The following is a 144,179-nucleotide window of genomic DNA, read 5'->3' as shown; positions in this document are numbered from 1 at the left end:
CAAAATGATGCATTTGACCTTTGCTGAAAAGGTCAATATGTCAAATGCCTTATTCTCAGAGTCCGCTCAACACTTAGAAGCTCAGTTCTGTCTCTGAAGAAGCTTTGGAGGAAGCCAGATCGTGCTAGCACTTTTTATTTAATGGCACTATGAAGTGCTGCTGCCCCATGTTCATTCTATAAAGGGACTAGTTTTTTTTCTTTTGCATCATTGTCAAGTAGTAAGGCAGCATCAGCAGCATGTCAATCAAAATATGCAGGGATCAGCAGTCAGTGTTGCAAATAGTAGATACTAAGATGCTATCTATATTAGAGAAATTTGCATTGGTTACTGATGTAAGACTTGCTTAACATTGGTGAACTGCGTCTGCATTAGAAGTCTGGAGCAAGGTAACTATATTGATTTTGTTACAGCAATCCAAATGTCTGTATTAGCAATAGGGCTTCACAAGTTCTCCAGTGATGAGATATAGAAAGAGGGAAACTCCTCCTCCTTGTTATACACAACTTTAAAAATAAAATGAAGAAAATCAGGGCTTATGTTGTCTTTTAAAGGATAGGACACTTTGATTTGTGTCTTTGCCTTTTAAGTAAAAGGAACAAAAAGAGAATGCATGGAGAAGAAATGTCATCCCTGTTTAAATTACAAAGGGAATAAGATTTTCTTTGGTTTTGTTCTTTTATTTCATCTTTACTGGTGATGTCCTAATGCACAAAACAAACCTTTTGTTTGTCCCACATCTTCAGTGGAGGATCAGCCTGATCCTCATCATTTTAACTCCCCCAGCAGGCTGTGAATGGGCTTCGCTCTACCTGGAGACCAATCCTATGGGTGCATGGTTTGTTTGCTCCAAGAAATAAATTCCCCAGACTTGCTATCTCTCTGATGACTAAGTCTCTTTTAAAATCAGGATGGGACTGTTGTTTGCATACACACATGTTTAGGTTTGTATGTGTAAATGATAATTGCTTATATATAGAGGTACAGTAATGACACAAGTTAATTAGCATCTGGGCACAGGCTAGTACCCATGGTAATATGTGGCATTACCGTGAACTAAAGCAACCACGCATATGAGTTCTAAGCATAAATCATGGACCCATCACAAGATCATATTGTTTTCTCTTTTGCCACTACTGTGTGTTGGTCACAGAAATCACGGAAATCTATCACAGGAATCAAAGAATTTCCTGAAATTTTCATAAGTTTTCAGTGTTCTAAGCTGTATGTGCATATATTACGTAATTTGTGTACAAGTAAAATGGAGTGTTACAAGACCAGCTTAACACGTCACAGGAGGTCAGCAAATTCTGAGAAAAAATATATGTATAATACAAGTGAGACTGAGTAAAGCCTTTTCTATCACAAGAATATCTCTGGGTGCAGTATCAAGGAAACTAGGAATCCACAGAAAACAGTCCCACAAACATACGCATGATGGAAAAACAAGTGCTTATGATTTTTTTTTAAATACACGCAAGAAACACACACAGTCCCCAATACACCAAACCTACCCTGAGTTCCTTCTATTCCACAAACCCTATGGCAAAACCAAATGGTTATCTGCAGGTCAGCTGTCTGCCTAGAGTAGCTCTGTTCTACATGTCCCCAGCTTCTCTCATTCCCAGGTCACTGCCTCCCAAGGCAATTACCCTGACTCCTCATCTAACCTGCATAGTCGCCAGGAAAATATGCTGGACTTTGAGGCCATCAGTCCCAGAAAAGTCTGCTAGCTTTCTTATGTGTGCTGAGCAGCTGCTCTCTATATGCCTGAGCAGTGCGAGTGAAAGAACCGTGGCTAACAGCCACTGTGTTATGTTCAGTGGCATTCATGCAGAATTCAGAATGCACATGAAGAAGGAGCTTGGGACCTGTTTCTGTGAGGTTCCAGGTGGGTACTGAAAGGTTCTGCACACTGCAGAAGCAGGCTCAAAGGTCCCAGTCTAGGCAAGCACTTAAGGACATGCTGCTTTGCAGGACTGTGGCCTTAATAAATCACCACCATGCTAGCTCAATGGCACAGTAAGTATGTCTACAATGCAATTAGACACCTGCAGTTGGCCCATACCAGCTGAGTCAGGCTTGCAGGGTTCAAGGGACGTTTAATTATGGTGTAAACATTTGGGCTCAGGCTGCATCATGAGCTCTGGGTCCCTTCCACCTCGCAAGTTCCTAGAGCCAAGGCTCCAGATCAAGCCCAAACATCTACACTGCAATTAAACAGCCCCTTAGCCCAAGTTCTGCAAGCCTGAGTCACCTGGCACGGGCCAGCTGCTGGTATCTAATTGCAGTGTAGACATACCCAGTGACTTTTTCCTTACCATTCTCACTTATTTAGGATGAAGACCCATTTCCAAGTATAGTGTGAAGGAGATGGTCTTCAGCGTGCAGGTCGTGTGACTATTTCAAGGATAGAGGAGAATTGAAGTTGTAAGTTGTATCACAGCCTAATGCAGCTCCTATTTAAGTCAATAGGAAGATTCCCTTTGACTTGAATGAGAACTGCATCAGGCCCTTAGTTAATGAGGTCAAAGCAAGAACAACAAAGCTGAATCAGATTTACTCTCCAGAAAATTCATAATGGCATAACCTACTGAATGTAGGCCAGACCTTATCTCAATTGTTACTAGTGCTAAGCAGCACTTTCAGTCTGTCTCATATATTTGGGAAACAGAATCAACTGCTGAATGTATGTCTCTCCTGAAAAATATAATAAACCATGATTAATATACCTTTGTGTAGTTCAGACCAAGAAGAGAACAACTCCATAATGGCAACCCAGTGTTGAGTGAGCATGATTTTAAAACCAGGCAATGTTATTTTAATTTAATTTATTTATGTGTTAAAATGTAATGACATTAAACTGTATGTATGGAACATTTGAGGCTTTACAACCAGACTTTTTTTTTTGTGGCTAACGAGCAAAATTAGACTATTTTAATATAATTTCAAGACAGTATAATTTTTAAGCAACCATAAATTTCTAGTGGTCTCATCAATTTCCTTTACATGGTCCACAAAACATTCATATTTCCTGAAAGCCTAGAACAATTAATTGCATAAAATTTATGAATGAAGGGATAAGGAGCAAAGTTTGAAGTTATAGTAACAAGCTATTTTTTATTCTACCAGTAAAGGGACACAAAAAGAAACCTTACACAAAATTCAAAATTAGTATATGTGTAATGCCTTCAAAAAGTAGTTTCACTGATTTTATTCTGACTTTGCAAGAGGGAAAACCTCTGTATCCTGTAGAGTAAAATTGAAAGAGTCCAGGCCAAATAAAATGTTACTAACCAAAGCTATAGGGCTACTAAAATTAGGGTTTATAACTGAACCTAAGTACAACATGAGCTATAGGGAAATCATCATTTCTCCATTAATATCTGCTTGTGTGGCAATGGGAATATGCGTTCAGTTACAATCAAGGAGATTGACTGTGACTCAGACATTCCTGGATATTCTGTTGTAGCTGGTGAGGAATTGGAGATTTAGATTCATGCCTTCTTGACTTGATGTAACAACATCCAAGAGTTGAAATAGGCCTGGAGATAGAAAGCAAGGAATTCCCTATAAACTCTGACATATGAGTTCAGTATTACTGACCAGAAATAGTTACTTGCCTAAATTGTCTGCAAAATGTGTAAAAGTTTCATAGAACGTAAGATCAGATACAACTTGATAATAATAATAAAAATCCTGTGTATGGCAATTTTATCTCTTACCAGTTACAATACCTTTCTCTTCCAGTTAAGTACAGTGGCAGTCTTAGTTCCAAGGCAGCCATCTTGTGATGCTACAGATGGTAAATGGAACAAACCTATTTTTTTCCATTAGGCCCCGGACTCTAACAGTCTCTTGACAGTGGTGTCTCAGCAAGGTGTTGGAGTTTGTCACTCTTTCTAGTAGGCCATTGTGCATGAATATTTCACCATTTTTTATGGTTTTGTGTTTATAAATTTTGAGTAAGCAAAAGATAGATGCATGTGTAGTTTTAAGTGAAAATATAAAAGTGAAAGTATAGTAAGGTCTGACACTTACATATACAAGAAAGATTGTCTATATGATTTTTTCAAACATTTCTTTCTATAATAGAACCCCATTTATCCAAGCGTCCATTATCCAGCTCTCCATATTAACCAAACCACCAGCGCACAAACAGGAACAGTGTTTCTCAACCTTTTTGTTGCAATTGCTCCACGCCACAGGGGCCGATGAAGCTAAGTTACATGCTTCATCCCTGGGCAGTGGGGTTTGGGTTGTCAGCCCCAGGCAGCAGGGCTCGGAAGGGGTCAGCTAGTTTAAAAGCAACTCCACATCTTAAAATAACCTCTTTGCCCATTCTCCTGATTATCCAAACTTTTGATTATCCGATCTGGCCCTGGTCCCAATTAGATCAGATAAACAGGGTTCCACTGTGTTTATCCTAGCCATCTAGTCATGAAATACATAATTTCTACTGGCTACTTCCATTTTCAGCAGTGACTTTACACAAACTTCTAGTGGCACTGGAGTTATCTTTTTTACGTATAAGAAAGAATAGTTATTAATTGAAACCAATAATATATATCTTACTAATATTTTAATCATAGTGGCAGTGCCATTATGCTTGTATCATTTACCTCAAGATGGTTTTCATTGCCTTAACTTTGTGTCAAGGATTATGGACCTTACCTATTTTTGCAAACTCTGTCCTTCTTTTATAATAATCCAAAATCTTATTTATTTGGCTTCTATAGCTTTTCAGTGTATGTAAATTAAAAAGAGTTAACCGAAGTGGGATAGATGGAGAAATAAATATGGGTAATATGTTTTAATGTTCTTAATGACACCCCTCCTTTATGACATCTCTTTTGTATTCAAATCTACAGTTTATGTGCTATGGCAGGGAGGGTTTCTGATTTTAATCACAACCATTAATCCATTCCAAGACTCCATCACTTTTGGACATATGAACATACCTCTCCTGCATCAGGCACATTTTTCTGAGATGAGCACTAAATTTGAAGAGCGAGCATACAAATATTGCATAATTTAAACAAAAGACCTTGTTCCATTCTATCACCATTTTTCATTTAAATTACATGGTATATGGTATAACTCCAGGCAGAACATGATGCATTTAGTCTTGGTCATTGTATTTCTAGAGAAGGCTGTAGAAAAAAAATTACAATCAGGTTGCAGATTTAATAGAAAAGGATTGTTCCAACTAGCTATTTTCATCTGAAGAGAATATTGGTTTAAGTACCTGCCAATTTCCTGCACTCCCACAGCAACAACATAATAGTACCAAAGGAGCGAAGCCACTCTACATTAAGTCGCTGGCTGCTACCTTACACCCCATCCATAATATATGCCTTTCCCCTGTTTTTCCCTTTCATTAAAATATGTTGAACTTTAAGGGCCCAGTTTTCAAAACTGGATGCTAAGCTGCTCCCACAAAATATGCATGTGTGCGTGCACAGGGACAAAACACAGACATCCATGGTAGCATCAAGAGCTAAATCCCCCCACCCTTAATCAATGAGTAGTACTTTATTCCATGAGTTGGCCCACTGAAATCAGTGAGTCAATGGAACATGTATAAGGGTGTCAAAACCTGGTCACAAATAAGTAATTGCAAACAGATCATTGCAAATAGAAAGAGACCTTTCTCCTTTGGGGCACTATGCACCTTAGGGAGCAGGGAAGCAGCAGCTCCTATATTCCCCAGAGTATAGACTGGCTTTTACACAGGTCATGCAAGAGGAATGAAGATTGCTCACACCATACCTCCCCACACTGAGAAGGTCAAGGCAGAATCTGGCCTTTAAAAGTTGCATACTATACCATCATATTGAGTTTACTTCAATTCAGATTCAAGGTGTGATCCATATTCAACAGAGTGGAATAAAGCAAGATGCTTCAGGAGAAAAATCACTGGCCTGACCTGTGGAGAGATCCCACAGGCTTGTAGCTGAAGAGTGGTCTACTGGTATCTATATACCTGCTCCACAATATGGCTTTCCTGAAGTGAGGGGAGGCCAGCACCAGAGGCATAAAAGCCTCTGAACCACCAGAGGCCTTTCCATGGTGATTTTATGTACCAGAATCTGATATCAGATCTGTGCTGCTTCATGTGCGAATTTGATTCATGATTTCTTTACTATTTAGTAAGAATATCTGGTAAAACAAACCTAACTAAACCAAGGATGATTAGAAGTATGTGCATTCTCTGTGAAACCGATAGTGTAAGTAGACACATGTAAAAGTGTTTAACTCTGACACCAGATACCTTGTGAATGTCACAGTAAATACCTTCAGTTCAGGTCAAAAGGAGACTCAGAACAGAGCTGGGATTGGGCTCGATCACTTTATGCCTCCTTCATGCCTTGCACAGCCAGGAAAACTGGATTACAATCCAGCCCTCAGACGTCACTATTTTCACCAAATACACTACAGAGCACCTAATAATGTATGCTGACATATTATTGTAAATAATTAAAGCTAACCATACTTGTTAAATAAGTGAACATGATGAATCAGTAATGTATTACTTGTGCTTTTTTTTTTTTTTTGTGCTTTCATTTAAACACAAGTCACTAGGATGGGTTGCAGGGAAATTCCATAGTGAGAAGCCAAGGCAGGAATTTTCCCACTCATCCCAAGGAGACAGAATAGGAGTGGGACTGTTCTGCCCCCTTCCATGAGAGGAATGTCCAGAGGACCTTGCCTCTTTTTTGCCCCAATTATCCCTATACATGGATGCACTAGGAGTCCCTCTGGAGCTTCTCTCTGCAACAGGAAGCAGCACATACCCCTACACAGTCTCAATAAATTCTATCCCTTCCTTATGCTATGGAATCACACAAGTTCTGTGGCTGGTGGATCACTCACTCTCATGGAGGAGGCAGTAGGTTTTTCCTCTTACTTGCTAATTCACTGCTACTGAGTTTGAGTGTTAAAAGCAACATGTATTTCAGACACGTGATTCTTAGTGTAACCAAACGTTGTGTGATATGAACTTCCCATTACTCATTACCTCCACTGTTCTGATTACTGTAACCAAAGCAGACAGAGCATGTGAGAGGAGAGTGTGTATCTGGGCCTTGCAGAATGAGTATGGGACATAGTTTAACAATTAAAAGCTGCTGAAAATGGTTTCCAATTAGTTTGTTTCTGAATTTGATGTTTTTAATCAGTTAGCAAACACAAGAGGGGTTTGAAGGGGTTAACTGGTGAAACCTAAGTTCATATCAACTAAGTATAAATCTGCAATTTCCATGCAGTAAAGATAATCTTTCCAAATGTGGGTGCAATGTACATCCATATTTCAGGTCCTACATAACTTGCCTGATTTTCAAGATGCTGGGTATGCGCAGCTCTTACAGAAGTCACCTCTGAAAATCACGCCAATGGACTCTGATAGGAGGTAAAATGTTGTTTCACTTTAGAAGATTTGTTTAAGTAAAGGATTTTAGTAATTAAATATGTTTAGCTATTCAGTGTCCCATCTCTACCCTTGCTAACTCTTCCCACAAACTCAGCCCTGATTCCTGTTTAATGCACTAGCAATGTCCCTACATTACAAATTAATGAATACATACTAACTATGTATGGATCATGAAATCTGTTACATCCAACATATAGTAAACTGACTAGTAAAACCATGGCGGTAGCAAGTGGGGTCCACTTACATTATATGTGCTGCACAAAAACTACTTTCTATTAAGCACAATAAACCCATATGTAAAGTGGTAAGCAACTCAGAAAATGGAAAGTTCAGTTTCTATAGCTCCTATTTAGCAAAGCATTTAAGCATGTGTTTAACTTAGGCATGTGCTTCATTGCTTTGCTGAGGATGGATGGTCTGCTGAATCAGGACTTAACTCCGCTCCATTCCTTCTCTGACTTAATAATCTGTAAACAGAAAATGAATTCATTATTTGTCATTTACAGTAGTTTCCATTACTCATGGAGCAAAAGATGTAAGTAGAATTACATTAATATTAATGTGCATGTGTACACAGAAATGAGCTACATATAGACAGCATTAGGCAATGAGTGCTATCCCTATTTAGTAGAATGATAACAAGCTTTTTAGTAAGCCCTGACTGACACTAGAAAGACCCCTGCTCTGTATTGTTCCTATTCATAGAACAATTTGTAACGAGTACCTGATTCTCTCCTCCCCACATACAACTGTGTTTCCTGTAATAAGGTCAACTGTAGCAGAGCAATGCATTGCCTGTGTGGCTGCCAAGTTTCAATTGAAATGTTGTGATAAATTTCACTGCCAGGTCAGATGTTATTTTCTGGTTAAGGAGGGTTCAAGCTGGTTTCTTAAAGAACCACTCTTGATTTTTATAGGGTCCAGTGATTTGTTCCTGGAAGTTGATTTACCACAGATTTGACTCCTTTTACTCTTGACTGACCTCTTCCAAAATTGTCAAGACTTAGGTTCACCCATAGTCATTGGTTGAGAAAGTATTTTAGTAAACTGGGCTTCATTTAATTAGTGTGAAAATAGGCCTTACCAAATCAATAAGACAGGAAGCATTCACTTTATTGCTTTAGACTAGAGACTTAAAGGTCACGTTATATAAACAGAGTTGGTCACATAACAAAAGCAGTAGTAAATGCTGGAAGTCTTAACACCAATAATTTTGGTGACCTTTCAGGAGAAAAATAGAGACATTTTTATATCTTTCCTTAACAAAAATATTAATTTTAAATGATCTGGTGTCAATTTTGTTAAGAAATATTTACAGAGATGGTACATTTTTATGAACTTTTAAATTAAAGGGGAGAATTCAATGACTGTGTTATTTAAAAGAGGGAGCTTGTAAATTCTGAGCTCTATTCAGAGTCTTTGAGGAGAAGAAAATCGAAACAATAACTCTGGCTACAGTGATGGGAATTCAGTCCATCAAAGTATTTGCCAATGTATTTTATGTAAGCACTTACAGTAGGCCTGATAAATATCTACCCGACTATATACATGCTCAATGTCATAATTATTTAAAATTCCATGATTTGCCATCTAAGAAAACCACATCTCACTAAAAGCATTCAATTTGGTATATTAAGGTTTTTCTGAATGGGAATGTCTTCCTAGCTTAAGAAAGAAAATATGCACTTTTGCTCCTTTTATAACAAATCTGGTCTAGAAAGAAATATGCCAGACAAATCAGCAAGAATCATTACCATTCACTCAAAACTTTGCAAAACTGTAAATAAAATGATGATATTTATGCTCTACTGCCACTATCTATTTACTCATGGACACTTCTGAAAAGTAAACTGGTTGGTTTATAAGAATAAGCTCCTTTCACAAGATCTTTCATCAGAATATTCCTGCCAATATCCTAAAAAGATGGAATCATTTTGCTATGTAATTAACAAACCTGGATAAATTACTTTGATTAGTCAAATTCACCAGAATCATAGAGTTTACATTTTAACAGTGTTTAATTTAGATCTAAATAATTAAACTAATTCTAAAGTTGTGTAAGTAGCAAATATTTTCAAAGAAAGCACCTATATTTTTTCCAGAAAAATTATTAAGCCTTTGTGAATCATTTGTGTAGACAGTATGCACAGAAAAATAGCAAGCTGGAGAGGCAAATGACTGTTTGCTCATGCAGTTTAGGAAATGTGTATCAAAGGGTCTGATTAGACTTTCTTTTGTAGGTGCAATGAATTGCAGACAGAAATGCTAGCATTTAGATTTCAAGCTACCTAGAAAAAAGGTAGTTATGTATCCAAAGGTAAAACATTTCATCCACAATTAAATGGAAGGCACAATATTTTATTTACAAAAAATATAGGTCATATTGAGTTCTCTTTCCCCTAAATGTTCTTTATATTTATTGTTTTATAACAATGTATTGATATGGTTTTGTCCAAAAAAGTGACAAAGGCTGTCACTATTATAAAGGCTTAGTAGTACCTTAATCTGAAAATAAACCTATTGCAATCAATGGGGCATCTCATGGAGGAGGGTACTATTCAACATGAATAAGGCTGGCAGAATGTAGAATGCAGCATATAAAAGGCAATAACACCAAAATAAAATGAATTTTTAAAAAGTTGTTATCTTTAATCATTTTTGGTTTCCAAATTTGAGTATCAGCTTACAATTAAAAATATGGACAGGCTCTCCCTTGTGCATGTTATTCATATATAAGCCCTTAAGAAAGCTGAGTACTTAGGTGTTCTTTTATAATGGAGTTTTAGCCGAGCTTTAAATTGACACTATGCAGTTGTCACTTGGCTTCTTTATCGATGGAATAATAGTTTTAAACGTAATGGAAATAGTCTCTGCTCCTGTGTGATCCTTAGCAGATGTCGGCTGTTTACAATGCACAGGTTGTTTGTTGCAATTGGGGTATCACATGTAAACAGTTCTTCAGAGTACAATTACTTTAGCTCTTTATGGAGGGTTTGTCAGCTCACAGGACAATGCTAATCAAAGTAAGACCAACTGTCCTTTGCAGCATCAGCTGCTCCACTGAGGTTGATGTTTTGCCACTGAAACCAAGTCTCTTTTTGTTTACTAGGTAATTAGCAGTAACAATGTTTTGCTGCTTGGCTTTGTTTCAGGAGTAGTTGTTTCTTTCAGATTTGGGTGGACTTCAACAGCTAAACATTAGGTGGCCTCCTATGCTCAAGCTTGGTGGCCTGCTTGTCATATGGACCAGCAGGCAATTCTGTGCTTAATTGCATCCCTTTTTGGTTCTTTCTACTAGGCAATACACATAAAATCTAGATGTAATTTTTGTTTGTCTCTCTCTGTGAAAGTGAGACAAAAATATTCATAGAGATCCTCACAAGTAAATATTTGATAGAACAAACAGCTAAAAATCATTGGCCTTCAAGTTTTCAGATTTTATTATAACTCCACATCTTTAGAGGAAACTCATTGTAGACAAAGTTTATTCAAATGAAACCCAACCGTACAGACAGGCAATCTGAATGTGAAATATAGGGGAAATTCAATTACCCAGCATTATACAGATGAATGGCTTTTTTCCTCTCTTTGTCTGGTCATCACTGCTAATGTGGATTCTTTAAACAAAAGATATTCACTTAAACATAAATATCTTCAATGCACTGCAAGCCTAAAGCTAAGTGGGAAGACTTTGTGAGTGTGTGTATAGGGGTTGGGTTTAGTAAATGTATGTTGCTGTTATTTTTAAATTACTCTTTTACTGAATTTTTAATGGGACAATCATACTCTCTCACACACACATTTCACAGCATGAAAAACAGAGAGAGAAATGGGGAAACTGCACAATGAAAGAATCCCCAGGTGTTATTTTGTATCCGAAGATATTGCCTTAAATAGACCTAAACAGTTTTGAGAAAATATTTTAGAGATAAATATTTTCATGCCTGCAGAAAATTTCCCTAAAATGCAGCCAAGTCTATGTTCATCAACACTAGCATTTATAGGAGATGACAAGTTTGGTTTGTATTTTATCTCTTGCAGGCAAATAGCAAAATGGATATGTCTTTTAATTAACTGTTTACTTGGTTAATGCCCAAGTATATTTATAGTAGTGGGTAAGCAGCATGCTTGCTCTTTAAGATAGTGTGTCCAATGAGATTTTTGTCCTTTGTGTAAAAGGTTTGAGTTTCCGTCCCATACTCATACACGAAGGCCTCAATGAGACTACTCGCACGTGTGAAGTAACTTGAGTGCAAGATTTAACAGGACTGAGGCCTGAGGTGCTTAATAATATTTAAGCAAAAGAATCACTTTGCTCATGAAGTCAATGTCACTACTCAAATGGGCAAAGTTACTCACATGTTTTCAGGGGATTGGCCCTATGGTCTTACCTTCTAGATAGTATTGCAATATATAGATTATTTTAACTGGAGGAGTATGTCCTTCATTTTGACATTGTCACCTGAGAGACAGCCTCCCCTTTAGCTACCCCTGCCCTTTTGACTTTTTTTCGAGAGATAGAAAAAATATCTGCCTTAGGGGACTTCTTCAACCTTGACTACTTATTTTGACCTGTTGGTCTGACTAAAATTTGGCAATGAAAGATAAAGGCTGTCAATGAAGCAGAGATTATTTCATTATCGCTAGATCACAAAATCCTAGGCCATGCCCTCTGAGAAGCACCATGATATGTGATCCTCCTAAATGCTACTCTGTAGTTCCAGACCATACTTGGAAACCAACACTAGAGAAGGGGCAGGATGGGAAACCAGCCAAGAGCAGGGGGGTCATGTATTGGTGGGGTTCCTGGAGCCAGAGGGAGGTACTGTGGTCTGGTGGTTAGGTCACTAGATGGCTACACCTCATGGAGTGGCAAGGGAACCAAAAAGTATTAGTACCCTCACCCCAGAGATCCAGGACAAAGATGTCTGAAACAAAAGATGAGGAGCCTCCAATTATCAAAAAGTGGGTAAATGATTGTTCAGAGGCCTCATTAAGCAATAAATCTTGCAAGTTGCTGAGCACCTTCCCCTTAATCCAGCAAAACTTGCTTAACTTTAGTCATGTGAGTAGTTCCTTCAAAGGACCTTCAAATGAGACTGTTCATTTGCATAAAGGTAAACTCATGCTGAAGTGCTTTGCTGGATTAAGACCAGAGTACTCAGCACCTTGTAGAACTGAGCCCCCAGGAGTAAATAAAATAGAACTACATTCAGACTGAAATGCTGATAACACAATGCACCCATGTTCTGGTGAGGCCAGATGCCATAGTCACAATGTCTCCCCTAAGCAAACTTGAGGGAACCAGGTGAGAACACCTAGCCAATCTGCCCATAAATATCTGGACAGTATTAAGAGGTACACTCTAAAATTACAATTGTGCAAACACTTTTGAATATGAAGTCAATGGGCCCACTCACAAAAGTAATGTTATTCATGTGCATACGTGTTTGGGCCATAATTGTGGCATCCTATGATCATCAAGGACAGAGAAGACTGCCTGAGCATGGTGATTTATTTCAAGCTATTACCTATGGGGAATTCTGAAGCTAGTTCTGTTTGTCACAACACTCTGCAACTCTTCAGCATCTCCATGCAAAGCTGCAGTGATGGCTATCCAGTGGTTATGAGCTTTGTTATACTTTTGTTGTTATGAAATAATAACAATTTGTATTTATTGGGCACCTATCATCTGAGTTTTGCAAAGAGCTTTCATAAACATTAAATGAATTATAAATTATATATGTTGAGATCAATAGCACTACAGTCTTGTAATGGGTTATTTTAATAAATGTGTATATTAGTGCACAAAGATAACTTACTATGTGCAGTATTATTTCTGTTAATTATATATGTATAGACACATTTTTCACATATATCTCTACACACATGTAATTTGCACATATATATATTATATATATATTTGTATATGACATTTAAATTCATATGCATGCATACATTACATACATATCAACATATATATATATATATATATACACATATACTCTATCTGTCTATAGATATACATATTTATATATACCTGTAAAATTACTGAGTATGCAAAACAGCTGTACTAGTTAGTCTGCTTCTCCAGAATTTTATATTTCCTTAAAAACATGTCTCAGCTGCTACCTTTCAACAATTTTACTCTGAGGCAATAAATAATTCAATGTGCTAATTTGACAGATGACTCTCCAGGAGCCTCCTACCATTACTAGCATCATTAGGCCATAATATGCATGATGGGCAAAGACCATTCAGCAAATGTCCTTCACTTGTTTACCCCTAAAGAGCTGTAGTCTGCACAATTAACTAATGAAGCATTATGGGCTCCCTGCACCCTACCCGTCCCTACTATTTCAATATATCAATGCACATAATCTAAAGGGGAAATATATTTTGTTTTCTTTTGGCATACAGGGCAGCTATGAGCCTCTCTTTTGCCCACCCCTGTGAATAAAGGGAAAAGATGCCAAAAATCATTATTATTACATTTATGTTCAGTGATTTATGTGGAAAATGTGTACAAATATGTTTTGTAAGCCTCATAGAAAAATACAGAGCTAGATTCTGTGCTTTGTCTCTTGAGAGAGACAGCACATTAGACACATCTCAGGGCTTTATGACATCTTTGCCTCACTTATACTCTGGGCTGCTGCAGGAGTCAAAATGGGAATAAGTTAGAACAGCGCTAGTAAGTATATTTTAAAGGGAATTAGAACAGATTTTGGCCTCAGATACAGGCCACAGTTGAACATGTATCACCCAGCACATTTTGATCTAATAGCCTGTAAAATAGATCACAGTGAGTTGCAAAAGTTATATATTAAATTCACTTGTGAATGCAATTTTAACCATGGGTTTACATTGGCTCTTTCTTTTTTTACTGTCTGACTTTCACCCCTTCTATTCTCTTTCTTTCAATTTTTTTCTTGAATTTTGTGTCCTTTTTGCTATTTTTCTCCAGTGTTTCACCCCATGCAATTCTTTCCCTTCTCCTTAACCTTATCTATCCATCTACTCTGTTCTTATCCCTCCTCTGGGTTGTCTCCCTCAAGCCCTTACACATGACCCCCTATCTTCCTATATTCTCATTCTATTTTTTCATTCCTGGTCAGACTGATGCATTTAGACCTATGCCAAATTGTGGGCTATGTGGAACAACACTGCCCCTAAAGGAGCTCTGTGAAGGATTATGTCTCAGGAATACAGATGGGCAGAATTTTTTATCAGAATGGGGAAAAAAATGCAGTTGAGATTCCAAAATGAAAATATAGTGGTGTTTTCTAAAGTTTTCTTTTTTACAAAAAGAAGTTTCAAAAACATTTTCACTTCAAATAAGAAAACTCAGCTTGTTAGTTGTTCCACAACATCTTTTCACTAAGCAGCTCTTGATTGGACAGTTTAGTCACAGTTTGGGATTTAAAGTAATAAATAAATCAGTAAAGCCCTGAATTTGCAGATAAATCTACTTTGGTCCTTCTGCCCAGACAGCCTATCTGGGTGGAGGGCTCCACCCTGACTGATCCAATAGCAGGAGTGGGGCCATTTTGGATTTTTCAGTTGGAAAGTTCCATTTTTTAAAATTCTTTGATTTGAAAGTCTGAAATATTCCAATATCCAAAAGGATTCCGTGGGATTTTTTAAACAATAAATCTGAGACTGTTACAGAAATGAAAATGTTTTCAAATGTGCTGAAATTTCTACAATCCCCACCACCCCATTTTTTTACCACTTCTACTCAGGAAATGCAAGCAAGAGACAGTGCTCCCAAGTATGCAGAAGGAATGCATATGTAACCCTCTTGTCACTGTGTTACGTGTCCCCACCTGTGCCCAGTCTACAGAAGCTGTGAATGTGTTACACCTCTTTGCTAGAGAGCCTGGCTTTCTAGGTTGAACTATAGTTATTTTTCATTTTAGTTCTGGATGTCTCCAGTTCAACCCCCAGTGTCAGTCAAGATGGAAGATGTCACACACAATTGGATGGTACAACTTTGTCTGCCCCTTTCTCCAGTGTGCCCAGTTATCTTCACAGACCACTGTGATGAGTAGTATCATGGACCAACAGCCTCTCTATCTTCTTTGGGCCCAGAGGTGTTTGAATTCCCTGTTCTTTCCCCAACACCTTTCTGACAGGTGCTTTAGCAGGGAGGCTGAAGTACGTTGTGTGGAGATAATCCCATCACCGTGCTGATTTATCCAGGTCATGGTACTGAGATCTTATCGTCTTATCATTTGTAAAATGAATGAACAATATCACCCTCTGGTGAACACAACATCCATTGCATCAATATGATCTTATCTTAAATCAAAGGATATATTGAAAAATACTTATTAAACTCTTGGCTTAGAACAACTTGTAACCAGATCACAGTTTCTTCTCAGATAAAATATGAAATCTCAATTCAAGAAATACTAAATGACCCAACAAAGATTGTGCCAGATTCACATTCAGTGCAAATTAACATCTATACTGACCGAAAATCTGGCCCATTCATTTTTCTGTTTACATGCTTGCTAATACTAGTGCTTAATTAAATCCTAATCAGAGATTAACTGAAATACATCAATAAAAAGAGCCAATGGAAAAGGTCCAGACTATGCCCAGCCCCTGTGTAAGGTGAAGAGGAAGGTGTAAACACTTTACTTCTTCACACGCTCCCCAGGCACAGGCCAGAAACATTTGTATTCCTTGTACTTCTTCTGCTGCAAGGGGTGGATGGAGAGCAGGCAGGGCTGTGGTCCCAACTCCCTAAACTGATCAGATCTTTCATTCCCAGAGTGAAGAGAAATAGATGCTTCATATACTCAAGGGATATAGCAATGGGGCCCATCTGGTGCTCTGGGAATCATTGTGCTCAATAAAACCCAGAGCTCTCTTTAGGCCGTGTAGCCTCACTCCTTTCTCCAATGCCCACCTAGTCTGTAAAGGTGCAATTGATTTCTTAGTGGTGAAGACGTTATACATGAAAGAATTTCAGCCATTCTGAATCCTTTATCTTTGTGGTAGCTCAGCAACCTCATTGCACTGTTGAGGTTGTGTGTTCCTCAAAAGAATTCCATTACCTTACAGATAAGTTTGGAAAGATCAACAATTATAGCAAAGTAATTGCCATGGTAAGTGGCTTCAGTACTCAAAGTTTACCATATGCTAAAAGGATATGTAACTGTATAGGAATAGGTAGGAAGCTGAAGGGAAAATTCAGTTTATGTGGAATTGTCCTCTGCTAGTTAATACTGCTGGTTTCCGTATTAGTTCCTGTTCTCACCCTTCTGAAAGAGAAGGAACTCCCAAGTCATGAAGTAGATAGTCAATGGCAGCAAAAGCCATACTATCAGATAGGATGGGAGCTGAGGTAACAACTACAAAAGGGTAGGTCCTCTACACAGATGGTTGATGGTCTGTGGTGATGAGGGAACTGGCCTCCCTGAGCATTTCTAGGGTTTGGGAGTCATGGTCTTGCTCCACCCAATAGGCCTACATAAACTTCTCATTAGGAAGAAGTGTTATCTAGTGACTTCAGCATACCTCAAAGACATGCGAGAATGGGCTAGTGGTTAGAGCATTAACCTATGAGTTGTGAGTTCAAGTCCATGCTTTACCACAGACTTTGTGTGATCCTAGGCAAGCCACTTATGCTGTCTTTGTGTCAGTTCCCCCATCTGTGACATGGGGGTGATAATAATCTCAGGGGTGTTGTGAGTGTATTAAAATCCATGAGTTGCTCAGGAACTAAGATAATGGGAGCTATACAAGTACCACAGATAGATGGAAATCCTTCAACATGATTCTGTTCATGAGGTGACAGCTTACTTACTTAATTTTATCAATACATTTAGGCCCTGATCCTATAAATTTCTTGTGCACATGCAGAGAGCTGCAAGCAGGATTGAGGCCTTAGAATGCAATACAAGACCTAAAAAATACCCATGCAAGGCACAACTCAAAGCTTGAAACCTACTTTATACATGGTTTATAATATAAAATGAAACAGGTATTTGAATGGGTATTTATTGAAATAGCATAGTCATACATCAGATTTAGAAAACACTGATTTTCCTAGGATGTATTTGCTCCTGAATATATGCACACAGGTATCTATGAGCATGCTCTAGGATAAGAAAAGTCACCATTTCCGCCAATGAATTAAACAAAATTCCATTGCATGAGCAATATTTGAATTTTGCTCTTGGTGAAAATAGAAAATTTTTCACAGAAAAACTTTAAAAAAATATACCCACAAAGATGTTTTTTAGCCAGATGTAAGAATGTTTGTTTATTTCTGTATGTAGACAGTGAAAATGACACAATCTATGTAATTTTTAAAAAAATAACATATGCATTACTACTGGTACAAATATTGGTAACAGAATATGAATATTTTAATAAATAGTAACTCACAAAAGAACATGTCACTGTATCTTTTGTTCAAAAACCTAATTTATATTTCAATGTATAATTATAAGAATTAAGAAATACAGTATTAGGTCATAATGAGACACTTTTCTTCTGTAATTTCCATACAAAGACTTGTTTCAATAAACACTTCTCATTAGCACAAATGCAGCATACCATGGCAGCCAGCTAATAATAAAAGGGCATCCGCCATGGGGGAGTAAGAACAAAAATCAACAATTTGCATAAGGAACAAGGTTTAATAGGGTGGCAACTCGTGTTGTCTTGTACAAAACAATGGCATTAGCACTCCCTTATGGCCCATACTAAAACACTGGACATGTGGCCTCAGAAAAAGAAAACCCCTCTCATCCCACTTTCTCCCAGTGGTGCTTTGTTGGTTCACAGCAAGGGCCTGACTTCATGCCCTGATCCCTCTCTGAAAGAGGAAGTCCAGCTCAATTCAATTTGCCTTTCTGCTTTTTAGTAATGAAACAACATGCATGTGAGCAAGCCCCATGATAATGTAGAACAGATGGGCAGATTTTTGTCTAATTAGATTCTAGACAGCTTGTTTGCTTGTAGTGAATGTGCGTATATTTGCAGATTTCACACTTATTACAGTGACAACAGATTAGTCAAAGACAAGGACAGAAAGCTACTTTTTTTCCTGTGAAGTTCTATGTGTAGATCTATTTAAGAGAGTTCTTGATAAAATCAGTAAGCGTAACTGAATTATTGTTGGGTATCTCTTTCTTCGTGGATCAAATGGCATGCACTTTGACCTCAAAAGACAATACTCCATACACATGTTCTTTTCTTTTTCAACAGATCACAGATAAGGATTTTCAATGTTTGTGTCACTTATGGTTTTAGATATTTTTGTCAGTCCATTTTAAGTATAGTACAAAGAGAGCTACTTCAAAGAGCCTTTTATTAGTCCATTGTAGTTATTCTCTTCATACATATGTACTAGCATGCTTTATTATTATTATTATTTATTATTTACAAATAGTATCCTTAAAAACAATTTGAAAGTTTCCTAGTAGAGCTTTGAAGTATCCCTGGAAAATTTTAGATTACCTGTAATGTCATTCTGCCCTTTAAGGCACACAGTATAGTATATATTAAAAAAAAAATATATCAAGACTGCATATATGCTGTACACAAAGGGCCAGATTCTGATCTCAGTTATAAAAGGGCTTTCCTGGAGTATTTCAAGGAAGCTACTCCAGAGTTACCTCAATATAAGTGACATCAGGAACTCCTCCATCCACCTACAGGCCAGTAAAAGTCCACTCAAAGTTAGGCACCACCTTGTGGCCAGATGTGGCATCACAGATCTCCTGCTGGACTAGCACTTCCCGGTAACAGCTACTCCAGCCATTTCTCTGCCTGGTAATCCAGCCCTCTAAGCAGGTCATCATCATTTGTCCCCCCCCCCCTCCTTCCAGGGTCCCAATTGTCCCAAACTAAACATCCAAAAAGTGTTTTTTTTGCAGAAACAAAAATCCCTCTATTCTCTCTAGAGTTCTGTCTCAAGAAGTCTCCAGCTCAGCCTGCTGCCTCCTTGGTGGGCTTAACTACCTTCACAATAGGTTGGATATCCCCTTTCTTGGACTGACTAGGGAACCCAGTCCCAACCTGTACTCTGGGTCCTGGCTGTACAAAACAGCTAGCTTTGATCCATTACCTGTGCTGTGGTTTTCCTTGGGCCACTTCCTACCTCTCAAGTTACCCTCTGGGTCTCCCAATTACTTCCTTGGTTAGGCAGTATCCCTCCCATGTCTCCTACCTGGAGAGTTTTTCTTCCTCACTCTCCTCCCTACAGCTTCCTTTTTACAACAGAGCTTTTCTCCTGCTGACTCCAGGCTTCGAGGAGCCTTCTTGCTCCCTGCCGTCTCTACAGATCCAGCTGCAGTCTACTTTTAGACAAGAATCACCTTGCAATCAGGGTTGGATTAGCCCCAGGATCTACAACCCATGGGGCAAACCACCTATTACATCCTCAAAATAATTAATGTGCATGGCTGTTTCTCACTGTAAATTCACCCATACTATATATGAGCCCAGTCCTCCATTCCTTGGGCATCCAAAATTTCCCATGATTTTAAAGGACATTTTGGGAGCACAGGAGTGCAGGATCTGGCCCAGTGTTAAGCTGTACATTTAAAAGCGTAACTCAAAAAGCAGTGATAAGTAACTGCCCCTCTTCCTCAAGTGAGCTCACCTGTTTTCCTTTCTCTTCATCATCTGCACTTGGAGAGATGATGAGATGACACAGGGTCTGCTGATAGTACACTGGTGGCACTCAGTTGTATATCTTGTTTTCCACAGATGCAGCCAATGCTGCTACAGTGATATTGGTGGCTGGTTGAAGAACAGCTGGTATGATGGCCAACATCTTGACTGTGACCATCTCAAAATGAACTCATGTAAAACTGAAGTGATACTGCTCAGGAGAGGGAAATGCTTTGAAGTATAAACTGGGACACCACCCTCACCTACCACTGACAGCTTCTCCCCTTTGATTATCAGAGTGTTGCAAAGGCTGAGGGTTATCTCTGAGCCTTGAAAAACAGGGAGCTTCAGTTTGTAAAAATGCCTTCTCTACCTACAACATCATACAAAACTTCACCCCTTCCTTCCACACAAAGATATGGCCACAGCTGTAAGGGCTGAACGACAATATCTCCCTATTAGACCTGTTCAGAAAACAAATGAATTTGTGAAAAAATATTCATCCCAAATTAGAACAAAATGTCAAAAATATGAATTTTTTCACAGAAGCTGAATTCTCTAAAATTCCTTTGTGGGATAACTAACACAGAATTTTTCAGCTTGTTTCCCAGCTCCCTGGACAGTCAGGCATCTGGCTGTGCTGGGTGTTGGGGATCTGGCTACCTGGGTTGACTGACTCCCTCAGCAGGCCATCCAACTTCCTAGGCTGAATGACTTCTCCCAGTAAGGGAATCAGGCAATCTGGGGAGCCAGAAAGCTTGGGATAGGGTGAGATGTGAGAACCTTGGAGTCCTGGCTATCTGTAGTCTGCTAGGTAACCAGCCAGGGTTCCCAGAGAACTGGCCAGCCAGGGATCAGAGAGTATGGGGGACTGAACTGCCTGGGGAGCCCACCAGCTAGGGAATAGGGAGCACTGGGGTCCAACCTGGGGTCCAGAGAGTACATCAGGCAAGGAGCTGAGGATCTCAGGGAGCGGGGTAGCCTGAGGAACTTGAAAGCCTGGCAAACTGTTTTACTGTAGAGCTTCTGCTTAAAACCTTCCACATTCTCTTCCTTCTACAGATTTGAAGGAGTGCACATATCCTCACAAATTCCCTCTCCCATACCCCTGGTGCTGTTTCCACTTTGGAATATGAACAGCCGGTGCATCTGTGCAAGTTTGGAATCTTGCTCATGAACCACACCTCAGCTAAAGCTTTGAAGTGTAACAATAGCCACAGCAGTCAGTAAAGGCTGAGCCCCTGTCATGTGACATGAGTATTGACCTTTATTATCCTGATGTAAGTCATGTGACAGGACAATAAAATAGTGTCGTTTTTACTAGCACTCATGTGAGTCAGAACTTGATATCACAGAGTATCTCAGAATGAACTTGCAAGAGAAATCTGCCTTCATTCAGAAGGACAAGATGAGTCATACGATAAATATTTTTTTTAAAACTGCATTGTAAACTAGTTTTTATTGTTGGAGAGCAAGGAAATTTTACTGTATTTTAAGGAACTATGTTACATTCAGAATATACATTTCTAAATTTGTAAATAAATATGTAAAGCCAAAGTTCAGGATTGGCTTTCTGATGGCTTTATTAGGTGAGAGAAGAAATCTTCCTGTTTACTACATTATCAGATCCTGTATTATGTAATCATTAATTGACAAAACATTATCTTAATTACAAATAATAATGGGCCAAGTTTTTGGAATAACTCCACTGAAATCAATGGAATTACAGAAGGGATGACTCTGAACCATTGCACACAATTATTGTTGTGGACCATGCTATGTGAATTGTCCAGTTTGAACAAAATAAGCCTTGATTCAAATAAACAGTAAACCAGCAGTGGTTTGTGAAAGCCACTTTTTCTGATTGTGAACTGTCCACAGAAACTTTCTGTGAGGCTTTTATTTTGCATAATTTATTACTTGCAAACTAACAGGCTGCTCCTCCTTCGGTATTTTGATCCGAGACCAGTTTGTTGGACTAGGTTACCTGGGAAAAATGATATTCTATTTTTTATGTATCCTGACTGGCTGACTTTGTCCCATGTGACCAGAAGGGTTTGTCCCCCTCCCCTTTTTTTCCCCAGAAGTAGTGGTTAGATTTCCACTAGGGTAGCGTTAATGATGCTTGCTTGACCTTAATGTGTTATTGCCTTCTTTTCTAAATTTTAGGGTTTTGGAAATAATATTTGATTTGTATGCTTTTACGTTATTGCACACTTCTACCTGAATCAGTGCATCTGTCTAGGGGATTATGTCCCCTTTCCAGCAAATGCAAACCATTTGGGCAGATTCACTGGCTGCCTTTGAAGCCCCTGCTAGAGTAGTGGTAGCGGGAACCTGATGCTGCTATGACTGCCCAACCCACCACCATTGTGGGAAGGAAGTGTAACTAGGGAGTGAATTCAGCCCAACATGTTAATTCAGGGAAGGACAGCTTTGGAATGAGTCAAATCCCTCCAAGGCAACTGTGCTCATCAGAGGAATGGAAACTGGAAGTGCTCAGGTGAAACTTTGGGGAGCTGGAGGCAATGGATTCTCAATGGAATGCCCTACTAGAGAACATAAAAGTGAGCTAACATACTCAGGACCTGATGCAAAACTCACCTTTAGCTACAATGAGGGTTTAGAAAATTCCTGAAGTGATGAACACTAGGATGGAAAACTCAGAAACTGTTCATTTTTATGATTAACACAGTATTGTGCCCCTACACATCATGGTGATTGATGCCCTATAAATACTGAAGATTAGACAGGCAGACAGACTAGAAGAAAAGTGAACTGAAGTATCTGTGAACTATTCCCCTAGTGAACACTGAGCCAGATGTAGAAGACTGAAAACTACTGCTGTATAGTGAAGCTCTGTATAATGGTCTCTTGCTATAATTCTATTTTATTTTACTGTTTGCAATTAGGAATTCTGCAGCCTTAAACATTAGAAATTAAAGCCATGGATGATTTCTTAATTGTTCAAGTCCTCAGTACTCAATTAGCATCACTCTCCTTTCCCCTTACAACTGTGTAATACTTTACTAATGAAAAACAGGGATTCTTTATTTGCTATGGCCTTGAGGTCAATTATCAATTTATCATTGTGTCCTGCAGGTTTAAAATAAAATACTCTGTGCAGTGTAACCATTGTACAAAATTGACATTAAGTAGATTCTGTGAGTATGGACTTAATAAAAAATATGAAGAGTGCTGCCTAAAAGGGTTCTACTACTATAAATTCTATTAGGCTGCCTTTAATATAGGACAGTAGAAAACTGAAAAACTAAATTAAAGGGTATCTCCTATCTATATATTGTATGAGAACACCCAAGAAAGAGGCAAAAAAGAAAAAGCACTTCCTTTTTGTTTTAAAGATTGCTTATTATTGTAAACTTGGCTTTAATAACAACGTTACTGCTGCTCTTATTGGTGAAAGGTGGATTCAGAGCCTTACTTTTCCATTTGTGTAAAATACTGTTATAGTATAAATTGTATTACCAGGCCAACTGAAAACTTATTGGAATATATGGTAACTGAAAAACAACACCTTTAAATCAGACGTGCAGAAAGCAGTGAACCAGAAGTTGAATCTCTGCTAGAAACAAACCCCTTGTCTCCGGGGCTCATTGCTGTTTACACATTACACAACTTCTGCCTTGTGGGGTCCAAAAGATGTTTTTGGTTAGGCCTATAGTCAGTAAGACCCAAAAGGTGCTGTAGGCAATTGTACTGGCATGCCCAGTATGTGTGCAACATGCTCTAAAGGAAAGAAAATGAAGGCTACAAAACTTCATGCATTGGATGTTGTTGACTCCTAACATGAAATTCCCAAATGAGGTGTTTCTGGGAATTAGGTCTCATTGTTAATCATTGTCCTGAAAGCCTAGTTTCTCAGATGCTGAGATGCTAAGAATTAGACCAATTCTGTGATTGGCCTAGTGAGTTTATGGCCTCTATATTTTAGAACACTGTCAGTTAAGGAGAATATTGGTAAAAGCAGCAAAGAGTCTTGTGGCACCTTATAGACTAACAGACGTTTTGGAGCATGAGCTTTCGTGGGTGAATACCCACTTCGTCGGATGCATCCGACGAAGTGGGTATTCACCCACGAAAGCTCATGCTCCAAAACGTCTGTTAGTCCATAAGGTGCCACAAGACTCTTTGCTGCTTTTACAGATCCAGACTAACAGGGCTACCCCTGTGATACTTGAGAATATTGGTGAGGACAACCAAGCAGGTTAGATAGCTTTTTCTTTAAAACAAAACAAAACAAAAAAAAAGATCATCTCTTAAACAAGGATCAGGTTATGCTTCCCTTCTCTCCCTTCTATTTTTTCTTCTTAGTTTTTGTCAAGTTCAACCATTAACTCAAAAGAATATTAGCTGAAAAATAAACCCATTCAAAATGAGACCACATATTTCAGCAGCTGGGTTCTATCCTACCATCTTGCTCCAAATCCCCTTATTTTAGTTATTTGCTTTACATGTGGTTATCAAATTCCAGAAAAATAATAATAAAAAATAATAATAAATTAATAAATATCCTACTTATTTGTGATGACAGCCAAGAATCTTATCTAATATGAGCAAAACCTCAGTGTTGGAGAAGAATAACACTAGTGACTCTGACTCAAGATGAAACACTGAATCTGTTGTGCAGAAAGGTTGGATTATTGCCAGCAGCTTCTCAACCTCTCTCTCTCCCACCCCGACCTCCAACACACCTAGCTCCTCCCCCCCACCACGCTGTGTAATCTTCACAAAAATAATCAGGATACTGATGACTAGATAGCTGTTGAAAAATCAGACACATGCTATGCACAGCAGCAGTATGAGTGCCACTGCTTATCTATCAGTAGAACAGAACACATATCTGTTGCCTTACCTCAGGTGAGCTGGAGAGAGATCCAGAAGATAGAAAATAATACAGCAGAATTCAAAAACATGATATCTTTATGCTTTCCCCCACCTTCCCATTTTTAATTTTACAGCCAACTTTAATTAGACTGTCCCCATGCAGTTACTACTCTCCTGGGGCACTATTTTGTCACGTCTACAAGTAATTCACAATAAACTCAGTAGGAGTTACGCATATGCTGCAGGGAGTGATGGTGAGGAGAATAGGACCCCTGGCCCTGTTGAGAAGTGGTCTTGCTTGCCAGACAGGTTTTCCCAACATGCTCTCATAGATCTGTTTCAAATCTGTAGCGGCATCAAGCATTTTAAGTGTATATCAATATTTTCATTATTGAAACCAAACCGGCAAATATCACAAGAGGAGAGTAATTTTTCAACTGGCGCCTTCTTCTGTGGCAGCACACAGGGTGGCATGACTGAGATACTGCCTGTTTAATTGATTAGTGTACTTCAGATAGGGCTGGGTATAGTCCAGTACAGATCATTCTAAACATTGATAAATGACCACCTTTGTGTGAAATGGTTGAGGCGGGACCACTGCCCTTTGACAAACCAGAAAATGAAATGATTACTATTGGATTCTATTGACTTGTCTGGTTAGAGCAGTTGTGCTTCTTCCCAGAGGTTAATTGGACTTGAACTCAAGAAATTAAGAGGTCAGCTAGGGTCACAGTGACAGCAGGCAAACTTTTAACTTCCCACTAATAATATTTGTCAGGGGAAGGACATATTAGGGCTCTTCAGCCATGGTGCAGTTCAAGGATTTGCTATAAAATAATTGTTTGTCTACATTATTAAACAAACCATAACTCTGTCTGGTAAATATGCATATTAACATTTCCTCTTCCAGCAGATATTCTTGACTGAATGTGTCTTTAAGCTCACAATGATGTTAAATCCGATCAGTATATGTTGATGGGCATTACAAAATCTTCCTTATAAAGATTATAAGAAAATTCAAGTCTTTTTATTAGATTTGGACTAACTTAGCCAGTGAGAAAAGTGACTCTAATGTCAAGTTTTTGTTGTCCCTTTTTAAAAATTATTATTATTATTAAGTCTATTAGTTTGGGGAGCTTAGGAAAGCTTGTACTAGGTCTTGATTTTGTAAGCTTGATTTTTCTCCTGCATCACTGTGAATCAGGAGTAACTCACTGGAATTACACAGTGAAAAATAAGTATTGGGAGAAAACAGAGTCTGGCACTGTGCATTGTAAGGAGGGAGGCATTTTATTCTTGAGATTATTTTCCACAATGAGCCAAATTCTGCTCTCATTTACATTGTTTGTACAGATTAATTATATATATATATATATATATTTTCAAATATATAATTTTTATAATATGTATAACATTTTTAGTTTCTTTTTCAAAAGGTTTTGCCATTTTCTTATATTCTGACTCTAAAGAGTATATCTGCACTGTGGCTGGGACTGAGCCTCCTAGACTGGGTAGAGAGACTCATGCTAGAGGGGCTCAAGCTAACACTCTAAAAATTTCAGTATAGTTGCTCAAGATCTGAGGATCTGAAAAGCAATCAAGAATACACATATGTGCTTTGACTCTGCCCTCTACTGAAGAAAGGTTCTGGAAAAATAGATTTCAGTCCCAAATCTTCAGAGGAACAATTTTGCATGTATGACTTGGGTATGTGCAACCCCTACTTTGTGAATGCAAGCTGGGTTGTGTCAGTACAAAATTATACCTTAGAAAATTCATGCCATATATTCTGTCAAGGAAGTCCCTGAGCCTTGCGAGTTCACTGACATCTGAACAATAAGTTTACAATCAAGACAAAGGGTAAAAATTTTAAAGTGCCTAAGTGGCTTGGGCCCAGATTTTTAAAGCTAGGCATTGTGTCTCTCAGTACTGGAAGATCTATGTGACTTAGAGGCTAAGTCCCATTTTAAAAAGTGTCTCAATCACTTTGGAGTCTAAATTCCATTAATTTTCAGTGATACTTAGTTTCTTAAGTGTCTACATCATTTTTGAAAATGGTACTTAAGCTTCTAAATTCCTTGGATGTTTCTGAAAATATAACCCAAAATCTAAAGAAAAAAAAGGAAAATTTTAGCATTGAAAATTAGGGAAACACAAACTCCAGGTCCAGCACCCAAAAACATTTCCGAAACTGTAAGATAACTCTTTAGAATATAACTGTGACAGATATGGCTATTTCCTGCAATATCTTTGGGAGATCTTATAGTATGAAGTTTATGTATTGTTATGGGCCAGAGACTGTACGTAATTAAATGTGGGAAGGTAACCACAGACCCTCCAGGAACTAAGAACAGTGAGGGGTGCTTAGGCAAACTCACTAATGTTGTAACACCTCTAGAGAGGCTCGCCTATACTAGTTCAAACTGAACTCTCCCAAGGCCAACAGACAAAGAAAGGACTTTTGGATAAAGAGCCTGAGTTTAAACTGATTTAGAGCTTCTTTCTGATCTCGCAAAGGGACAGTACCTTCTGTCCAAAAGGAGGGCCCCAATCCTTTAGGAAAGAGTTGGAAGGACTGACACTGAGAAAATCCCATGTGGAGATTTATAGATTTCAAGGCCAGACGGAACCATCGTCACATGGTCTGACCTCCTGTATTCTCCTAGTCAAGATTACTCTATTTACGCATCCCAAGATTGTATTAACTCTTTTGGCCAAAGTCAAATTGGGAGCTCACGTTCAGCTGATTACCCACCATGTCCCAAAACATTTTTCAGAGTCACTGCATACTAGGATAGGGTCCCAACCTGTAAGTACGGCCTACATTCTTTGTTCCTAGATTTATATATTTACACTTAGCCCTCTTAAAACACACATAGACACATAGAAAAACATAAACTCTTGAGCAATAGTCAACATGGTTTCTGTAAAGGGAAATCGTGTCTTACTAATCTATTAGAGTTCTTTGAAGGGGTCAACAAACATGTGGACAAGGGGGATCCGGTGGACATAGTGTACTTGGATTTCCAGAAAGCCTTTGACAAGGTCCCTCACCAAAGGCTCTTACGTAAATTAAGCTGTCATGGGATAAAAGGAAAGGTCCTTTCATGGATTGAGAACTGATTAAAGGACAGGGAACATGTGGACAAGGGGGATCCGGTGGACATAGTGTACTTGGATTTCCAGAAAGCCTTTGACAAGGTCCCTCACCAAAGGCTCTTACGTAAATTAAGCTGTCATGGGATAAAAGGGAAGGTCCTTTCATGGATTGAGAACTGGTTAAAGGACAGGGAACAAAGGGTAGGAATTAATGGTAAATTCTCAGAATGGAGAGGGGTAACTAGTGGTGTTCCCCAAGGGTCAGTCCTCGGACCAATCCTATTCAATTTATTCATAAATGATCTGGAGAAAGGGGTAAACAGTGAGGTGGCCAAGTTTGCAGATGATACTAAACTTCTCAAGATAGTTAAGACCAAAGCAGATTGTGAAGAACTTCAAAAAGATCTCACAAAACTAAGTGATTGGGCAACAAAATGGCAAATGAAATTTAATGTGGATAAATGTAAAGTAATGCACATTGGAAAAAATAACCCCAACTATACATACAACATGATGGGGGCTAATTTAGCTACAACGAGTCAGGAAAAAGATCTTGGCGTCATCGTGGATAGTTCTCTGAAGATGTCCACGCAGTGTGCAGAGGCGGTCAAAAAAGCAAACAGGATGTTAGGAATCATTAAAAAGGGGGTAGAGAATAAGACTGAGAATATATTATTGCCCTTATATAAATCCATGGTACGCCCACATCTCGAATACTGTGTACAGATGTGGTCTCCTCACCTCAAAAAAGATATTCTAGCACTAGAAAAGGTTCAGAAAAGGGCAACTAAATGATTAGGGGTTTAGAGAGGGTCCCATATGAGGAAAGATTAAAGAGGCTAGGACTCTTCAGCTTGGAAAAGAGAAGACTAAGGGGGGACATGATAGAGGTATATAAAATCATGAGTGATATTGAGAAAGTGGATAAGGAAAAGTTATTTACTTATTTCCATAATACAAGAACTAGGGGTCACCAAATGAAATTAATAGGCAGCAGGTTTAAAACAAATAAAAGGAAGTTCTTCTTCACGCAGCACACAGTCAACTTGTGGAACTCCTTACCTGAGGAGGTTGTGAAGGCTAGGACTATAACAATGTTTAAAAGGGGACTGGATAAATTCATGGTGGCTAAGTCCATAAATGGCTATTAGCCAGAATGGGTAAGAATGGTGTCCCTAGCCTCTGTCCATCAGAGGATGGAGATGGATGGCAGGCGAGAGATCACTTGATCATTGCCTGTTAGGTTCACTCCCTCTGGGGCACCTGGCATTGGCCAATGTCGGTAGACAGATACTGGGCTAGATGGACCTTTGGTCTGACCTGGTACGGCCTTTCTTATGTTCTTATGTTCTTATATTGCTTTAGTTTTTTAATCAAAATGTCTAGCCAATACCAAGTCAAACTCCTTACAGAAATCTAAGTATATTATGTCATTATTACCTGACAGCATACGTGTAAATTCTTTTATTGTTTTTAATATGTTTTCTCTGTAATGCTTTTATATTAAGAATAAATGTGCTTACTCAGCAAAAGCTGTGTGGTACCTTATAACTGTGAGCAATTACACTGTTTATAGCCTTTGGGGAGAAAAGCAAAGCAGGCCTCCTTAAGCAGTCTGATTGCTGGGAAATTCACAATGTAGGCAGGGTATTGTGAAGCCTGGAAATACATTGGTCAGGAGGGAATGAGACCTGTGTCTCTGCCAAAGAGAGGTGACGGCTGGAGAGCCTAGAGCCTGAGAGAGGGTGCCCTTATTGGACCATAGAGGGGGAATGCAGGTGCAGTTGCCCTGAATTCTGACAATAATTATTGAAGTATTTAATCCTCAATGTAATGGAGTGCTTGTTTATGAGCTGGTAGAGTTAAAAAAGGGGAGGTGGGGAATCTCACAAAGTCTTTTTTTTTTAATTTCCTGTAGTTTTCCTCAAAATTTGATTGAATTTCAATACATTTCAACTTGTTCTGCTCTTTCCTTCTGGTAGCTAAGACAGAGTGAGTTGGATTTTCTTTTGATTTATACATAATGGACAAAACTGTTCAATGAATTTCCCTTGGTTATCCCTTTGCACACTACATTGAACTCAGTGTGTACAGGTGTCACAAAAGGTGAATTTGGAACATAGGCTCTCTTTACTAGTGATGACATGTGGACAGAAGACAACTCAAGTTAATTAACAGGTCCCAGGTTGAATTTGCAAGACACAAGAACCGTGTCTTTACATATAACCTTAGCACACTGATATAAAACATATTGACAAACAATAAAAATAAAGACCTACGATACCATTTTTCAAGAATTCCTTTTGAGAGTAAAACCACAGATTCTGGACTCTTTATTCATATTGAATAAACCTTTTACTGCCAATGGATTACTCGCCAGCTAAGGTACCATTCAATGTGAGAAACAGTGGCAGAATCTGGGCCTTTGCTTGTTGTACACAGCAACATTACATTAGCAAAAAAGAAATTAAATGGGTGCGTTTTATAACTTTCATCTGAGTTAGGACTCGAGTTTCTGTGAGCTTGAAGGAAAATCAGGTTATGACTACACATGGAAAAAGTTACAAAAAGGACTCTTGTTATGTCAAGTGGGCTCCAGGTCAGCACTTAATGTGTTTTATCAAGGGAGAGAAGTAGGTTTCATTTAATCTAATTTTCTATTTGGGCAGTGCAGTAAAACAGCCATGCTAAATCTGGCACATTGAAGAGTAGAATAGAATAGTGAAGCAGCAACTAAAAGAAATAGAAATGAACTCTCCAATTTCTGGTTCAGATGAGATTCTGTTGTACCTGGTGTTGGTATTGCTGGACTCTACAGTACAAGGAATCCTATATTTCACATTGCCAGTAATGGAAAAAGTTATTTATTTATTTATTTATTTATTGCCTTTTAGCAGACTTTGCAACCAATAGAAACAAAGCATTTTTGTCCCACCTGCTGCATAAATGCTCACATTAGAAGGTTCCAGCGTTTCTGTCTCAGAAACATGTTCAGTTTAATAAAACCAGATGTAGAAGCTTAGTACAAGATTTTCTGATTAATATGTGTGTAAAGGAATTTAGCCAAGTCCTCCATCCAGTGTTCTCAGTGCAAGATATTTTATGTAGCACTTTACGAATTGAAGCTAAAGAGCAAGTTACTTCTTCCGATGGCACTTTAGAGGAGCTTGAATGCACTCATGGGCTTGGGAACTGATCATGGGAAATGTCCTTTGCTGTATTTTATGCAGTAGTCAATAAAGCATTCTGCAATTTCTTCCTGTGGTTTATAGAGAGTTTAATCAAATTTTGAAAGTTGCCCCTTGACAAAAATGCATTTTTCACAATTTGCATTTAAATATAATTTTGAATTAAAGAAATGCTTGGTACTTAGTATGTGTATGTGAGTAGCCTCCTAGTGTATAACTGTTATTCTTGTCGGAAGTTGCACCTGTTAACTACAGTATGGGCTACTTACATATATTTTTGGCTTCTATATTTGTAATTTTAAGAACAAAATTATCCGTTCACACTACAGGCTGTTTCCTGCTACTGTATTGTGCTTAAAGGAGATTTGGCAATAGTTTTAGTATTTAGGCCTTGCTTTAGGCCTCCATTCCTCTTTTTGCACCTTCACTCTGCTTCACTTCTCCCCTTCCCTCTGTACGTCCTTTCATGTGTGGTGTTCTCATTCTCATGCTAGCGATTAGACAGGTAGAAGGCTAGATTTTTAAGGCTCCATTTGTGCATCCATGAATTGAGAGTGTGACAGACATGGCAATTATTCTTGGAAAATCTTATTGTATTAAATGCAAATGCAAATTATTGTGGGCTGGGATTGTATGTAACCTCCCTCGGGGGGACATGTGATGTGAGGACTGGGAATTCAAAGGACTATGTGGAAATTGCACCAGGAAAAAAATGGACTGTTTAGGACAGTAAGTGTGAAGTGGATTTCCTGGGAAATGCCTAGGGAGACTTAAGTGCAAATTACCCACCTCCAGTTATGCAAAATTCCAGCCTTCTGAAGCCACACCCTGAGGAGAGGGTGACTGCTGATTACCTGTTCTCACTGCTTGGAGATAAAAGCCCTCAACTATTTAAAGCAACAGGCTGATCTGCCCACTTTGGGTTTTCGTTCTGAATCTGAGCCAGTTATGAATTTGTATTCATGAGTAAAACCTAGTTCTGGGTTTTGAAGAACTGACACCGACTAGAGCTCGAGGCTGGAGTTGGAGTGATATCTGGTAAATATTTTAGCATGCTTCTAGGTTTTTTTAGGCTTTCACGTTAAGAATAAATGTGCTTGCTTAGAAAGAGCTGTGTGATAACTTCCAACTGCAGGCATATGATGAGGTTTACAAAGCTCATACTAAGATCGAGGCGGGAAAAAGCTGGAACAGTACTGGGTCAGGAAAGCTTTGCTCCTCAGGCACTGCAAAGCCTGCTCCCAGGGAAAGGAGTACTAACAGCAACTCAGGTGAGTGGGGAGGAGAGAAGCCTTATTGTAATTGGGGTACCAGATCAAATACAGATACACATCTGTAATATCTGCATAAAGTAGGGTATAAAACACCACACCCACTTCCCGTTTCTTGGGTTCTCTCAGGCTCTTGAACTGATGTCAGCTGCATCTGTGGCTTTCTGAGGTGCTCCACTAACTGATTCTTCATCCCTGTATTCTTCTTTTCTTTTAGTGTATGCATATAAAATGTATTTATTAGCCCTACTACTCTGTGGACATGGGTTGCTTATTTGGATAGATTTATGTTGTTGGTAATTGTATGTGATGCAATCATTTGGTTTCTTTGTCATGTTATAATTGAATCTATACAGCTGGATCATAGATCACGTTAATCCCTTGAAGAAAGAGAGGTGGTTCTAAAAGAAACTCCTGGGTAGCCAATTTTGGAAGGCACCAGTGTTAACCGATAAACATTGATGTGGTTAATTATCAACATTATAGGTGTAGAAAATAAGCAAGTGCCTGAATTTAAGCATGTTAGTAGTTTCATTGACCCAATGGTGTTACACGAGTAGAGAAGATACCAAAGCCTCTTCACCTAATTTATATACTAGTATAGCCCTGATAAATGATGCTGCTGCTGAAGTGCCTTGAGGAATCAGAGCCATTAAGGAAAGGTTAATGTCACGGGTTGCCCCCCTTTGGATGCCACCAATGTGCTGAGATACCACTGAGCCTGCCTGTTAGGCCAACCTGGGCACCCGTTTTACCTGTCTTGCTGAGCCAAGCTATTAAGCTTCCTCCAGCACACACACAGGCAGGGCCACACCAAACTGCAGAACGAAACAGACACTGAGATCAGTTCTGGGAAGGCTCAGCTTAAGGGACTTGCCCCACCACTCAGGTGTCCACCTCCCTTGGAGTGCAGACCCAAAGATATATTATGAAATCTGCTTCCTCCCTCAATTATGAATTGTACACCTTGGGTTATGTTATAAACAAGAAATAAGTTTAACTACAAAAGGGGAATTTTAAGGGAATATCAGAGATAACAGACGAAACAAAGCAGATTACTGAGCAAATAAACCGAAGTACACAAGCTGTGCTCAATATACTTAATAAACAGGTTACAAAATGTAATTTCTTACCCTAAATGTTATTTTAGGCAGGTTGAAAAGTTTCTGTGGTTTAGAGTTCCAGTTATAGTTCTTTTCAGACTGGACCCCTGTCTCAGTCTGGACTCCCCACCTGCCTTCCCTTCAGGTGGCTTTAGCAGCCTTTTTCTTGGGCAGACAGGCCATGGAGCGGAGGAGTCCCGTTTGCCTTCCTCCCAACCCTTAAATAAGATTTACATAAGGCAGGAATCCCAAACTTGATCCCCTCACCCCTTCCCTTCCAGTGGAAAGTTACAAGAAGTCCCAGGTAATATTTAGTATCAAGACAAGACCACCTGACCTAGTAGTGTCACAGTTACATCCCCAGATGCCTCCCAGGAGGGAGAGAGATTAGTATCTTCATGTTTTTTGTTCCTTCCCTGATGGCTCATCAAATCTGATGGCCTATTGTCTGGTGGGTGTCTTCCCAATACACACCCAGTTATAATTGTTACATAGTCCATATTTCTAACTTGAGATACAGAAATGATACATGCATACATGGATAATCACATTCAGTAAATTAATTTGGCCCCATCTGATTTATCATATGTAAATATATATTAATATGTCTTATTATTTACTAGTGTACCTGAATAATTTCATTCTCTCCCCACAGTTAAAATTTAGTATCTGGAGCAATTATTTTTATGTGGAGAACTAAATGTTTTAGTGCCCTTGTATCTGAAAGAGTTTTTTCTGATCAGGCTTAAAATATAGAAGCATTTAGGGCCATATAAAAAAAATGCATCATGCCTAAAACAATTGGTCTACAAACTGGACTAGGGTCCCTGCTGCTATTGTAATACAAATAATACATATAATGACAGCTTCATACTTTTTGGGTACTCATGCAAATTGAATAGGCTTATTAGTTGCTGGTCAATGACTTTTCTTAATGAATATTAGCCATAATTATGTGATGGGATTTGCTTTGATGGGACTAGCAGCGGAAAGGAGTTCATCAGTGAGCTGGTGATGGTTCTCTGTCCAAACCTAGCCCTGGCCCCCGGCACAGGTTAGAACAGCATAGGCACTGCTCTAATATATGTCAGCTAACAATGGTTTCCAAGGGGCATATGCCAGTGGGAATTACTGGAGCACATTATGCTCTTCCTCCCCCATTCCTGCACCATGATTCTTTGGGTGGGAGGTGTAGTAGCTGTCTTTACCGCAAGAATTTCCAGCACAAGATTTCCTTCCAGTCTCTGCTCCCTCGGCACCACCTCAGCAGTGAGTCAGAGAATCTACTGCTATATGTCTGTTTTTAACAAACCAAATCCTTATTGAAAGTATAAAGAGATTTTAGTATGTATAATGTTGCTTTATATGTAGATTTCTAAGTTCCCTTAAAAGACTGATTTTTGAAAAATTATGCTGGAAGTTGGAACTCTTTTGCAATGTGCAAAACATAAACTTCAGCTACTATAGTTAGCACAGATGCTTGGTTACTACAGTAATGAGTGTGGACCAGATCTTTGAACAGATTCTTTGTGAATATGCACACAATCTCATGAAGATAAGTAATGTACTGATTTTTTTAAAAGAGCCTGAGTTAGGCTAGGAGAAAAAAAACAAAGGATGAAGTTGAATATACTGTATCTGTGGAATATAAATTATTGATAATCATTAGAGCCTTGCAGCATGTACTTTAAGCCTCTTTCTTTTCATCTCTGCTCTTTTCCCAGCAGTGCAATTTCTTGCCGATGATGCTTCAGATGTTGTCTATTCTCAGAACTCAGAGTTTTTGGTTTCTTTATACAAATTATAAAGATTCATTTTCCAGATTTCATAGCCATATTGTGATGCTGGAAGTATGCACATGTATGCCATACTAAGAATAATGTAGACAATCACACAGCATGTTATTTGACCATATGGTTGACAACATAAACATAAGAAAATGTGATGATTTGTAGCCCTTCATAAAAGGTAATGTTCAGTCTAATAAAATAACTAATATTGTTTAAACAAATTACAGTAGTCTTTGTAGTGCCGCTGAAGCTAGGTGTCTGTTAAAGTTTACTATGGAAGCATATCTCTCTCATTTTAGCACAGAAAATACAGTCTATAAAGAAAACATATGGATACTGTGCGTAAATTTAAAACAGTCAACAGCTGTGAATGGAAGGTATGGTGGAGTAAGGTTTATCTATGTGTCCCTCATCATCAGACTATCTGAATACCTCACAGTCACTAATGAATTTTATCCGCACAACGCTCCAGCTTACAAATGATGAACTGAGGCACAGAGCGACGGCTTATCTTGTCCAAATAGGAATACTATGATAGAGCCAGCAATTGAACCCAGATCTGCTGAATCCTAGACCAGAGCCTTAAGCACAAGACCATCCTTTCTCCCTGAACTACTGTAATTCAACCAATTTTACATCTAACACAATCTTTTTTATAAAATATACTATCATTTTCTTTTCTTAATGGCATTTTCTTGTGGAACAATATTACAAATAATAGGTACAATTAATTTCTATGTTTGCATGTTTAATTTTACATCTGTATCTGGAATGTGTTCTAGAACATCGTATATTCCATCGCGACAAGTAAGTCTTTAGTGCCAAGGTTTGGAAAAATAGGATTTCCTATTTAGAAGTAAGATATTAGGTTCCTAGGACCATATTTAGGCTCCTAAATAGCAGAATTGACTTCCAACCTCTTTTGCAAAGTGCTTTCTGATCTAGAGATCGGAATTATTACAATTATTTTCAAAAGTGTTGAACACTCAGCAAGTCCCATTGAAATCACTGGAAGCTACTTCATGCTCAGCATTTTGAAAATCAGGCCACTTATGTAGGAGCCTAATTTTAGTATACTATTTTTGAAAATCTTGGTTTAGGTTGCAAAAAACATGACCAAGTTTATTGTTCCAATCCTGTAATCTATCTTCAAAGGCCAAAGAGCTGAGTAAAGACTTCTATGGGCATATTCTTTATCCACATCATGATGCCTCCTTATAGAAATGGTTATTGATTCCTCATTGAAGTTAATGGAAGTTCTGCCTAAAAACAAAGGAGTTAAGGGCTTTGCCACCACATGAATTTCTGAATGGTATCTTCTGCATAGGCTTTGCTTTCTTTCTACTCATTCATTCCCAGATATGGTTTAGTTCCTTTCCCCTTCACAACCATGGGAGTTATATTAAAAATACTTGTTTTTAAAGAAACTGTAACATCCGTAGCAACATTACAGCACGTCTGTGGCTAAGTCAGTCTCACTGTGTCACCTTTCTCTGTGTCAGCTGTGATGCTCCCTTATTTGGATAGAAAGAGACAGAGGGAGATGACAGGAGGGTCAGGGGACTCTTCTCTTTCACTCTGAGTCTTCCTCCAATGCCATCTGCAATCAGATTGTTAGCATGTCAGTTCAATCTGTCAGAATCCCCTGAGTGCTGTTCAGTCAGCCATGAGGAAATACCTTGTGTATTGGCAGCGGATGTCCCTTAACAACACCCAGTCACTCAGTCATGCAGCCTAAATGGGGCAGCAGACAGCACCTTCACACCAGTGTATGTTAACTGAGCTCTCCATTGATGTATCTTGACCTAATAAGAAGACCAGCAAAAAAGGCCAGGGTGAAGAGCAGAGAAAGGCTTGATTGTTGCTAACCTTGCCTTGTCTGTTAAAAATGCCAGCTTTCTTTCTCCAGTCAGTCAGCAGAAGCAAATTTTATATGAAGAACTCAGAACAGAAATTCTTTTATGCAGTATGGGAATGTAACCACTAGATGACACCAAGAGATAATTCCCATAGTCCTGATTTTCTATTCTTTATTCAGCTGTCTGTTCAAAAGGTGACATTCTTGCTGAGATTGTAATTAAGATTACAGAGGTACACAAATTAAGTGATCTGGCAAGTATTAATAGTTACCTTACTTTAATATTACCAATTACTGTCCTAGAGTGCAAAGAGCCTGGAATTTATGATCATTTGGACAGTGGACCTCAAACACTACCTCTCTTTTCCTGCTGTGTGTACCTTTAATTAGCTACTATAGCAGAATCATTTGTATCACTACAGTTAGGGGTTTCTCAGTATTTCCATTGCTATCTCTCTCTTTTCAGTCACTTATAATTCACTGGTAAAAATTCATTCTATGTGGAAATGTGGTATTGCCATGTCTCAGGACAGGAGTGAGTATTTCTATCCATTTTAAAATAATTGTGTTCCTCTTCTTCTTTTGTTTTTTTCCTCACACAATTTTAATTCCAGATGATGTTTTTAAATAATTATTCGTACTTCTATTTTTTTACTGAAATGTTAAACGTGAATAGTCCATAATATGGACTAATGTAGTTGAGGATTTGGGAAGAAGGAGAATTTTTGTTAATGATTGAGTTATATAATTTTCATAACTGGTTACCTGACATTTGTAGACTTCTTGCAACCAAAAAATGCATTTAAATACATAAGCATTTAAAGCTGACAGGCTTGCATGGGTGCTTCATTGATCAATATGCTCTAAATTTCAGTGGTGCACAGAGACTTAGCTATGTGACATTAATGTCAAATAGAGCTGCACAGCCCGCTTTCAAAATACAGAGGGTTATTTTGTCTATTCAGCAACTGCGCAAGCGTGTGGGTTGCTTAACCTCACTAAATCTTTGTTGTACCCCTAACCCTCCCCCCCCAAAAAATCCCCTTTTACCTAAAGCAAAAAAACCCCCACAAGTGCTCATCAGTTTTCACAAAGAAATGGTGTCATTGTTTTTCTAACACAAATTTATGAATTTGTAAGCTCCTATGTCCTTTATGCAGTTTAATCTTCATATTGCTAAATTTGGGTCTACACTTGTCATTATAATCATTACAGTTTTGTCAGTGGCCTAATAAGAATTACATATTATATCCATTATAATACATTTTTTAGAGGATGGTGAGTCTATCATGGCTTTATTAATAACTTGTGAAGAGTAATAGTAAAAATTTCAATCGTGAACACTGCACATATAAGCAAAATCAAAGAAGAGGTGTATGCTTAAATAAGGTACTAGAACAGTGACCCTAACCAATTTTGATATCTTCTTTTGACGGTTTCAACAAGGATAGCCCTTCGTGGAATAAATTATAGAACTGATCTACTTGGACTTCCTGAAACCTGAGGTTCAAATCCCAATATGGCAGATTCCATTTTACACCCTCATGAAATACTTTGAATTAGTTCAGTGCACTTTCCTCTTTGTCGTTCTTTTTATATTATTATTAATAATTATTCATTATTATTATGGTAGCACCTAGAGGTGCCAATCATGGATTAGAGCCCTATTGCGCTATGTGCTGTACAAACACAGATGAAAAAGACAGTTCCTGCCCAAAACCTTCAATCTAGGAAAAAGATGAGACAACAGATGGACACAATTAATAGATGGGTAAAGAGGGAGCACAAAATAACAGTGAAAGGACTGTGATCAGTATAATAAGCAGTGGTTACACATCTCTTGAATGAGACCTGAAAAACTAATGTCATGTCAGCAATTCATGGATGTGAATTTAACCCTTCTGCCCATGTGAGTTGGCAGCAACAAGGGTCAGGTTCAGTATCTAGGGGTTCCGTTTCAATAACACAATGCAAAACCGGCTCGAGCCCCGACCCAGTGAGCTGGGACAATTACATACCACCCCCCAGGCTCCTCTAAGAGGCAATACTTCCCTTCTCGCAAGCACGGAGTCTGAGTGTAGCAAAATCCTTTTAATAAAGGAGGGAAACAATGTGGCATTATGTTGGGGAAGCACCACAAACAGGATTCATAACACAAACCATGAGCCCAAAAGACCCACCCCCAAGTAAATTTGGCAGTATCCTTTTCCACTCAGGGTCTTAAGTCCAGCAACCCAAAAAATCACCCAAAGTCCCAAAAGTCCAACACCCCAAAAGTCTCTTGAGTCCAGCAACTCAAAAATCACCCAAAAGTCCAACAACCCAAAAGTCTCTGTCCCTGGTCAGTGCAGCCCCAGAGTTAAAAAGTTTATCTGCAGAGTTTTACCTCCCAGCTTGGGGGTGGGGAGGTGTGCAGCGGTGTGAAGGGGCACCTTACATGGTACAAGGCCGCCTGCCCCACCTCTCCATGGGGTTCTGCTGCAGCCTTCACCGTGAGCCACGCCACCAGCCGCTCCGCTCCACCAGCCGTCCCAGGAGCCCCTCCAGCCGTTCCACGAACTGATCGGCTTCGCCAATCACTCTGCTCCACCAGCTGTCCTGCGAGCCGCTCCAGTCATCCTGCAAACTGCTCTGCTCCGCCAGCTGCTCAGCAACATATCTTCAGCTCCCTCCCCCCAGCACTCAGTGATTTCAGCTCTTAGTAATTTTAGCTCTTTAGTGATTTCAGCTTGTAGTGGGGGAGCCACAGTGCTGGTGCACCATTGGCCCAAAGTGAATTCAGCTCAGCAGCCTGTAACTAGACTCCTAATTGAATTAAAATTAACCCTGATATTCCACAGTAGAGAGAGGGGAGGAGGTGCAATTGGTATTTCAGGCCCTCAGAAGGAGCCCATACCACACCTGTCCCCAGCCTCTCTCGATTCATTGGGTTTTGGAACCCATGTTCCTTGTCTAATGGGTGCTACTTAGTTGATGGTGAGTCCCTCTGTCATAAAACAGTTCCACTGGCCTTGATTCACATAATCAGGGTAACAACACTTTATTCTTCCTGCTCCAATAACAGAGAAACTGGGGATCCCACAGCAGCCAAAGTGACCATTTGAGCTGCTGTGGGCTCATGCTAGGCAGGGTGGGTGCGCCTATGCAAACAAGATCAGCCCCTGAAGTTCTTTTCTACAACTCACCACAATTCACCACCAGATGTCAGGGTAGAGCTTATCCTGACTCTGCTTACATGAACAATCCTGTAGTACTTTTTGGAAAATAAGGAGTTTACCTTGGAATCCTTGACCACACTTTCTGACCCATTTGCAGTGTGTAGTGTCTGTTTGGTTGCTGCACTCCACTTTAGAAACACATTCATAGACTATAAAGCAAGAAGGGACCATTGTGATCATGTCATCTCACCTCCTACAAGTACACTGACATTTGGTGATGCTGTAGTATATAGCTTGTGAAGTGTTTGGGGATCATTCGGAATGTAATGGGACAGGCGTGTAAACTATTACTACTATTATTACTTTGTGATTTTTGTCTTCAAAAATGGAGATTTTCATGAGATTGTGGATTCTGGTGTTATCCTTCTACTTGTGCTCAAACACAGATTTTCACAAAAGTGAAAAGTGGTGAAATCCTGCCTAAGAACAAACCACAGGTGTCAACATGTTTACACACAAAATGAACGCACACTTTCCAGACTAAAAGGGTATTTTTTTAAATTTGTTTGTTCACCTAAGAAAATTGAGTTCCATTTTGATTAGAAGCAGCGAGCTATCTGAAGTGAAAGCACAAAATGTTTTGCTTGTTGCCTAATTCTGAAAAATCCAATTATTTTGCACACATCAGTTTTACAGGCAGTTCAGATTGCCTCATAAAATTATAATGGTTTCCCTCATGCTTCAAATCCATTGTGAAGCATTGGGCAGATAGCTGAGTTTCTGCCACCTGAGATGCATCTACAGCTAGTAGAAATGTTTGATATTTTTCAGACAAAATTAATTTTAGTTAAAAAGCCTATTTTTAAAAAATCCTGAAAAAATGATTTTTTGTAAATCTAATTTTTGGAATTTTTTAAAAACTTTAAATATTTTTCAAAAACATCATTGAAAGAATTCTCTACATTTTGTGCACTGAAAACTTTCCGAAAAGTTCATTTACCAAAAAAAAAATAAAAGTAAGTGAATTTTAGCTGTAAGAGACTGTTGAGAGATGTATAGTTGGAAACCTTTCCATTAATTGTTTTCTTCCTTTCATAATGTCTGTTATATTAACTGTAATGACTGAAAAGTAGTATCACCAGCACCAAGCATTCAAAAGTCATGATTCAAGTTCCCAAAATCACAGGATTGCCTTAAAAATCATGAGGTTGTTTGTTTTTTAAATAATACTTTGTTATTTTCATTGGCCTTCTAGAACCTTGCTAGCCTGTGGGGTGAATCATAGACTTTAAGGTCAGAAGGGACCACTATGATCATCTAGTCTGACCTCCTGCACAATGCAGGCCACAGAATCTCACCCACCCACTCCTGTATCAAACCTGTGTCTGAGCCATTGAAGTCTGCAAATCATGGTTTAAAGACTTCAAGGTGCAGAGAATTTTCCAGCAAGTGACTCATGCCCCACACTGCAGAGGAAGGTGAAAAACCCCCAGGGCTTCTGCCAATCTGCCCTGGAGAAAATTCCTTCCTGACCCCAAATATGGCGATTAGTTAAACCCTGAGCATGTGGGCAAGGCTCACAAGTCAGCCACCCAGGAAAGAATTCAGATCCCACCCCACCTAACATCCCATCACAAGCCATTGGGCATATTTACCGCCAGTAGTCAAAGATGAATTAATTGCCAAAATTAGGCTATTCCATTATACCATCCCCTCCATAAACTTATCAAGCTTTGTCTTGAAACCAGATATGTCTTTTGCCCCCACTACTCCCCTTGGAAGGCTGTTCCAGAACTTCACTCCTCTGATGGTTAGAAACCTTCGTCTAATTTCGGCTAAACTTCCTGATGGCCAGTTTATATCCATTTGTTCTTGTGTCCACATTGGTACTTAGCTTAAATAATTCCTCTCTCTCCCTGGTATTTATTTCTCTGATATATTTATAGAGAGCAATCATATCTCCCCTCGGCCTTCTTTTGGTTAGGCTAAACAAGCCGAGCTCTTTGAATCCTTTCATATGACAGGTTTTCCATTCCTCGGATCATCCTAGTAGCCCTTCTCTGAACCTGTTCCAGTTTGAATTCATCCTTCTTAAACATGGGAGACCAGAACTACACACAGTGGTTTGAGCATTGGCCTGCTAAACCCAGGGTTGAGAGTTCAATCCTTGAGGGGGCCACTTAAGGATCTGGGGCAAAAATCAGTACTTGGTCCTGCTAGTGAAGGCAGGGGGCTGGACTCGATGACCTTTCAAGGTCCCTTCCAGTTCTAGGAGACAGGATATCTCCATTATTCCCGATGAGGTCTCATCAGTGCCTTGTATAAAGGTACTAACACCTCCTTATCTCTACCGGAAATACCTCACCTGATGCATCCCAAGACCGCATTAGCTTTTTTCATGGCCATATCACATTGGTGGCTCATAGTCATCCTGTAATCAACCAATACTCTGAGGTCCTTCTCCTCCTCTGTTACTTCCAACTGATGCCTCCCTAGCTTATAACAATAGTTCTTGTTATTAATCCCCAAATTCATGACCTTGCACTTTTCACTATTAAATTTCATCCTATTACTATTACTCCAGTTTACAAGGTCATCCAGTTTTTCCTGTATGATATCCTGGTCCTTCTCTGTATTGGCAATACCTCCCAGCTTTGTGTCATCTGCAAACTTTATTACCATATTCCCACTTTTTGTGCCAAGGTCAGTAATAAAATGATTAAATAAGATTGGTCCCAAAACCGATCCCTGAGGAACTCCACTAATAACCTCCCTCCAGACTGACAATTCACCTTTCAGTACAACCCATTGTAGTCTCCTCTTTAACTAGTTCCTTATCCACCTTTCAATTTTCATATTGATCCCCACCCTTTCCAATTAAGCTAATAATTCCCCATGTGGAACTGTATCAAATGCCTTACTGAAATCGAGGTAAATTAGATCCACTGCATTTCCTTTGTCTAAAAAATCTGTTACCTTCTCAAAGAAGGAGATAAGGTTGGTTTGGCACAATCTACCTTTTGTAAAACCATGTTGTATTTTGTCCCAATTACCATTGACCTCAATGTCCTTGACTACTTTTTCCTTCAAATTTTTTTCCAAGACATTGCATACTACAGATGTCAAACTAACAGGCCTGTAGTTGCCCAGATCACTTTTTTTCCTTTCTTAAAGATAGGAACTATGTTAGCAATTGTCCAGTCATAAGGTACAACCCCTGAGTTTACAGATTCATTAAAAATTCTTGCTAATGGGCTTGCAATTTCATGTGCCAGTTCCTTTAATATTCTTGGATGAAGATTATCTGGGCCCCCTGATTTTGTCCCATTAAGCTGTTCGAGTTTGGCTTCTACCTCAGATGTGGTAATATCTACCTCCATATCCTCATTCCCATTTGTCATCCTACCATTATCCCTAAACTCCTTATTAGCCTCATTAAAGACTGAGGCAAAGTATTTGTTTAGATATTGGGCCATGCCTAGATTATCCTTAAACTCCACTCCATCCTCAGTGTTTAGCGGTCCCACTTTTTCTTTCTTTGTTATCTTATTTATATGGCTATAGAACCTTTTACTATTGGTTTTAATTCCCTTTGCAAGGTCCAACCCTACAAGGCTTTTGGCCTTTCTAACTTTATCCCTACATGTTCTGACCTCAATAAGGTAGCTGTCCTTGCTGATCACTCTCATCTTCCATTCCTTGTAGGCTTTCTGCTTTTTCTTAATCACCTCTCTGAGATGCTTGCTCATCCAGCTTGGTCTACAACCCCTGCCTATGAATTTTTTCCCCTTTCTTGGGATGCAGGCTTCTGATACTTTCTGCAACTTTGACTTGAAGTAATTCCAGGCTTCCTCCACCTTTAGATCCCCAAGTTCTTCAGTCCAATCCACTTCCCTAACTAATTTCCTTAATTCTTTAAAGTTAGCCCTTTTGAAATTAAAAACCCTTTCACAGATCTATTTTTGTTTATCCTTCCATTTAGGAATCCATCAGCTATCACATCTAGGAAAATCTGAGCCGTATTATTATTACTAGCACTTGTTTTCCAGTCTATATCTGGGAAGTTAAAGTCTCCCATGATCACACAATTCCCATTAGTATTTACTTCATTAAAAACATTAAACATCTCTATCCATATCCAAATCAGATCCCGGCAGTCTATAACACACCCCAAGCACTATCTCAGGGGAGGCTCTAGAAGCTTTCTTCCCCAATGTGATTTTTGCCCAGACAGACTCTGTCTTATCCATTCCATCCCTTCTTATTTCTTTACAGTCTACCTCACTGATATACAATGTTACACCACCACCTTTGCCTTTATTTCTGTCTTTCCTAAACAGCACATACCCTTCAATACCGGTACTCCTGTCATGACTACTAATTCCACCATGTTTCTGTTACCCCTATAATATCTGGTTTCACTTCCTGCACCAGTAGCTCTAGTTCCTCCATTTTGTTACCTAGGCTCCTCGCATTGGTGTACAAACATCTTAATTCTTGCTGTTTGGCTTCACTTACATTCTTTACTCGATTAGGCCCAGACATTCTACCGCCAGTATCACCTTTTAGAATTATATCTACAGTACCCTTCCTCCGTATGTCCATTCTCCTACCCACAACAGTATCCTTTCTTGCTTTGTTTTCTTCCCTCTCAATGTTAAAATCCAGCGTGGCAATTACTTGGACATCTCTCAACCATCTCCCCCCAATTCCTAGTTTAAAGCTCTCTTAATCAGTTGTGCCAGCCTCCATCCTAGAAGTCTATTTCCCTCCCTACTCAGGTGAAGTCCATCCCGGGAGAACAGTCCTCTGTCCATGAATGCTTCCCAGTGGCCATACATCCCAAAGCCCTCCTTATAGCACCACTGCCTGAGACATCTGTTGATCGCCATAATCTTGTCACACCTTTGTTGCCCTTCTCTAGGAACAGGCAGAATCCCACTGAAGATCACCTGAGCCTCGATTTCCTTAAGTGTCTTCCCCAGCCTGGCATAGTCTCCCATGATACTTTCCAGTGAGAATTTAGCTGTATCATTTGTTCTCACATGAAGGACAATCAGCAGATTCTTTCCCGCTCCTGTTAGGATCCTCTTCAGCCTCAGGTCCACATCCAGTATCTTAGCACCCGGCAGACAGCACACCCTTCTGTTCTCTGGATCAGCTCTGGTTACAGCCTGTCTATCCTTCTCAGTAAGGAGTCCCCAATCACATAGACCTGCTTTTCCAGGTGACAGTGCAATTCTCCGGTCTATCCCCTGTTCCCTCTGGCTGCAAGTCCTCTCAATTCCTTTTCACTCTTACAATCCTCTGCAGCCCATATCCTCATGTTTGGTGTCATCTCCACTGATTCCATTGACTTTTCCCCTCTCCTTATAGGGTTGGCTGCTCTTCTCTCCTTCCTTGCCCTCTCACATTCAGCGACCGCCTGCTGTGTCCCTGCTTCATTTTCCAACTCTGGAAACCTGTTCCTGAGCTCTATTGCTCCTTCGCTCGCCCCTCTTTTCCTCTGCTCGGTTCTCTTAGTCACATGCTTCCACCATCCACTTTCCTCACCCAGCAGTCTCCCCTCAGAGTTCTTTGGTCCTGCTTCCATCTGCAAGTCTGAGCTTTTCCCTTCGGCCTCATCATGTCTTTGCTCCATCATCCACTCAAACCCCCTTCTAAACTCGATCAGAGTTTCCACCTGCATCTCCAATCCTCGTATCTTTTCTTCCATCAGCTCTATCAGGTGGCACTTCATGCAGACAAAACTCTTTTCAGGTACCCCCTCCAGGATCATGTACATGCCGTAGCTTCCACATCCAGTCATCTTCATTGTGTCTTCCACTGCGTGGGTCACTTCAACTGCTGCCTCTGTATCTGTCATAGGCTTCCCACCTAAATCCTGTAAATCTTCTCCTCCAACAGAAGTCCCACTCAAACTCCCCTGTTTAAAGCTCTGTTTGCTGGCTCCTGTGCCGCTGCAGCTGTTTGCAGGATAGGACACTTAATCTGGCATTTCCCATTTATTTTTGCTTTTTCTATACAACTCTAGCAGTTATATAAGTCTAACCCTTCTACCAGGTGGTGGAGTCAGCAAAAAAGGGCCAAGTTCAATTTTCTAGGGGCTTCCTTAAAGACTTAACCAACACCGGCTTGAGCCCCGACCCAGAAACCTGGTGTACACTACTTAAACCACCCAGGGCTCCTTTGATGGGCAATTCTTCCCCACTCACAAGCACTGAGTCCAGGGGTTACAACAAACAACAACAACAAAAATGGATTAGGGAGAGTTGGGCAGTGGAGAAGAAAACAGAATACATTTGAGAAACTTGGCAATTAACAAGTTACCAAATTCAATGATGTAAGACTCCCACCTCTCAAGGGTGTCTTAACAATAGTACTAACCTCAGTCCTTGTTCTGGCCACTTCCCTTATTCTCAGCTCCCTGCTCAGTTAGCTGTTTTGGGCTGGGGATTCCAGTGATTCTAGCAGGTCCATGCTGCCTGGGCTGCTCTGGGGGCTCTACTACCTAACCCAGCTGGAATGATTTCACCTTTAATTCCTGAGTAGGGAGGCCAGCACCAAAGGCCCTTGGGTATGCTGCTCTGTCTGGGGTTTCAGCCCAAGCTGCCTAGCTCTGCCACCACTCTGCTGTCTGTTGCCTTACAGAAGTTGCTCCTGCCACTGGTGCCCTTCGTCACCTTGACCTGCTGCCAGTTTGTACTCTCCCCACCAACAATTTCACTCAGATCTTGGTGTGGGATCAGTCCTCACCACCAAACAACAGGACTTTTTTCTTTTCTTTCTTCCTTGCTTAGCTTCAGCCAAGCTCCCTTCCCCAAATGCACCTGACAGCAGTCTCAGTCAGGGTGACCCAGGTGCATTCAATGTTGATGTATCATCCTTGTACTTCCCAAGATGGTCAATTGCATTTTATTGCTCCCAAACTCAAAACTTAACTGGATTTTAACCAAAATGACCCAAGTCATCCCAAAACTGAAATGTAAATGAGGCCTAGCACATTCAGTCAGCTCTCTCTCCTCTCCAACAAAGGCCAGCCAGAACTTCCTCTCCAGTGGAACCTGTGTCCATCTGCAATTTGTAAGTAGTTCTGGGATGCCATTCTCCCATTTCATACAGGAAACAGCACTGAGCTCCCTTCTTTCTCAGTCTTCAGGACACAGGGCTTCCATCAGCATAGTTTGTGTGCATTGATTATTGATAAGAAATTTCAAATTAGCATTCTACTGGACTTTAAAAAGATATATCATAGAGCAGGTTAAAAAGTAATGAAGTCATCTAATTTCTTTTTTTCAGTTTTCTGATAGAGATTCTTTATTATTATTTTTTGTCCAATTTGCAGGTGCAGAATTAAAGAATGTGTTCACTCACTATATTATTTATGCACTTAAGTGGAGTGTTCCAAAGCATGTAATTACCGTGTAGGCTTATGGCCCTGAAGTAGATGGGGATAGTGGTGCTGCATATCCATGATTTGAAGGACATACAGTGATGATTATAGAGGCAGTACTCTACATCCATTCCAGCCCTTTTGTGTTTAGCTGGTTGCCATGGAAAATAATTGGATAGAATTTAAGCCACTTTCTTCCAAGTGGGAAATTCATAATTTTACCCTTCACCTAATTTTGAACGTACTTTTAAAGAATCTTAAAGTTTCTGCAGGAATGACGTAGAGCTGTGTATGGAGCGGGGATGGGGGAGAGGGGTATGTTTCTACACAAGGTGGAATCACTACAATAGGACTTCTTTTATATATTTTTTCTATATAAGGAATCAGATTCTTACCCAATAAAATATCCCATCTGTGAAAGGGTCAGCTCACTGTTGGTGCTTCCTCGTGGCCAGGTGTGGCATGGCAGCTCTTTCTCCACTGGGGTCTACAGCTGATGGCCGCTCCGCCTCTATCATTGCCTGCCTCTTCCTATGACTTGTCCCTCCAGCCAAGTCATTTCAAAGTCTCTCCCTTTCCCGGGTAGTCTATGAACAAAAAGCAAGGGGATTTAACACAAATAAACTGAATTAGTAATAGATAGAGGGGAATGACTCCCTCTGAGTGTCAATGTAAATATTGTAAAGGTTATATGATTTAGGGGTGTTCAGGATGAATTCTCTGCCTTGTTCTAGGGAAAGGAGGTAGTCCCTCTCTGATAAAGTGGGAGAAGGTTGCCTCTGCCCTATGGGGAAGAGGAAGTGAGAATTGGAGGAGAACAAGGGGGATGGTGAGGAACAGAGGCAGGCAGGGGGAAGCCTGGGAGAGAGAGTGAGACTTACAGTCTACACCACAAATTTATGTCAGTATAATTATGTCCTCTGGGTGACACAGTTATACCTACCGAACTCCCAGTGCAGATAGCACTATTTTAACTGGAGGACTTCTCCCGTCAACATAACTACCTCCTCTCAGAGAGGTGGAGACCTACACTGATTGGAGAAGCTTTCCCGTCAGCATAAGTAGCATCTTCACTAAGTGCTGCAGCTGTGCCACTGCAGCACTGAAAGTGTAGACAAGCCCTGAGAAAGAGAGAATCTGGGAGTTAACTGAGAGAAAGAGGTTGAGGAGAGAGGCAGCCACAGGGATGGAAGAAAACTGGAACTGAGAGAAGCCAAGAGTGAGTGGAGAGACTGAGCTGGGGCAGGACAGACAGATGTGACAGAGAGAGTCCCATCACTTTAAAGCTGGTTGGTCAGGTCAATCTGTGTTTGATGGCATGTTTCTGAGCATCTGTTCCTGAACATTAGTTCCCATTCTCTCCTGTCATTGATTCATATTGTTCCAGAGATCTGGAGAACCAAAGATTCTGGTCTGGGTCTGGTCTAATGTACCTCCACAAGCCAGCACCACTGGAGTCAAGTCCTTCCTTGAAGAAGTCACAAGAGGCACTTGAGGCTCAAACGCTGACTTGGGCATTAGACAGCATCCAGTGAGAGATTTGGGAAAAAGAGAAATAATAACAATAATTAATAACCTATACGCTAATACAGTGGTTCCCAAACTTGTTCCACCACTTGTGCAGGGAAAGCCCTTGGCAGGCTGGGCCGGTTTGTGTACCTGCCGCGTCTGCAGGTTCGGCCGATCGTGGATCCCAGAGATCCCAGCGATCACTGCTCCAGGCCAATGGGAGCTGCTGGAAGTGGTGGCCAGTATGTCCCTCAGCCCATGCCGCTTCCAGCTCCTTAACCTCTTGTTGTCCAGTGTGGCGTTTGTATATCCCCAAAAACACTGCCTCCCCTTCAAGATGGCACCTGGAGAACTGGGGCCAATTGATTGTTCACTCCTTCACTGGAAAAAAAATCTGAATTCTGGTGAACTTTTTCCACACTATGATGAATTTAGATGGTGTATGGTTAGAGGGATAGATACTAGTGCAAAAGCCAGGGGGTTGTGTCCTTCATAGTATTTAAGCACCTTAAGGGGGCATGGTCAGAAACAAGCTTGAATGGATTTCCCATGAGGTAATATTGGGGAGAGGCCACAGCCCATTTCATGACAAGTCCTTCCTTTTCTATCTCAGAATATTCCTGCACCCAATGGAACTGTTTGTGGCTCAAATAGAGTGTCAGGTGTTCTTTCCCAGTTGTTTAGTGGGACAATACTGTACCTAGTCCCACTTCTGGGGTGTTGGTTTGTAAAATAAACCCTTTTGGAGAGGACAGGCTTTTTACACAAGTGGTCTTTCAACTTTTGAAAGGGCTTTTTGCAGGCCTCAGACCAGTGAACCTTCTTGGGGCTACTGTCCCTAATTAGAACTGTGAGAGGGGGGCTGCTATCATTGAAACCCCTGGCATAAATGGGCAGCCCCAAAACCTGAGAGCCCCAAAACCTTTGGACTTTTTTCTTCGTGGTTCACATGCTTTACATGACTGGACTTTGTCCACAAGGGGCCAGACCTAGCTCTTTCCCAAAGTATATCTCAGATAGGTGATCTCTTCCTTCCTAATCTTTCATTTTGCTGGCTTTGCAGTTAGCCCCGCCCCGCATAGGGACCGAATTATGGCAGTGACTTGTGCTAGGTATTCCTCCCAATCTTGGCTGTAGATGACCACATCACCTAAAAAGGCTGCTTCATATGAGCCATGTGGTTGAAGAACTTGATCAATGAACCATAGGAACTTTTCTGAGGTGCTATGGAGGCCAAAAAGCATAGTCCTAAAATGATAGAAGCCAATGGCTTGGCAAAGGTGGTTTTCTCCTCTGATGCCGGTATGAGTGGGGTCTGCCAGTAACCCTTGATTAGTTGTAATGTGGTGATATATCAGACCTCAACCAGCTGGTGTAATAGCTCATCCACTTGGGACATGGACTAAGCATTGACCTTCCTGGAGTCTATGCAAAACAGGATAGGGCTGTCTGGCTTTGGAATGAATACAACCAGATTTTGCCATTTGCCGCAGGATTCTTCAAGAACCCCTTGTTCCAACATTGCCTGGACTTCTTGTCTCATGGCCTCTCACATTTTTGGGGTGTGTGGTTGTGAATTCTCCAGAACAAGTTGCCTAGGTTCTGTTTGGATATTGTGTTGCATGAGATGAGTCTGCCCCAAATGGGAGACAAACACCATCAAAAAGGCTTTTACTAGGCCTCTCACCTGGGCCCCTTGTTCCAGGAAAAGGTGTTCCCCCATCTGCATAGGATCTGAGTCTAGTAAGATGGGCTCCAGTTCTGGCTCAGGAAGATAAGGAGGGATAAATAAGCTCTCTCACTCCTTCCATGGTTTCAGAAGGTTAACATGGTAGACCTGGGTTAGTGTCTTCTTGTACAGCTATCTGATTTCATAGTTAACTGGCCCAACTTGGCAGACTACTTTGTATGGTACTTGCCATTTAGAGAGTAACTTGGACACTGCACTTGGGAGTAGAAGTACCCAATCACCTTCCTTCGATATGGGCATATTCTCTCCTTTGTTGTAGACTTGCTCCTGGGCCTGTTGAACATTGAGGAGGTTTTCTTTGGCAAAGGCCCCTAGGGTTTTGAGCCTCTCCCAGAGCTTTAGTTATGCACTGAATAACATTCGCCATCCTGGGAACCTGTTCTGTCTTGGACTAGGTCAAGAATCCCCCCTGAGGTTGTCTCCAGTATAAGAGTTCAAATGGGGAGAATCCAGTAGATGATTGGGGAAATCTCAAACAAAAAATAACAGGGAAAGGATCTGCTGATCCCAGTGATGAGGGCCTCAGCAATAAACTTTTAAGACATTCCTTTCAGGATCTGGTTGAATTGTTCAACCAACCCAACTGTTTATGGATGATAGATAGGCATACATAAAGTCTTGATTTTTAGTAGGTTGCATACTTACTTCAGCAGCCAAGATGTACATTTGACGCCTTGACCAGTGAGAATTAAGTACCCCAACTATGGAAAAGACTTTTGTAGTTCTGCTGTAATAATTTTTGAATTGGTGTTGTGTAGTGGGATTCATAGAATCATAGAATATCAGGGTTGGAAGGGACCTCAGGAGGTCATCTAGTCCAACCCCCTGCTCAAAACAGGACCAATCCCCAACTAAATCATCCCAGCCAGGGCTTCATCAAGCCTGACCTTAAAAACCTCTAGGAAGGAGATTCCACCACCTCCCTAGGTAACCCATTCCAGTGCTTCACCATCCTTCTAGTGAAAAAGTTTTTTCCCAATATCCAACCTAAACCTAAACTTGAGACCATTACTCCATTGATCATATGGTACCACTGAGAACAGTCTAGATCCATCCTCTTTGGAACCCCCTTTCAGGTAGTTGAAAGCAGGTATCCAATCCCCCCTCATTCTTCTCTTCTGCAGACTAAATAATCCTAGCTCCCTCAGCCTCTCCTCATAAGTCATGTGCTCCAGCCTCCTAATCATTTTTGTTTCCCTCTGCTGGACTCTTTCCAATTTTTCCACATCCTTCTTGTAGTGTGGGGCCCAAAACTGGACACAGTACTCCAGATGATGCCTCACCAATGCTGAATAGAGGGGAATGATCACGTCCCTCAATCTGCTGACAATGCTTCTACTTATACACCCCAAAATGCCGTTAGCCTTCTTGACAACAAGGGCACACTGTTGACTCATATCCAGCTTGTCATCCACTGTAACCCCTAGGATACATTTGTACCCACCTTCACTTTTTTACAGGGGCCGAATGAGGTCCAATTCTTTCACATGAGATGTGGACTATGGCGAGTGGGACCAGAAGGACTTTATCACTCCTTTAGGCCCTATGAGTTGTCATTCATGGCAGGAGCTGCTAAAGTCTTTAACTTCTTGATGAATCCCAAGCCAAAAGGAACTATCCAAAATCCTGGTTAGGGTCTTCTCATGAACAGGGTTACCTGCAGAGTGGACAGTATGAGCCCTTTGCATAACTTTGAACCCGTTAAATGAGGAGTTGTAACCAAACTTCCCACATCATTTGGTCTTTCTCCAGTTGGTACAGTTGCTCTGCCTGGAGCTCAAACCGGGTCTATTGTTCTGTTCATTGTAGGTCTGTCACCTCCCCCTTAACCCCGGCAGTTGGTTTTAAGCCTGGATCGAGGTTTCATCCTCTCTCTGGTCTTTTATGAAGTCAAGCTCTCTAGTTAGGGCATCCCCCTCCTGTAGGGGTTCAAATATCTCTTCATGTTTAGATGGCCCTTCTCGAGGAGCTTCCTTCTGGCTGAATCCTCACTCTCCATGGTCCAGCTCCTCACCTACACCTGCCAACACAGGTTTTGAGATTCCATCTCCCAGGGTCAGCTCAGTTACTCCCTCTGGGACCTCTGGGGCTCTTTTAAACCCCCTCAGTATCTCAGAGAAATACTCCCAATTCCAACCCCAGATAATGTGGTAGGCTAGTGTTAAGGCTAGCCCCAGTAAAAGGGACTTTGTGTTTTCCCCTACACACATGAACTGGGTTTGATGTCTCCATGGATAGACTGTAGAAAGATAATCTCCCTGGCGGCTTCAGGGTTTGGGAACAAGTTGTCCTGGACCAAGGTCGGCCCACACCTGGAATCCACCAGACCCATTACCTCATTTCCATTTATCTGAACAGAGACCATTACTTTAGCCTGGATTCACTTACAAGGCTTTCTTCTGTCCACACCTGTCCATAAACACACTCCATATAAGGGTATTCATGATCCTAATGACCTGGTCAGCCACATGAAAAGGAAGCCTGCACTGCTGGCTACATGGCCACTGTCCCTGAGTCTAATGTCAGAGGTATCCCTTCCCTGTGTGGCTTGTCTGATCCCACCCCCTGACTTTCCAGCAGAGGAGCCCACAGGGGCTACAGGGGCCTTTGTCCTGGATGGGCCCTGAGGTGGTTGGGTTTCCCAATGGGGGCCAGCCCAGGGCCTGGCTACTTGCTGAAGCCTTTAGAGGTTGGTGCTTCCAAGACCACACTGCTCACCAGTTCCCTTAGTTGGGTTCTTCCTTGATTCAAAGGGCTCTCGGCCTCAGGCAGCTTCTCATGTGATATGACCGGAGCCATCTTCTCAGCTAAATAATTTTCTATCAGCCAGACAACATTGGCAAGGGACTCTGGCTGCTGTTTGAGTACCCAGTCCCTACCCCTTGCTGGAAGTATGTGGGCAAACTGCTATGCCATGATGACTCCAATCCAAGTTTCCAGCCTTAATAAGCATAGGTCTCTTAATTTCTGGTGACTATGTTGGACCGAGCTCCCAGAGGGGATTTCTTCCCACAGAACCTTGTCTCCTCTATGAAGTCTAGATAGTCAAGTATGGCCACTTTCACATGCACATATTCTTGGGCAGACTTTGCATCCAAACCCCAATATTCAGCCTGAGCTGATCTCGTCCAGTGGCCACTGGACTGCCATCACCACTTGTTCAAATGTTATCAGGAAAGCCTCTGGGGCATCCACAGGGCCCATCTTTTTGAATTTCACTGTCATGGGGAGCCCACATCTTCAGTCCCTCAAGGAGAAGCCATGGGGACTCCATCAGGGCCACTACCTCTTGGACCAGCCGTAGCAGCTGTTTCTGCTGTTATGACCCTAAAGCCTGGACCAGATGCTGCCGCTGGGCATCCATTTGTTGCAGGAACTGATGCTGCTGCTGGGCTGCCTATTGCTGCTACTAGTTTTCAGTTGTCCATTTGAGAAGATCCTTTAGGTCCATGTTGTCTGTCCTACCAACACACATCTTTAGCTTGAGGGTGTATGAACATCTGGATCAGTCACTCAACCCCGTCTTCAGGGGTTGGAAGGATGCCCACTTTCTTTACCAAGTGTGAAGGGGCTGGCTCATTGCATGGCGCCTCCTTGTGCCGGACTTGGCATGGCAGCTCTCCTCTCTCCACTGGGATCTCCTGCCAGTGGCTTCTCTGCCTCTGTGGTGGCCTGCCTCTTCCTGTGACTTGACTCTCCGGCCAGGTCACATCAAATTCTCTCCTCTTCCAGGGTAGTCCATAAACGAAAAGCAAGGGAAATTAACACAAATAAACTGAGTTAGTAAGAGAGAAAGGGGAATGCCTCCCTTTCAGGGTGTGTCAGGATCTGGTCATCCCTTCCCTCTGGGACGGACCTTCCGGCAGTGATTGCCTGAGAAGCTCCAGCCTTCAGTTGGCCCTTTCCTCAGGAGATGAGGGTTGAAGGTCTCGTTTCTTCCCCGGTCTCCCAACAATTGAGCTATTCTGCTTCCCTTTTAACTCCTCCTCCAGCCTGTGCATGCCTTGCAGATGTTGCAGGGTGGATCTGGCTGAGCCCAGAGGAGCTCCTTATCCCTTTGTTTTGCTGTGTGGCTTTGTATAGCCCATCACATCCAGATTTTGCTCTAAGCAAAATTCAAGAGTGTTTGACCCCAGGGGTGATGGGAAACCTGAAGGTGAAAGATCAAAAGCAAGATCAATATATAATTTAGTATCAGTTAGGGACCATTAAAGAGATTGGTATATAATATGAGCCAAACCAAATCTCCAGCCCTACTTAACCAAACCTTTTGAGCATTGAAAATAGTTAGTGGTGTTCTAAGTTCATACTTTTCAGTTATCATACATTGTATCTGTCTTTTCAGGAGCTGGTATCTTTCTTTTGAGGATCCTGAGTTAAAATATTTAACAGTGCCTAAGTGATTTAGGCTTCAAAATCCCATTGGAACTCAGTGAGATTTATGTTTTTGAGTCACTTAGGGTTTTTTGAAAACTTTATCCTTTGTTTCACTTTACAAATCTTGCATGGGGAGATAATATGGAAATCAAATAAACATATTAATCTTTAATGTTTGCCAGACATGGGCTTTTTGTTATTTATACTTATTATTTTCTCACTTTTCAATACAAATCATATGAATGTATTGACATAACTGGACTAGAAGTCTGCAAAGGGCAAATAAATGTACAAAGCCTAATCAAAAGAATATCAACATTTTCATAAAACCCTTAAGAATCCTGCCGTACATAAAGGTCCAAATCATTGGCCACATTTGGAAGTGCTGGTCAGTAAGGAGCCATATAGTTCCATCATGTGCTCTGGGAGACATAGTGCTTCAGGGGATGCTCCAGGACTATGCAACTCGGAATTGGGTATATCCCTTTAAATAATTTGTGAGCCCATTAGTGGCCCTCACAATCTTCCACATTTCTGAAGCCACCAGAACCCTGCCAGAGCAGCAGTATATACATGTAGCTAGGTCTTGAGTGTTAGGGCTGGTCCACACTAAGAAGCGGGATCGAACTAGGGTACGCAAATTCAGCTACGTGAATAGCGTAGCTGAATTCGAAGTACCCTAGTTCGAACTACTTACCCGTCCAGACGCCGCAGAATCGAAGTCCGCGGCTCCAAGGTCGACTCCGCCACCGCCGTTTGCAGTGGTGGAGTACCGGAGTCGACCGCGGCGCTTCTGGAGTTCGAACTATCGCGTACAGATTAGACGCGATAGTTCGAACTCCGAGAAGTCGAACTCACCGCGTCGACCTGGCTGGTAAGTGTAGACTAGCCCTTACAACATGTTTAGGAAGCACGGTTATTTGGACCCTCACAGTGCCCATGTCATTCCCCCATATTACATATGTCAAGTAAAAAGCAAAAGACACTACAATATGTGCTGCCTTCCATGGCAGAAAGTTGGGAGGTAGTAAATAGCACTACTTCCTCCCTGTCCTCACAAGGTTTGTGATTGTGGTTGGCCTCTCTTCAGCGATGGAAGGGGTGGAGTGGAACATTTTGCAGTCCTATCTCTCTAACCTCTACTGCACTCCCATGGAGGCAAAATAATGCAGTAAGAATAATGGGAGAAAAAGAGGCAAACAAAATCGTAGCCTTTTCACACAATCTAGAATGATGAAATCTTGAGACAAATCTTCAGATGAGTTCAATAGACTCTTCAGTTCCATACTGGTTTCAGATTGCGGGTTTGACACATTAAAATCAAGACCTGTTTAAAAGCGAAGACTCTATTAGTCTGGCTAGATCAGGAATTATGTGGATTCAGTGGCCCTGAGAGGAGAGAATTTTCCCCCCCAAACATTAAATATAGAACTCTCCTTCCCCCTTAGATTCCTAAAAAGAACAATCTGAGTTCTGCGAGCTTGATCCTAGAAGCTTGGTCCCTGAATTTGTGGATACCTGATTAAAACATGAAATATACTTAAGATTTAAAAGGACAGCTACATTGTTTTAAAAATTCAAAATGTATTCATGTATAGCCCAAGGTTAGAATCAGAATAATTGTTCTCCATTCCCACTAAAAGTCAATTACTTACAGTCACTTTGATTTTTGCAAGTTCTCTATCTTTTGATGCATTAGAGATTTATCCTTTATTAGAACATTAGGCAGCGCCTTTTGAACTTTCCATTTCAGTGTTAAGTCATTGAATTTTCTTTGTTAGTGGCTTATGAATCAGCCTTTGATGATAGTTAAGATTTAACTCCAGTTTTTACCATACATAGGGCATTTGCTTTTGAAAATGGTGTCCAGGCTAGAGTCTGAAATGAGAGGATCATCTAGCTGTGTTGTCAGGCTACCAACCTCTGTGATGGCCTTTCTTTGCTTGAATCAGTTGTGGATGCAGAGCGCAGCTTCAAATTGTCCCTTCTTTGTCCAGTCTCAGAGCCTGTGACAACAAAATTGTCTAATGCTAAGGGCAACAATGACCATATCTTTTCAGCGTTGTTATACTCACCACAGGAAGAGACTGACTGCAAAAATGTAGTGTCACCAGGTCCCTGAAAGACTGCTGAATGAATTGGCTTGAGAGGAGGTACCATAGATTAGCTCCTTCATAAAGATGTCATTGCTCCAAAAGGGGTCAAAAAGGTCTAGATTACAAGACTTAACTTCTTCCTGAGGTTTTGGATTTATTTTTAACCAGACTATGAGCTGCCTTCCTGAAGACATGCTACATCTCTGGAAGGGCTTGGGCCATTGGTAGCCTCCCTAAGGAGATTCTGCCTTGGATGCCTTCCATAAAGAGATGTTTAGCCAGGTGCTCCAGCTGCTCTGAGCCAGTTTGATGCACAACCCAGGTTTGTGCCTGCTTTGTATCATCAGAGAATAAGAGTGAATTGGTGTTTTGTTTCACTGGAGTGAGGTTACTGTTGTCCTCCTTGAGGAAATGTGGCTGCTTCAGATGGAGGTCAAGCTGAGGGCTGTCTTCCTCAGGAGACCATCTCCTCAGTGAATGAGTGCTTTCCTCCCCCTTGCCCATTGTGCGGTTGCCTGGACCTATTTCCCCTGGTCATCACACCCAGAATCTCAAAAAACTTGGGTGGTCTAAAAGATTGAAGAAAAATATCCTAGAAAATGAAAGGATAAGCCATTTTTAAATGGGGAGGATAAAATAAAAATATTGCTACTAGTAAAGCACCAGATTCCTCTGTAAATGGGAAAGAGCAAGAAATGGGACAGATATGACAGCTGTAGCAGCAGCAGTGTCTCATCATATTATGCATCCATCTCTTTCCTCTGAGTGGGGTGAGAAGAGTCATTCATTTCTTAGCTCCTGAGTCAGCCTCTGCACTGAGCATTGCCACAAATTAAGATAAAAGGTCAAAGAGGGGCAGCTGTGGCCATGCTATGGAAAATTAATCTAAACGTTCTTGGTATCTGCAGTTTAGTCACATCAGGCATACAGTAGCAGATGTTAGCAGTGATCAGAGGTATGTGTAGGGGAAATTAGGATGCACACGAGCTTAGGGTTCACCTTTTAAAATAAATGGGCATGATCAGTAGTGGAAGCTGCCTGTGACAAATGCTTTCTGGAAGATGGATTCAGAATTGAATGGGGAGGGGAATGGAGAGAGCAAGAAGAAGTGCTAAGGAAGAAGCTGAATTTCCTGGAAGGGTAAAATACCAAATGCAAGCGGTTCTGGGTATCTTTCCCTGTTAAAGTTTAGAAACAGTAATGAAATCTGATTTAAATCAGCCTATTGCATCCTGCTGTTCTATCCCTGACCCTCCCCGCCCATAAATATGTCCTTTGTCCAAACACCACCATCAGCAGGCCACTTCTTCTTCCAACCCCCTCCAACAATGGCCAAAATAGCTTCTCCTGCTAAGATCCCCTGGTTTCAAACATTCACCTATTTTAAGGTTATTTTATAAGAAAACCATTGAGAAAGATGTCACTGTCACGGAAACAGACGACAATGAAGTAAGAAACATGGCATTAGATAGACAGAGGTGGAAACACTAGATTGCCTCATATGTCACAAGGAACAAGAGCATCTAATCTAAAATGATCCTATTTTTAAGACTAGACTCCTCCCGCCTACATCTTTCCCTGCTTTATAAAGAGCCAGGAACCCCTGTGACATCCTACAACTCTCTAACCTTTCAAGATAAGTAACACACCCATCTTCCAGCTATACCCAACCTTAAAAATGCATTGCTATGTTGAGCTGCCTCATTTTCAATTCTCTTTTCAACTGGTGATTTCATCAGAGTGCATGGGAACTGGAAATCTTGACCACAATGCTAATGTTTTGAAAGATTTTTTTAAGAAACTGCCTTTATAGTAACTTAACTAGAAATGGGCATAACAAATCTGAAAATGCTCAGGGGCTTCCAAGAACCATTGACCACTCTTTTGCTCGTCACCACCACCATCACGGGGAATCACGAAATTTACATTTTCAGTCTGAATCAGCATTGCAATAGCACAAAGAGCCTTTCTAAACTCTTCCCCTCCCTTGTAAGCCATTGTTTGTGTCGCTCTGTCTCCCTAGTAATGCCAGCAATGACTCTATTTCAGACATTTGTTTGTAAAACAAGAAAAAAAATCAATGTTCACAGGAAGTTGATCCTGTAATTAAAAAAAAATATTTTAAGAACAAGTATTTGGGTGGGCTTGGGGTGATATTAGGAGGCTTATGTGTGACTGAGTTGGATGTGTATAAGCTAACCATTACAGCAAACTATACAGTACAGCTCAGCAATGATTGCATTGTCAGTATTCTCCTGTACTGGGAAGCAATGTTTCATTTCACACACCATTTGCAACTTGAAGCAATAAACCCAAAAGTCTGTTTATATCCTCAATACAAAACAAATATATACCTTGAGCCAGGGCTCTATAAAGTTGAGCACCCAGAGCATGTTTTTTATGGCATTACCTGCAACACAAGCCCATACTGATAGCTAGGAAGCCACATATACTGGACTTAACACAAAGTGACCAGAAATAATTGTGTGTCTTTATGTTCAAAATTGTTTCCTAGTGAAATAAAATTCAGGGCAGGTGCACCTACCATGTCACAAGTGGCTCTTAATAAAAATCATACATTATCTTAACCCAGAGTAAAGACAAAGACAATATGTAAATTGATTTAGAGTTTTCTGCTTAGGGCTACTGGGTACAAATGTTGTTTTATTAACAATTTGCTACATACAAGCAAAGAGACAATATTCCTCAAATACAGGTAAAGGTACATTCCAGTTGCTGTATTTGTTTCCCATAGGCTGAGTTTTGTAAGCTGCATTTATAGGGTTAGACCCTGGGCTCGCTTTAAGTCAGCCACACAATGGAATAAAGGGGATCATGGCATCATCATCTACCCTGTGCATCAACGTTAGACTTGCCTGGATCACAGTTCTGAGCTTTTGGGGTGGGGTGTATATATCTGATGCTCACCACAATAAGCAAGTGGATGAGGAGGGACATGAAGACAGGAAAGACAGTTCAGTGGTTAGAGTGGTAGCCTGGGATTTGGGGGAGACCTTTTAATTCTCTCCTCTTCCCTCCTGCAGACTCCCTGTGTGATCTGAGGAAAGTCACTTCATTTCTTGGTGCTTCAGTTCCCCATCTGTAAAATGGGGATAAAAGGGCTTCCCTACCTCACAGAGGTATAAAGATAAAGAATAAGAGGTGGTCAGATACTAAGGTAATAGCAGGCCACAAAAGTACCTTGTATAGATGAAGGTTCTGAGCTATGACCATACACCTCATTTCAGATACATACGAGGGAGGGAGGTATGCCTGAAGTATGCGAAGAGCTGTAGCATATTACTTCTCACCCATGGAAGCCAGGAAACTCCAGAAGAGTTGTGCCTCACAATGGTGACTCCGAGGAACACATTCCTTGCTTTGGGCTGTGCTTAAAGGCACAGCCTTCATAGCAAATTTGTGCAAGCCCTGGTGTCTACCACATCAGGAAACCCTAGGGTAGGAAGGTTACATATCTGACTGTGGATGGTGAGCTGGTTGCATTCTCTTTCTCAGCAGCCGTGATAGGAAAGAGAGACCACTCACAACCCTAAAAGTATTTACAGATTACAAATATTTTTTTAAATACCTCTGTTTTTCTACAGGATGCTACGAGACAGGACATTGAAATCTGCTATGCATCATAGCCATTTGTTAAATAAAACAGATCATGCACAAGCAGAAAAGAAAGCTGCAGTTCACAGCCTAGGGAATCTACACTCCCACACCAAAAAGGGGGATCATTTCAACTCAGTTAATCATTATCAATTCACAGACTCCAGTAGAACAAACCACAAACCACACTTCATAAAACCTAGAAAAGTTTTTTTTCCCCTTTGTGCTAGGATGCTCTTTTGTAATCATTCTGCAGCTCTTTCAAGGGTGCCAATATCCAGGTTTAGTGCCCCAAGAGTCATCAACTTACACAGGTGGTAAAATAATTGTAAATGACACATTAGTGTGGCCATAAAAGACTTTAATTTTTTAATGTTCAGTTTTCGATGTACATTTAATGTGAAGAATTTCTGGGTTTCTTTCAGTCTGAGTGCCAAGAGGCAGTATCTTGAATTCAGTACTTAGTCCCCTGCAAATTATTACACAAATGCTTAACTTTCATCTTCAGTTGGACTGCTAACATGACTATAGTTAACCAAGTGGATTAGTGTTTGAAAGCCAGGGCCTAAGTTACTCACTGAATCCTCTAGAATTTTTGTCCCACAGGAAATTATGATATTTAAAAATGTGTTTCCATTCCAGATCAGAACAAAAATTCAATACATCGAAACATTTGGCAGAACAAACATCCCAAAAGGTTTTGATTCAGAAATGTCCTCATGAAAAAAATCAACACTTTCAATGGAAACAATACAATTTGATATTTTGAAATGATATTTTTGTTTCAAATTGACCTTTCAAAATAAACCAAAAAAGTTTTGTTTCAAATGTTGACTCAGAACACTTGTTTTTGTTTTGATTGTCCTGATCTGAAAATCAACTGATGATGTCAATGAAAATACCTTTTTCCAACAGGAATTTTTTAATGCAAAAATTTTGACCAGTTCTGTCCAAAACCATGCTCAATAAAGAAGCAAAAGTGAACCAAGTTAAAAAAGAAAAACACAACATCAGGTTGAGGTAAAGGTGATTTTAGCATTAACCCTTTATTTCATGACCCTGCTGTTCAATCATCATCAGCAACAACATTATTCTCAAAATCTGTCAAATTCAGGGGCGGCCCGTCCATATAGGCAAACTAGGCAGTTGCCTAGGGTGCCAAGTTAAATGGGGCACCAAATTGGAGAAAAAAAATCAAATTAAAAAAAAAAAGAAAAAAATGAAAAAGTTGAAAAAAATACAAATAAAATAATGAAGATGTCATTATTTCAATTCCTGTGCGCGTACAGAGGGAATATGAATTAATTCATTTCTCTACAATTCTGAGAATTTATTAATATGTCAAATCTTTTATTTACTCCAAAACTAAATAATATTTTAGTCAATTTTTTTTCAATTTGTGATGTAAATTTTGATAAGTAATAACTCAGCCACAGTGAAACATATCCACCAGCGGCAAGAGCTTCAATGTTAATGACACCTAACTCGAATATACATCAAGGTCGCATAGCCGGAAATTTATGTAGAGCGAAGATATCACGAGTTGATACATGTCAAACGGTCATTTTAACACACGTCACAGGTAGATGGTTAAGAATTGAGCAAATACTGTGGAAAATTGTGTTTCTTGGTGCCAAAGAATAAAGAATAATGTCTTTCAGCATTATAAATCCCAAATGTGAGTATCTTTAAGTGTTATTAAACCTTAACGTTATTATTGGGCTGTATAATTATGAACTTTTCTTTGTTATAATGGGTTCATATGTAATAAATAAGGTCTATAAAAGAAAAGTAACAGCATTAACGCTCAATAGACTATGAAAGTGATGACATCACATTCCAAACAGGTAAGTGTAAGGAAGCGGATTACTTTCCAAGCAACTAGTGTCGGGTTATAACATCGAAAAAGATCATTTTGTTTCTGTGTAAACTCTGTAACTAACTGTTTTAATAGGTACATGAGTGTATGTTACTAATCATTGAACCTTTAAGCAGTGAAAAGACATGTTGGGATGGCTGCAATGTGGTTTAAATCGCCAACCATGCGGTGGGTGTGTCAGCCATCCTTAACGCTATAATGCTTGCAGTCAGGAGCACAGTACATAACAATATTGAAATGCACCATGGCAGAAAGAGGAAAAAGAAAACCCTCAGGAGCTGACTATCATAAATGAAAGGCTGAGAAGTAAAAGGACCAAGCAAAACAGCAGGGATCCTTCCTGAAATATCTTCTCTTTAATCCAAATAAAGATGGAAGCAATTCACAGCATCCAGATGAAGGAATTTTACTTGGAGAGGAGGAGGTTAGCTCACATCCACATGGAAGCAGTTTGGAAAATCAAGATGAAGGTATATTATTTTGAGATGAGGGTAGCTCACATCCAGAAAAAAGCAGTTTGGAAACTCAAGATGATGGAAACTTACTTCTAGATGAAGGCAGTTCACAGCATCAGACTGATATAGAAGTGGAGAAAATGTTAATTATAATGTTAAAATGTTAATTATAATTTTTATTATTACAAATCCAAAATCATCCATTATGCTATCCTGCTTTAACTGCCATTACCACCACATCCAATATAGAAAGAAATAAGAAAACTCATCAATGAACTTTAACCTATATTTACAAAACACTCCGAATAAAAACACTCTGTGCTCTTAAAACATTACTTTTCTTGCTTTAAGTTTTGAAAGTATTCACCTTCAGAGACACATGCAGAAATTGAAGTAAATAAAGTAGAAGGAAGAAAGGATGAGGAAGTTACAAACAAGGTACAGTATGGGGACCCAGCTTCATGGCCCAGATGTGATGACAGTGTGTGACAAATTCTCGTCGAACATGGACCCAAACAGGTTCATGGATTTCCTTTCCCCTAAGGATGGAAATAAAAGAAAATTCTCTGCTCAGCATTACAATTTTCTTTGTAATGGCATTTGCTACGATTTGAATCAGTTCATTCTGCATAGTTTTTCCTAAGTAATCAACCTGTGTTTCATGATTAGTTATTTTATGTAGATGCTCCTTCATTACTGGATCAAACAAAGCTAAGTATTCAACACATTTTAAAAAGTTTCCATTACTCTAAGTGTATAATTTTTCATTTCTACCACGGCCGTGGAATGCTAAATTTTGCCCACCGAGAACTCTCATTAAAGCAATCAGACGCTCTAATATTTGTTGCCAATATTCTTCTTTTTCCTTGATCACACGTAAATTTTCTTCATTGATAGTTTTTCCTTTTTTCAATCAAAATTCAAGTTCTTTCCAATTTTGAAAACATTCCAAATGTTCTGTACTTCTTTCATGTGAAGAGAGAATTGAGGATATGTTTTTCCAGTCCTTCGAACCATTTTCAGTAAGTGATGTACCAATTGCTTGATTTCTAAACAACTTGCAGCAAAAGCAAAACACAAGTCCTTCAACACTGAATATTGTAACCAGTTTCGATTAATTTCTTCCCCATTAATGTTTCCTCTTGTAAACTCTCAGACAGTTTTCCAAATATTTTTATACCTCTATGCATTCTTTTAACTTTGCCAGTTTCTGTAGCTAGTGGGGAACATAGCTTCTCAAACTTAAAATTGATAAAAACATATCTGTGTTCAACAATGGTGCAAGAGAGACTTGCTGGACTTGCCACACTGTCAATAGAGCATGAAATAGCTGGAAAACTGGATCTAAAAGAACTAGTGACTGGATTTTCAAAACTTAAAGCAAGAAAAGTAATGTTTTAAGAGCACAGAGTGTTTTTATTCGGAGTGTTTTGTAAATATAGGTTAAAGTTCATTGATGAGTTTTCTTATTTCTTTCTATATTGGATGTGGTGGTAATGGCAGTTAAAGCAGGATAGCATAATGGATGATTTTGGATTTGTAATAATAAAAATTATAATTAACATTTTAATGCATTTTTATTTGCAATCGGACTGAAATATAATCTAGCTGTCGTGTACAAATCTATTCTGAAAATTTTGTCTCTCTATTTTATCTGATCTCAGAAAAATTGGTTGGACAGATGGATGGAAGGACAAAACAAATAATTAAGCCTCTGTTTAAAATAAAAAGCACTTACAAAACATTAAAAGGAAAAAAAGGGCAAAATATTTCCCAGTTTACCAAAAACCTCAGCCTAGATCTGCCCTTGGGGCGTGGGGGTGGGCGCACCGATTGCATGGTTCGCCTAGGGCGCCAGTTGTTGGCAGCCAGCCTAGGACTGCCCCTGGTCACACTGTTAGTGCATTCAAAGACAATGTTGCCCTCTTTTGGTTCCAAATCCAAGAAATCAAGATTCAAATCTTTGTAACCTTCCACCCACCAGCCTAATCCTAAAAAATATACAACAAATCTGGTTTAGAAGATCTGAAGCAGCAGGTAGACCAGGATATGCTTTTGCTGACAGTGGTGTTCTAGAGTTTTCTATACATTCAATTTGAAGTTTTCCAAACCCATGGAAGAAAGAGACACCAAGTTTCAAGGGAGAGTACATTATTTTAATGGTCTTCTTTCTGATATTGAATCTTGTAGTAGGATGAATAATAACAAGAATAACATACCTATGGAATACCTATGCTCCCAGTAAATGCATGCATTCAAAATGGGTTGTAGGGACTGATGCTCTGTCCTATGCTGCTCCTTTTGCTACATTAAGGTGGCACAAACAGAGTAGAAACCACCATCAAGTCCCATGCTGGGAATTCTCTTGACATGGGAAAATCCCCAGTAGGCATAGAGTTGGCATCGTCAGCTTCTGTGCTTCCCTTCCTTCATTCCCCAGTGCAAAGTGATGTGAAGTGAAGGGTGGAGAGAGGACATGTCGAGAGCATGATGAGATCTGTTTATCTTCAGGTGGTGTGTGGTCCTTGGGAGACCATTGCCACTTGATACAAGTTAAAATAGTTCACGGGCTGCTCTAACCGGTGCCTAGGTCAAAGCTGAGCTAGAGAATCAGGGAGCTGGAACTAGCTCCTGGATGAGTCCACTGCTCGGCTGTACTCAGAAACTGGACATTTGAAAAAACAGAGATTCTGCCCCATAGTAGCTTGTTAACTTTGCCTTCTTTATTGTGGGTGGTGATAAAAATGTAACAAAACCCACCGGGAATTCTATCCTTCAGTCATTGGCTTAGTTTATTTGTGCAGGCATACTTGTCAGAGAACAGCAAGTGATGGCTATGGGCCCAATCCTGAGGATCTGTGGATACTTTGCACAGATTGTCTAGGCCAGAAAATATTGCTTGCATTGAAGAAGAAAAAAGAGCTAAAGCACAAAACCATGTCCCAGGTTCCAGCTCATTGGAGTGCCACATTCTATGTGTTTGAGAAGCTTTAGGGGAACAAAAAGCAACGTGTATTTTTGATAGTAAGCAATGGATTTAAACACAGACTCTCCTTGCAACACTCATGCCATCTTATTGCCAGATTGGTTAATATCAACCTGAACGTGTTTGAAGAAGCCCTTTAAGAATTCAATGTGATATTCTATTACTGTACCCTTCTTTTGATGAGAACAACACAGTTAGTTTGAAACCATGAGAGAGTTTATTGCAGTTAACTTGGTTACAAAACAACAACAAAAAACTCAAATCCAAACTCCTTGGTTTGGACAGAATTTGATTCAATGTGTTCTAGCAGTGTTAATTCACACCCAATAATTCACACCGCATTATCATATCCCAATAATGTTATGACTTCCTTTATAGCTTAAAGTGTAGATGTCAGACAGCTTTCTGGTAAGAATAATTTTCTTTCTACTAAACCTTTTATTAAAAAAAGTCAGCATTAAGTATCATTAGCTTTTTTTTTTCCCCTTTGGCCCCTGATTCTTGCCTTTTAGATTTCCCATCTGTATGGCTGCATCAGCACCCTCTGTCAGTGACAGGTCACAAACACCACTGCAGGATTCACTTTCTCAAGAGAGGCAGCTGCTCACAATCCCTTGCCTGGAGCAGTGAGACCTGGAAACTTGTTTCTAATCTGGCTACAAATCTTCATCCAGCTGGTGGCTTCTTCTCAACAATGAAGGTTAGGATGAGCCCCATGGTAACATTAAGAACTGAAACCACACTCTGCCCTATTTCAGGCTCCATATGTTAGCCCTTTAACCCTCCACAACCCTCTCTCTGTCTTTTCCTGTCACTCCTCCAAACACACACACGCGCACACACACACACACACACAATGAAACCATTGTTACAAACTTTTTTTCTTCCCATTTGGAAGCACGGTTAGTGTCACAGTATCACACTTTTGCTGCTTTGTTTAATGTGCAGAACCCAACACTATAATTGGAGTGATGTCCGTTCCAATCTATTTCCTAGTAGAAAATTCAGTGCAGAAATAATTATTTTAACCAAATTTCAAAAGGCCCAAACACCTGACCCACTTGTGCTGACCAAGGGGTCACACAGAGAACACACATTGGATGGAGAGAAGAGTTCAAAAGGAAGAGCCGAGACTCAGTAGTATCTTTCCATTCTTTCCCTCATTCTTACAAAGGGTGATATAGTGCAGGGATGGGGATATGTGGATCGGATTGGGCCATTGCTGAGTGGTGAAAGGCAGCACTGGAGGATGGCCTCTCCCAGTGGTATCTTTCCTATTTCAAGCTGAGAATTTGATGACCAGCTTTTCATCCTTGGTGTTTTCTAACCCTTATGTTGTATTCATATTGGGGTTGATACGGCCAAGATATTAGTTGATCAATTTAAGGCACGTAGCATGATAATAGAATCAGATAGAAGTTCACTCCAATTTCCTTTGCTGTAGAACTCAGATATATTGCATAGTCTAGTTGGTGAAGTATTCTGAAGGTGGTGGTGGTGGGGGAATTAAATGACTAAGGGCCAAATTCTGGCAGACCACGTAAGAGAATTTTACTCAGACGACAACATCGAGGGTTGAGGGACACTAGACAAGACTTTTTTTTAAAATATACTATTTTGGGTGCCTTGGTTCTTGAGACACTTAAAGGGGCCTGATTTTCAGAAAGTGCCAAGCACCCAGAAACTGAGGCATTCAAAGTACCAGAGGCTTTTAAAAATCATCCTCAGTCTCAAAGAGCTAGGCTGCTTGGGCAACCAAATCATGACAATTAATACTGTCTGTGTCTGACGAAGTGGGTATTCACCCATGAAAGCTTATGCTCCAAAACATCTGTTAGTCTATAAGGTGCCACAGGACTCTTTGTTGCTTTTTACAGATCCAGACTAACATGGCTACCCTCTGACACAATACTGTAGTAGTGGAAGCTGTTGTTCTTCTTTACTCAAGATTTCATCCCTGTGAGTATGTACATTAAATGGATGAAGTAGTCCTGCCCTTATCCTGCCTGCAATGCTTTTGTGGGGGAACTGCAGATACCAGGATGGAGAATATCTCAGCAGTGCTCAGGGAGGTGAAGTGCTACAATGCACAGTGTCTATGGTGCTGCAGGTTCTCTGAGGAGCCACAATAACTTTAAAACTATTCTGTGTCCTTTGATGGGCACACAGGGCAGAGTTTTGCCAGCCTTACTTACATTGGGGTGGTCCTTTAAGAGCTCATTGGTGATATTCCACCTATGAGTCCTTCTTTTGATGGGAATAATGTGGAGCTAGTTGGAAACCACAAGGGACTTTACTAAACCTCACTTCATGAATAGCTCATTAATTTCAATAAGGTACTTGTGAAGGTATGTGCTAATTAATATGATGAACGGGGATGGTGAGAGCAGCAAAAGAAAACTGTAGGATTTGGCCATAAAATCTTTTTTTTTTTAAGCCTCTACTCTGGTTTATCACTTTTGTAAGCACCATATGAGTACTTAAAATAATTTAATCAATACCTATAGACCTGACTGACCAAAAAGCTTTTAAAGAATTAATAAATGTAGTCTGTGATGGAAAATAAAATACTTTGTAAAAATTCATCATGCAAATAAATGCATATTTAGTTTACCTCATAGAATAGAATTGCTCTAACGTGGCCTTGGGTTCTTGTTTTATAACCTTGCCTGAAATATTTCTTTTTTTTATTTGAAATTGCATTTTTAATTCAGTCAACTAAGTAACTAAATAGTTCATTTTTTCATCATTTAAAATATTGTCATGCTTTATATTTTAATATGTGAACCTTCTAATACACAATTGTCTGTATTAATGGAATCTATCTACATACACAGCTAGACCAACATATGTCCTTTAATTTTTTTCACTAGCCTTGCTAAAATACATGTGAGAGTCTTATTTGATCTACTTTCTCTGATTTTGTATATATAAACCTTTTAAATGAATGTAGGACCTGTTGTGCAGTTATGGTGTCATTTACATAAGCCTCAAGTATGGTGAGGGCATGAGGTTGACAATGCATATCCTGGAGTGTATTATTACTTTTATAAAATCATAGTTCTTTCACTGTCTTAGGTAATGCATTCCAACCTGTACAGATATGGTCTCATAATTACACATCTGAGAATCCTCATTAACCATTCAGGCTTGCCTCTTCTATACAACTCCTTGTGTATTTCATACAGTTAATTGTATCTGTATAATCTCTTTTCTTACATTTCAGATATGTATTACAAAATATATTATAAAAGTATGTTTTCCTGACCAAAAGGACAATGAAATAAACCAGAATAGGAAAAAGAATGAAAAGTATCTATTCTGTTCATCCCTTCTGTCTAATTCATTGTCCTGTTAATAAGTGATGTCCTCAATAAAAGCATCAAGGTACTGAGGAGCAGCTGACAAATTAGCTACTAACATTCCGTCCAAACCTTATAAAATAAAGCAACAGAGGGAAAAGGCTTCAATCTAGATATGTTATAAAGACATCTCTTTTAAACTTTGCCATCTGACTGATATTTCAAATCACTATGAAAAATACAGGCTGTAGCAATATTTTCTCCCTTTGCATTCCTGTACCAGAGAATTTTATATGTTCTAACTGGTGGTGGAAAAAATAATAAAAAGTGTGGTTAAAGCAGGTGCTGCTTGTAGTGTTTATATAAACACATTAGCACTCTTTTGACACAGCATGACCTGAACAAGTAGTTCATCCTACTAGTAGCAGGGAAACAATAACTGAGCGTGCCAGAGCCGAGTTCATTCAGACGCTGCAAAATTAACACCAGATTATGAATACGCTTGCCACTGGTAATTAATCGTGAAAATTGCTGGAGGAGTTCCCCTACTGTGAGGGATATTGGCAGAACTATTTACTGCTAATAGGCCTTGTTTAAGCTCTCCCCATCCCCCACCCCCACCCCCTTAGAGATAAAACTTACAATAGCCTGCATAGTAACTGGTAGATTGTTATATATTCTCCTGGTCTGTTTGCTTGTTAGCATTTCTGAATATCCCTTGTGTTTTCTGCATTATTATTAGACATATGTATTGTGTTTTACTCATTCAGACCATTAAACTGTCCCTTATAGCAGAGGATAATTTCACATTCTGGATCCTGTTTTCCTATTTTCCACAGTAATCTGACATTATCCCGCATTTTATGGCAGTCATTTGGAGACATAACAAGGGCAGGCTTGTGTATTTCAAATCATATATGAGCTTTTCTAACCTTAGACAGTAGTTTTCTGGTCTACAAAATCTTTCATGTGTCCATTATTTTTGGGGAAAAAAATCCTTGTATTTGGTTTTGTATTCTCTTCCTTTAAAATATAAAATAATGAGCAAGGTGTTTTTATTCTACTGTCTTTTTAAACATATTTGCTCAAACATGTAGGAATATAAACATGGTATTAACTTTTTATTTTTGTGCAAAAATGTCACAATATTATGTGAATAGGCTTACTTGACTAAAGTCATACAATCTCATTTGCATTTGCCCATAGATATTATATACAGTGCAGTCCAACCAGTGTGTATGCCTGCTCCCTTAAAAAAGTGCATTCAATACCATTTTTTTCTCAATTGTTAACAATTGTATGAAAAATATGGGCCAACTTCCTTTCTTATTGAAATCAATTGAAGTTTTGCTATTACCTTGATAAGAGAGGATCAGACCATATTTCTAACAACATTGTGTCTTTTTTAGATATGAAGTTTACTTGGGAATTACCACTGACTTTATGAACAGATCTGGGGTCTTGTCTCTTTGGTGTACACATACATTTAGTTTACTCATATGTATCAAGTTCTTTTAGACAAGTCAGTTATGTCTTTTAATTGTGGCCACTGGACTTGTATCAGATGATACAGATCAATCCTTTAAAAAATTTGTTTAACTCAATCCTTTCTCCAAAGTCATCCTGAGTTTTACCATTAATTTCAATGGGAGCAGAACTGGTCCCTCAGTCATTTAGTTCTTCTTGCAGTGAGGTTTCTCTTTCCCTCCTGAAAACCTTCAAATAGCATTTTTCTCCATCCAAAATTGATAGGAATTGTACAGAATGCAGAATGGGCCCATCCTCTTGATGGCATTCACCACTCTTTCTGTGGTACTCACTCTTTCCCTATGTGGCACTCACATAGAGTACCACTGACTAAAAGATACGGAACAGAGGCCATAGCCTTTGTTTGTGTGAGGTTTATATATTATGGCCCTGAGCCAAAACCCAATTAAAACAATGGACTTCAGTGGACTTTGGGTCAGGCCCTACAACATTAACATCAAGAATGTTAAGAAATACCTATGATTATTGTATTTGCATTGTCTGTATTTTTAATAGTGGTAAATATTTGGGTGTACTTTCATTAGCACCACTCCTCATTTTGTTCATGTAAACAGAGAGGTTTTGTCTGAAAAGTGGTAAGAATTCCCTTTGTTATTAATATGTTTTAATCTTTTAAATTTCTGGGAAGAATTTAAATCTTATTTAAAATGGAAAACAGCTAGACTATGGACTATATTGCTCAATGCAGTTCCACTTTACAGTGTAGATTCCTTGCACAATATTTATTTATACTAACACAATGAAATGATATGTGGACCCTTCCTCTGTCTCCACCTCCAATTCTCCGAAGCTTTCTTTTTCTTTAGCCGATCCCTCAGGCAACAAAAAGCAATGGCTAACAATTAGTAGCTGTCATACTGTTCTGACATGGCACAATAAAACATAGCGGAGGTTAAATTGTCTCTGGTTTATGTTAAGCGTAACAATTCTGGTCATTTGTAAGCCTCAGGAATAACAGTTTTACATAGCTTAAAAATGATAAAACTAACTAACTAAATACATAAATTAGATGCAGTACCAAAGTACTTTGAATTTCATTTGTGAAAAGAACACAAAGCACCATTCAACAAATGGCTTTTGTTTTGAGTGAGATCATGATTATAATTTCAGATATCTGAAAGCTGGATATAAAAGTGGAGTGGGGGAGGCAACAAATGAGTGATCATTTTCTAAGTAATATGGCTATTTTCTTCTATTTAAAAACAAAATGGCACTATTCAGGACTGCACACACAGCTGTATACCGAATTTTGCAAATTCTTCCTTGCATCTTTCCCATTTCATTATATGTTTAATGCATCATGGACACTTCTTAAAATTAAATGATCACAGTCAGAATGAAATTTGGTTTCTGAACTACTGAAATAAAATTGAATTTCAGAATACATCTAAGGCCAGATTTTGATATTCTTACCTATGCTGAGTAACCACTTTACTCCATATTACTTATGATGCTACTTAGCATTAACAAAGATATCAAAATCTACCCCATCATATAATCATACTGGAAAGCAATGCTTATAGTAGTTGTTACTAATTATCTGTACTCTTTTAACAAAGCCTCATAACTTGCCCTCTTGGGCATCATAACCTTTCTGTTGAAGTGATTTCCCCCCCAAATTTTGTATTAAAAGAGTTCCCCTTTTCTTTTTTAGTGTTTTTAAACCTATAAAAACTATTTCTGTGTCTCATTGCCTATCACAATAGAATCCTGGTCTCGATTGATCTGTAGGAGCAACTGCAACACAAATCAATAAAAAATAATAACAATAATATTCTCTAATGGCTGAAATTGGGCATAGAGGGTTTTCATATTCTGTAGATATTTTGAAAATTAGAAGAAAAAATGTCCTCATCAAAGCTTGTTTTTTGTGCTTTTGTAATTCATAGCACCTTTAATTTACAAAACCAAACAGACAAAGAGTACTTTTAGTTCAGTGGAAGATTTACCACTGATTTCACTGGGAGCAGGATTGGGGCCAAAGATGGAAAGATGGTAAAACAGTACAAATAATCAAAGTTTGACTACCTGTATGTGCCAAAATGTGTACACATCTACATACAAAACCCTCTATGACCATAGTCTCTGGAGGGGCTATACTGAGGTTGCTCATTCAAGGCAAACTGTAAAGAATAGGGCAGATGATCCCCAAAACTGGTGGTTTATTTTATAAACAGATTTACCAAGCCAGTAACTAAACAGCTTACTGGTTACCAAGAAGCTAAAATACAGTTCCCTTTAAGCAATACAGTCTTTGGTTCCCACCCAGCAAGCCAAGTCTGTATAGTGAGGGAAATTTTAAATCTTATTCACCTTATATAAAATTCTACCAATCCCATGAGATTGGACACATTACCCACCAGGTCGATGAATATTTCAGATCTTACCCAAATACACACTTACAGCCAATTCTTATTAACTAAATCTAAGATTTATTAAAAAGGAAAAGAAAGTTACTGCGGTTAAAAGATCATTATACATAGGGTGACCAGGCATCCCATTTTTAAAGGGACAGTCCCATATTTAAGCCCTCCTGCAGGTGTCCTGACTTCTTCTTAAAGATGAGCTCTGCAAAGACTTGGGCCAGGTCATCCCTTTCCCCCCACTGTCCCCTGCGGCTGGAAGCAGCTCCCGTCTCTTCTCTCCCGCACAGTGCCGAAAGGATGCTGCTGGCCACATTCTGGTGTGAACCATGGTAGAAATCTGGCGAGAAGAGCATCTGACCCTGTGTGCCCTCCCACATGTGTTGCCTCGGGAAGATGCGGTGTCAAGTACCAGGAGAGGTGGGTCTGTTCTGGGGGCCCAGACAATCAGGGAGGGCGGAGAGCGCCAAGCAGGGAGGGTCGGGTTAGTCAGTCATCCCCTGTGTAAGAGGTATGTGTGTGTGTCTCTGTGTGTGTATCACTTCTCCTTGTGTGAACCCTAAAGCCTTAAAGATAAGTAGGTAAATAAAAATTATCCAACTATGCACGGTCTCAGTTAACAGGGTCTCAGTCAACTTGATGTTAATTTGAACGTTTGTACTGCATAGTTCTGATTGACTGCCATCGAAGTCGCTTGAATAAGAGTCATTTTACCAGGTGTCCCATATTCAGCATAGGGAAATATGGTCACCCTAATTATACATACAGATATTAATAAAGTTCTTAGGTCAGTTTCATAGGAGAGATGATGAGGCTGCTTATTTGTAAAAGTCCTTCCAGCATCAGTTCAATGGGTTATAGTCCAATAGGCAGTCTATGTGTAGAGTTTGTTCCAGTTCTTACATGAGAATTTGCAGGACTAACCCAGGCTACACCTGGATACCTCAGTCTTGCGATTTGAACTTACCCTCACAAAGTTTAAGCAGATCTGAGATAAAACATGATCAGGCTCAAAGCTTCCTTTATAGCTGAAGCTTGGCTGACTAGCCTCTTGTCAGCAAATGATCACAGCAGGCATTCCTTGGATGAAGAATAGGTAATGCATATTGTTGCTTTGACGTAAACCCCTATTTCCTAGGCATACACCAATAACTAGTTGCATTGATTAGCACAAGGCAATTAACCATTCAAACAGTTCATAGATAGTTTACTCCAAGATAAATAAATACCATTATATTATGATATCATGAATTTCATCTAAATGTTAATATTCCCTTTTGATCTCTGAATCAATAGAATATAGTAATGAAATGTTACCGACTGGAACCAAAGTTTAGCATGTACAAGCTAATCAAATCACATTGTAAAACTTCTAATGAGGTATAGGTAAACACAGACAAATACAATTAGTATATATTCTTAATCCCCTAACAATACAGGCCTACATATCAAGGGCTTTAGTTTATTATGTGGCTTTGCTAACTATCTACAAGGAATGGCCCTATTTACCATTTCAGTACTACTAATGTGTCTTTAAAGGTTGATTTTGGGTCACGCAGCCTGCTGGTTGTTTAGCCCTCATTGGCTCATTTGCACACCCTCATTTCCATGTGTAAATTGAACAATTGCACACCATTTGGTATCTGATGCTCTTAAATAGTTATTTGTGGGTGAAAATCACCCCTTTCCAGAGGAACAGTGAAAGACTTGTGTAGCTTAATGCAGGCTGCATAGACCTTTTTCTGACACTTTGCACATGGATTAATTTCACCTTTTGTATGCAAAGTCAGATTTTGCACAAATGCGGGTGTGCATGCTCACACACATTTTACTGCACACTAACTTCCACTCACACTTTTTATATTGTTGCCCATTGTCTACTGTCTTTTTTGTTGTTGTTGTTGTTTTAAAAATAAGTAAAAGTGTCTAAGAGTGACTTTTATATGATCTAAGCATTTAGTTTACATGAGCTCCAAAGGAACCATTATGAGCCATCATGACAAAAATCCATTTAAGAAAATGTGCCTTTGTACAGATTTGTACAATAGGCTGTGTAATTACAGCATATGGGGTAAATAGTATATGTTTTCAAAATTAGTATGAATGCTAAAATACATGTTTACCCTAAAGGCTTTAACAGCTTTGAAGCAGTTATTTTGGTCTATCAGGTAAATAGCACACATTTCCTATATGCCATACAAATGTATATTATTATGTAGTATGTGTATTATTACATAATAGACTGTTGTAGCTTTGAAAGAGATAAAATATTCTATTGTGTCAATCCTCATGTAAATTCATGGCACCTTATTTTCTCATCTTTTATATAAGGAATAGAAATAATAACAACCAAAACAAGGAAATTAATTGACAAAAAAACAGTTCTGAAATAATCATTAAAAAAAACCCAGCCACATGAAGAGTCTGAACTTCAAATTTCAATAATCGAACTCATTTTGAGTTCAGGGTGAACATTGCACTTTGGTGTTGTAAGGACATCAGATCGGTGTATGATTTTACATATCAATAATGCTCTAGCACTTAATCATACTGGAGTAGTAAAAGAACAGAATTCTCAACCTTATCTCTGAATGCCCTTTCTTTTGCAGGCATTAGGTTATTTAAACGTACATCCTTGGCAATGAAACTTACATTTTTTACATTGTGTGTGTGTGTGTATTGGAAGACTTGGAAGTATCTAAGTAACAAGTTATTATTTCAGATATTTCAACACCAAATTAAAATAGCCGATGAAGAAGAAAAAGTCAGACTCACTAAACTTAGGCTATGTCTACACTATTGCGGTAAGTCGACCTACACTACGCAACTCCAGCTACGTGAATAACTTACTCTTCTCATCAGGGGTAGAGTACAGGGATCGACTGGAGAGCGATCTGCAGTTGATTTGGTGGGTCTTTACTAGACCCGCTAAATCGACCGCTGGTGGATCGATCTCAGAGCGTCGATCCCAGCTGTAGTGTAGACCTGCCTTTACTGTAGAAATGCTTAAGAGAATTTTAACGTCTGACACCTAGTCTATACTCTGATTGTAGGCCGTAGTGCATAATTTTAAGTATGTAAGTAGATGCACTGACTTCAGTGACTTTCTTGTGGACTTAAAATTACACCCTTGCTGAATCAGGCCTATATTTTGGACCTACTTCAGCTTGCTGCCCTTGTGGACCAAATTCTACCCTTATTAACATATATGGAGTTGCAGAGGTGTCAATAAGGATAACATTTTTCCTTGTCACATCATAACATATTCTCTCTAGTTCGGCACACCCACAGTATCAGAAAGGTCTTGACAAATTAGAAGGGTTTCAGCAAAGTGCAACAAAAGTGATGAAGGGTCTTAACAATTGAGTTATGAAGAAAAATAAAAAGAGCTATGAAGCACATTGTGGCTGAGCTTAGTTCACATGCAATGGAGTCAGGGGAAGAAAGGCACACAGACATTTTTTTCATTTCACACTCCTAGCATGCCCTTCTCATGTTGATCCAACCTCCACCCACATCATCATCCCATCAGGGCATAGAGGAGGGGTAGGCTTGTCTTCTGGCCTCCTATGGGAAACGCCTCAGAGCCTGCTCCTCAAACTGGATGATCCCTGGGGATCTACACAGAACCTGGAAAATCTCTGGGAGGCTGCAGACTGTGTAATTCAGGGATTCTTTTTGGAGCTAGTGGGGAGACAATGACCCCATCTCCACTTCTCCCATATACAGATATGGAGGACACCATTTGAGTCTCTCCTAGGTACCTCTGAATTTTCTCACAGTCTTGTCTACTGAAGAGCAAACTAAGAGCTTGTCTACCTTAAAATAGCATTGTCACTTTAACAATGCTGGCTTAGTTAAATTGGCCAAAATCCCTTAGTGTAGATGCAGTTACTTCTGTATAAAAGTGCCTATACCAGTACAGATTATTCCAGTTCAAAAACCAAAATAAACCATACTGGTGTAAGACAACTTTATTCCAGTATAACTATGTCTAGACCAGGGCTTTTTACTGGCATATATATATATATATATATATATATATATATATATATATATATATATATATAAGCAAAAAACTACATACCTAACTGACATAATTAGCCATGTGGATCATTCCTAAATGATTTTACTATCTAGATGTTCATCCCATTGGGAGATTTTTAACATTTAATAAGCAGCACTTCTCCTCAAAAGCTAACTTTCATTCTGTTGAATATTAATCAGAACCCCCCCCTCCCCTGTGCTGCATGCCCACCCATTCCTGTACCTCTTCACTGTCACCTGGGGGTTATATGTGGGCCTTTTGCAACAGGATGAATTTCATCCTCAGAGAATAATTTGTTACCAAGTATACTTTCACTAAGAATAAAATAAGGTATGTTTCATGTTTGCATGATTTTAATGTGGCAGCTGGAGTTTTTGAAAACAGCACTCAAAAGCCAGAGAATTTTAAGCACAGCAAAGCTCAAAGCTGGCTGCTTCATTCGTGCTTTTGTATTGGAAAGCTGCTGTGTCCTAGGATAGTGAGTCTGAAAACAGAGCCCCTTTTGTTGCATTTAGTCAAACCACAGACTTTGCATAGTTTTGCTTTTGGTCCTATTTAGACCAAATGTTATTTGTTCTGCTTGCACAAAAGATGCATCCAATGAAAATAAAACAGGTCTTTGCACAGAGATTTCCCCTGCTTTAAAGACTTCCTTTAGTGTTTTAGCCCCAAAGATACAAAAAGAGCAGTTTGTAATGAGTGCAGAATTGCCTTGTCTTTTCACTTGTAGTAGCACTTAAGTGTCATGTTAAGCCTGAGGCAGGAGAGACTTTTAATAACCTGTTCTGACTGGAATTGTGTTTACTGTACTCCTTTCAAAATGCAGTGCAGGATCCCTTCTCTTATCAGTGTGTAAAGTCTAACAGATTGCAGACTCAAATTTCCCCTTCCAGGCAATGCTGGTTTTGTCTATTGTTCACCATGACAAAGATTTTCATGAATTCTGCAGCTTGGGTTACTGCCTTGTTTTCCCCAGTATCACCCTCTAGGCTAGCATTTTTCAACTTCCAGAAATTGCCCAAAAGGCTGCTAGAAGCACTGCACTTTAAGATATCTAGGTACACGTATTTTTAACTGTTTTCATTGGGATCTCTTGTGATGAACTTATACAAGTATTCTCAGCAGGACTGAAAAGGAGAAACAATTAAGCAATGTCCGTAGGGGATGACTGCCCTTGGCATTTGTGATTACAAGTATGCCATACAGGGTTTACACATTCAAACCTTAGTGGCCAGAAGGGAATACATATGGCAGAGAAATCTTGTAAATGCAATGAATGTTGGAAAGGCTCTTACTAGAACAGCTCAACATTTTTTGCTGCTTTCCCCCATCACTCTCTATGATCTGCTTGTGTTTGCCTTCTAACTGAACTCTTCATTGACTCTACACTTTGTGCCTTCCTTCATGCCCTTCCTTATGCCTGGAACAACCTGACATATAATACACCAAGCTCCATATGCTCACCTTTAAAAAAAAACTTCTCAAAGCCCAAATATTCTGTGAAAGGTACCAGCTATAATGAACTCTCAGCATTTTGTGGTTTTGCATTTTGTTTCCCTTGTGGTGCCTATAGACTTTAAATTCCTCAGGGAAAGAGTCCTTTATGTTGGCATACTTCACCCACTGTGCAGTTCATTGATGGCATTGTAGGCATAGTAATAACTAGCATGTGTATATTCAGATATATGTTTGTCACACTTCCTAGGTATTAAAATGCAAGGGAACTAAAGCCAGTTTCTTAGTACTTTTTAATCAAACTCCTTGGTTAACACACACACATGCACACATACTCTGTTAGTTGCTGACAGTTATCAATATGCCATCACTGTCCTACCATATTCAGTGGGAGGGGAGTAGCTTCTGTTCGTTCTGATGTCAATATTGGTAGAAGGTTAGCTAGGGATGCTAAATGAACCATTCACATTGTTCACTGGTTTGACATATTAACCTTCAGGGTGCTCAGGGTCCACCATCCATGGAGCTATTCCTCTCATGAACCTGATCCTCTTTGTTAACCACATATCCCAAATTCTTCAGGGAAGCTACCCTGGAGTAAATTCAGAACTGGTGACATGGATCTGTAAGTGACACCTTAGTAACTGGGTCAAAGGACATCCAATAGAGGCTAAAGGAGTGTAAAGTTCCAATTGGAACCTTGCAGGATTGGGGCCTAAGTGACCACGCTGCTGTAGAAATGGCATGGGAGAAAATAGGTAGAGACACAGGACCACTTCACAAAATGGTGCTGGTTTCTTTTGGATCTCCTGAGGTTCACTGTTTCTGGGAGCAAAACCTGCCTAGATTTGTAATGGTAAGTTCATATAAAATACATTACTGATTGTTCTGGAACTCCACACTGATGGCACCACAAGAAGTTATACAAAAATATATCCATAATTAGGTTATTGATTACTTAATACTGTCCTCAATTCTTTGATTCTAGTATTGCCAACCCACCAGTTCAAAAATCATGAGTCAGGACATAAAAATTGTGAGATTGGTTTAACCATGAGATTTAAAAAATAACTTTGGGGGTGGGGTCTTTTTATTTTTCTTCAGTCTTTTGAGCCCTGGAGGTTCGTGTTTCCAAGCTTTTCTCTTCAGCCATGAAGACTAGCACCAACTTTCTTTTTAAAACAAAACCTTAGATTTTCTAGGAACTCGGGCTCTAAGAAAATCACAAAATATTGTGAAATTCACAATAAAATCACAAGAGTTGGGTACCATAGAATCATAGAACTGTAGGGCTGGAAGGGACCTCGAGAGGTCATCTAGTCCAGACTCCTGCACTCATGGAAGAACTAAGTACCGGTACTATCTAGACCATCCCTGACAGGTGTTTGTCTAACTTGCTCTTAAAAATCTCCAATGATGGAGCTTCTACAACCACTCTAGGCAATTTATTCCAGTGCTTAACCACCCTGACCTCTCTTGCTGCAATGTAAGCCCATTGCTTCTTGTCCTATCCTCAGAGGTTAAAGAGAACAATTTTTCTCCCTCCTCCTTGTAACAAACTTTTACATAGTTATAAACTAAGTCTTCTCTTCTCCAGACTAATCAAACCCATTTTTTTCAATCTTTCCTCGTAGGTCATTTTTTCTAGACCTTTAATAATTTTTTTTTGCTCTTCTCTGCACTTTCTCCAATTTGTCCACATCTTTCCTGAAATGTGGCACCAAGAACTGGGCACATAGCTGTCGTTGAGGCCTAATCAGTGTGGAGCAGAGCAGAAGAATTACTTCTCATGTCTTGCTTACAATACTCCTGCCAATACATCCCAAAATTATGTTTGCTTTTTTTGCAACAGTGTCACACTGTTGACTCATATTTAGCTTGTGATCCACTATGATCCCCAGATCACTTTCTGCACTACTCCCTCCTAGTCAGTCATTTCCCATTTTGTATGTGTGCAACTGATTGTTCCTTCCTAAGTGGAGTACTTTTCATTTGTCCTTCTTGAATTTCATCCTATTTACTTCAGACCATTTCTCCAGTTTGTCCAGATCATTTTTAATTTTAATCCTATCCTCCAAAGCACTTACCACCCCTGAATTTCTTCTGGTATTACAGGATATTCTACCACATTACTAAATTACAACACTGTGGGTGATATTATTTTATTTCTCTTCCTATTTTGCGATGTAATGTTTATGTTACATTCAGAAAATTATAGAAAAACAATTAATTTTTTACATAATGAATGATGAGAATCTATTATCTGAAAAAACGAACTCTTTAGAAAACTATTCATTGTATTAAAAAAAATTGTGGGATAATTATTTTTTGTATTAAGACACCTCAAAGTATTATTTTTATGTTATTATTCTTAAACATCAAATTAGGAACATGGATAATATTAAAATGAGCAACTCCTATTTTTCAGCTTGAGTTGGTTTTTCTGATTGTTGAGTAGTTATGGATTAGGTATGAACATCAGAGATTCAGTTTACTAAGCCTGTGTCACACAAACTTTAATTTACAGTTATACCATTTAAAATTAGAATTTGGGAGAATCTGCCTTGTAAGCAATAAACCTGCATCCATCTCAAGTGAAAGAGCACTATAAGAACTATTAGAACTCACCTGGCTGGATTGGGAATATGTCAAAGGCACCCAAGACAGAAACAAAAAAATATGGGAAGAAGCAATTGTGTTGTGGCTCAGAAAAGCATAAGTAGGAAGGATAAAATCTGATGATGATGTATTCATTATATTATAGTAGGCCCCTGTCTTGAAAAGGTTACACATCTGCGTACATTTACACACTGTGAATAGTCTGGTTGACTTTAGTTGGCATAAAGATAAGTCTGAATATAAATCTTTGAAGAATTCTGGCCTTCAATTATAAAACCAATAGTGAAGGTACCAAACACACACTCCTTTTCTCTTTCTTTATCTCAGTTTCTTCTGTGGTTCAATTTGTTTACTACAAATCAATGCAAAAAATAATGATGACTGTGGGCCTAACTCACCACTCCTATTTTACAGTGGCATTATTCCATTGCAGTCAAAGAAGTTACATCAGTGTAATTAGGATAATACAATGGTGAATCTATCTATCTATCTATCTATCTATCTATCTATCTATCTATCTATCTATCACACATGTTGAATAACTGATATCTAAGTAGCATTATTCTCAGTTACTGTTCAATACTATGTAGCTTTTAAAAAATGTAAAGGAATTGACAAATATAGGATAACTTTTTGATTTGATCTTTACCGTAGCCTCTTTTGTGGAAGATGGTTTTATGGGCGCTTTTGATCTTCACTATGAACATCAACTAATGTTTACTTCAGTAACTTGATTTTTTTCCCTCCATATGGTTCCAATTCATTGTAGCTCATGCTTTGTTTTCAGAAGTCTTCAGATACTCTCCTGTTACTTTTACAGAGAGGTCACTCTATATTGTCTTCTTGATCTTTTATCATCAACACAAATGCTAATCCCTCAGCAGGATTTATAGTATTGTAGAGATTTTTGAACAGTAACAAATAAATCCAGTCAAAAACATATTCATTTTTGTATACAGGCTGACAAAATTACCTATATTTAAGACGTTCTCAGAGGAGTGTCTCTTCAAGTTCAAAAGTAACTTTTTCTTTTAATTTACTCTGCATATACTCAGCACCTGGCTTTCAGTAAATCTGCATTTTAATTCAGTTTTTCATTTTATGTACATATAAATTAAATGATTCAGCTGAAATCATACAATGACTTATTGTCTTAAAGAAGATGAGAAGAACACAGAATATTTTTTGGCTTTCATTCTTTTCCTCTCACCATTAAAGGACCATGATCTCATTCAATTCAAGAATGTTCTTGTATTTTCAGGATACAAAACCAATGAAATAAACAATAAGGGTCTATTTATCATATTAAAATTGGCATGAGTGGACTTCCTAGTGGCTATGTTATCTTTATTTGCATGTTCTACTATTTTGCCCTTATACATTGCCCTTGACCCTCTGATTTCAAAGCACTATCATTATAGTCATTAATTCATTAAGCCACAATGCCAGTAATGTACATATTAGAAATGGGTCCAAACCAAAATCCCAAATATGAAGACCCTGAATTTAAGGGTCTTGAAATAAGGTTCTGGGTTCAGATATTTGCAAGTGACTTCTCTCTTTATGATGGGCCAAACCAAAAGCTTACACCCAACCACCTCCAAAATGGGGGATATTCAATATCAGAATATGACTTTTGCAGCTTTGTGTAATTGAAAAATTAAATAGCCAGACCCGCTATTCTCCTCTGACTTACAATCCCCATACAGTCCAGCTGATTGCAAATCAGGGCAAAAATTGGCCCAGAAAGATTACAGTTACAAAACAGTACAGCTCTTGAGTACACCGTTAACTTTTTGTCATATACTTAAGTGCTTTGCTGAATTGGTGACTAAATAAATTGCCAACAGCCACATATGAGACAGTGACAGAGTTAAGATGAGAATAGAGCAGTCTTGAGTTCCAGTCATTTGATCTAGCTAAAAGAAGTGGTCTTGTCAGTAAAACAAACAAAGAAATAATAATAATAATAAAAACTCAAACCAAACTCACTAAATTTTCCCACATCTGGATTTCCCAGTAGATCCTGTCTTCTACTAGTATATCTCTTTTTAGGTTTACACATTTTGTGGCAGTCGTGTTTATATCTGTGCAATGCAGTGTGCCAAAGATAATCTCAGTGCTAACCAAGTGATAAGGTCAAAAATCATTTCTAGCCTCTAGATCATGCCCAATCTCCTGGAGTATATTGGGATTGCAGAAATCTTATCAAACTTCCATCTTTACACAATTAGGTTAAGAAAAATTCTGGCAGCTGTGCAGCTAAATTTTCCCTATCAAATCTCAAAAAGAGAGTTTCATTTTTGTTTGCTCAAAATGGACAAAAAGAATGACAGGAAATCAATATTCAGTAGTTCATTTTCAACAGAGAATTCAAAGTTAAATATAGAATGTGTCCACTAATTTAAAAATATGTATATTTAATAATTATTGTGGTTATTAAAAGTAGAATTTGAACTATGGTATGGTTTAAATTCAGTGTATTTATTATTATTCTTGGACTGAATACCTCTTTTCATGAAACAGTACTGAAAAGTGAAGTTCTTTGTTTCACTCAAGAGCAAGTCTGTTTCAAGGCAAAATTAGTGCCTTCTCTCTCCCACTATTGACCTCGACTTTGACCTGGCTGGACCACCCTTACTAGAACGGGAGGTAATAAAGTCCTTGCCTGGCTCAGCCCTATGTCTGAGCTAAGCAGAAACTATCAATCATGCAAAATTAAGTGTAGTGGTTTTGTGATGTAGACATTTACTGGGGACTGAACTGAAATCAACAAACACTGCTCATTTAAGTCTCCAGGACAGACTCAAACTAAGAGCAAGATTTTTAAGTAATGTTATTGAAATTATTTCACCAGCATAGAAGTGATACAGAAATCTAATATTAAAAAGAGGCAATACAATGATTCCTTTTTTTAATCTTAGCGGATAAAAGTGTCAAATATCAAACAAAGAGAAAATATGAGGGGGGGGATATTTTAACTGAAAAAATAGCTTTACTGTGAAATAAGAGTTTCATTATCTTGTGTGGAACAGTGAAAGACAATATTACAAAAATAGCCTACTAACTATATACTCTATTTATATTCAAATATAAATGAAAATTTGCCAGCTATGTAGGCTATGTCTACACTATAAGCTAGGGGTGTGATACCTATGCTTGTGTACATCTCTCACCAAGCTAGCATGTATAAATAGGAGTGTAGCTGCAAGAGCACTTGTAGTGGCAGTGGATGCAAAGCTCAGCCATGCTGGGTACAAACCTGCATGATACTGGCGAGTTTGTGTACATGAGCAAGGTCATCATGCCCCTCGCTCAGAATGCAACCATAGCCTTAGAAATAAGTGCAAAAATCAAAATACTGTGCAAAATTCAAATGTACACTTTCATGGGTTTTTTTAAAAAAGGTTAGCCAAAAGTTTACATGTATTCCAAGCATTACACAGTAAAGCTCTGAAGAATGTACACATGGACCATTAGGCTAATGTTACACATGTTGGGCCTGATCCTACATTCTTTGCTCACCCAAACCTCTCAGCCAATGAGAGTTCTGGGGTGGGGGGAGGGGCAGGGCCAAAAAGTGCAGGAAATATTATTATTTATTTATATTACAGTAGCACCTAGATGTTCCAACTAAGATCAAGACCCCATTGTGCTAAGCACTGTGCAAACACATAGTAAAAGTCAGTCTGTGCCCTGAGATTTATATTCTAAATAGAGAAAAAAATACAAAGATTAAGTGGGCAAACTGGGAACTGAAGTGAGTTGCTCAATGTCATCCAGCAGGTCAGTGGCAGAGGCAAAAATGAAACCCATGGCTCCGGATTCCTAGTCCAAGGCTCTGTACACTAGACCACACCACTTCTGCAGGAGGGGCCTATTATTAAATTCATTCTCCCCAAAATGTTGTTTTCACCGTTGCTGACGCAGGCTCACTAACTCCAGGGCATGCAGGGCAAGTGCTGCAGGCTCTTTTCACTGAGTCAGACCAGCTCTGTGGTGGAACAGCCTTGGCATCTTCCTTCTCCTTTGGAGAGGCTAGTGCCAGCAGAGGTGCTGGTGTTGCGGACTGCTTGAAGTCCCTGAGCACAGGGGCGGCTGTTGTGGTAAGTTCCTGCATAGGAGGGCAATATGGGAGGTGTGGGGAGAAGGGCCTTGCATCCTACTGCTTCCATATGCCCTGGCCAAGGGTCTGTATGCAGTCTGGATTGTATATTTATTAAAGGTAGAAAGTGCAGCAGTTTACACTCTGGAGGTTATCTTCTTAGCCAGAAAGGCTATAAACAGTTTTTAAATGGAAGCTTAGTTTCTGGAGAAAATTTTTGCAACCCCCAGAAAACAGCTTCACTACCCACCTTGAGGTCATGACCCCTGGGTTGGGAATTACTGATATGGTGGATATCCTATGTCAGTACCATGTGGTCCTGCATTGCTTAAGACTTCTGTCTTATTAGTCTCACTAACACCTCTGGCTTACAGACCAATGGGTCACATAGCACTGATTGTCTTGCTTTGCTTGAGTGTTGTGCTTCCTAAATTCTGTTGTTGCATGCATTCTGAATACTTAAATCCAAAGAAGCTGGCTGTGTGCATGAATACACTCTCAGGCATGCTTTTCACAAAGAACCTTTTGCCCATTGCTCATTCATAAATGGAATGTTAATAGTTTTGAAAACCAGGGCCTTCACTGTCTGCTTTAAATGACCTTCACTCCTAAAAACGACCTAACTTTGACCTCTCCCCCTCCTAACCTAGCCTCTACACACCTCTATAAACTGTTTTTTTTTCCTCCTGGAGCTTTTATTCGTCTTTATCTTTCAAAGTTCTTGTTGGTTTTTTTATTTGGTTTGGGTTTCTTTTTTTTTTTAATTGTCTATTCAGCATTTTGACATTTTCTGGCCAAAAGGCTAAAAGTACAAGCTTTCGTTTCTTTCCCTGGAAGATGAAAGAGTTCTGGAGTGAGTGGGAATGGCTGCTGTTGTGCTTTGCTTCCTATAATGTTGTGTATGATTTGACTGCTCCTATCAATGGCTTTTCAAGCCTGGTTGTTTAGAAATCAAGATGATATACTTTTGGCTTGTTGTCCTCTTGTCAGAGTGAATACACAACTTGATTTCAGGGCTTCATGGCCTTTGTTAAACTACACCCCTCGTGCTATATTTTCTAGGGCTCTGCCTACACTAGGAAAATAGTTTAAAAATTCCCAATTTTGCTCACTATAATTCCACTCCACCTGCTCCATCAACAATAAGACCCCTACTGTAGACAGGCAGCTGGCTGCCACTACCATTTAACTTTTGGATTAGTTGGTGAGACGGCACATTGCTTAAATTGATGGTGGTGGTGGCATCAACAGAGATAGCACGGTTTAAGTTTTATGTTTAGCTTCCATTGGCTTCAACTGCAGCTGTGAATGCTCAGCATTTCTGTATATCAGAATCCAAGATCTCAAACTGGGCATAGAAAAAATTGGGAATAGTCAATTAGTGGCCACCTCTGAAAAGTTTAGTATAAGTTGCTTAAATTATGCAGGAACTCTTTGGCCAGGGCAGAATCCAGTTCTACAGGGTGACAATCAATTTCCTTAACCATAAGATCATCCTTTCTCTTTCTGCAATCCCCTGCCTCATTGATTACACACCTTCAAACTTCTGCAACAAGTTAAGCAAGACTTCTACAAACAGACTCCTTCATTACATAGCCTGATTAATAGCCAGAGCCCAGTGCACTAGCTAGGGGTCCTATGGAAAAATAAATAAGATGTGTAATTAGGGACCGCATCGTAATGGGGCTGAAGTAAGGTAACCTTAATTCTGGCACTTCCTAATTTTTGAGTGTGTGATTCTGAAACATTAATTTTCTTTTACATCGTGTGTGTGTGTGTGTGTGTGTGCATGTGCGTGTGTACAATATCCTAAACTGAAACTAAAAAAACAGAAACTCCAACATACAGAATCATATTGATGCCTGTCTGATTCATTGGCAGGGTTGGAAGCTTTAGATCCACATCACAAACCTGTGTCATTTAAGTTAACAAAGTAACTGGTAGAAGTCGTATGCTATTATCCTCTGTGTGAACCAGCCACTGTAAATGAGTAAGACCTTGGTTTCAGAGATATCTGATGAAGCGGAAGTATGTTGAAAGTTAGAAATCTTGGTTTCTAGTCCAGCATCTAGAGTGGAGTGTGCTGTAGTGGTCACAGAGCCTTCTGTTCTTGTTCCCCACAAGCCTGATACCAATGCTCCTGTCCCATCCAGACAGTTCCTATCTCAGTTCTGTCTCTCCCCATCTCCACAGTGGCTCCTCATCCCCGTCTATAGTCCCCCCCATAATCTCATCATCTCAGTCTGGCCACTCACCCTGGCTCCTTATACCCGTACCAGTCTCCTCACCTAGTCAATCACTACACCCTCCTCCAGACACAGAAGCAACAATGCTATCCAGGCCTTCCTAGACTGGTAATATATAAATTCCTAAGGCAGATGGATGTTAGTTCTTAACATGTGAAAATGATGTTCTAATACATGAATTTCAAATATATTTACTGAAGACAGGAAGTCTAGGCATCTCAACAAGGGACATCCAAAAGAGAGTCTGTTTTGAGGTCCTACGTCATTATGAAGGGGATTTGCCTGTGGTAATTATTTCTTACGGCAATGTAAGGAAACTTTGAAACACTGTCTAACTGGGTTTAGAACTGAGTAGGAAGAGAAGAGCAACAGTCTAATGGAGCCCCCATCCCTTTCAACTCAGCATAAACCCAGAGGTGACAGGTTATATAATCAATCTGTGGTCTTGTAAAATCTACCTGTCCCTTGATATTGAGCTATAAGCAAATGAAAATGTATTCATAATGTTGATGTGACATAATTTAGATCTGAATGGTATATTCTAGGCCTGAGTTGTATTCCTTCATTTTCACATTCTAAATTGCAAATCCTAGTCCATCAGCAAACCATTAGAAAAAAATGAGATTAGTAACAAAAAAGATTAAATCAATAGATCTGACTAGTGTACAAAACTCTTTCAGGTACACCCCAAGTAAAGAGTGACCTCAGCTCTCCCAAATGCTACACCCCTGTATTTCCCTCCCTGTCCAGGTATGGTGTTGGTCATTGTAAGTTAAGTATAATGAAGCTCAAAGGTAATGTAAACAAAGAACAACTTTCTTTTATTGGCCATATTAACAAAAGAAAGTAAAGGGCACCCAGAACCTCACAGGTGTGGGCAGTAATAATACCAAATCATGGTCACTCTGCTCATACAAGAAGTCCTATTGAAGCCAAGGGACTCCTCCTAAAAGTAAAGCAAGCAGAATTTTGACCATAATCATGTAATTGATAGACATGTAAATTGTCAAGTGCCATCTGCAGTCTTTGTTTGATTCCAGGATAGAAAACTCCAAAATGTGTAGGCAAATCAATTTACAAGCATTTTCTCATTTACCATTGTTCTGTGTATGGGAGAGAAAAATGTCACCCACTGTATGTACCATACACATTAAGTGTACTCATCAGGTCTTTCTTCCCAGTGAACAATGGAAAAAATGCCACAATAGGGAACCCTCTAAAGCAAAACTACTCTCAATAACATCAAGCTGAGATACAGGCTTTTGACTGCTGTTATTTTTCCCCTTGCTAAGTAATGTAATAACACAAGGCATGACAGAATTTACATGTTCTGGAGCATGATTAGAAATCTCTGGGTGTATATGAATTAATCTTCTTTAATCATGACAAACTAGCATAGTAAAAACAGTCCAAACCATATGCCTACTGCCTTTGGAATTAAATCAAGTATAAAGGGATCAAAAACTCTTTTAGAAAACTGTGCTAGGACATAATAAACTAAAATCCATACAGTATGCCAGGAGAATGTTATTTCAAATGTATACTAAATACTATGAACAGATTCTATGGCAAAGAAGAATACTCTACATTGCATCTAAATGGGTGGTAAGCAAGTTATCTAGTAAAATAAATATATGTGGCAAATGACACATACCTATTTAATGACACTTTGAGTTCATGTGAAGTTTGGCAGTGTAATAAAAGCCTTATCTCTTGCTTCCACTGTTATTGCACAGATTTAAACTGCTGTCTCAGAGGCAGTTTTACTATCTTTTTTCAATCTATCCCATAAAAGTGAGACTTGATTTGCTCAGCATGAGAACAGATCAATAAAAGCTAAGTTATACAGCAGATTATATCTCTAACTTAGAGATCAAAGATGTTAAATACAAGTTACATAGGAACAATTAGATCAAAAGTTCAGTTCAAACGCACTGTCCATGTTTGCAAAGCTCAAAAGAAGTCTCATCTTTGTATGCACAATATTGTCACTTTCATTTTTTATTTGTGTTGCTTTGGATATAGGAAAGATAAGATCATTTGTATAGAGACATAAATGGAAGGATTCTAATGAAAGACAAAAAATTACTATAGATTGTTAGGATCATTTTTACATATTAGTATGTGATAAATCTACTCTGCACATCCGATAAATGAATACTTATCTTTTCTAAATGAATTTACTAATGTTCAAAATTAGCAGTGCTGAATGAAGAAAAGAATTGTACTGCTTTATGTAACTATCGTCAAGGTATTGACATCTTCCACAATTGGGCCTTCAGTCTGACCATGAGGGGTTACATGTGAGTTCATCTCCCATCCCAGGGGGGAAGGCATAGAGCAACACCTCAGATGCTGCATCCTCCGCTGCGAATGGCTCACACTTGCTGCCATTCACTCTGCAGTCACTGTCCGTTGCTCCCACCGTTGTTCACTCTGCTGCCACTGGCCACCACTGCTGCCTCCACCACTCTGTTGTCACTGGCCGTGGTCCCACAGCTACTGCCTTCTGCTATTGCTGTCTCTCTGCTGTGACGTCACATTCTGAGGTTCCACCACTTAACCTAGCTCTCGGTGATTTCACGGGTAGTGGGGAACCTCACTGGTAGTGCAGGCTATACAGTATCTTTCACTGCAACACTGCCCCACAGCAGGTCTAAGGCTCAACACCTGGTTCTCGGTGATTTCAGCTCTGTACAAAACAAGAGCTCTCAACTGAGTGTAATCAACTCTTTTTTTAACGAGTGAGGAGGGTCGGGTCAAGTGGAGTCTAGGACTCCCTTGGCAGAGCCCATACCACCTAGAAGAAAAATCTGCCCCCAACCTCTCTCTTCTTCACTGGGATTTGGCATCTTTACCCCTGCTTAGCAAGTGAGGTTCAGTTGATTACAAGATGTTGTTGACTCTTCACTGGACCTTAGTGGGAATGGGCAGGGCTGCTCTTGAGTGGCTTTGCTCTTTTCTCTGAGATCTACCTCGTGGGTAGTTGTGAAAAACTGCTTCTCTTCTCTTAGTAGAGTTCTGAAGGGTGGAGTGCCACCCTGATATAGGGATGTTAGGAGAGTGAGTAAGGAGGCATGAGGTTGTATGTTTTGAAGAGTCTGATGATACCCAACTATGTGTCTCTATCTTGTCTAATTTGGATAATGGAGTTCTGCATCTCAGCCACTGTCTAGGTGAGACTGGGGCATGGATGAGCATGAGCTGGCTGAATTTCAACCCAGGTAAGACTGAGGTGATGAGGATAGGTTTGGTGAAGCAGAGGTAATATCACCCCTTTGACTGAAAGAGTACATCCACCACTAGTTAATAGTGTTTGCAATTTAGATCCCCAGTTGCATATTAGAGCAGTAACCTGCTCAGCTTTTTGCCCAAGGCAAGGAGGTTTCAGGCTTTCCTTTTGGATGCCCACCTTGCCACTGTTATCTTTTGTCACATCAAGTTTAGACTACTGCAAGGAGCTCTATCGGGGCTACCCCTTAAGACCATTTAGAGATTGAAGCTGATGAAGAATGAAGTGGCTTGCTTACTGAGTGAGGCATGTCACTGGTAGCCCACTGGACTCTGGGTAGAGTTTAAGGTGTTGGTTATGACCTATATAGCTCTGAATGATCTGGGACTCGCCTACCACAGGGACCACTTCTCTCCCTGTGCCATACCGCCACAATTTCAGTCAGCAGGGGTCACCTAAACTGGATCTCTTGTTATAAAAAAAAAGGTGGCGGCTGTCATGGAATTCTCTGTGAGGCTATCCAAGACTCTGAAACTTATTCCCCTTCTTGGTGCAAAAAGTCCAAATTTGCTGACTTTGGGGAATTGTGAAAAAGACATCTGTTCGATTGGGTCTCTGGAGAAGGCTGAGGGTCTGCTTCCTAGATGACAAAAGTTGCAGGTGACTGGCTGGTGGGTTAAGTATTTGTGGAATTGATTTTATTACTGCTGAGGTTTATTTTACTGTATTTATTCCATGATTAATCATATTGGGGGTGCCTAGAACCTTGGAGAGGTGTCTTTATTATTTTAAATCTAAATAAATAAGATAGTATAAATCTTAAGTAACTCTTCCAGAAGTGGATGGCAATATATCATCTTCAAGGAAAACAGCAGTGACATTCACACACACAACTGAGGGGGTCTTAGTCATAGAAATCATGGAAACATAAGGCAGGAAGGGACCTTGAGAGGTCATCTAGTCCATCCACCCCACTCTCAAGCAAGATTAAGGATATTTAGACCTTAATTTATTTAGACCCAACAGATGTTTGTCTAACCTGTTCTGAAAAGCCTTTGATGACAAGGATTCCAGGAAGGAACCTGTTTTGGTGCGTAACTATCTTTATAGTTAGAACGTTTTTCCTAATAACTAACCTAAATCTCCCTTGCTGCAAACTAAGCTCATTACTTCTTGTCCGATCCTCAGTGGACATGGAGAACAATTGATAATTGTCCACTTTATAGCAACCTTTTATATATTTGAAGACTATTATCTGGTCCCCACTCAGACTTCACTTCTCTAGACTAAACATTCTTTCAACTTTTCCTCATAGGTCATGTTTTCGAAACCCTTCATCATTTCTGTTGTTTTTCTGTGGAATCTCTCCAATTTGTCCACATCTTTCTTTGTGTGGTACCCAGTCAAGGTCTCACCAGTGTCAAGTAAAGAGGAATAATTATTACCTGTATCTTACATACGACATTCCTGTTAATACATTGCAGAATGACATTTGCCTTTTTTGCAACAGCATTTCATTGTTGACTCATTCAAGTTGTGATCTACAATCCCCAGATCCTTTTCTGCAGTATTGTTGCCTAGTCAGTTATTCACCTTTTTGTATTTGTGCATTTGATTTCTTCCTTCCTAAGTGTAGTACTTTTCACTTTTCTTTATTGAATTTCATCTTACTGATTTCAGACCAATTCTCCAATATATCAAGGTCCTTTTGAGTTATAACCCAACCATCCAAAGTGTTTGCAACCCCTCTAAGCTTGGTTTCTTCTGCAAATTGTATAAGTGTACTCTCTAATCCATCAGCCAAATCAGTAGTGGCAAGTATGGAATAGTATCAGACCCAGGACAGATCTTTGTGGGACCCCACTTGATATGTCCTCTCAGTCTGACAGAAAACAATTAACTGAGTATGGTCTTTCAGCCAGATGTGCACCAATCTTAGAATGATTTCACCTAGACCATGTTTCCCTCATTTGCTTATGAGAATGCCATGTCTGACCATGACAAAAGCCTCACTAAAGTGAAGCTATATCACATCTACTGCTTACACCCATCCACTAAGTCAATTCTCTCTCTCTTCCATGCAGAAGAGATCATAAACCACATCTACATTTGGAGTTAGGGGTGTGGTTCCCAGCTCAAGCAGATGTAATTGCACTAGCTCTAAGTGAGTATGTACCCACGGGAGCTGAGTGGGTTTGTACTCAGGACATCAAGCCCATGTCACCACTCATCGCTGCCCAGGATGCAGTATTGTACTATTTTTAGCACACTAGGTCAATGAGAACTAGTGCAAGTATGTCTATGTGACCTCAGAATCACACCTTCAGTTCAGAGTGCAGATGTAGCCTTACAGTAAAATGGGTTTTCCCACTCAGGTAGGAGATGGGGTGATTCATTTTCTCAACAGAGGAGATGAAAGTCAGAGTTGGCAATGTGTGTGTGTGGTGGGCAGGGTCTCCATAGGAGTAAGTGAATATCAAAGAAGGTTTCAAGAGACTATCATCTTATTAGGAAACAATTGAAGGCAGTGGCATGGGCACGTCCACCCTCATCTATCAGGATGCTGTATAAGGTAGTTATTCTCCCAGATCATTGAACCAGCTGGATGCTTGATGGAGGTGGGAATCAATGGTGCAGGCATAAGAGATGTCCTGGTGGGAAGTGAATATGTTGTAAAAACTGATCACTCATTCTTTTTGAGTTTTTTCATGTGAAATAAATTGAAATTGTGGGCTCCCACATTAATTAATCACCATTAATGTACATGTTATACATTTAAACTGAATACACTATGCTTTGGAATGCATTTTAAACTGAGGAAGAAATTGTCACAGTAGCAGCCAGTGTGGAGAAGAATCAAAATTAACTGTTTATGAAAACATAAATTAAGTCACAAGTGTACACAAATGAGGTCATTGAATATTAAGCTAATTACCATGAAAGAAGAGTTCATACTAACTGTGAGATTTGCCAAATGTAGAGAATTTAGTTATGTAATTAGAAGTGACAGAAAATGACTGAACTAATTAAACTAGAGCTCTATAAGCAATTTACCTCATTAAAGGTTTTACAGTTCTACATCTGCATCAAAGTTATTTGGTGCTTAGTTTAAATAATAATAAAGGATGAAAAATCAAGGTTAATTGACATTTTAATAATGAGCATCTAAATTAAAATGATCTTATCTACAGAAAAGACTTCCCCTGAAACAATTACAGCATGCATTCTGACAGATCTATTTATTCTGCAGTTAGAAGAACAAAATAAAATCAGAGTTGATGGATTACTTCAATGGATGACATAAGCACTGACAGGAATATATGATCCACATTTGTTATTAACTCTTTATTCACCTTAACAATTGATTATTATTATTACTGGGAAAAAACTATCCTGATATATTTATTTATTAACAGAGCAGTGGAATTTTGGACAGATGTATTCATAAAGGTGAAGTCAACTATTCCAATATCAACCCTACATTTTTCCTTGTGTGAGAGAAGTGAAAGTGACATTTATTCCTTGTTCTTACAAATCAGGAGCCAGGATGCTACTCCAACCTATTAGCTAGAAGCAAGACCGCAACTGCTCCACACCACTTATGGAACAGGTTGCAGGTAACTTATCATCAGCATATACACAGTGTGCCCAGCCATTTAATAGATTTGTCATCAGCCAGGTGAAGAGCCGGTAGCCTGCCATCACAGTAAGTCAGTAGGCACCCATCAAGGATATGCGACATAGTGTGAAGTTGACAGTATCTACATGGAGGTCATTATCCAGTGAGCATGAAGTGAATGGTATGGTCCTTCTCTAGGCCTGATGCCGGTGTACTCTGTCGTAGCTATCTAAGCAGGTTTAGATGGCATGAAAATGGCTTCTGTGAAGCTGTTTCGCCCAGTGCTCTGCCCTTTTGTAGAGCCCTAATGTTGACTTTAAGTAAAGCCTGCGATGACCCTGTGCCCATGGAAATCAATGGTAAAGCTTCCGTCATCTATTACCTACAACATTTACAAACAGGTGAACAGATGTGCTTACATTAAGTAGGCTGTTGTGAGTAAAACAGCCTAAAATACAATATTAGCAAAAGCAATAGAAGTATAAAGACATGTGCCAAGCCATCCCACTTACCAATTTACTTGTCTTTTCCCTCCAGCCTTTGTCTGATTTTGTCATTTCAAACTGTATACTCTTTGAGACCGAAACTGTCTCTTCCTATATGTATGAACAGTACCCAGTACATTTGGGGCACACCACAATGTAAATAATAGACAAGTGAACAGCCCCTTCTCCCATAGGCGGAGTGGTTCAATGTTTGTAGCTACCACTTTAATGGAGACCTTAATTTACCAGATACATCATCCAACTATATTTCTTCTTATGTCAGGGAAATATATACAAAAGTATACAAATGAAACGTCCATATTTCATCTGTCTCTTTCACCCATCATTTTCTTTCTGACAAATGTTAACGTCCCCCATTTTTCCCTTATAGTAAATTTTCCTATAGTTAAACAGAAAACACAAAGCGTTGAATGGAAGTTGATTGGAAGTTGATTGGATCAACTTAACAAAGCTGTGTGTAAAGTGAATTCTGAGGCTCTGCTTAATAGAACAAACTTTCTGTTTATGAACAGAAAGCATTGACACTTATATAATAGTCTCAAAGATAGTACCAGTGGCCACCTTCAACCCAGCTAAACTTGGAGAGCAATTTAGTTCAGTTTTATAAGGGACCTTGTTGGGCCTAACTGGGGATGGATTAACAAGGGGGTTATACCCATGGACTGATGGGACTTTGTTTGCATTTATAAAAATCCACACTTTGGGAGCAGCTAGCAGTTGTTATATTCAGAGAAAAAAATTCCTGTGGCTAGAGGAACTTATTTATAGTATACATTTTTTGATAAGTTTCAAAGTGTGACTCCAGGAACACCTCAAAGCCAACTAATAGAGGGCCCCCCATTCTGTAACTCACATCAGACCTGACACACTCATTGCCCTAACATACTGTTGCCAAAATATATGCCTCAAAGATGTCAGGTAAAGTATCATATGTAAAATGGTGACACGGTGGTCCTGAAAATCATTGTGTCATGTATGTACAGGTTGGGTACGAAGAGTTTTAGATGTGTGCTGGAAATGTTCTTAAAATGTGCAGAGCATAAAACCCATCCTACCCTGCACAATGGGATGTGTATTCACCTGTCTGACTGGACTGGTTACAGGTGGAGGACAATGGAAGTACATTTGCATATAAGGTAAACAAAGCCATCAAGCTAAATGAGTGAGGGAGACCATTTAACAATCCTGTCAGGGAACACACATTTAGCTCCCCAGGAAGAGTTCCTGGCTCTTCAGGCAGAGACTATGAACCTTAATTAATGTAAGGGGAACAAAAAGATCTTTTAGTTATTCATCACTGAAGAGACATATGTTCAGTACCCATTGAGCCTATGGAAGTTGGATCCCCTAGTCTGGAGGATTAGGAATGCTGGTAACTTCATATAAATAAGAAAACTGCTTAGACAAAGATTGTGACTTGGTAAAATTAAGTTTTAGTCAATAGCAAGTGTGTGTTATTTTTTTTATTTGTAACTATACCTCTCTTTTATTCTTACTTAGTATCACTTAAATCTCTATTCTTTGTTAATAAACTTATTCTTGATTTATTACAAAACCATCTAAGTGCTGTGTATTAAAGTGAAGAGTGTGTCTTCAGCTAACCTAACAGGCTGATGAGTGTTCTGTCTCTTTGGAGACAGCAAATTTAATAATTTCTGTGAGTGTCCAGTGAAAGGGACTGGACACTGCAGGGATATGTGCCTGGCAAACTCAGGAACTGGGGTTCACTGACATTACCTGCAAGCCAAGATTTTAGCTTGCAGAGTCTTAAAGAGTTTTCTAGCAAGGCAGACGGGCTGGTGTGTCGGAGAATTGACACAGTTTAGCAGCAGCAAAGTTCTCAACCTTGCAAAGGCAGAATGGTAACACAGTGGCTCACAGTTCTGGGTTTCCTGAGCATGACATCATATAAAGGTATAATCTGATTTTGGGAGAGTTAATGCACATCCTGTGTGACCATCCCAGAATAAAATTTTACTCTAGCTATCATAAAATGAAAAATATTAAAAGCTCAGCATAATACCTAAAATACTATGGAAGTGGATCAACGTCTGCAGAAGAAACCAGCAAGGATAGCATAAACACAGCATTTCATACATAATTTAGAAGAAGCCTAAGAAGCAAACCAATATTAGTAGTAATAGCATGCTTTGACTATTTGCTTCAAGCATTTGGGGATTTGTATTACTAGTTTCAGATTAATCTAACCTTGCTCTATTCCCCTTTTCACTTCTCCCATGCAAATATGTATTTTCTTTTTGCCCCTGTAAAAGAGGACATTACAGAATGTAAATTGTACAGCCATGCAGTAGTCATAATAGGAGCAGGAGACTTTAAAATGTGCAGCTTGGGAACTCTCAGGACATTAACCAATGGCATTAAATAAGAAGATAAATCATAGACAAGCAGCACGTACGTGCTTCTGTATATCTGGTCCCCACCGTAAAGGTCTACAACCATTCAACAATGAAGAGTGCAGATGTGATAAATTAGTATTAAACTAAAGGTTAAAAATACAGTTACTGCAGTTAGTGAGTGGTTTTTAATGGTTGTCCCCATAAAATAAGCTATTGCTCTGAAACACACAAAAAAGCCCTTGAATTCACATTATTGTATTTGGAGACCTTGTTTAGTAACTTTCCTCCATTATGGCTACAGTAGCCAAAACACATTTTTTAGAATGTTCATCCTCTAAACTGACCTTTTATTTTATTATGCAGAGAATAACCATTTAAGTTTGTTTTGTTTAGCAGTTCACTTTGGGCAGGAGTCAAACCATGGACTTTCTTTGCCGCAAAGCCTGAGCCTAAGAGCATTTTCAATAGTGAAGTCTCATCTCCCTTACAGAGGAATTAGGTTTGAGCCAGGTTTCAGCTTCAAATGATTGGCATTGTTTAGTAGCTATATAGAGAAGAATTCTGGATGAGTCATCCAGCTTTCCTCTGAGGAGCACTTGCTGCAGTGGATTCTCTACCACACTTTAAAAGGGTACATTGTGTACTGCTTCCTACTCCCTGCCACAGGAGCGCTCCGCAGCTAGTGTAAAGTGGGGTGTTTTCCTGGCCTTCCCTCCACAATAATTTTCCCATTTTGAAGAGCCTCACGTAAGTGGCAATGTTAGCCTACATCAGTGACTGCTTTCTTCAGTTTGGCAGAGGGCAGGGGCACAAGCAGTAAGTAAAATTGCTTATGCTCTCTCACAGAACGCAGCCACAATCTCATCCAATAATTGTTATGTGAATTGATATTACAGAATTATTAATAATTATTATGTCATTTTGTGTTAAAATCTATTGAATAACATCATCATAGTAACAATGAATGTGGATGATGCCAGAGCTGATACGTAAATATTATGAGGGGCTCCAGATATACATTATGGTGTGTGCCAAGACTTGGAACATTTGAATTTACTTGGATTTTTACAGAATTTAGTGTTAATGGAAGGTGATGTATTGATAGCTTTTTAACCTGCATTTCTCTAGCCTCAGAATGGTTACAGCAAGAGGGTGCCTCACATATGTACTTCAGCCCTGAACTTAGAAGGATCATCTCTAGGAGTGAATGGGCAGTTTCGTCCATTCAGTATTTGGCCTTTCTGCTGAGACAGCGAACAATGGTGCAAATTGCTGATATTTTTTTGTAAAGTGACCACCTGTCCACTATGAACTGAGCGGAAGTTATCAGCTCATTACATTATATACAGCCACTCTCCTGGTGAGAAAGGTGTTAATGACAGACTTAGAGGGAAAGAATCCATAGCGTAGGACTATTCTTCTGAACCATCAAGACCCATATTATAGCTATCCTCAGGATTATCTGAAAGACAGTGTTATTTGGGGCTTTTTATTTGCTTTTCAGTTTTAGTAGGAACTTCTGAAAAGTGTCTGTGTGTAGGAAGCTGGGGTGGCCTCCCTCTGAACCAGAGAGTAAAGAGCCACTCTCTCAGCCTAAGTGGGCAGAGCCAGGCCAAGCTTACCCCGGAAGGGGCGGGGTGGAACAGGAAGTACAAAAGGCGGGGCCCTTAGCCCAGTTAGGGCAGCACCAGGGAGGAAGACAGACACAGACTGCTGTCTGTTCCCTATAGACCCTGCTGCTGAACCAGGGGATGCCCTGACCCAGAGGAAGGACTCAAGCTACCAGAACTGCTGGCTGCAGAGTACCCCGAGGAACTGGAGGAGCTGGGCAGTGACCCGAGCCCGAGTGAGCCCAATGCTGAGAGTGAGCTGGAGCTACCAGGGCTACCAGCTGCTGAATACCCTGATGAGTGGGAGGAACCAGAGGGACCCACTCGAGAGACCAGGTAGGAAGTAGCCTAGAGTGGAACTGGACAGTGTGGTGAGTTACTGTTTGGTCAGTGTGTTATGGATGGATCCCCACTGACCCAGTGGTGGAACCCTCTCCTCCCGCCACTGTCAGGGTCCTGGGCTGGAATGCAGTCGAGTCGTGTGGGCCTACGTTCTCCTACCCCTGCCACCCTGCCTTGGGGTGGCAGAACCCTGATAAAGAGCTAAGGACTTGCCAATGCTCCCCTGCCTGAGTGGTATGCCATGGACCCTGGCCGGTACTCCTGTGTTGCGCCAACTGCGATGGCATACCTCCCTCTGCTAATCCCTCATCGACTGAGAGGTGTGACCAAGGCCTTTCAGCGAGGCAGTAGCTCCCCACCGCCCCCAGCAGCTCAGCGGACCAACTGAAACCTTGCGACACCGTCATTCTCTCCTGCTAAGATCCTGCTTGGCAACATGGGTATAGGAGATTGCATAGGGATTCTTTATCTTCCTTATCTTCTCCTATGTAAATGTTAGGAAGTCTCTTCATGGCACTGTGATGAATTCTACTGGCTGCTACTGCCGTGATGAATTCTACTGCCAGTGCAACACAACCAAGTCAGCATATACCAGTTAGTGGGCATTTTCCTCCCAGCTGGGGAGGAAATAAGCAGCAACAAAGTGGTCTGGCAATATGTCTGCTTAGTTTGCTCTGAACTATCCAGTCCTACAACTGAAGAATGGTTTTGGTGCCTGACACCTGGCACCATTTTTTCTAAGAAACCCTGCATGGGTTTCATAGAAAAAAGCAAATCTTGCCCTATATCAGGCCCAAAAAGATAAGATCAAAGAGATTTAACTCTTGGCTGTATAAGTTTGAGACTCTGCATCAAGATCTTAATTACTATATAGTTTTCTAATATAGTATGTCTGCTGCATTTTGTCCGCTCTCTGGCCTTAATCCCAGTTCCTGGTGCAATGATAATTGATGTATGAAGACTTTTTTTGGGGGAGGGGGGGGAGGTGAATCATGAATTAATAGTACTATTACTCTGCTACACAATGAAAAACAGCAGGCATGCTGTTTCCTTGTGAAGATAAACCACTGCCTTTCGTTTTGCATGAGGCAAGCAGCGTTTTGGCCCAGTCACCAAGCAAATTCTCTGAAGAATGTTCCTCTTTTTTTAGTAGCTTGTGTTGGCTTTTAGGCAGTGAGAACTTGTTTATCTCTGTGACAAGGTGAGATATGGAGAGAGATGTGTTTTCCATGGGAGCTTATCCTATTCTTGCATCAGAAAGATAATTAGCATCCTTTGTTTATATTAAATAGACATAATGAAGAGGAAATAAGACTCAGTCATACATGAAAGTTGAATGTGTCTGCTTCAATCATATTTTAAATGACAATGCAATCTACAAATGATAAAGACAGCTAATCTACTAATGATAAAGACAGCTAATTGTTTTCCTCGTGCACCTAATGATCTGTTGACAAACATCATTGATAAGGGATTTCAAAGTATAAATGCTAAGGGCTAAAATGATTTTTTCCTTTGGCTGAACAAAAAAAATTCAGGAAATCTTGAGGAAAAACAAGGAAATGGTATTGTTATTCCTCAACATCACTAGCCACAGAAAAAGCATTTATTGTAATAATATTTGTAAAAAAAAAATTAATTGTACAGTGCAAACTGAGATAAAGCCACTATATTAAAAAAAACTAATCAAAACAAACCAAAAACACTAGAAATATATTGCTTAGTAATGGCTTCGGAAATAAAATCAAATACTGGATGACAACAATACTGAAAGTTCTTTGTTCTTATTTAGGCTAGAGAGAAAGCCAATATTGCTATTGACTTCAATGGAAGAAGGCACAATCTCAGATCCCGAGTACTAGATCATGGTTCAGTCCTGTATATCTCTATTCATATTGTGATGGGGCAAGGCCAGATGGCTACAGTAAAGTAGTGAGGAACAGGTATGTTAGCCCCAGGCGAAACAAATCCCTGGTACCATGGTAACCAAATGGCAGTTGCTCCAGGTTAATCAAGACACCTGGGGCCAATTAAGATCCTTCTAGAAGGCAGTGGAGAGAGCTAGATTGATTGGGACACCTGAAGCAAATCAAGGGCTGGCTGGAACTAGTTAAAAGCCTCTCAGTTAGTCAGTGAGGCATGGGTGTCAGGAGCTATAGGAGGGAGCTGTGCTGTTGGAGGAACAAAGCAGTATGAATCCATATCAGGTGCAAGAAAGGAGGCCCTGAGGTAACCGTGAAGGAGATATTGAGTGGGGGCTGCTGTGGGGAAGTAGCCCAGGGAATTGTACATGTCCTATTTCCAAAAAGTCAACTACCATAGCTGCTAATTTTAGGGTCCCTGGTGGGCTGGAGCCTGGAGTAGAGGGTGGGCCTGGACTCCCCCCACCCTCTCTGATTAATCACTGAGACTGGGAGACAACAGAGACTGTGTGAGGGAGGATTGCTTCTCCTCATCTCCGTTGTTGGCTTATGATGAAAATGGCTCAGTAAGCTGTGACCCTTGCCTCTAGAGAGAGAAGAGCTACGTGGAGGGTCACAATGGGCCTCTGAGGCTAGCCAAAATCTGCCAAGGAACGCAGGACCCACGGAGTCAAGGACAGAACTTTGTCACAATATGTATATATCTCTGTCACCTACAGAAGTTGGTCCAATAAAATATATTACCTCCCCCACCTTGTCTCTCTTATATTCATATGAATAATCCTTACTCATATGAGTAGTGTTATCAAAGTCCATGATGAATTGAGGAGTCAAGAATACTCATGTGAGTCAGGCCGTACAAAATCAAACCCTCATCTAAGGCCTGATCCAACTGCCACTGAGGTCCATTGTATTTTCCACTTCATGCATCTGATGAAGCAGGTTTTAGCCCACGAAAGCTTATGCCCAAATTAATGTGTTAGTTTCTAAGGTGCCACAAGTACTCCTCATTGTTTTTGCTGATACAGACTAATATGGCTACCACTCTGAAACCTGAGGTCAATGGGAACCTTGCCACTGACTTTAAAGAGTTGGATCAAGATCTTTAGGCACGGTTTTGCCCTAGGCACTGAAGGCCTTATCCAAAGCCCACCAAAGTCAATGGGAGTGTTTCTATTGACTTCAGTGGCCTTTACATCTGGCCTTGCAAGTCTCCTGAGAGGTGCTGATTCCCCCTTATCTCCTGGCAGGCCCTTAAATTGAAGTTTATATGGGAAAAAAAACTGTATGCATTTGGGTTGAGTATATTAATCAGTGCTACTGCAGAGATTTAATATAAGCAACATTTTACAAAGATATATATTAAGATAATCTAATTTAAACTTCAAAGATTTGTGCTCAGCCCCAATCAACTTTAAATGATATAAATCACTATGTTGCTTTAAAAAAAAATCTATCAGCTATTATCATACTAACTAGAGAAGGAACACATTTTATATATATGATTTTAAGGAAGATCAGTTTAATGTAGAATCAAAGCAGGCATTTCCACATTTTTCCCAGTTTATCTGCTGTTTTTCCACTAAGGCAAGGCAAGATATGTGATCATTTTCCAGCTTACCCATTATGCAAAAAATACCCAATTTAAAACAATGACAAATATGAAGTAAGTGAAAATATATAAACTTTATATTACACACACGTATGTTCAATTATCTCTCTTCATGTGAGTAAATACTATTAACAAAAATCAATACAGCTTAAAGGCATAATTTTTCCATTGACTTGAATGGGAGCAGGATCAAGTCCTTACTGAAACATAATCTATGCTAATATACTTAGGGTTGGTTTTTCAAAAGATCTGAAAAAGAAGTAGGTGCTCAACTCCCATTGAACTTCAATGGGAATTAGGTACCTAACTTAGCTAGTCTCCTTTGAAAATCTCACCAACAGAAAATAAATCCATACTTTTAGAATCTTTATGATGGAAACATATGTTCTCATTAAAATATAATTGATAATCATTTCCCTAAGATTGTAATTAGTAGGAACTTACATGTGTATAAACAAACATTAAATGAAGCCAAGGTTGCACCCTGGCAGTCCCTTGTATTCCAAAACCACTCTTGCCTTCTGATACAAGAAATTTTACTTTCAGCTACCACTGCCATCAGGAACTATGATGATGAAGAGGTAGCTGCAGTTTCAGTCTGAGCTGTTGCATTCACTATATGGGACTTTAGAAGTAGATTCATTTTAAGACTAAGCTACTCCCAGCTCAACAGAATTTTATTTATTTTAAAAAAAAGCACCCTCCCAAATTTTTAGTTCTTCTCACTGCTAACTTCAACCATGATTTCAATAGAAAAAAGGTCTCTTTAAAACTGCTGGTTACTTGGTCTTTTGTAAAAACAACGAGGAATATTTGCGGCACCTTAGAGACTAACAAATTTATTTGGGCATAAGCTTTCGTGGGCTAAAACCCACTTCATCAGATGCATGGAGTGGAAAATACAACAGGGAGGTATAAATACACAGCATATAAAAAGATGGAAGTTGCCTTGCAAAGTGGGGGGTTACAAAGTGGCTAATGAGCCAATTCAATTAAGGTGGAAGTGCGCTATTCCCAACAGTTGACAAGAAAGGGTGGAAATCACTTTTGTAGTGCTAATGAGGCCAAGGTAATCAAGATGGCCCATTTCAAACAGCTGACAAGAAGGTGTGAATATCTGCAGGGGGAAATTAGTTTTTTTAGTGACCCCATCCATTTTGTGTTGAGAGCCTCATCACATGCCATGAGGTCCAGATTAAAGGTGAAAGGGAAGGTACTACAAATTAATTTTAAAGTGATTAAATAACATGATTGAAAATATATAATATGAAAAAAGATCAAAATTTTTAAAAATGGAGGTTGAAAATTAGGCTTCTAAGTCCATGTTTAGGCCCTGATCCCGAAAGTTCTTGTATGTGGGCAGAGTCCTAGGCCCAAATCACCACCATATATATCTATTGGTTTCTATGAAACTGCAGGGATATCAAGATCATTGCAGCATAGGGGTTTTAGTCTGCAGTTGCTTTTATATAAAACTGACCAAATTCTTCTCTGGAGTAACTCCACTGACTTAAATGAGAATACAGCAAGGAAGAATTTGGTCCAATCTTTGTATAAGTATTTTCTTCTTAAAAAAATCACTTCTGTGTAATTGAGAGATTTAGTGGCTAATATAATCTTCCATTGCAAAGCATTATAAAAGGGTACATACAAACTGTTAAAAATATTTCCAAACTTTAGGTAGGATTTTACAACATATTCATAGACGAGAATCTGTCCTACCCATTGGGCCACTGACAGTAATCTCAGGAAACAGAACCTAAATATGAGAAATGAATTACCGTCCCCATCTCCAACCATGGGTACCAGGTTTATATAATTTTTGGTGGTGCTCAGACCATCCAGAGGACAGACTGGGGCAACTGCCCCGGGCCCTAGGCTTTGGGGGGGCCCTATGCTTCAGGGGGATGCAGGATCCAGGGTGGCCTAGGGGGTCAGTAGGGGACCTGGTGCCGGCAGCAGTGAGTGACCCGGCCCCAGCCTACCCCGCCAGTTCCCAGTGTCGCTCGGGGGAGGGGGCAGAAGCTGGAAAAAGGCAGGGCGGAGGCTTGGGGAAGGGGTGGAATGATGGCAGGGAGGGAGTGGGGTGGGTCGGGCTGGGGCTGAGTCGCTTGCTGCTGCTGGTGTCAGGTCCCCCACTAACCCCCCAGGCTACCCAGGACCCTGCGTCCCCATGAAGCACGGTGCTCCGCAAAGCGCAGGGCCTGGGGTGGTTACCCCGATCCGTCCTATGGACGGGATAGCTCTGGGTCCAGGGCAGCCTGGGAGGTTAGTGGGGGGCCTGGCGCCAGCAGCAGCAAGCTGGCCCCAGCCACTCCTGTTCCGCCCCCTCCCTGTCCCCATTCCACCCTTTCCCCCAGCCCCCGCCTTCCCTCTTTCTGGCTTCTGCCCCCTCCCCGAGTGATGCCAGCGGGGCGGGCTGGGGCCGGATCGCTCGCTGCCAGTGCCAGGCTCCCCGCTAACCCCCCAGGCTGCTGTGGACCCCTGAAGAGTGGGGCTCCCCCAAAGCACAGTCAGCCCAACCATTGGTGGAGCCAGGCCCACATTCCTAAATATTGATGGAGCACAGGCACCATGGGTCCATATAACTCGCTGCCTATGTCTCTAGCTATCCCTCCTGATCAGGAAAGAATTATATGGTTGATATAATGTGGAAAAGCTTGCCTTGCTGCCACCTGGCTAATACCAATGTTGTGTAGAGACAGGGGACTTCTGTGAATTCCTTTCATCAGCACAGAATGTACTTCATGATTATTTTAAAATAACAATTGAAAAAAATACTGTGAAGTGACAGAAGGTCACATGCTTTCTTGGTGAGAGTTTGTGTCTTTAAGAACACTGGACCATATTCTGTTCTGGCAATAATTGACATCAGTGGAGTTTCACCAGCTGGGAATTTTGTTTTGTGTGTCATCTTCCAGAAATGGCAATTAGAACAAAGTCTGGCTCATATAGTAATTTAATATACTGTTTCATAAAATAAATTAATAGCAAAGAATCATAAAGCTCCTTCAGGTTTTTCTGCAAAACACACTAACAATGCTTTTGCCTTTATCCTCTCTGTGGAATTGTGCACCATTCACATATACCACTGAGGAAAATATGTTAACATAAAGAGGTTTGGTGAATCACAAAGCAGAATTCTGTATGTAGCTTGTTTCCATATGAAAGTAGCAACATTTGTGCATAAATGGCTTGCAGCATTTTTTATGAATTGGGCCCTAAGTGCTCATGACTGTCCTTGGTATTCAGTTTTCAGTCATTAAGTAGCGTTGAAACAACAGGAGGAAAAAAAGGAAACATTTTGTACCTGTGGTACTCACTTGGACAACACAATTTTAGTAAAATAGCTACACTCTTTCCCTTTTTTGATATAAATTATGCAGGGACAAAATGATGAAAAGGCAAATAATATATTTCTGAAACATTAATAGTCAATGCCATACTCCAGATGGGAAAAAAAAAAGTTACACTGATTTTCCTATCAGATTTAGATTCACTTTCCCATCTTTGCAAATCTAACTGCTGCCTTAACAATCGGATTGTGGGTGGAAAAAGAGATGGTGCTTTTCAAATCTCTAGGTTAATAGTCCACCCTGCTCTCCCCCTCCTTTTCATAATAATCATCCTTCTTAGTAAGGGACTGATTCTACACCCTGTCTACATATCCAGGCAAAATGTTAGCCTAACACAAAAACTCTTTTGAGTGTGTATTGAAGAAATCATCCCATTCATTATCTTGCTTCTTTCCAGCTCTTCCACAATTCCATACCTGAATCAAATGTTCCACAAAAAGGTAGCTTTTTTTTTCTATTTTCTTTTTAAATGTTACCCAAGCAAAAATCAGTAGTGTTGCATCTCAGAATCACCAGCATTTGAACTCACACTAGGCTAGGGATGGCAAACCTGGAAGAACTATTTCTTTGTGTGTGTGGACATATGTATTTACTCGTAATATCTATTTCCCCTTGTCATTAAAATTTGTTCTTCTCAAGAGAGTTTCACTGAAACTCCACGAACCTTTTCATAACGTATTTGCTTGTCTCTCTGTTCTATTGATCATCCTCTTTTTTCCCGTGGACTTTGTACACTGTTGGAGCTACAGAGGATATGTTGAAAGCAGGAGAAAATATAGCAGGGGTATTCCTATGCCACAAGTATTGTTTGCTTCCCTATCAAGACCCATGTTAAGCTGAGTGCTGTTATAACTTCAGCCAGGAGCTGAACTGTCCCAAAACACTCCCAGGATAGAATGGTTGCAAACCATCTGACTTTGGTCTCTGTATCAATTTGAAACAGGCCCTAAAGGAGAAGAATGCTCCCTGTTGAATCATCAATACTGCAACACCTGGAGTTTTCTTGGTGCATTCTCATACAAGTACCAGCTAGGTTAGACACAGCTCACAAAGTATAATGAGATCATAGTCAAATGAACATAACACTAGAATGGCCACAGTGGATCAGATCAATGGTCCATCCAGCCCAGTATCCTGTCTTGAACAGTGACAAGTCCTAGATGCTTCAGAAGGAATGAACAGAACAGGGCAATTATCAAGTGAGCCATCTCCTGTCATCCAGTCCCAGCATTTGGCAGTCAGAAACTTTGGGATACTCAGAGCATGAGGTTGCATCCCTGACCATCTTAGCTAATAGCCATTGGTGGACATATCCTCCATTAACTTATCTAATTATTTTTTGGTAAAAGCCAGTCCAATGCAGACACAGCAGGAAACCACCTTGTTACTCAAATAAATTTCCTGTTCCTTCTCCTGGCTTAAATAGTGTAGTTGGACCAATCGGTGGAGCCAGGCAATCCTCCAATCAGAAATCCCATGGGAGGTGCCTTGGCTGGGGCTACAGCCCCAGTAACTTCTCAGTCTACCCAGTTTCAGTAGCCATGGGGTGGAGACCACGATGCGGCAGCTGTCTGGGGACTCCAGGCCTGGATTCAAGACCCAGGCCATCACAAGGAGGAGGCTGCAAGGAGTCTATCATCACCTTTCCCCTGTGCAGGGTCAGCAACAATCTAGCCAACCATCTAGCACAAGCTCCAATGGGGTTGGGAAAGGATAAGGGAGGATAAGCCATGGAACAGCCAGCGTGCTGGTAGGTCATGCAACAATAGGTGTGTTCCCCTGCATCTCTAATGTTGTTCCTCCCAAAGCTCCCTGTAGGGCAGTGTGTCTCTGTGCCACCCTGAAAGTTATCCCGTGGCTAAATGGCCTAATCTAGCAAACAAATCCAATAATTAGAATGTTCTGAAACTCAATGTAATAAGTGAGAGGATCATTATTTGAGATGGTTGCACTTCGGAAGAGGAGGAGGAGGAGGAGAAAAGAAAAGCCCTGGCATGACAGACACAACTGGGGATCAATGTGATGATTGTATCAATTTCAGATTTTCTACTAACAATAGGTGTCTGATTGGACACCACTGACTTTATTGAGAAGTAGATGGGATATAATGCACCTTTCAGTGCATTAGTTCTTTCAGCTGATTGGATGAAAGATAAATTTCACATGGAGGACAGTTTGAGTTCCATCATTCTTACAATTATATGGCATACCAGCTAAATGTGCCCTGTTGCTGCTGCACTTTACAGCAGCAAATTAGTGGGATTTTCTTAATGCATTTACTTGCTGTAGACTGTACTGCACCATTCTTCATAAAATGGGAATATTGGTCTAAATGGCCCGCTGTTCTTAATTTCAATATTTCCGTTTAAAGGACAGTCACTTTTTCTTAAAAGGGAAAAAGGAGAATAAGAGGTATAAACAAAATCCAAACAAGCATAAGCAATAAGAATTTTAAGATTTTTTTTACATAAAATATTGTTTTATTCTGATAGGCAATGGGACACGATATGTTTCAAAAGTACCTATAAAACAAATCATCATCCCTATCTTAGTCCCTTAAACCAGAAAAAAACACCACCACTGTGGCCATGTCTGCACTACAAAGTTAAACTGACTTTATGTAAGCCGAGATCGAGCCTCTGATTTAAGCAAGTCGATCTTGCGTGTCCACACGATGCTCATTGTGTCAGCAGAGTGCATCCTCACTCGCAGGGTTTGCATAGACACACGGAGCACTGCACTGTGAGTAGCTATCCCACAGTGCATGTAGCCAAGTGGAATTTTGGGTTGGGTTTGCAATGCCTTATGGGACCAAAACATTGGTATGGGTAGTTATGAGAACGTGGAATTTCCCTGCCATGATGCACTTACCTCCCTCCCTCCCTGAAATCAATGGCAAACAAACCAGGCTTTTCTCATAAGCCTGGGTTACCCATGCAGATGCCATAGCACAATAAGCATGGACCCTGCTCAGCTGTACACTGTTGTTGTGAGCATTACAAACATCTCGTGCCTTATCCTGCAGTATTTACACAGCCAGGCAGAACAATGTGATGCTATGCAAGCAGCCCTGCTGGAAGACATAGAGCGGAGCAATTTGCAGTTGCTGGCAAGAGTCATGCATCATCTTGACACGGTTGAGTGCTATTTCTGGGCCCGGGAAACAAGCACTGACTGGTGGGATGCAGTTATGGGATGATGAGCAGTGGCTGCACAACTTTCAGATGCATAAGACCACTTTCAAGGAACTGTGTGAAGTGCTTTCCCCAGCCCTGAGTCACAGCAATACTAAAATGAGAGCTGCTGTGACAGCGGAGAAGCGAGTGGTGATAGCTCTGTCGAAGCTTTCAATGCCAGATTGCTACCGGTCAGTGGGGCATCAATTTGGAGTGGGCAAATCTACCATGGGATCTGTTGTGATCCAAGTTTGCAGAGGCATTAACAGATGTCTGCTAAGAAGGGTAGTGACTCTGGGCAATGTGCAAGACATAGAGGATGGTTTTGTCATGATGGGGTGATAGATGGAACTCATCTCTTTCTTGGCACCAGAACCCTTGCCAAAGAGTACATAAACCAAAAGGGATACTTCGCAATGATGTTGCAAGTGCCAGTGGATCACAGGGGCCGTTTCACTGACATCAACATAGGATGGTTGGGAAAGGTGCATGACGCACACATCTTTAGGAACACAGGTCTGTTCAGAAAGCTGCAGGCAGGGACTTTCTTTCCAGACTGCAAAAATTGTGATCCTGGGAGACCAAGCCTATCCCTTGCTCCCATGGCTCATGAAGTCGTACACCGGCAGCCTGGACAGCAGTAACGTCCGATTCAACCATAGGCTAAGCGAGTGCAGAATGGTGGTGGAATGTGCCTTTGGATGTTTAAAGGGTGCTAGTGTTGTTTGCTTACTAGGTTAGACCTCCGTGAAAACAATATCCCCATTGTTATTGCAGCCTGGTGTGTGCTCCATAATATTTGTGAAACAAAGGGAGAAAAGTTTCTGTCGGGGTGGGGAGTTGAGGCAGATTGCCTGGCAGCCAGTTTTGAGCAGCCAGACACCAGGGCAAGAAGAACAACAAATTGAGGGGCTCTGCATCTTCATAAGGCTTTGAAAACCAGTTTCAGCAATGAGCCAGAGTAATGTGACACTTATCTGTGTCCCCTCCAGTCCCCCAAACTGTCCCCTCCATTGCATTTTATCCCCTGTAAACTCCACCCCCACCAACCACCATGTGTTGAATGAATAAAGAGCCTTTTCTCCTCAATCCATTAAGTTTTATTATGTACCCAAACACACAGAGACAGCAAAGAAAAGTAAGATGACCTGGGGTAAAAGGTCTGATAACACTGAGGGGAGGGAGGGGGGCGGGCAGGGGGAGCAGGGAGAAACAAGGAAAGCTTGCTTACAGATGCACTGTAATAACAATGAAAGGTGTGGGAATGGGCATCTTCTGGTCGTTGTATCCTCCCCTGGTGTTGAGTGCAAGGGATACTGAACTTCCCTCTCCCCACCCCACCCCACCCCACCCCACCTCATAGGACGTTTGGGGGAGGAGGATGTAGAAATTGGCAATGATGGCAGATTCAGCATAGGCTGCAGAGGGACTCTAGCATCCAGCTGCCTTTCTTGAACCTCAACCAGATCATAGAACCATGAATCATAGAATGTCAGGGTTGGAAGGGACCTCAAAATGTCATCTAGTCTAATCCCCTGCTCATAATCCACAGCATCTCTTCCTTCTTGGCACACTCTTGTTCCCTGCATACTCTCCTGTCCTCCCTGTCCATGTGCATGTCCGTGGACAGTGTAATTCTCTATGCTTTGAGCTCTGTCTGGTCACTCCTGAAGACGCACAGTAACTCATTGAACATGTCCTCCCAACTCTTCTTTTTCTGCCTTTAAGCTGAGAAAGTCTCTGTCCCGGTGTGGAGGATGCGCTGATGGACAAGGTTTCAGCTGCAAGGAATACAAAGCACAAGGGTAGCATTGATAGTGCCTACATTGTTTCTCATGCAAGGTTAATTTTTGTAATGGAAAAAAAAAACACTCCTCAATACACTTTACTGCAAGCCACAATGTAATCACAACCGCTGGCTATTGCAAGAGTCAAGTATCAGAGGGGTAGCCGTGTTAGTCTGGTTCTGTAAAAGCAGCAAAGAATCCTGTGGCACCTTATAGACTAACAGACGTTTTGCAGCATGAGCTTTCGTGGGTGCATGCCCACTTCGTCGGATGCAAGAGTGGAAATTTCCAGGGGCAGGTAAATATAAGCAAGCAAGAACCAAGCTAGAGATAACGAGGTTAGATCAATCAGGGAGGATGAGGCCCTGTTCTAGCAGTTGAGGTGTGAAAACCAAGGGAGGAGAAACTGGTTCTGTAGTTGGCAAGCCATTCACAGTCTTTGTTTAATCCTAAACTGATGGTGTCAAATTTGCAGATGAACTGAAGCTCAGCAGTTTCTCCTAGAAGTCTGGTCCTAAAGTTTTTTTGCTGGAGGATGGCCACCTTAAGATCTGCTATTGTGTGGCCAGGGAGTGGCGAGTAAGGCCACTAGGCATGGGCGAGAGGTCTTGTGCTGCTGCTTTTGTGAAGACATCCTTGAGGTTGAAACTTGAGAAAAGCCCCCTTTCCTCTAGTAACCTGGATGGTGCTTGAGGACAGGCAACAGTGTAAAAACCCCAAAATAGTTTTTTTTACAAAAGCGGCACTGGGTTGGGGCAGGGGGAAGGGAGACAAAGAGGAAGCCGCCACCCTCCTCCTCTTTTTTTCAATGATGCTCGCAATACACAGTGATTCCCTTCCAACCACAACCACAGCATGTTTGGGAAAGCGTGGTTGTGTGACTCAGATTTCCCCAAACAGGTGTGTGTGGGGGAGATTACTCCCCACACACACCTGTTTGGTTTAAGGGCTAGTACTGAAAACTTCCCCTGTTTCCCCTACGTGGCCCTATGTGATATCACTCTCTTGAGGGTAACAGAGGCGGCAAGGGTGCAGATGCTGCAAGCATCTGGGTACAGACCTGGTCCTTATGCTGCAGTGCTGTGTGCTGCAATGTTGCCGGCAGACTTAATGCTGGAGTGGTGCGGGAAAGTGTCCTACTGTGGTGGATGAAATAAGGCAGCCCTTACCAGAAACCTTCTGCAAAGGATTGCAGAGTATCTCCATGAAAGCTTCCTAGAGACTGCTATGGGGGATTCCCAGGCTAGCTCTATGCACATAAAGCATCGTTTTCAGAGAGCACCGTCTGCATAGCTGGAGTGGCCACCGATACCTACTACACCTACTTTTTTGTTCAGATTAAACACAAAAAATAATAGCATGTAATCACTACAGTTTGAGTGGCAATGTGTACTCACCAGAGGTGCATCACACTCTGCTGCCAACTGGTCCTGTGAATGGATGGGCTCCAGGGTTAAAGATAGTTCTTTGCTTTCAGGGAGAATGGATCCTCCACTTGCCTGCTTCACATTAACCCCCTCCTCCTCCTCCTCTTCCTCATCAACAATGTCCTTCTCGTTGTTGCTCAAGGTCACCCAAGGCTCCTGGGAGGTATCCATGGAGCGCTTTGAGGTGGTTGTGGGGTCACTGCCAAGAATCACATGCAGCTCCTCATAAAAGCGTCATGTCTGTAAGGCAGAACCAGAATGACTGTTCACCTCCCTTGTCTTCTGGTACGCTTAGTGAAGCTCCTTTATTTTCACACAGCACTGTTGCATGTCCCTGGTGCAGCCCTTATCTCCCATGCCTCGGGCGATCTTGGCACAGATATCAGCATTTCTTCTGCTGGATCAGAGCTCTGCCTCCCCACACAGCAATAAGCTCCACCATCTCCATGCTGGAGCGTGTTTGCAGCCTTCAGTCTCCATGATCAGCTGTGCTGGTGAGCTCTCCATGCTGATCAAACAGGAAATTAAAATTCAAAAGTTCAAAGGGCTTCAACAGGGGAGCGGCTGTTTCCTGTGTAGCTTGCTGACATGCAATGGAATTGAAAATCATCTCCAGAGCGGTCACAGCAAAGCACTGTGGGACACCACCTGGAGGCCAATTCATTTGAATGACACAATGCAGTGTCTGCACTATTCCCATGTCGACTTGTGGATGTAGAATCAAGTGCTATGCCTCTCGAGTATAGAAGTCAACTTTACAGGCCACTTAGGTCAGTGGAAGGGACTTGGTAATGTAGACACATACATTATTAGATCGACTTAATGCAGCTTATGTCGACCTAAGTTTGTAGTGTAGACCAGGCCTGTGAGATCAGCTAGATCAGTTTCTCTCCTGTTGGCCCATTTGCTGATCCTTGTATAGAACGTGCTATGTGAGAGCGTTCATTTAATATATTAAGGGCTCAGTCCTGTAAGATACTGAGCACTCTTGTCACAGTCCAGAAAACTGCTTAAGAACATACTTAATTTTAAGCATGTTAGAAGTCCCATTGACTTCAATGAGATCATTCATGTGCTTAAAGTTACACAAGTTCTAAAGTGCTTTGCTGGGTCAGGGCCAGAGTGCTCAGTACCTTGTAGGATTGAGCGTTAAGACCCCTTTTCAGTATAATACTGGAAGTTAGGCACATGCTTAAGTGTGCGAGTAGTCCCAAACCAAAGGGGAGTTTAATTATACAATTAATTGGACTTATTTAACATTGTAAACAGATCATATAAACAGTTTGTCTATATAAAGGGTGAGAGAATTAACTTTTAAGAGTAACTCAATATCTTCTGGAAATTGTCTATATGGTTCATGAATTCAGTGGCCTAGCATATTTACCTACTAGTTGTTAGAGACTACTGGGATTCTGAAAACAAACAACTGAGGACTAATCTGATCTAAGCAGCTTTCCAAGGAACATTCTTATCATTTATCAAGCCCCTTTGCTCTGTTAGACTTCACCAAATGACAAGGCTATTTTCAAGCCATAAACCCCAATGCCCCATGCAGTTATGGCATGCAACCAAAGAAGACTGGAGGGAAAAATGAAGTCATAATTAACAACAGCTGCTCACGCCTAACATTTCCAAACAACATCCCAAGATTCATAAATTTATTTATTTTCCCAAATCCAGAATCATTTGAGACCCTTATGATTTATCCTCTAGGTAAACTGAGGAAGACTCAAATTGGTCTCTGGGGCCTTCTTTGTTGCTCCTCCGATGAGGTGACCTCCAAATGAATTCTGTGATTGATATAGGTTTGATTGCTGTTTGCTTGTTACATTCAGTGGTCAGGATCAAAGTAAAATGACAGTAATTTTCTTTAATCACATAACATTATTAACTTGGTGCAAGGTTTTGTCATCAAAGCACAGGGAAGTGTTCTGTCCTTTAGAGGCTACTATTAAAATATAGAATGGAACGATCACATTTTATTGGCTTAGCCTTTCCCTGCACTGCCTATAAAAACAGACACTGCTTTAAAACATCTCACTAATGTTCATTTTCCTGAGGGTGGAGCTGACCTCAAGTAGTTTACAACTTGGCTGTTAGTTAAGACTAATTAACTTTGACTTTGTTGTTAGAATAGTCTAATCTGAGGTTTCATCTTAAATAACTTGAAGAAATACTCTGTTCAACTAAAACAATGGAAATCGCAAGCATTTAGATGTTGGCTATATAAGGATTTCTTTTCCTCTATAGTGTTCATCTTTGTCTTCCTAAGAATATTTGTGGTTACGTGTACTTTTAAAATTATTTTTATTCTGATCCAGAACTCTTCACCAGTGAAAATCTTACTTTGTAATTGTCTGGTTTGCCTTATCTGTTTGCTTCAGCTCTCTTGCAAGTAAGCATCACGATTTAACTGAAAATAACATGACATCTATGAAATAACTATTTTTCATAAAATGTTACAACTTAATGTTGCTAACAAAAAAGCACTGAGCCGAGGATGAAATAATTTGCCATTACTAATTTTTAATTGTGTCATTAATCATGCAGGACTCACTCTGCGAGCTTCCTTGTAATGTACAAAACTAAGTGAGAACATCTATAGACAGGAAGAGTAAGCCATACTTTATTTGCTGATAACATTATTTTAACATATAATGGACAAGAAGTGGACAATCTCATGTTTTAATTATGCTAACATTACAAAAGCGACCTTATCATTACTACTTGTACGAAGAAATAATTTGCATTAGACAATAACTTTTGAGTAAACAAGAATCATTAAAAGCAAAAATAACACAGGCTGAATTTGTATAATAGCCATGAAAGTGGTCTTAATGTAATGTTTGGCTTAATATATCAATTAGATCAATACATTAAGAATTACTTTAACCTAAGTAAAAGTTAAATAATTCAGCTTTTGAGAAATAATGGCGCTAAAGCTAAAAATTGTTCTTTCTTAAAGGGTCACTTTATATACATTTGCACATTTACTGACTATTAACATAATATGCAAAACAATTCAGAAATGTATTACACAGTATTGGTATACTAAATTAATTTTTCCACCAACAACACAAAAGAAACTTCTGAAGTTGCATTTTTAATTAAGTTTACACATAGATGAAAGAAGCTGGATAAAAGTTTTCAAAGACAGCACCATAAAACAGCACACCCATACTTGTAATAATTCTATGGAAGCCTAATTGATAGAATAGTGCATAAGAACATAAGTGCTTGGTTCCGTCTCCTTCGCTCCATCCCCACCCTCCTTTTTCTCATTGGGCAATGGATTGGTGGATAATAAACCCATTTCTAAGTCACATGTATTTCTTCTACTATCCAACATAACTTGGCGGCACAGTCTGTTGCAGTGGCAATCACTGCTCTGGAATGAACCAGGATTTAGCATGAGTATTAGAATCTAGGTCAAGTTTGAGGGAACTGGTCAGGCACAATCAGGAAGTTCAAATTGCAACTGGCTGCACTTTAGCTGCCCTGTGTATATTGAAGATGTTAGTATCCGACAACAATAACACATAAATCTTATAAACATATTTCACCCAATGGGCTAGCTCCTCAACTCATGTAAATTGGTGTCGCTTCATTGGCTTCAATCTTTTTATTACAAAACAGTTTTCTGAATAATAGGTGAGTAGCATGAGCAATGTTACCAGCTGCAATGTTTGCAAACTGCCATCTTTATTCTGTATTTATACTAAAATAACAGCGTGTATGTGGACCATTAATTGCTTCATCCTTTTTTCTGGAAGCTGTAGTTTAGATCATTTTATACTGCTATTTGAGGGGTTTTGGACAAAAGATACAGATAACTTCAATGAGAGCTGCTCAGCGCTTTGGAAAATCAGGTCACCTATGTATGCAGCTAAATGAAGTTTTAGGAACCTAAATATAGGTCCCCATTTTGAAAAATCTTAGCCTTATATATTGGACATAGGGACTTCCATAGCATGATCATTCCTTTGCATACATCTGAATCATGATCTGAAACAAAAGGTTTTCTGCCCTATTCCACTGAGATTGTAGTTAGGAACATGGCAATCCATGCTCCAAAACCTAATAACACAAAGTAAGAAGCCATATCTCTTTCATGCTCAAATTGGGAAGGTGGCTCCTACAATGATGGCCACTATCCCTACTTCGCGGCTCATACTTCAAGAGACATTAAAAATTAGGATATAGTAACATATCACCCACTGACATCAATATGTGGGAGATGATAACATCAGCCAATCTTTTTTCAGCTGGAAACATAGAAGTTTCTTTCTTATACCTACTTGGACATAGCTCACTGGTAGTTCCCAGCTGTGCTCATAGTGGTAGCAATTCTCTATGTTGCTTCTATCCAGGAGCTGACTATGACTGTACACTGGTTATCTATCTTCTGTGATGTCTTCTTGGCACTGGCACAGTTAAGAGTGTTTCTATTTCTCAGACAGACTTAAATGAAACAAAAAATGTTTGGCTTTGCCTATGCTCTGTGGAGGAAATCCGCCCCTCTTCATGGGCCAGAATCAACCCTGTGCACCTAAACTCTCAAAAGCCTGCTTAAGTAGGACTTCAGTGAGCATGGGAAAGTTGCTTGCTGACCTTTTGCAGAAGTGTGAATTTCACCCTTCATAAAAAGACATCACACACCGCGTTCTTGATCAATCCATGTTATGCATCTTATTGTTCTTGCCTACTTTGTGGATGACATGTGTCGATGTGTTTAAGCTTATCTAATTTAACACTCTTGTGGTTTTGTTTTTTGCTTAGTCTCACTGTCTGCCATGGGCTTGCCTTCACACAGAGTGCCTGCGGGAAATATTTTCCTGTTGCATGCATTTTGATATCCCAAGTGATCTGTTAAACTAACTGCTGGCAGCTGGATGTGCTCATGAACTTTGTTTCTTTCCTTCCTCTGTTCTTCAGGTACTCTCTTCTATATGTAGCACGTAATTTATTAGTAAGCATGATCAGGCCCTGGGTAAAGAAACTTGTGGTGCCAATACTTCAAAGCCAAATTCTGCTCTCACTAATACTAGTGTAAATCTGGAATTATTCCAGATTTACATAGGTGTACAGGAGCAGAATTTGTCCCTCAATGACTCCAAAGAGTATGGACTGTCCACAGAAAGCATGCTACTTGCAGGGTACTGTAGGCTTCCCATTTAAAAAGTTCTTCATTTTAGTATTTTATGGAAAGAGGTCAACCTCCTGATTAGTAAATATAAGCCACCCTAGCAAAGAGGCAGTATTGTATGAAACCAAAATATATGTATATGTTAAAAAGAAACAGTATTCCCATCCAGCTGAATTCAGATAGGTGTCCCATACTACAACTAAGTGAAGTGGCTATCAGTGCTAATCCAGCTCTAAAATGAATTAGCTTTCCAATGGGGAAAATAACTCATGTATTTGCATAGATGAGAACTGGTCCCATTTAAAAAGGCAAAAATTGATCAAGGGGTATAAAGGATCATTTCTATGGAATCACCATCACTGGGTTGACTTTAGCCCCGCTAAACAGGCAAAAACAAGTTTCTACAGACATGCTAACTTTCTGATGAATAAGCTGGCCGGGTACATATTTCTTTGTCTTCAGTCAAAGTCAGAGAAATGAAACACTTTGTCTGCAAAGAGCTCCCAATAATTAAGCATGTCAGTGTGTTTTAGTGGTCTGCTGTTACTCAGCAAACAAGTTTTGCATATCAGAAACATTTCATTTTTAATACTTTTACAATAGAAAGAATTAAATTTGTTGAATTATTTGGCAGAAATTTAAAACTGTCATTGGCACATCACTGAGTCATTACATGACCAAAAAAACGTAGTTACACATGCTATAAAAATACTTTTCACATGGCATAAGGCAAATTCTTTTTTTAAAGTAATTCTTTACAAAATCCACAGTTTTCACTGAAACAAAAATGTTTTCATTTATAATTTTCATATAAAATTTATACTTGTTCCCTCCAATATGAAATTCACAGTGAATGTCATCAGGGAAACTAAACAGTCCTCACAGGATAGTGTGATCATGTATAATATTTCATTTGAATAAGACATTTGAAAAACAAATGTATTTTATTTCACCAAAGTTAAGAAAATTATATTTTAAAAACATCAGTTTAATATTTTTGTTAAGACACTCTTCCTTCCAGGGAACAATGTCCCTTGGGTTTTTCTAACCTCATTTCTAGCAGCTAACCACAATAAGTAAAATTTTCCAATGGCAAATATTTTTTCTGTTAGCCCATAAAAACAGAAAAGGCATGTCTAGTCTATATGTACTTAGTGATATATCATTTACCATTTTAAATTAATATTAACAAAGATAAGAATGAAAGAGCAATTTAAAACATTCTACTTTTAAATAAAGTTGAAATAAAATTTCAAAAATAAAACTACCACAAAGACCAGACAGTCTCATTAAACCTGCTTATTTCAAAGAAGCAAGAGTTTATTGTAATCACATTATGAAAACAGAGAACTTGACAACATATGGAGGGCACAGAACTATCTATGTAAAAATATTTTTGGAAATTTATCTTACAACATTTCTGTGGTCAATGAAAATCCCTATGAAATTAGTAGAATGAAAAGTGGTGTGAAGAATTGCTACAAGGATTACTCCAAATGTCAAATGCAAAAACACAGCACAACTAGTCTTTTCGGTTGTGGTGTATGATTAGTCTTTAAGGACAAAGCATGATTCGCAAACGTGAATACTGCCATGAGAACAGAATTTTTTTTTAGACTGTGAAAGAACTTCGATCACAGATTTTCCAAGATATTTATAAAACCTTATTCCCAAACATATAAGAAAGCATTATGAATAACAAAACTAGCCTGCAACAGGGCATAAGAATCAGAACCAGATCCCTGCCCATTCCTAACCCTGCTATTCCTCTCCAAAAGAAAACAAAGCAAACCCCACAGCTATATAGATTACAGCCACCAATCTAACCAATGTCAGAGCCAGCACTAGGCCTATATGCTGTTGTTTAAAAAATATATTCGAGAACATATAAAGATGTAATAAAATGCTTAATACCTTATTTAAAGAAGCCTTTTCAGTGTAAACTGAACTGCAAGTTCCAAATTGTCTGCAGTTTTGGACTCTTGAGTGCCCTGTGTTATATTATTTGTGTTACTGTGAAGTATGCTGGAGATGATTGTATAGATTGCTATCCCTGGAGACCCTCTTGAAAATGAGATGTGTATCTCATAAACCTATCCCAGTGACCAATTGTTTAAATAAATAAATACTATATGTGCCAAGTATGCTTTGTGTAGACAAATCTATTGATTCACTGTTTGAGAATGCACAGGACGGGTGGGGGAGAAAAAATAGCTATATGTAAATCACTGGGAACAGAAGCAGAAGGAAAACAGACTCGAGTTGGCCATCAAATTATATGTTTTTGATGTTGAACTTTTGAATGTATTTAGAGATGAGCCAAACTGGAAGCTGGTTCTACTGCTAATAAAGTCAATGGCAAAAACTCCCATTGTGTTCAATGGGAGAACGATTGAGCCCCTAATTTGGAAACCTGCAAATGTGAAGCTACCTAGTTCATAATATAGCCACCTTGAGTGTCTAGCGCAGGGGTTCTCAACCTGGGGATCGGAACCCCTCAGGAGACTGTGAGGTTATTATATGGGGGGTTGCAAGCTGTCAATCTCCACCCCAAACCCTGCTTTGCCTCCAGCATTTATAATGGTGTTAAATATATAAAAATGTGTTTTTAATTTATAAGGGGGTCTCATTCAGAGGCTTGCTATGTGAAAGGGGTCACTGGTACAAAAGTTTGAGAACCACTGGTCTAGTGCCTAAAGTTTAGGGGATTGGCATATCTTTCATTTTCCACATCTTGTGGTGAATTTGAAAGATTAGGAAAAAGTGAAATTTAAAGGAAATCCCAAAATGACAAAGAATATGAGGGGTAAAAGCTAAGAATATGTCCATCCTTGGCTCTTGCATAATGCTTTATGACACAAATCTTTGCCACAATGGAGTCTCACAGACTCATAGACACTCATAGACTTTAAGATCAGAAAGGAGCATCATGATTATCTAGTCGGACCTCCTGCACCTTGCAGGACACAGAACCTTGCCCACCCACTCCTATAAAAGACTCCTAAACTTTGGCTAAGTTACTGAAGTCCTCAAATCATGATTTAAAGACTTCAAGTTACAGAGAATCCACCATTTACAGAGAATCAATAAGTGTTTTGCCATTGACTTCAGTGGGACCAGGATTTGGTCCAGCATCTTCAATACGGTTTATCTGCATTAATGTTCTAAATTAGAACCAGAGATTGCAATATTTTAGGAGACACCATCTTTTTAGTCCTGTGGTTGTACTGCACCTGGCACATTGAGGTCTTGGTCCATAACTGGAGCTCTATGATAATACTACTACTACTAATTAATTAATTACCGTATTTTCCGCACTATAAGGCGCACCTAAGAGCCTTAAATTTTCTCAAAAATTGGCCGTGCGTCTTATAATCCGGTGCGCCTTATGTGTGCACTGAGTTCCAAAATCTGTAAAAATTTTGTTGTGCGACTTTGGTAAGCGCTTTGCTTGATTGACTGTCGGACCATTTTTCGCTGACACAGGGACGTAATACGTAAACTACGTACGCTGGCAGCGATAAACCAATCAGAGAACATTACGTAATACGTACAGTACGTACGTTTACCTTCTCCACTCCTCCGGTAGGTATACTACCGGTATGCTGCAAAACAACATTTGTTTGTCTAAGGACCCCTGAAAATGGCACCAGTGAAGAGACATGCTTACGAGGCACAATTCAAACTACAGGCTATCAGTTACGCGGTTGTAAATGGGAATATAGCAGCTGCGAAAGAATTCAACATCAATGACTTTGATGGATTTGTGGGAGAAGATTGATTAAAAAATAATGTGAGTGTATTGTTAAATAGTAGAATAAAGTTCAACTAAACTCACTGTTTTGCTTCCATTACCTTTTTACTACACTATGAACACCGTTACCTTTTTTTGTAGACCGTATGTTTTAGCATGCGCCTTATAATACGGTGCGCCTTATGTATGGGTTAAGTACAGAAATAGATCCCGTAATTGAGACTGCGCCTTATAATCCGGTGCGCCTTATAGTGCGGAAAATACGGTAATTTATTATTATTATTATTATATATAATAACTATTTGCAGCAGATCATTTATCTATTTAATTCCATTTTCTGTTTGAATTGTCTGTGAACAGACCACTATTTGAAAGAATGTTTAGTTGTTTGAACTTATATGAGTGTTTTTACACAAACATATACCAGGCCCATGATTGCTCATGAACAGGTCAATCACAAGCGGGGGTATAGAGTATTGACCTTTCCTAGCTATCTTGCACTAAAACCTGCAAGTGCTTCTTGTCTCCCCTAGGATTTTACAGCAAGGTAACTATAATGAGTTAGTTAGCTCACTGTAAAAAAAAAATCACCTTTTTGCCATAGACATAACAAGATTAGAGTTATCAACTTAACAGTTTCTCAAAAGGATTTCATGTTGGACTCAAAACATCAGCCCTTCCTAGGTGTGGTGGTATGATTAAAAGAAATATCCTGGCAAATGGATACAACATGGAGAATTATAGTAGCTCAGATTTTCCTCTGGGGGTGGATGTTTCTGAGGACTAACTAATTTGCCTAATTTTCAACCCACTTGAATATTGCAGTTCAGGAAATGTTTAGGAGCATCTGTGGGAAAGAGAACTGGGAGAGAAAATTCTAATAATTGGTGAGTAGGCAGAATGAAAAACTAATACAGAGCAACTGAGATAAAAGGAATGGAGAAAAATACTTTTTTAAAAAATGGATGAATGGTAAAATTTTCAAAAGCATATAAGCAATTTAGGAGCTTAAATCCCACTTTCCAAAAGTGACTTGGGCACTTAGGAATCTAAGATCCAAAAATTTTCAATTAGACTAATGTTCTAAGTGTCTAAAAGTTACTTTTGAAAATAGGACTCTGGCTCCTAAGTCACTTTGCTGCTTCTGAAATTATTACCCTGTGTTAAATATACCTGTGCAGTGTACCCAATCATGACAGCATACCACTGATGTGAGTTAGAGGTTATTTCTGTCCCTCAGGGCCAGCGTTAAACTTGCTGGGGCCCATGGCAGAAACTAAGGAGTGGGCATCCACCCTACCTCCCTTTCCTGCTCACACACTGGATTTCTGTAACGTTTCTGAAGCCAAAGCCGGAGTTCCGCCACATGAGGCTGAAATCCAGGGGCCCAGGAAACTTCCCTGCTTGCTACCGCCTAACGCCGGCCCTGCTATCCCTAATATTTATATCACCTTTTTACTAGAAGAACGTTTTCTTACATAAATGCATTTTATTTGTGAGGAGGTGCTGGGAAACTGTGAGTTTCAATTAAAAGGGGATAAAAGTAGATCTGTTTAAAACATTTCTAACAACACTTTTTTCAGTGCAAAATGGCTTTTCAATTAAATAGTTTTTTGTAATAAATAAATAAAATTAATTTTCAGAGAAACTGAAAGCCCTTCTTTTTTTAATGAAAACCTACATCATTTCTAATAAACATTTCTAAATTTAAAGACAAATGGAGTTTTTTTCCAGGAAAAAAACTAATTTCCTGACCATTTATGAAAAAGAATGTTTTAGAATACAAGTTAATTTTGTGAACTCATAGAGGGTTTGAAAAAGCTGAGCCTTCACTAAATTCAACTGTGTGTATAGACAAGGTCTAAATCTCTCACACTTCTGGAATCATCTTCTTTCTTTCACTCCCCTGTCCATTCTCCCCTTTGTTTATACATAAGACTTATTTATGTGATGTTAGACTGAGGCTATTGCATCTATAGTTTTGGGGCGTTAAAGCTAACACAAGTATCTGTTTAAATACCCCTTAAATAAAATGAATGTCAAATCCATTGGTCTGGTACCTAATAATATTTATTACAGTAATTTTATACAATGCAAATATTTTTTTACCCTTCTTGTGGTTTGTTTCGTGGGCATTTTTGTTTTTCCTAAATAGTTGTTATTCTTATAGAATCATAGAATATCCGGAGGTCATCTAGTCCAACCCCCTGCTCAAAGCAAGACCAATTCCCAACTAAATCATCCCAGCCAGAGCTTTGGAAGGAGATTCCTCCACCACCTCCCTAGGTAACCCATTCCAGTGCTTCACCACTCTCCGAGTGAATTTTTTTTTCCTAATATCCATTCTTTATAGAATCAGCTGCTTTGCTATAAGGTAGACTTTTAAAAATTGAAATAAACGAAACTCAAATGTTGAAAGGAAAAAGACAAAAATTATGTTGGGCTAGGTTCGTCACTGGTATAAATCAGTATAGCTTGTTGAAATTAATGGAGCTACCTTGATTTACATCTATTCTATTCTGTGCTCTTTTCTGAGGAGAATATGCTTTCAAATCATTAACTGCATTGGCAGACATATGCAGCTATTCCCAGTCATATTATTCTATTAATATTGCACATTTCCTTATAAATTACCTTAGGTAATTAAATAATATTTGCAGTTAGTTAACTATTTGCAGTATTCAAACTGTTTTCCATAGTAAATAGAGGGAAGGTCAGGGGCATAATGCAGACACTGAAGTTGCCAATTTTACCCAAGAGAAATAAATATGGTAAGTTTTTACAGTTACACTAGCATATACAGAGATCAAAGACAACCTTGTGGTTAATGCAGACTATAGAGATTTAGGAGACATGGGTTTAGACTTCCTATGTGAACTTAAGATAGTCAATTTGAGGGTAACCATATTTTCAAATTGGAACACACGGTCATTTTTTTCAATTTCTCCCTCTGCCCTTCATTATATTTAACATCTTGAATCCTCATTCTGAAATCATGGTTAAATATTTGAACATTTGTTTAAACTTATACGTTGTTTCCATTTTTGCCTGTAATCATAAATGGACAGATGCCAGTCATTCCACCCTATAGACTCATTCTAATACTATTTCTAGCACATAAATCATTCAAAGCAGGGATTATCTCTTTCTTTCTGTTTGTACAGCACCGAGCACAATGGGGCCCAATCCTAAATGGGGAATTTGGGTACAATAATAAATAATGCACTTTTAAATACTTAAAATATTGCCACCGTAGAAGGCTTGTAGCATCTGCTCATATAGAAGTTTCAGGGATTTATGTTACTTTCTCCAAAACTTGCAATTGAAACTTGTTATAATCAAATACATTAATCTGCCTAATTTTCATGTATATGAATGTTAAAACTTTGATGTCTTAAATCTTAGACTTGTTTTATGCCTTCCACTTCAAAAATATTGGACAGCAGGCTAATATACACGTAATAACAAGGCCATGTTATTTATTCAGCACAGAAAATGGATTAGGTTAGCACCCATGCATAGATTCTACATGTATACTACACAGGGATTTTGTTATTTGTCTTTAGATTCTAAAAAATATACAAAAATACATTTGGGTCCAACCTATTCCAAAATAGTCCGCACAGCTGGTGACTGTCTCTCGAATATTCTGGGACTGACATGGCTACAACAACACTGTGTATACAGATGATAAACATTTGTGAATTTAAAACAAATTATTACTATAGGAATTATGTGTGTATATCAGTGGAATTCAAAGCCAAAGGAACAGCTTCAGAGAGGACGTGTAAAATCAGGTCCCCTTACTTCTTGGAGCTACTTACACCTGCCATGCAAATCAGGTTTAAATTATATGACAAGGAGAGAAGGAAGGGTGTAAGAAGTTGTAAATGAAGGGAGAATAAGGCAACTTCTATTTACACCTTCTTCCATCTTCTGCATATGCAAATTACACTGATATGCAAATTGGTGTAACATACATAGTGATGGGACTGTAAAAAAGTATAAACTACTTTAACTTGGATTCACTCTAGATTATCATCATTATAATCTATTCTGGAATGGTATTGAGGTAGCATCTAAATGACCCAGTAAGGGATCAGGGTCCAGTGTTGCCTGGAAGACTTTTGCTGCCCTAAAAAAACCCTAGAAAATATCTTTTCTCATAGCTTTGCAGTCTCATACACACAATAAGCAGCCATTAAATATTTTGTTATTCTAGGCAACTTCTTGTTCTGTATCTATGGTTGAGATATCTCCATCCACACTGAACATTATACTGCAAGCGCGTCTTTCCTAAACATTTGATCTTTTAAAAAAACGTAGGGGCAGACTGGGTCCTGAGCTCAGCTTGGTGTAGGAGAAGCAGAGAGCCATCAAAGAGATTGTTCTGGCTTCTTGATTCTATGAGCTGCCTTGGCCCTGCCCTGAAGAGTTAAAGACTGCTCTAACTTCCAGCAATTGCATCTTGTTCCAAAGGAAGCAGCAGAGGGTCAATCGAACAGAGCAGAGCAATTCTCTGCCTCTCTTGCCCATAACTCATCCCCTTACTCCTCCAACATGCCCCCTGTGTCAGGACTGGCACAAAACTCATCACTGACAAACTTTATGCCAACTAAGAGATCTCCAGTGTTGGTGGACTCCTAAGTTAGCCAGTAACAGACAGAATCTGGCTCTTTTGAACTGCCTGAATGGGGCAAAGGAGCTGGATCGTAGATGAGAATCTAGTCCTGAGTCGTCTTTATGGTCTGTTTGACGACACCTTCAGTTCAAACAATTCCAATTAATTCACTGGATGATGATATTAAGAATGTGAATGCAATTTTCTAACTGAAGACTTAATAATTTGACTTTATTCTTTTGCCACCCGAGCTTGCTAACCTTTCAATAATACATACTTGTAGGTACAACAATGCCCTGGAAGTCTTCACATGTTAATTGCTTTTTTATATTTTTAGTTTTTGTTTTTAACAAAATTTGTTTTCTTTTACTGTCTACCATTAAGTTGAAATCATCCCAGGGAGTATATTTGGGGGTGGGAAGAGGAAAAAGTTTTAACTTTAGTTAGAGGCAGGTTATCCATTGCTAAACAGTTTATTGCAGTTGTATTTAACCTGGATAACCCTAGTTAAGGTTTACATTTGGTTTCTTAAGGAAGTGCAGGTAAAGGAGTAACTATATAGCCAAGTTTGATACTTTGTACAGTCAGAGTTAGTAACAATTTTCTCATATTATCTTCAAGACTTTTAACCCAATGTCAAGGAGAAAATTTACAATTCTTTGGCAACTTTGCAAACCTGCTAAATAATTTGATGATGGAAAGTCTCTGTGTGTTTTAAAAACACAAACATACATATATGTACACGATGCTTGTGTTTTTTAGTTTTCTAAAATAATTTTCTACCTTCATATTCATTTAGGTCCCCATCTAAAGAACACTGAAGTCAATGGGAGTCCTTCCATTGACTTAATAGGCTTTGAGTCAGACCCAGAGGGTGAAATTCATTTAATTGAAGAGGGCCAGCAGAAGGCCAATGCTGCAATGAATAGATCTTAATATAGGGCTCACGAGCCCTTAATGTAGGGCTTAAACTGTATTTAAGTGGGGATTAGACCTTATGCTGACCCCCGGCATAAACTGAGGGCTGCAGAAAGTCCTGTCCCCCTTAGCAGCCTAGCTCATAGTTCTGCTGAGCTAGGGAAAGCAGCTTCAAAATGGGTGGACACCAGCACGGATGGTAGATATCCCCAGAATCAAACTAGCACATTGTTTAAACAAGGCTCATTTCAAAGAATGAAAGGAGCTGGATATTTCCTCAGCACAGCTCCAGCTTCAGCTGCTACCAGTTGACCAGCTGTTTGAACCTACTAGACAGAACATTCTAGACCTGGTAAGGTAAAATAACCACACATAATCTTTACAACTCCATACACATCAAGGAGCAGGATATGGAGAGAGCGGAACGTAGCCAGATCTGCAAATAATGGAGCTAGTGGGCAGAAGCCATCCTCCAACACACACCCTGTGTCGGGATTACAAAATGGTCTCATCCTGATTACAGCCCAGGGACTAGAGTACTAGCAGTGGAAGGACATCAGAGATGCTCCACGCCCCTGGGTTTGATGGTAGATTTCTCCCTCCCTCAACATGCACACAGTTATCCCTCACAAAGACAGTTTATGTGGTCTTTGTGGAGAAGGTATGAATTTAATTTTAGGGGCAAATCTTCTTGTCACAAAGCTCAAACAAACAACATTTATTGTTTAGCCACTGGGGGTGTGGTGGGGGTGAGGGTGGGGTGACCTTGCAAAGGAGTGTTAGAAAAAGGAGGGGGGTTGAATGGGAAGGTGAGATTTTCCCCTTAAAGTATAAACCTTATATTACTAAATAATATATAATGATGTGGTATAATTAGTCATTTGCCCTATGGTACTTCATGATAATTACTGCATTAAACTTTGATAATAGCATATTTTTCCCCTCTCCACCTCCTCCTCTAGTCTGTGACTGTCCTTCTGGTAATGTGCTTTTTAGTAGAGTGCCAGTAATACTCTCTGTCATATTGGGCCTCGGTTTCCCGGAATCATTAATACCATGCTTTGAGAATTAGTTGCGGCTAAAGGTACCACCGTTGTAGATACCGCTTCATTCTAGTTCCCTGAGAAAAGATTTAGTGCATTTTTAAAAGGACAATTTTGCAGGTAGAAGCCCAAATGGATTTTCAACTAGGCCTCAACCTTTTTGAAACGTACTGATGTTGAATAATCTTTTACTGGTTACCATGCCAACTGATACCAGAGGAACACTCTGCTGTGTGTTTATCCCCTAGAAAGCTTCACCAGATGTCTTCAACAAATTGCCTTGAAAAGACTTTGGTCTGTCAGCCTTGTTAGGAGATAAAAATCAGAATGAGATGTCCCTGCCTCCACTTCTGATAAAAACTAACCCATAAAATATGTAGATCAGCACTACTCTAACAGTAAACCGGTAAAATCTCTCACCCCCACCCCAAACCCCCTTACTTCCTGTAGCAGGATTTTTAAAATATTTATGTTCTTATTTCTACATGAAGCACAAGGCCATTATGCTTTGCAGCTGACATCGTCTGGCAGTGCAAAACCAGAAGCATCTGGCTAGCAGCAAAGAATGAAAGCAAGTTGATAAATTATTGATTTACATAAATCAACACCCTTTAAATATTCGTCTTTTGAAGTAAAAAAGCTTTTGTGTTATTTCAAGTTGAAAAGTGTTAAGATGATAAATACTGAATCAGCTGCATTGTGATTTTCTGTCCCTCTCACAGACACCAAATATATATCTCTATGATCAATTTCAATGTTCTTGAGGGACGGCCTTGATAGACAGAAGTATTTCACTTGCTGATCTCCTATTCCTTCAGCTCTAAATCTGTCTTTGTACATAGTATGTTGTCTGAATCAATTAACACTGAACTAAAACAAGAAAAGTAACCATAAAAAAAAAACACGGCTTAAGGAAACATTAAGTTTTGACACTAAGGGCCTTATCCTGCAGAGTGCTGAATGTCTCCTGAATAACCACACCTTCCATTGACCTTAACAGGAGTTGAGAGTACTCAGCACCTGACAGGAATTGCTCTGTACCTTTAGTTGGCATGGAAAGTTTCACAACTTCTAGGGCATTTGGCATACTGAATTAAATACAGTACAACTTTGTTAATACACACTAATTTGGAGAAGACCTCCTATTGTGAGAATGAAAAAAACATCATGCATGACAATTGCCATTTAGTTTTCATTACTTATAATACTCTCTACTATCCCATGTAGATAGTAGGTATACTGTGGTTTATTACATATTGATACGTATTTGGTATATGCCACAACATTTTTGCATATGAAATATAACACGTGCACGTTTAAATAATATATATACCTTAATGGCAGTCTTAACATTGGGGTTTCCTTTTACAGTACATGTTCTTTCTGACCAGTTTGATCTATTGTATAAATACACGCTGTGTTTAGATGCATGTCTCCTGATTTGCATAGTTATTTTCATGACTAGCTAATATAGTCTATAATTTTTAATGCCCATATTAGTCACTCAGCAAACTCCAGCCACCATGTGATTATCGTGTGCCACAGAAAGGTATGGGATACTGATGCTGACTACGTGGTATGCAAACCTATTCAGGAGCTTAAACTACATACTTGAGGTTTAGGAGGGACACACCTCTGTGCACAGAGGGTACATCTACACTTGCAGGTGGAGGTATGATTGTGACACATGCCCAAGCTAGCTTTAGTCTAGCTTGCTCTAGAGCCAACAGCAGCGGAGTCATGGCAGCATGGACTTCAGCCTAGGCTAGTTACTTGAGTACATAACTAGGGCCTGGGCAGGCTTATATAGTTTGTATAGCCCAGGCTGAAGCATGGCTTCATTGCTATTGGTACCTGAACTAGCTAGATTAAAGTTAGCTCAGGTATGTCTACATATGTGGCAGTCACACCCCTCAAATGCAGCATGTCGACATGCCCAGAAAGGGCTGGTGGTGAATGCTGTTCTTCAATGAATGTCAGGGAGCTTCCATACATAGTGATGGAACAGAAGGAGGGGAATTTTCTAACTGTTTCTTGTGGGGATAAGACACCACATTACTTTAAATTACCTCTTCTTATATTTCTGGCTCCTCGGTGTGTAAATCAGGCCAGTTTAGACACTCACAATACTGACACCCCTTTTACCTAAATCCCTACCAAAATATTGTTGTTATTAATTGTAATAATTATAATTTATCTTAAGCAGAGTATTTACCCTGCACAAGAAGTGCCAGAGACTCCAGGGAGACCACTAGGGACTTAGCAATTGCTATTTATTTAATGTGAAAGGCACTCAGATACTATGGTGATAGGTAACAGTATTAAGATAAGACCTAAGAATATGTCTACACTGCACATTAAGCCTGTGCTCTGACTCACATTTGAACCCACATCCCCACTTCCATTCACACACAAGTCAGTCTGACTTGGTCAGTAAGCAATCAGGACCTGGGTCCTTGAACCCTGCTCTGGGTGGTGGGTCACAGTCTGAGTCCCACTGTGACTCGGGTCCAAGCCTTGTCATTTTGCAGCATGTTTGCAGGTCAAGCCGCAGACCTGAGTCAGAAGGTCTGCTTAGTGCAGTATGAATACATCAGCACAGCTCTGAGACCCAGGTCCAGCAAGTGGAAACACAGATTTACAATGCAGTATAAATGCGGCCACAGGCTTGAAATAACTGAGTCCACAAGTCTGACCAGGCTTAGTGTGCAGTGTAAACATATCTAAGAGTCTGACTGAGATCAAGGGGACAGAACATAAAGGGTACATCTACACTGCATGCTTCTTTCAGTAGCATAACTGCCCTAGCACGAGTACAAATGGCAGTGTAGCTAGTGAGGAGCGGCTTAGGCAAATAGAGTTAAGACATACCTGAAGGATGTGGATGTGAGTCACACTCTTTACAAGCCATGCCTCCCCATCTACACTGCAGTTTTTAGCACTGTAGTGCCCTGCTGCCTCCCAGAAGCTGGAGCCTTACCCCTCTGTAGGAAAAGACTCTTGGAACCTGGTCTCTCTCACCAACAGAAGTTGGTCCAGTAAAAGATATTACCTCACCCACCTAGTCTCTCTCATATCATCTGTGGAGCTTGAATAGATGTAGAGCATCATCTCCTGCATATACAAATTGCACCAACAAATTGTTATGGTCCTAACTCCAAGATTCACATGTCAATAGCACCTATTCACAAAGCATGTTAACCCAAAGCATATAAATTTTGGATAGATACAAGAAAGCTGAATGTCGTCAATATATGACAAGAGACAATCTTAGTCTATAAATGCACTCAGGATGAAACCTTATTCCTTCTTTTGCAGCAACAAATATTTGAATACACTTCAAACAACTGAGCCAATTTTATTTTGTCCACTTAACAACTTTGGGTTAAATTTTGCCTTAAGCTCCCACTGAAATCAATAGCAGTTGTACCCAAGTAGCTGCGGGTAAAATGAAGCATGAAGTGTCAAATTTATACTTAACAGGCTGATTTTCAATATTCTCTTCTGTCTGCATCAAGAAATCCCCCTGTTTTAAGGTCCAGTCATGCCCTAATTGATCCACACACATGGAAGAAACCATCCATGTATGGATCTCTCCCTCCCTACCTGTACAGGGAATCAGCTGCCTCTGCAGTAGAATTCCTCCTCTCCCTGGAAGCAGTGATAAGTCACAGACATATTTCCTGCTCTAAGGAATTGATAATCTGTTAAGATATCTGTAGACTCTGCCACTCTGCCTGCCGGGTTACCTTGAGCAAGTCATTTCACCCCTTTGTGCCTCTGTTGCACTGTTTAAAATGTGGATAATGTACTTTGAGATCCGTGGATATAAAAAGCTATGTAATAGCTAGTTTATTTATTTATCTGTATTACTGGAGCACTTAGGAGCCCCAATCATGGACCAGCACCTCATTGTGTAAAGCACTGTACAAACACATGTGCCCCTCCCTTTCCTCCCTGAGTTACTTGGGAGCAGGCAACACTCACCTGCGTGCCCGAGTGCCTGATGTTGTTGACAGTAAAGGAGATCCTGAGTATCCTAGTGGTAACATTGGATAAGTGGAGATCCTCCATCCACCCCTTTGCTGAATCCTTTTTCTTATAAAGGAAACTAATCTTGGTGGTGCCTCCGGCTGGCTGGGTCCTCTACACTCTCACTGGCATGCCTGGGGAGCCTCCAGGAATAAACCTGAGCTAATCTATGCAATGGGTCTAACTCAAAAGTACCATTTATAAACAATATACAACCAATATATACTTAGATTAGAGTTAACAGACCTTTACTTAACAACAAATTAAAAATACATATTACACAGTTTGAGATTAATTAAAATGTCACAAAGATTTTAAGTCAGTAGGCAGGGGCGGCTCTAGCCATTTCGCCGCCCCAAGCACAGCGGCACACCGCGGGGTTCACTCTGCCGGTCGCCGGTCCCGCGGCACCGGTGGACCTCCCGCAGGCGTGCCTGCAGATGCTCCACCAAAGCCGCGGGACCAGCGGACTCTCCGCAGGCACGCCTGCGGGAGGTCCACGAGCCTCCTGCCACCCTCCCGGCGACTGGCAGAGCGCCCCCCGCTTGGCGTGCTGGGGCCTGGAGCCGCCCCTGTCAGTAGGGGGGGGTCGTCAATAAATCAATTAATAAATGCAGTTTACAGTAGTAAATTAAACTTAACCAACTTATATTGACAGTGGCACCATTTACCCCACCCCTGAGTGTGCACTCCCCTGAATTTCAGAGTTCTAAACACTTACTTGGGTGGGTGCTTGAGGATCGTGAAGCTTGGGACAGCACTCTGTTGGTCCAGTAAAACAGTCCAGCCAAGGCAATAAGGGGCTGACCAATCCCAATTTGGGATCATTCCAAGCTACACAACCCATATGAGGATGGGAGGTTTTTTAACCAGGGGTCAGTAACCCTGGATCCTGGTTAGACAATAAGACTACTTCCTCTCTTCTCAGACTCAGGCAAGTCGGTAAAGTCTCTCTACTATCCCCTTCCCTTGAAAGCCCTTTCCGGAATAATAAAAGTGGTGATTACTTGCACTGTCTTCACTGCTTGCCAACCTCAGTCAGTTCTGGGCACTGTCACTGTCTCTGCCCTGTCTCCAATGAAGCCCAGCAACAGCCTCTGATGCTCGCTGCTTAGTCACAGCAGGCTCTCAGCAGCAGCTTCTGGCTTTCCATCAGTAGCTTAGACGGAGCTCCTCAAAGCAATGTCCACTGGCCAGACAAGGATCTCAGCTCCCCACCACATGCTCTCTCTGCCTCTCCTGGACACAGAAGGCTCTCTCTGCCCCAAGGCATCATGGGCCTTGTAGTCCCCATGGAGGGATTGCCATGCTCATAATCTTCCCAAATGGAACACTCTCAGTTAAGTTCAGCTCCTCTAGTACTGGGTGCCTACACACAGAACAAAAGACTATCTAAGTATAAGACAAGAGACAAGATATGAATACAGATAGGGGAGTACAAGAAAATAATGCCACAAAATTAGTCTGAATGATCGTCAGTGGCCCTCAGTACATCAGCAGCCTAACCATACACATTTGTTGTTTTTGATTTGGGTCTTAGTGAGGGGTAGCTCCCTCACAAAGGGGGCCAGATTTGGTCAGAGTCTGTGCACTGGCCTCTTGTTTCATAATAGTTCTTTTTATTTTTGTGTTTGATGATAATTTATTATTTATTCATTATTCAGACATTAGTGGTTCAATTAAATTCATACAATAAGTATATATTTTAATGTTTGCTTAAATCTTGACACATCTATTACATTTTAATTGGTTATTAATAACTGTACAACATTAATTAATCCTTATGTGATGTGTGCAGACAAACACTTAAAGTAAATCCCGTCTGCTAAACATCCATTTGCACTCACATATGAACTGAGAAAATGATTTAAAGGAGCTAACAGTTTTATTTTAAACTGTTCTCCAGATGGAGGTTATCAGCCAATCACAGTGCAAGAAAAGCTATAACTTCATTCTGCAGCAAAATGACTGCTCTGAAGTATAAAGCAAAGTTGCTGATATAACTCACTCTGGTGATTTCTACATAGCTTATTCCCCAAGTGCATCTGATCTCCATTCTAAGCCCAGCTTTCTTTTTTAATTAATAAATATCAAGCTGTCCTTAGCCCCCTTTTCAACACAGTGCTCCTATTCATATTTTAAACTCCAGTTATCCTTTAATAAGAATAAGCTGTGTTTTGTTCATTCCACCTCATTCAGTAACACATCCCTATGGCTTTCAGTCCTGATTCAGAAAAGTGCGCAATACAATAAATCCTTCTCCCTGTGACCCAGCATGTAAATTTTTAACCAACATATTCAGTACTGAGAGAAATTCAGTGCTCCATGAGCACTGCAGTGAATATTAGGCTACATTGGAGCCTGAAGTTCCACCAAACCTGGTAGTGGGTACATTTGAAGACCCAAGAAGGAGTAAGATTTAGTCTATTTCATATTGTTGAAAGTTGGAACATCACTAGTGGTATATTCTATATTAGTAATAGGAGTCATTTTCTCTAATAATAATCCTCCTGTTCCTCTGTGCAGATAAACTACTTGGTCTTCAGACTTGCAGGATTCCCACTCAGGAACCACATTATTATATTATAAAATGTAGTACATGCATATTACTTCATTTAATTATTTTTCAAGATGAGTGGGACTGGATGGCTCAGAAGACTGGGAATGGGCTACAGAGGACTTCACTTCTAGGTAAGTGACTCAAATATGTCAAGTGAAACTCTATTATCTGGTGGACATTTAATAGTTCTGATTAAATTAGTTGTTGGTCTCCATTCTTAGTGGATATTTGTCTACACCCTGGTTGGTAGTCTTTTGACATGCAGATTGGTAGTCTCAACAAAGAATTGATGGTAGAGATATAGAAGCCTTCTAACCCATCAAAGTGGACTCTCCAAGTCAGGACAGTATGGGTAACTTTTCCACTGCTGCCAACATGGTTACTAAAACATGTTACACTGCATTATCTTGTAATTAATGTATTTTTCCCAGGAAGCAATTATGTGTAACACCTATAAATACTTACAGGAGCTATGATGTGCATTAAGAAGATTACACATGATATCCCAAAATGTAAAAGTAATATGTTATTTCCAAAATGTCTTTGTCATAAGTTCTTTATTTAAACATTTAACACTTCTTAGCTCTCAGTTACTAATATTCAGTAACAGGTCCTGTCAACAGGTATGAAGGTTTGTTCACCAGGTAGATACTTAAAGACAGTAATCAAGTCATCCCTTAACCTTCTCTTTGTTAAGCAAAATAGATGGAACTTTTTGAGTCTATCAATATAAGACAGGTTTTCTAATTCCTTATTCATTTCCACAGCTCCTCTGTGACCCCTCTCCAATTTATCAATGTCCTTCTTGAATTGTGGGCACCAGAACTGGACATGGTATTCCAGCAGTGATCGCACCAGTGCCAAATACAGAGGTAAAATAACCTCTCTTCTCCTACTCAAGGTTCCCCTGTTTATGCATCCCAACTTTGCATTGGCTTTTTTGCGCACAGTGTCACATTGAGAGCTCATGTTCAGCTGATTATCCACCACAAGCCCCAGTTTCAGAGTCACTGCTTTCCAGAATAGAGTCCCCCATCCTGTAAGTACGACCTACATTCTTTGTTCCTAAATTTATATTTAACCGTTATTAAAAAGCATATTGTTTGCTTGCACCCAGTCTGGCAAGAGATCCAGATCACTCAGAATGAGTGACCTGTCCTTTTCATTACTTACCACTCCCCCGATTTTTGTCATCTGCAAACTATCTGTGATGATTTTGTTTCCTTCCAGATCATTGATATACATGTTAAATAGCATAGGGCCAAGAACCAATCTAAGCAGGACCCCATAGAAAACACACCTGCTTGATGATAATTCGCCATTACATTTTGAGACCTATCAGTTAGTAAGTTTTTAATCCATTTAATGAGTTTCATGTTAATTTTATATCTTTGTATGTTTTTAACCAAAATGTCATGCAGTACCTTTACAAAAGTTTAAGCAGATTACATCAACATTATTACCTTTACCAACCAAACTTGTAATTTCATCACAAACAAATAAAATCCAGGTTAGTTTGAGAGGGTCTATTTTCCATAAACCCATGTTGATTTGAATTAGTTACATTACCCTCTTTTAATCCTTTATTAATTGAGTCCAGTATCAGCTGCCCCTTTATCTTGCCCAGGATTGACGTCAGGCTGAAAGGCCTATACTTACCCAGGTTATCCCATTTACCCTTTTTAAAAATTGGCACATTATCTTTCTTCCAGCTTTCTGGAACTTTTTCAGTGCTCCAAGACTTATTGAAAAACAACATTAATTGTCCAGTGAGCTCTTCAGCCAGCGCTTTCAAAACTCTTTGATGCAAATTATCCAGACCTGCTGACTTAAAAATCTCTGATTTCAATAGCTTCTGTTTAACATCCTCCAGAGATACTAATGGAATGGAAAGAATGTTATCATCATATGATGATCCTATATATCTGTTTCCCCCCCCCAGATACAGAACAGAAATATTTAGTGAACACTTCTGCCTTTTCTGCATTATTATTGATAATTGTACCATTTCTGTCTATAATGGACCAGTACCATTGTCAGGATTCTTTTTGGTCCTAATATATTTTTTAAAAATCCTTCTTATTGTCCTTTATTCTGATGGCCACCGATTTCTCCTTGTATTCTCATATCTGTTTTCTATAATTCTTAACTCATGATTTATTTTCATCACTATCAACTACCCCTTTCTTCCAATATATATAATATATATACTATTTTTATAGGTGCCTTCATTTCCTCTATGAACCAAGCAATTATTTTATTTAACCAATACAGCCTTCTTCCTCGATTGTGGGTATTCTTAAATGATTCCCAATTATCAGTCGCATTCTTCTGATTAAATTCTTCCTCCCAGCTGATTTGGCTCATAATTGTTTTCAGCTTTGTGAAACTGGCCCTATTCAGGCACTAAGTATATATATTGCTGGCCGGGACTTTATTCTGCTTGCCCATTACAAATGTGATCAAGTCATGATCACTTGTACTTAAGTACAATTTTTAGTTCTGTAGTCAGTTCCTATTTATCTTTTAAGTCAACCTCTAATAAAGAATTCCCAGGTTGGATGAAACACTTTTTGAGTTAGGATAAAGATTCAGGTCACAGCATATTCTCTTTATTTGTATTTAGTCACTCATTCTTATTGGGAATTGTTAGAGCTGAGAAATGGAGCAAAGGGTGGCTGTCACCAAACCATCAGCACCTTCCTGGCCTGATGAAAGAAGCCTCCCAAATCAGAAAAAGGAGCCTCAGTTTTTTTGCATATGTTATTTTTAGGAACTTCGGATTGATTAACAAGGGTAACAAGATCTGAGAAAGGAAGGAAGAAAAGAAGACCAGAGCAGATACCTAGGCTGCTACTGTTTAGCAGAATAGTAGCACAGAAAGAGAACAGTGATTTGGCTGAAATCAGAGCAGGGAATATGAAACCTTGTGTTCTTACTGTGGTATTTTTCTTAAATCATGTGGGAGGAACTTATCAAAATATAGTTAGGACTACAGTGCTATTACCTCTGATCTCTGAAAGATAAGTGAACTATCAAAACTAAACCTAGCATATATCATTTCCCAATCTCTTGTAAATACACAATAAAAATGTGTATCTACCTGTTGCACATAGTAACTGTATTCATCCACAGTGCATACCTTAGCCATGTATTTCTTTTGCTGTGGTCAATTTATATTTCATATCTTTTACCTAGGGATTTGCACTTGGGAGAAAAGGGCTACTCAGTCCATTAACTGATCTGAATTTATGATGATAAATCTCTTGATGTTCAGCCATGACAGGAATTACTCTACTCTAATGAGTAATAAATGTGGATAAGTCATGTGTCCCTATGGATTACTTGGCCAGAAATTACATTTAGAAGAAGGCTAATTGTCTAAAATTTATCCAAATTCAATACAAATTTTATTGCCACTAATTGCCTTTCCAGGTTTTGCAGCATTAAGAATATTTAAATGTATTTGTCATAGCACTCTTGTGCATATGTAATGCATGAGAATAGCAGCAACTGCCATCCTGTTTAGGCATTTCAACTATTTCTGTAATTTAGCACTAAATCATTATGACTTGGAACACAATTTTCCATTTTTAATACCATAACAAATTATGTTTTAAAAATTGCATTAATGTTTCTGTCATAAAACATGCCTTTACTATACTTGTTTTGTAGTTTTGACATGCCTTAATTACCATGGCACTGTTATAAGCAAGCAACACTATAATATAGCCACATTTGCTAGTTCCACTGCTAGCTGAGTCAGCAGTGCCATGATAGATCCCATTTTTCAGGTATTTACAAGTGAAGCCAGATACTTCCCTCTGAGCTGAAATTCAGCACGCAAGATGTCCTAGTTTTAATACCTGCCCAAGTGTTAACAAAAGGTAGAAGATGAGAAGGGAGAAGTTATTTCTTCAGCATTAGCTGTCCATGCCCTGTCTATGTTGGGATGGACAGAAAGTTCTGTGGTACTATACACTCGTCTCAGGAGAAGTTAAATGTGAACAGTTCAACAACCACTGCATATTTTATACTGATGCTATTCCTTATAAAATACTGGTCTAAAATGTGTGTTCTGACATATAATGAAAACAGAGGACTCTATCAGGATATAGGATCAAATTGTACTTAAAAGATCATGATTGCAGTATGTCAGAGATAACAGAGAGAGTATACTGTACTACATCTGTTATGGTTAGGATTCTCATGTGGTCTGAAACACACTGGGCCTAAACTGTGAAGTAAACCTATCTTATTTTGGCAGCACGTTGGCCCTCAATTCAGTGGCACATTTCTATGAAGATAGAAGGGATGGAAAAACATTGCAATCCACAGATGTTGACTGAATTAAACATCAAAATAAACATTGCAACCAGTGCAGTATTGTTTGTTCCTGTTAATATATGATTCAGTAAAAAACTGGGTTTCGGAATTTTTTCAACTGATAACATTTTACCTAACTGAAAATAAGGCAGGGCCATGATTTCACTCCCTTCACTTTGCCACATTATAATACATCACTTATAATGGCGTCTCAAATTGCTCTCTTCCCAGTACAGCCAAGGAGCCTGGGAGTGCATGCCATTTGGTGCTGTCTCTAAAGCAGTGTGTCTGTGCACTGTGCCCAGTGCAGGGATATGGCTAAATGCCACCATTTAGCCCTCAGTGAGAAGTATCTTTCTCTGGCCATCATCCCTTATATATCCTGAGCTAATGCACTCTCCAAAGGCAGTCTGTCTCACCACAGACTCTAAGTCTGTTTTCTCAGTTGCTGATGTTTTCTCAGTTGCTGATCCCAGTGTGTGACAGGATACTGAGCAACATACAGTCTGTCAATAAGCACAAGAATAGTCCATCCAGCTGATCAATGATCATTTCTCATTAGGAATTTCAAAGTATACAATTTTTTTTTAAGTTGTCAAACCTACTCAAATCTCAGGAAGTGCTGGGAAAATATTTGTGTATGTTCTTGTTTTATCTGAATGAGTTTGCCCATTCCTAATTAAGATGTTATATGTATAGTAATATTCAACTTTTCTTTAAATTACATTTGTATAGTGAAGAAAGCAACATTGAGGACTTGACAGCCAAGGTTCTGCATCAGGCGACACTTATTGCTCACGATTACTGTAATGGTCTTCTTGCTAGTAATCCTGTTTCTTTAGCTTTCTGCTTGAAATTTATTCAAAATTCTGATGCTTGGTTAATTTATTACTGTCTTGCTATTCTCATGTAACCCCTTTATTCAGATAATTGCATTGGTTACCTCTAAAGCTGAGAACCAACTTCAAAATTTTATTGTTAACATTAAAGGCTCTTCAAACCTTTCCCCCTTTCTATTTGTGAAATCTGGTTCATGTTTATGGCCTCTCTTATAATTTATGTTTGGCTTCTGACCTAACTTTTTCTCCACCCCCAACCCCCACCATTCACTGTTATAAAATATCAGGCCTCTGCTTACTTAGCACCACTGGGTTGAAAGTCCTTCCCTTTAGAGAGTTGGACACCTGAATCTGTGAGCTCATTTACATCTAAACTTAAAGCTTCTTTTTTTCTGTTTATTTCTTTCATGATTTTATTGTTTGAGAAATGTATTTTATGACTTATTTTGTTGTAGTTCTTTTTCTTGTTTTTAACAGTGCCCAAGTATTTATAACGAGTATATATAAATTAATACATAATATAATATTTATTATTAGGATGGTTTAATATTTGTATTAAAATAATGACCAAAGACCCCAATCAAAATTCAGGCCACTTTGTGTTAGGCATGATTCAAGTTCATACAGAAACATGGTATCTGTTCTGAAATGTCCTGTAATTAAATAATGGCTTCAACCAAAACCAGTGATCCAAACACCAGCACATTTTTTGGAGGGGAAAGGGGAAGTCAAAATCTGGAGCTAAATCCAAATATTGTGATTAAGGTCCATCTTTAAAAATATCTATCTATTTTTTTTTTTAGATTTAAACAATAAAAATTCCTAAACAAAAGCTTTAGGTGCCATAACAATTAGATTTGCAATCACTTAATAATGATAATCAATAACATTAAGGTAGAACTAATCCATGTCAGATCAACTAGAATGGTAAGGATGCTTTTACAGTACTTTTCCTTCAGAAAAGTCCAAAATTGCTTTGCAAACCAATTTACTAACGATATCCTCCTATCAATTAACATGAAAAATTTCAGTGGACTCCAGTGGGAGTTCCAGGCATGGAACAATGGCAGGATATGGCTCCCTACAAAGGAATCCTGTTGGTGTGGTTTTGTTTTATTATTTTTCCTCAAAACAATTCATTATCATCTTGATTCTGTACCATTAAAGTCAAAGTGAGCTTTGCTGTTGACTTCAACATACAAAATGATAGAGTCTAAATTAGCTGTTATCACTCAAGAAAGAGATTTTGGAGTCATTGTTAATAGTTCTCTGAAAACATCCGCTCAATGTGTAGTGGCAGTCAAAAAAGCTAAAAGAATGTTAGGAACCATTAGCAAAGGGATAGATAATAAGAAAGAAAACATCATAATGCCACTATATAAATCCTTGAGAAGTCCACACCTTGAATGCTGCGCACAGTTCTGGCCCTGTGTCAAAAAAAAGATATATTAAAATTGGGAAAAGTACAAAGAAGGGCAAAAAAAAAATTATTAGGGTTTTGGAACAGATTCCGTATGAGGAGAGAGTAAAAAGACTGGGACTGTTCAGCTTGCAAAAGAAATGACTAAATTGGATATGATAGATCTCTACAAAATCATGCCTGGTGTGGAGAAAGTGAATAAGGAAGCGTTATTTACTCCTTCACATAAAACAAGAATCAGGGGTCACCCAATGAAATTAATACGAAGAAAGTTTAAAACAAACAAACAAAAGGAAGTACTTCTTCACACAACACACAGTCAACCTGTGGAACTCATTGCTAGAGAATGTTGTTAAGGCCAAAACTAAAATGAGGTTCAAAAAAGAACTAGATGAGTTCATGGAGGATAGGTCCATCAATAGCTATTAGTCAAGATGGTCAGGGATTCAACCTCATGCTCTGAGTATCCCTACCCTCTGATTACCAAAAAGCACCTGACATTGACCACTGTCAGAAGACAGGATACTGGCGTAGATGGACCATTGGTCTGACCCAGTATGACCATTCTTATATTCTTTACGTTGAAAGGGAACAGGAATTGGCCCTATGAGCTGGAATCTGTCTTATGCAGTACATTCAGACACTTTGGCACTTCCATTCTATTTTGCTACAGGTGAAATAATGTCCCCAATGAAATCAAGAAATCAGACTGTGCACTGGGAAGTTCCATGGTACTTAAATATTTTCCCTCTCCAACCCAATTTGCCACTATATGATTAGTACAACAATGTTAGAGCTGCAGTGTCGGGAGTTTTGAAAATTGCTGAAATTACAAGCTATCACTTTAAATTCTAAGAGGTTTCCTGATCCTGCTTATATGCTAGTGGGCTCTCAGGGAAGAGTGTGATCAGGGTTTTCAGCAGTCAGTTTGCAAAAAAGCAGTCTGGAGTAGGTATGTTGAGTTGTGCTTCGTTGCCTTAAGTAGTGATCTGCTAACTCACTCTCTCTCTCTGTAATTAGGTTTTTGGAGTTTAGGGATCTAGATTATGAGAAATAAAGCAGTAGTACATTGCAACCTTTCAGGAAGAGTATTTTGTTTCCAAATCTGCATGTATGCAATGAACATACACAATGGATCCTAGGGCTATCGAATGTCCTCTCCATCAAGGAATGAACAAGTTCAATGTGGTGTCAATACCACTGGATCCTCCCCCATCCAAAAAGCAGCTTTCATTATTTTGTTCTAGATTACAAATTTTCTTTGAGCATACTGAACATATATGAAGTTTTATAAATTAACATTTTAGCAAGTCATATAAAATAGAAGCGAGTAAATAATATGTAATAAATAATTGATTAGATGAAGCCATCTTTTTTTTTTTAAGTGTTTGAATTATCCAGGAACAGGTTGTGATTTTCTCAAAAGTACTCCTTATTCAAGTATATTCCCCAAACTTTTCTGTATACCAGTATTTCTTGATCTGCATCTTTCAAAAGAAGGTTGTGTAGTATTCAGTATTTAAAATCTGAAATTTGAGCTGTTTTGATTATGTACTGAGATCACACAGTGTGATTTTGTTGCCTAATTGGATGAGTATAACCTTTCAAATCGGGCTGCTGGCGTGGATTCTTGATTACAAATTCTAAATATACTCCCTGTAAATATTGTTAATATACTTAAAATTCAATGTTTTGGCTAACATTCCTGCCAATAAACATTCCCGCAAATAACATTCCTGCCAATAAATTATTATCATTATTATTTATCTATATTGCAGTAACTCCTGGAAGCCCTAGACTCATTGTGTGAGGCACTGCACAAATATATATAATAAAGAGATATTAGGAAATTAATACAGGATGGCTACAGTCAAAGCCCATTTATTTAAATTTTTGAAATAATATTTGAAGCAAACGCAATATTTCCTCAGCTGAAATAATCATGATAGTAAAAATGTAAGCTTCAGTTTTAAATTGTGACTGACAGTTTATATTACTCCTCTTCAATCTGAACATGTATTACATTAATTTTTCTGATGTCATTTTATATACAGTATTAATCTCACAACAACCAGAGATATATGATTTCACTGATTATAACACATGCAACAGTATAACAAGCTATAGATTTTTAAATGTATACATTTTTAATTTTTAAATTAAAAAAAATATTAATGTAGGGCCCAGTCTTACTGTCTTTGAAGTCAATGGCAAAACTCCTGTTGATTTCCATGATAGCAGAATTAAGCCCATTATGTTTAAACACCTACTATATAGTTTTCACACTTTGAGATCTTATCTGACTTGGGGACAATTAGAGTCCTGACAGTGTGTGTGTGAAACATTTCTGTGCATTTAAGAGCTGTTTGTATGTGAGAAAAAAAGGCTGGGTATGCACACTTCTCTGAATTGTGAAAGATTCTTTCGTTAAACAATGCTGCAGGT

The sequence above is a fragment of the Mauremys mutica genome, chromosome 6 (genome assembly GCF_020497125.1).
Source record: "Mauremys mutica isolate MM-2020 ecotype Southern chromosome 6, ASM2049712v1, whole genome shotgun sequence".
Classification (NCBI taxonomy): Eukaryota; Metazoa; Chordata; order Testudines; family Geoemydidae; genus Mauremys; species Mauremys mutica.
This window is presented reverse-complemented; position numbering follows the sequence as displayed.